Source organism: Scatophagus argus, chromosome 20 (assembly GCF_020382885.2).
Source record: "Scatophagus argus isolate fScaArg1 chromosome 20, fScaArg1.pri, whole genome shotgun sequence".
Classification (NCBI taxonomy): Eukaryota; Metazoa; Chordata; class Actinopteri; family Scatophagidae; genus Scatophagus; species Scatophagus argus.
The window spans coordinates 14322194-14466372 of record NC_058512.1 but is presented as its reverse complement, the minus strand read 5'-3'; the positions used below and the strand labels follow the sequence as shown (position 1 = coordinate 14466372).

General features: G+C 39.3%; 1 protein-coding gene across 1 annotated transcript; it reads left to right on the top strand.

Moving 5' to 3' along the window:
* The first annotated feature begins 44884 nt into the window (after positions 1 to 44884).
* Positions 44885 to 132479, top strand: LOC124051632 (leucine-rich repeat transmembrane neuronal protein 4). Its single transcript, XM_046375201.1, has 3 exons — positions 44885 to 45714; positions 53499 to 55060; positions 131552 to 132479. Exons 1-3 carry the CDS (start codon positions 45711 to 45713, stop codon positions 131873 to 131875), a joined length of 1890 nt encoding a protein of 629 aa, XP_046231157.1. The 5' UTR covers positions 44885 to 45710; the 3' UTR covers positions 131876 to 132479.
* The last annotated feature ends 11700 nt before the right edge of the window (positions 132480 to 144179 follow it).

Sequence of the window (144179 nt, the reverse complement as noted above, 5' to 3'; positions counted from 1 at the left end):
CAAAAAACAGATTTAAAATGAATAACTGATTTTGAATGAAGGAGACTAATTAAAACAAATTATGACACTTGCAAAGGATAGTGAACAAATTAAGTGTTTAGAAAGCTGGAAACACTTGCATGTTTCAGCATAATTAAGGAATTACAAAGGATCTGTAGCATTTTGGAAATAATTAAATTTAACTTTGGATTTCTGTAACACAGTGGCACATAATCAACTTGGGCTAAGCTGATTCTGACAGATGCAAATGAATTTGAAGTATTAATTTTGATTGTGCTGCTGTGTTTGACACAATTAATTATACTTCTCAGCTGAATGCATGCATGGAAATGGCAGAAATTGCTTTATGGAGGCTGACTTTTTATCTTACGAATATCATTGCCTCTGTGAAATTGATTTACTCTGTAATTTTGTCTCCACCTGTTAAATGTGCCTACAAAACACATCACATGAAACCCTGACATGTTAAACAATACAATCAACTTTTAAATGAATCATTATGATTATACAGATTAAAAATAAATCATCAACAGTGTTAAGAGTTGAACTGTTCAAATGAAATGACACATTTAAAGCTTCCATTATTTATTAGAAATGACATTTTTATTAATTTGATGCAAATGCAATCTAAAAAAACATCAGCAATGGAAGTAATAAAAGCATAAACACCTGTAAATATTAAGAATAACTTAATGTCTTAAAGGGCACATTTGTGTTGAAGAGTTTGGTATATACTATACCACTATACCATCCACTGTGATCTATCCATGAACAATTCATTCAAAATCTCTGTTTCACTCTGACTGGGACACACATCATACTGTGCACTCTTATGCCAAAGATGTTTTATTTGAGACACTTAACAAGGCATTTCTAAATATGAATAGTGTTCATCATCTCATTATGTTTCAGAGCCATATGTAGCTTACCAATGACCACTTTTAATTAGCCAACCTGAGGATTGTTGTTTGTGTTCACTGTGTTGCCATTAGTCTTTAAAAATCCATCTACTGATGTGAGCATTTGTCTCATCATTAAGCACAACTGGCTATAGCTCACTCAAGACTAAACTAGTCATGCAGTACAGACACCTATATAGGCTTGAATTAAATGTTTCAAAACATTTAAGGTGAGAGCGAATACAGACTCATTAAAGCTAACCAAGGTGCTATGTTCTGGCGCGGTGAAAGGCTGTGGTGCCTGTTTACTTTGTCCGTTAATTCATTACATGGCAGTTGTTTTGGAAAGACAACGTGACAGCTATAAAGCAAAGAAACAAGCAAAGAAACAAAAAAATCTGTGTAAGTGTAGAGGCACTGGTTAATGTTTTTGCCACCTGATGACAGCTCACTATTATAATATTCACTCTTCCTTGATCTCAGTTTTGGTCTCTGCTGAGTGTTTGTGGCTAAATGTTGCACTTTTCTTTATGAACTTTTTCTGCCGCTTGGTACTGGGCGGGTCACAGAGCAGTTGCGTGAGACTGCAGACCCTGAACCATACAATAAGTGTTCCTTAAAACAAAATACTAAGCTAAAACCATTTAGCTTTTGTTTTCTGTTGGTTTGTCACTAGAGTGTTAGAAGTGATTCTTCACCCAGAAGGCAGTGCAGGTTCTTGTCCAGGCTCTTGTCATGTAGCACTTGGACAACAGCATCCTGGCTGCTGTGCCTTCACATCAGATTTGACCTGTACAGCTCATCTAGAGTGAAACACCCCAGCTGAAATTCACCATAACCTAGTTCTTCCGCACTACCCTGCTCCTCCGTACTCTGATCCTTTCTACATCCAGGAGATAGCCCTACCATACATACATGACATTCTGCCACTGTCAATGAGCCTTCTCCCTTACTAGGGGAGCCCAGCTACCTCTCAAGAAATTCACAACTTTTTCCTGGTTGAAAATGTGTAGAGTTTGTGCTGTCCCGCCTCCACAATGGTACAACGAGCATCCCACTGAGCACAGCAAACACTTAATCCTTTGCAGACAGAGAACTCACTTGTTCAAACACACAAACATGCACCAAACACACACACACACACTGAAAAACACTCTGTATATCTTCTGTACTTCTTGTAGTTCAGGCCACACTTGATACAATTCAGCATGTTTAATTAGCTTGCATCATTTTTTAAATTGCATGGTTGTATTACCACGCTTGAATGTGAATATTTTAAGTTGCAATAACCATTCCAAACTGAGAAAAGGTGAGTCCTTTAGTACCTGTGTGGGTAAATACCGTACATTTTCTTCCTACTGCTGATGGTTCTAAAACTGCTGCCATTTATTTTCCTTACACTTTGACCCTGTGTCTGATTTAAAGAATTTCTATGTGAGTGTTATTTTATCTTTCCAGTAAGTTCCATCTTATCTCTCAGTCAAGCGTTCGCCTCTCCTCTGCTAGCTCTTCCCTTCTGTCCTTCAGTGCATCATCTGGATTTTCTTTAGACAGCCATTTCTTTTCATTGTTAATTTACAGTAATTGTCTCAGGCAGTCAGGCTGAGCACTTTTAGGAAGATAACTGACATAAGCTGGAGATGCAAGAAAGACCAGAGGCTATGTGCACTTCAGTTTGAGTGGAGGAGGGTGGAATTTAGGAATCGTCTGTGTACCATCACTGATTGTGGCCGTTGGCAGACAAAATAGCACATTCTTTTATATTAACAGTAGTTTTGAGTCAGTGACTAAGGGGGAAAAAATAAATAGAGTTAGGAACAGGATTACCTTAAGGCGGTGAGCTGGCTTACTTACTGGAATGTACACTAGCTCTAAATTATGTACATAATCTGTGATGCTATACAATACTTCAGTTTGGTTTGCATTGAAAATACAAAAAAGAAGTGATGTTTTCACAGAGCTTAAGGCAAGATCACCTCAACACTACACATAAAAAGAGTTTTTTTATTTACAGATAATCAAAACAACAAAGCTTCCACGCATTAAACTGACATAGTCTTACCATAGTGAAACAATAAACTTCCCTCACACCCACAATTAAGTGCATTCACATAGACATCAGCTTGTTTTGATTTTGATATGTATTAATTAACTTCATATAGAATTGATTAACAGCACTGCTTATTAGGTTTCCCTGAGCCAAATCCAGCAGAATCTACTCCTATGTGAACACATCAAAACTGCCGTGTCATAGCATTACTTTAAATTGTATGGTATGATGCATCATCAAAATAATTACACATTGCCCAGAGCTACATATCAATGGGTTGCATTGCTGTTGTGGAAATAAATAGTGCATTATGTAAGGGAACCTGTTTACATGATGCCTCCATTTTATTATAGCTCTCAAAGACAATGCTGAATGAATTCATGTCAGTTGTAACAACTGTGTTGTTTTGTTTATTGGGGAGTGTTGCCAGTCGATGTTGGAAACCCCATGCCCCTTACTTCACTGTGTGTGCTCAGTTGGCACATTGTATATTCAAAGAAGTGTAAAAAATGAAACACCAGCTTTGACCATGTCTGACCACATCCTCAGTAATTGTTCAGACATACTTAGCTAGGTCACTGTCTGGTTTGTTGTTTTGTTCCTGTATATGTGACAGTTCTCCAGAACCATAATTAGTCTTGTTTGTCATGGCTTCGCAGTAGTGTTTGTTGTTCTTCCTCTGTATCCTACTGTGAGGTTCTCTGTAAATCATTTTTTTGAACTGAGCATATGTCTTTCTGGAGTCTCTGTACTCAGGTCCAAGTTTTGCTCTAGTTACAGCAGGTCTCAGGTATCATTAGGACTCAGCAGAGATTGACCAGGTTTCTGGCCTTTTTGGTGTCAGGTCAAAATTCCTGGGAAGCATCAGTCATAATTGAACTCCCTTTGAGGAAGGGATTATCAATGATTAGAGTGACACCAGAGGACAAATTGTCAAACTGGAGGGCAAGCATGGCAGACTGAGACAGCTGTCCAGCAGCTCTCTAATGACACCCTGGCCCTATCACATGAGCAATTAGGTTCAGTCTTCCCTGTCCAGAAGTTAAAAGTGAGGTGCAGAGCACAGTGCAGAGGCAAGGTGTCAGCATGTGTTAGGGACCAGAAAAGTGCCAATGTTTACAAGGAGTCTGTTCCAAAACTAGGGCAGCATGTCTTCCTACCAACATCATGATGCAATGATAACAATGGCCAGCACAACCAGGCCAAATAGTTCCCTGACAATGTGCCATTCCTCATTGTTTGCACAAATACATTTCAGTCTGTGCATGCTGCTTTTCCTTTCTCATCTTCAACGCCTCCTGCACCTGCTCCCAGTCTTCCGTTTATTTGCATCAATATCTGGCTTCTCCTTTCTCTAGGCCCTTGACCCTTGATGTAAAGTGTTAACCAAAGACATGTCTATTTCTCCACCTACCAAACACGAGGAATTGTTAATAAGGACCATGCATTTACCCATGAAGTAACTCTAAAGTACAAAAATGGATGTTGGGATTTTCTTAATTAATACAGAATTCTTTTCCATTGTCATTGTTTTGTTGCCTCAGTGTAGTGGACACTTTAATACACTGATGTCCAAATACAGAGAGGAATCCATAGCATCACTTTGACTTAAGTTTCAGATTGCCTCCATAGTCACTGAATATTTGTCACCTCCACAAGCTCTTGCCTGGGCCAAAAACTTTGTGAGATTAATGATCGGCAACATACCAATCCTTCCAAGTCTTTGCGGGGCTCTGTTAGGTGTTTGATCACCCGGTAACAACCCAAGAAGCGGCAAAGAGGCTATATTTACTGCACAATATAACAGGCACAGTGGCATTATCAAACTGCAGATGCTGGCTGTGAAGTATGCCTGCTTCTTTACTTCCTTCCTTATGACCACACCAAACAATGTCTTGTCTGGAGAAGAAGATAAAGGATGAGCCTTTATCATGAGAACAACAAGATGACCTGGTGATAATAATCAATTTGCCCATCTGAGGTGATTATTGCATTTTAGAAGGTTCAAGAGAACACAAAGGTTGGCCATCCACTAGAATCTGCTCCAACACAGAGTGTGTTTTATTCAAACCCTTCCGCCTACACAGGTTAAAGAAATGATAAAATCGCAGGGATTCATCTCTTAAAGCAAGACAAGCAAGCAAGAACATCTCTGGAAGAAAAAAAGGAGCTTGTTGTATGTACTGCACCCTGCCTGAAGCATCTTGTGAAACTTAACAGACAGGACTGACTTCCCTTTTAATGGAACTTTCCTTTAAACAGCTCACTCCAATTTCTCTGCTCTCACACTTGCCATATCACTGGTCCTCTGTTGACTGTTGATACTGACCTGCCTTCTCTTTGCCTAGTACTTATTCAAGGTCAGCTGAAGGACTTCCCCCCTTTGTGTGGTTGTGTCTGGTTTCCTGTGCACTGCAGATAGACAAGGTGGAAGTAAAAAATAAAGTAGTTATGGAGTTTAGATCCAATCGAAGTCAACTCCAGATGCCATAGCTGTTTTTCAGCTGTATGGTCCTTTTGAAGACATTTGAAGAAGAATTTTTCTTGAGCTTGTCGTTTGACTTTTGACTTTTGAGTTTCTTCCCCCTTTCTCTAGTTTGAATGCAAAACTCTAATGTATGCATAGAATGCAACTGACAAACTGTCAAACTAAAATGTGCCTGCATCCCTATAATTTTGGCCTTTTTTAAAGCAGCCGTTTCAGACAGAGTTTAGAATTATTTTCAGTGAAAAAGTATTTAATGTTTAAACTCCAAAATACTCTATTCTTAGCTACCTGGTACTTGTACTATGTTTCATGTCACACAAGGTAGTTTATGTTTTTATATTCATATTTTTATCTTATCAATGATAATTCCACCCAGTACAAGTAGTACTACTACTACTACTCCTTTTGCCCTGGTTAGTAGTGTTGATGATATAACAAAGTCAGAGTGCTGCTCTCTTCCTGCCTTGTGGGCTTAATGAAGATTTCCCTGCCTCTTTAAATCCTTCTTCCAGGGGTTCACTCTCCCCTCTGTCTCATAATTAAGTAAGTATATGAGCCGTAAAGGCTGAACTCTCCTGAAATAAACCCTGAGAATTCTTCACCATCTGCTCCACTCCTCTCCTTCTCCACTGCGGCCTCCCACCATCACAGCTCTGGCCACCCCTGCTAGACTCCCTCCCACATGTTAACAGGAAGAAGAAAGTATTCACAGTCCAAAAAAAGGCTGTTGTGTAGTGTGTATGTTTGAAAAAAAAGGGACTTTTCTTACTTTCAGCTCTTGTCATGGTTAATTTTTTTTTTCATTTAAATCCCAAACCTCCTAACACACTTTTTCTCTCTCACACATCTTTATCTGTTTCTATCACTACAAAGCACCAAGGGAGGAAGAAAGCAAAGCTGACAAAATGGGCTGTCCACTTAAGAGTCAGCATTCATTAATTAATCATATTGTTCATTTCCAACCAGTGAGTACATTCAAGTGAAATACAGACAGTGTCAGGGGGACTGGCCCGAGGTGGACTACTTTATTTAAACACTTGAATTTTAATACCAGAGTACCTAAAAGGATCTCGGTAGGTATCAGGGTTTAACAATCTGTCAATTAACTCCCTTGGATTAAAGGAGAAGCTCACAGTTTTTCAAGTTAGGAGACAGTTCTTCAGCTTGCAGCAAGGAGCTCTGGACAATTTGACAACTGATAATAATTTCAGTAATTTGATGGCACATCTATACTAGCAGGTATCCATCGCTACTGCTGATCCCTAATTGACTGGATCAGCTATGATTACTTCACACATTAATTCAAAGACACAAATTAAGTCATCACTAATCATTGTATTTTATTTCTTTTTCTAAATATAATGTGAATCAGGTGAAGTAAGACATCCTTTCCATTCATTTACAAATGTGTCCAGCTGTTGACAGTATTCTGGTGTCAACGACTACTCTAACTGATGTGACACAACAGCTTCACAACAGCTTCTTCAGTCTCCTGTTGACGAGCACAGTAGCCTGAGTTATATTTATACAAAGAATTATAATTTCAGAGTGAACAAATTGAGCTCATAAGCTGTCCTTCACATGTGTGGCACAAATCCCGATAGTACAGCAAATAAAGACCGGCAAAATGAGAATTTTTTTTTTTCGTCATGACAGGGATTTAAGAGAAAATTACATTGTCATTACACTGAAGCGAAAAAAGAGACATTTTTGACAGAATATTTGGACTCCATGCCTTAATTTATTCACTTTAGGTATGTCTGTGGTGAGAATAATGTTGATTAGGTTAGTTCTACTTTATTGTGTTAAGACATCGTAAAAATACAAAGACTGTGCCCATTTTTATTTTTTAGAGCCACACAGGTAAGGTTAATCTTCTAGGATCTTTAGTGTTGTGGTCCATAAAGCCACAGCGACATACAATCGCTGTGTGCCTCCCCCGGGTGCAGCTCTCAGTGAAGCATCTCACGTCAGTTGTGCCCAGGTGAAATATATCAATATCTGTGGGCTGATAACCGTTTAAGCCAGTTCGATCTTGCAGCGTCAGGGAGCCAATCCCTCACCTTTATTCATCTGGCTGGCCTTCGTCTGCTCCTGTCTGACCCGAGCCATTAATTACCCTGCAGCTGGATCCAAACACTGGTGACAACACAGTGCAAGCACTCCACAATAATAGAAACTGATGAGGACTCGCTGGCTGTGCTTCTATGCTGGGTTCTCCCAGGCTAAGCTGTCATGATTTTTATTTTTTGTCATACATCTGAGGCGATGCCTCCCTAAGCATCCCTGCGCTGCTCAGCCCTCGCTTGTATATATTTTGTCAGTAGAAATAGGTTCATACTTCCTTGACACTGTACCAGCGGATGCACCTTGGCATATTGTGTGTGTTAATGTAACGCAAACAATGACAAAGTCTTTATTCTTTCCGCTGGAGGAATCCGAGGCAAATGCTTCGTTCTATCTATCTGACGGAGCTACAGATTTCTTCAAAGCATTTCAAAAGACTTTTGTAAAATACTGAAACAGTGCTCTGAGACCAGTGCTTTGATAACTATGTGGAAAAAAATAGATATCAGAAAAAAAAACTTTTTAAAAGCAGGCTTGGTGACTCAAAAGTTTGTCATTTTGTCCCCCATGCAAACACTTTTTCTTTACTTGACGTTGTACACAATAGAATTCAGCGAGGATAAGGTTTGTGGGAGGATTTTAAAGCTTTAAATTCCATAGTCACGATATCCTCAACACCCTGCCTTTTAATAATGCGATCAATTGCCAAACCTTCTGAATAAGTCATGAACTATTGAATCTGAAGTTCTGATAGAACCTTTATTATTAGTCAAAAGAGAACAGTAATTACAACTGTATTAATGATTTCACTTCAAAATCTGTCTAAAATCTTCCTTCTTCCAAGGCCAAATCATATTTTGCATAGGGTGATGCTGGGTCTCCTTCAGCTAGTTCTGAAAAGGATTTGCTGAGTAATTGGAGGGATTGATAAGGATTAATGGGGAAGTCTGAGATCAATATCATTTCCAGCTCATTTCCAGCACCGCAGTTATTCTTCAGAGTAAAGCTCTGAATAATTCATCTTAATTGTAAATTGATGTATTGTAAGGAAAAGGAATAAAACTTAGTGATGACAGGAAATCCTTGGTAATTCTAGGTTTGGGAAAGTCACAATTACTTTGTTACTCAGTCACTTGTGTTTGCTTTGAGTTAATGAAGCTACAGCTTCATGCTAACAACTTCCAGCTATAGTCAGAATTCAAAGCTTCAAAGCTGAGCCCAACCCCTGAAAAACAGACCTATAAAGAGGATTATCTGAATATTTTTATCTATATAGTGTATTTTATCAGTATAGTGTGGTTCATAAAATGATTTATTTTAATGCAATGCCAGATCTTACTTACTGACAGTATTAATAATAATGCCACTTGAATTTGCAAAGCTAATCTGGATAACTACTTGCGTATTTTATTAAACTAAATAATAATAACATTAAGACACAGACAGAATGAGAATGCTTAGTATCTTCTTCTTCGTCTCGCTTGTCTTTATTTTCCCATTTGTCACTGCTTTTCATTACTGCTGACATGCCTGTCCATCAAATCTTAAACCTTGAGAGCTAAGGAGATTGTCTTTTTTTTAATTTATTTATTTCTGATAATAAATTATTTAAATTATTTTTTCCCCATATTTGCATTAAGTGTCATAAAGCAAAAGCGTGGTTGTGCAGTGGTGTTGCAGCTGTAATAACTCACAGGTAACTGGCAAAGTATACTTTGGGTGGCTTTAAAAGTGCGCAAGAATATATGCAATCAGTGAAGCAGAGTTCAATGAAACGTAGAACCTTTGATTCACTTAGCTTTGTGTCAAAAAGCTCCAACATGACAGGATTTGATTTACAGTTCTGCAGAAAATCCTGAGTGGAGGGAGAGCTGACAGCTACCCATACATATAAATAGGGCACACAAACTGTAATCATGGGATTCACAAATCATAGATTCTTATGTTGCTGTCAATACATTTGTGCACTGTATATTTGCACAGTGTAGGCCTACTGCATGAGCCTGCTCAAGGACTTTTACTTATCTACTTTTAGACAGGGCCCATTTGACATGTGTTGTGCTTTAATCTGCAGCTTTTTACATTCAACTTAAAAAGAGTGTTTTCAGTTGCAGACAATATGTATGGTAAATAGACCAAGCAAAGTCTACACACTGTCCTCATGAGCACTTTTCTGGGTGTCTGTTCTAGTTTAACCTTATGAAGAGTCGAGACTTTAGTTCAAATCTTTTAATTTATTCACAGAATAAGATGTTATGTCATCGCACAGTCTAAGGCAAGAGCTGGCACAGGAACACATACACACATTCATAAATATCAATACATGCACATTCACACAAACATCAATGTGCATTTACACAGAAAGACACGCACACTCACATGCATTTCGTTGCATTTATAAAGGTGAGTAAGCAGCCACCTGTCTTCTCCACAGATCTCAGGTATCCGCCAACTTGGCGGTCCACAGCAGATGGAAACTAAGGCTTCCACAGGCTCAGTCCAACTGGGTTTATGAAAGCGCCATAGATCAAAAGCAAATGTCTGGAGATATCTCTGGAAGAGCAGACAAAGAAAATAAAGTATTTTAAAAAGCAGATAATTCAACACATGTAGCCCGGGGCTGAACCTGTTGTACTCAGATTCAGATCCAAACCCAAACGCAAAGCCATAGCATTCCAAACCTCAAGTGTCAGCTTCCGAACAGCATTGCCTTCGTGAGATATGTTCTCAGAATTTTGGCTTCCTTAATTTAATTTAAAAAGCTGCCTTTCAGTAGACAGCACTCAAGTCCTCAAAACCTCAAAAGAGCACTGCAGCACACAAGCAATGTCAGCTAGTGACAAAGCAGCCTGCAGCATGCAAAATGTAGTAAACAAGACAAAGCTTGCAAAAACACGGATATGATCCTTGAACATGGCTATAAAAGATGCATGAGTAAAGAGAGTGAAACAATGAGCTCACCTGTCTGTAACCTCAGAAAACCGCAGAAACAGACAGTTAAAGGGATTCACCACCCATGGTCCAGTTCACAAGCTATGCATCTCAGTTTCCAACATGAAACAGAGCGGACTTCTGGCGAGAGGCGGGGTACACCCTGGACTGGTAGCCAGTCAATCGCAGGGTCGACACATAAAGACAGACACTCTCACACTCACACCTAAGGGCAATGTAGAGTGGCCAATTAACCTAATGAGCATGTGTATGGCATTGAGGGAGGAAGCACCCGGAGAGGTACCCGGAGAAAACCTATGTAGGCACAGGGAGAACATGCAAACTCCACACAGAAAGGCCCACACTCCTTGCAGTGAGGTGGCAGCGTTGACCACTGCACCACCGTGCCACCCTTCTGAGCACTTAATATAAATATTAATGTTCTGGTATATTATTTTCCTTTTCTGTAAATATTAGTAAAACAAATCACGATCCTATACACGATTAATTCTGCTCCCCTGGTCTATGTCTGCAGACTGATGTCGGACAATGTGTGACTGGACTCTGGGAAAAGGACAGGTGTTACATCTATAGCTGCTGGGCGATGACTCATAGTCTGTCCACCAAGAATTCCAAAACCTTTAAGACCCAGCAAGCTTCACTGTGGACTTGCATATATCTCCATTTAATATTACACTGTTTCTGTGTGGCTAAAAATATTTGCTGATTTAATGCTTGCTAATGTGGTTAAGATAGTGGCTAGCAGAAAGGAGAGAGAGATAAATTGGGAATATAATTATCTGACCAGCCATTGTTTGGTGACTATAAACTGTGACAGCTCTTGCAATGCTGACTGAGTTTTAATGTCAGGTATGCAGTCGTGATTTGGATCATTAGGCAAACTAAGGAGCTTAGGCTAACAGCCAGGTGAGAGGCTTAAGCTAAGCTGGTTAGAGGTTTTGCCATTGAGTAAGTCAAAGGCAAACCATGCTTGGCACTGTACGTCAGGGTGTCTCACCATGAGAATGCCAATTTTTCCAGCAGTATGAGTGGTGTCCAAGTGCTTACAGTTTTACTAGACTGCACATACCACCAGCACAGGAATATACATGTGACAGAATGTTCCTTTTCTTTCCTGTCTTTTAAAAGGTGTATGACTACAAAAGCTGGTCTTTGTATGAGTCCTGGCCCTCTGGCTCCCAGCATTCAAATAAATAAAACATAAATATCCATTGTGAAAAAGGCATGGAACATAAGCCTCAAAACAAAGCACTCATCTGCTGCTGTCAAGCTTGATGGGCAATGTCTTTTTCTGTTTTCTGCTCTGGTTCGTTTGTCTTTTCTAAGAGCTTGTGTTCCTCTTCCTTCAGGAAAATTGTCTCTGTCACAAGCACAGGCATGGATGAAAAATGCAGTCACAGGTTTAATGCAGGATTCACGTCAGTCTTTACATTAAAGAAGCACTCATCGACCCGTACTGACAGGGTTGAGCAGGGAAGTGTTGTGGATGGAGGATGAGTGGTTTTGCTGTAGACAGAGAGGGTGTCAGGCGAGCACAGACAGGTCATTTCCCATCCACGTAGGGGGCCAGAGCTGCAGACTCAGCAGTCCTGGATTCAGATGATGATGACAGCTATGGATGCACCCGGTTGGTTCTTCCACAAGGCCATTCTTCCTCATCAGCTTCTCAGAGGGAGAGTTCAGCCGAGTCAGCACAACACAGATAAAAATGTCGCTGTGTGGCCTCTTCTCTGTACTTTGCTCTTGCATTCTTCTCTGTGGAGCAAAAGAAATTGTGCATTTGAGAGAAAGATAGAGAGAGCACAGGAATAAAAGACAAAGACGAAGTGGGAAAGAACTGAGAGGCTATCCTTGTGGGACATTCTCACTCTGTCTCCATCTCCCTCTCTTGCAGCTCCTGTTGCTCATCAACATGGAGGAGTGCATCTCTGATTCTGAGTCCCGACATTAAATTGCATTTCCAATTTTCTTTAACAATATTTTCAACAAATGCTGGTCACAGCATGCTACAGTAATGGAATCCAAATGATAGTGAACCTTATATTTCAAGGAATGCACTGGGGAATTCAAAGGTCTCAGCATGAGCAACAGCTCATTTTGTCACACGAACGCATTCACTTTACAAAAGCTCTTTGGTGAGAGTTCTTTTATCATGCTCTTTCACTAAATATGCATGGGATGTTTTAAACTTTTGATTCAGTATAGCTCTGACTAGGTCATGGAGAGATACCATCATGGAGAAAAAATAAATATACCTCTTCAGTTTCTTAACATTTTGACAGGGAGATGTTATTAAAAGATGTAATTGTAATTTAAAGGTGAAATACATTTTTTTTCTTCAGGTATGTAAGATGCAATCTCCCAAGAGATGTCCAACTATACAATATATAATTGCCATGAAGACTCATATGATTGAGCCAGGTTGAACTTTAACAGCCTGAACAATTCAGAGGAGTTTTCTGTCAGTCTCAAATTCTCCTCCAACTAAAAAGGTAAGTTTATGTACTGAAATAGATGCAAAAGCTCACAGTGCCCGAATGCATGTGAGGAACATCAGTGAAATTAGTCCCGCTGTCACTCAGACATCAAAGATAATGCCCATGTTGCGCCAGATTTAGAAACTTTTCTCAGTTTGAAACAAAACAGTTCTTAACGGTTCAGAAACAAGCATTTAAACCAGACAAAAAAGATGGAAAGAATAAACAGTACAGGAACTGCACAGCCAAAACCACCAACACAACGAATAAGTTAATGAAATTGTGTGAGTAGTGTTGAGAATACTTTTAAATGACAGGAAATAAAGACTCTTAGCCTTGATTTGCTTTGTGATAGAAATGAGGGGTTGATTGTATCAGTGATTGTTCTATTTTTCCTTCTCTTAACTAGCTTGATAGACTTAAATAGACATGAATCCACAACATGAATTCACCATTCTGCTATCCTACTTTCCTCTCTACTTTTCTCAATTTTCCTACCAATCTCTTCTTCATTCTCCTCCGTTCCAGTCTTCTTGGCCTCCTATGATCTGTAGTCTCCTGTGTAGCTCTGTGTTTGTTCTGGCCCGCTAGCAAGAGCGGCATCACAGAACAGGGTTCCACCAGTTAGAAGTGAATGATGTTGGCTCAGTATTGACTGAGCCCGTCACACACTCTGATGACTCATGTTAAAGCGCTTTTTGACTAAAAGGATTTGTAAAAGACGTGTCACTCACAGATCGTTTTCCATTCCTCCATTCCCCGTGGTGGGCCTCTTTGGACAGCCAAGAAGAACAGTCAAACCGTTATCTTTTCACTCTTGACTTATTGACAGAATGCTGGAAGAAGGCTAAATGGAGGTTAGCCAATTACAGCTATTAAGGTCAAGCACATAAATATACACTTCTCTGACATGGTGATTGGCAGTGTGAGGGCCAGGCTTTTTTCCCTACTGGCATCACATAGAGATCAAAGCGACTCATACAGTGTGTGGAGCTCAGGGAGAGCAGTTGGCGGTGGACAAGTAAGAGCGGTGAAGCCCATTTATAAAAACTTATATTTAAATATATATACATTTATATATTTGCTTTTGAGTAAAACAGCTGTGATGTGATTGAATGTTGCTCCCACATTTCTTGAGTTAGTTCCAATGGTATTCAGCATCTGTATGATATTCACTAATCTGAAAAATACTGCAGGTTAGAAATGCAAATTGTTCACTGCATAACCTTGTTATCGATTTAACTCCATCCAGGTTGCACTGTTCGTACAGTAAGAAAAAAAGAAAGATTTATGGTAAAGTTAGGCAAACAATACTGAAAACAGGTCATTTGTCAGTGGCTTGGTAAAATGTCTATATGGCCAGGCTAACACTGACTCTTGATGAATGATGAATAAGACAATAAAAATCTGAAATCGGTGCAGTCTATGTGATGTGTTCTTGGTGTCTCTAGGTCAGATCCATGGGAGGTAGCAAAATTGATTTGTGACACTGGGGCTTGAGCATTTTCAGATTGATTTTTTTTTTCACACTTTGCTCAGAGCCAGTACCCTGCTTTGTTGCCTGAACATCCACTTGAAAACAAATTGCATGTTTGCATCTATGAATTCATTGGAAAATCACAAGTTGTCCATCTGCATAGATGCATAGACCAATCAAATTGCTGCGGTTTCATTAAATAGTAATAATTGAATAAATCATTAATGTCTGCATCCTATAGGAGGCAGGCAGCAACCTTTGAACAGCTCAGTCTTCACCTGCTCATCTAAATGATTAGCATGAGCACATGTTTTGACCTGCACTTTAGTTTGTTAGTCACTAAACAAAGAAGATTGTTTTGCTAATGTCAGTCTGCAGTATAGATATCTAATTTGCTGCACATTAAACAGCCAGTAAACTTTTAAGCAAATACTTTGGTTTTTGTTTATTTGGCTTGAGTGTTCCTAACTCTTCAAAACCACTGCTAACAACATGAGGCAACACTGCCCAAGGCTACAACTCGAGTTTGTTTACTTTTTTCTCTCATTCTCTTTCTAAAGCTCAGCCTGAAAAAAAAACAAACAAAAAAACAGCCTAACCCCTCTGACCATATCGCCAAAGACCTTTCTTCTTCTTGTGTTAAATGACTTAAAATTGCAATAATTAAATAAAAAAGTATCCTTCCAAACTGCATGCATCAATTGTGCGACGTAACCATCAAAACAAGTCATCAAGATCACATTAGTAAGAATATGAACAAACTCTCTGGGAAAACACCCAAAACTTACTTGATTAGAGTAGAGAAAATTTACCTTCCAGAGACCCACATTGCCAAATGAAAAAAAAGAGAGCAATTTAAATTTTGCTTTCTTTCACACCTCTGCATCACTTTCTGCAGAGAGTGGGTATGATTGTCAGATGTGGGATGTTACAAAATTAACAAAAGCAGCCTCCCCAATTTTGATGTTGGAAAGTTGTGTGGCTAAGTGGCCTCAAGCACAAAGCACTGAGTTCAACATGCTGATCCTTTAACAACACTATTCCCCTTTTTGCAACTGAGATGCACTCATTATTTTTTACAACCAAAGATTTGGCCTTTAGGCAGCATGGTGGTGCGGTGGTTAGCACTGTCACCTCATAGCAAGAGGGTTTCAGGTTCAAATCCCTATCTGGGCCCTTCTGTGTGAAGTTTGCATGTTCTCCCTGTGCCTGCGTGGGTTTTCTCCGGGTACTCCGGCTTCCTCCCACAATACCAAAAACATGCACATTAGGTTAATTGGCTACTCTAAATTGCCCCTGTGAATGCCTGGTGTGAATGTGAGAGTGTGTGGTTGTCTGTCTTTGTGTGTTGGCCCTGCGAATCACTGGCAACCAGTCCAGGGTGTACCCTGCCTTTCGCCCATAGTTAGCTGGGATAGGCTCCAGCCCCCCTGCGACCCTGATGGATGGATGGATTTTGCCTTTATTAAAATGTAAACACAAGGTCCATTAGTTCGGGAGCTTTTGATTGTATTATACAATCATTCCAGATGGAGTTTGCATAGTTGTCACAGAATTACAAAAAGATCATGATAAGAGAGTGGCATTTCTGAGTTTCTTTTACTGGTGAAGACAATTCAGTAAACTAATGCAGTGAGACACCATTGTCATAAAGAACAAATAAAGGCAAATGACCTTCTCTCATAAGCAGATGGACCATTTTTTAATGAATCAATGTGACTGATAAATGTTACATTATGGGCAGATGGCAGCAGACAAAGTTCTATCAAGCAGAAAATGATACAAGGTATTTCACATAATTGCTACAAACAGATGTTTTGCTTTGTTGTCACCAGCAATGACCTCTTCAGACACATTATCATTAGATGCCAGCTCCTCTGACTGTGGCTGCCATCTTGAATTAGTGACGGCCAAGTGTGCAGAGGGCCTTCCTGTCTCCCTGTCATCTCTATGGAGACAGAGGAAGTGGATCTCGCCCACAGCTTGTGCCCACATTTCACATCTACTCAGCTTCACACCACACCATTCCTGTAGGCTGCTGCAGAGCACGATTCTGCACATGAAGCCAAGCAGACTTAATAAACATGATCAACTCGCCCATCCTTCTCCATTTAGGGCTTTAAAAGTCTTCAGATAGTCTAAGTGCAGCGTGGGCGGCAGTTTGGTTGAATATGACAAGATAAAATGATGCATAAGTGCATACAAGCAAATTTGTCATTCAAATTTAAGTGTAGTCCACCAAACATGTCTTAAGCTGCTACCTGGCATGTAGACTGTAGAGCTGCTTGTTTCAGCTCTCAGCATGTCCACTACAGCACTGACAAAAGAAACCAATAAAGTTATGGACTTGGAATAAAGCTTCATTAAAGTTTACTTTTTTTTCAGCAGAGAAAACACTATACTCCAGTCTGAAAATGATGGGAGAAAAGAATTAACTGCAAGAAGATGCCTTGCAATTAGTGTGTGACAAAGTGATAAAACTGCACATAAAAGTGTGTTTTCAAACAGTATGTTAATTTAACTATGCTGATGAATGTAATAAAGCTCTGTGAATAATTATGTTTATCACACATGAAAATTCTGGGTTGACTTCATTTAAATGTATTTTAAAACATTTATTTAAATGTATTTATATAGATTTACTTTTTTCCTTTGCACTTAGATGAAACAGAAAAAGGCAACAAAGTATTATTAGAACTAAATATGACAGGCTGCGTATGGCACTGCAACGAGGAGAGCAAACGTAAAAAAGATTACTGTTCTGACAAGCGCTGTTTGATACAAGTCAAAGCAACATGAGATTGATGGACTGATGGAGGCAGTCAGTCCGCATATTAATCATGACATTTAATGTCCCTCTGTTTGAGATAGCTTTCTCTACTGTCACTGTCAAGGAAGTTCAGCTCCTTTCCGAAGGAGAGTTTATGCTGTATGACATTTGAAGTCAGCTAGATAGGTAAATTCAGGTGGAAAAGGCTTAATGGCAAAGTAAGTGGGTGAAATATGAACTGTGCAGGAATGGGGAGCTCACCTCTTGCCAGGGAGGTTATGATTATGTAAATGTTTGCAAAAGAAGTGGTAATATGGTTTTGATATCTTTAAAGGGTTGGGTTGTATAAATGTTGATATGTGAAAAAAAAATGTAATAAATGGATGGGGTGAGTGCAGGACAAAAGAGTCAACAGATAGTGAAAGACAAGCAGGCAGGAAAATAGCCTGTTCATGGAATGTGCAACTTATACTATATACTACAGGCTAAAACTGCAAACATTTTTGGTTTCATGGTTCTATAGCTTTGTCCATTTTTTCAGTCCACACAAAATCCCACCTCATCTCCTGTATAAAATCAATTACACCTCTCACTGGAATCCATATGTGCTACGGAGGAAACTTAATTATGGGAACAGTATACCAAAACCTGTTTGTAATGTCAATCATTCACCTCCTGTAACAATTCAGCTGGCTCCAGAATGTCTGTAGCTTTCTGCATTTTGTGGGGAACATCAGCTCTATTCCATTTAGGTCTGCAACAGTTACTGTACAACAGACAAATATTCATATGGGAAGGAAAAGGGGAATGTACTGAAACATAAAAAAATCTTCCATCCACTGAAAACTTTGATTAGATTACAGCACATCATGACTAAATACATAATTTTGAGGGATTCTGGGGATTATTTTCACCAAACAAAAGTTATCCTTACATTTGGTAAAGATATACTTATATCTATATATCTTATATCTATATTATATATCAAGCTTTTAATGTGATCTTCCAAAATCATTTACATCCATGTTTACTTGCTAGCAGTCTTTTATTTTTCCTTTGCCTTTGCTGGTGCATTGCTGTGCGCTGTGGCTTGTTACTGCAACATGCAGATCAACCGAGTAGTGTGAAACCATTGGCAGGATGGTGTATCACATCAACCTTGTGCGAACTTGTCTACAAGATAAAATGGTGACCCCACTGATAGAGAAACAAATCCCATTTGGTAAAAGCAATCTTTTATCTGTTTGTCACACCATCGTTAGAGGTTTACATCTCTTACTGACAACTATGTCAGCTTACGATGGTCCTCAGCACCAGACGTAAAACAACAGCAATAAGATAAGAGCAAGCTGTAAACAGAAGTTGCATATATAGTCATACTTCAGTGTTGGAAAAATGGGGCAAATTGGAACATCTGAGCATTTAGTCTGTGTAGATTCTCAGTGATCTTGTGTAGAAGAGTTTCAGTTGGGGCAACTGGACTTCAATTTCCTCCTAAAGTCAAATTAAGCAGTGTCGTACATGCAATCCAGGACTGCAATGACCTGTGCATTGGGGAGACCAAACAACCACCCCACAAGCGTGTGGCCCAACACAGGAGGGCTAACCCCACTGGCCAGATTTCTGCAGTCCGTCTCCAACTTAAGGAGAAGGGGTATTCATTTCAGTACAATAATGTTCACATCTTGGACAGTGAAGACAGATGATTTGAGAGAGGGGTGAAGGAAGCCATCTATGTCTACTTGGAACAACCTTCCCTCAACAGAGGTGCCCCCTTGCAGTCATGTGTTGGCAGGATGGGTCTACTGTCTAGGTTTAATACATGGGGCCCCCAACCAGTTAGTCAAAAGTGAAGAAGCCTTTTGGATGAGAGGTGATACATCTTCACTTTTAAACTGAAAAGTGCTCCAGTTGCCCCATCTTAAACTCTTCTACGCACCTGAGCATTTAGAAATAGTCAGTAGAGATTTAAATTTAACACAGGACAGGTTGTAAACATTTTTATGGACCTACTGGGTCACTGCTGGAAACTGGGCCAGCACTGCAACCATGTTAGCTTTCAGGGTTACATAGGGCAAGGTAAGTCAGTATTCAATATTCAAAGTGTCCCGCCCCTTTAACAGGAAATTTTAATTAATCTCAGAAATACACATTCTATTAAGCATTAGGCAGGACCCACAGTGCTGCTGTTGTGCTGTCACTGCTTTTGATTTGTAATTCCATAAAGAGTAAAGTAGAATCACAGTGCATCATTATATCATATTTACTTTAAATGTCATTCTAAATGTCAGGCCAAACTGATCTTTGAGTGTTTTACAACCAATTTGAAATAAACTGGTCTTGAGGAGAAGAAGAAAAAAAGAAATAAAAACAGGACAACCTCCTTTATATACAAAATGTCCTTGTAGATAAACCAGTCTCATAACACCTCTCATGGCCCTGACAGACACAGGCAAACCGAACTGCTTTTGTCAAGGCCCCGACATCTCTTTGTATGTAATTATTCATCGTCATACCACGTGCTATCTTCATTGTCATCTTTTTTGCCAGCCCGCGTGTCATCTTATCGTCCTCAGCCTCTGTGAACCGTTTCCTCAGCCCAGCTTTTTCTGAGCGCAGTGGGGAGTGGATATCTCAAACTTGCCTTGTTAAACACAAAATAGAAGACAGGCCACAGAAAGGCTGAGTGTCAGAGCCACTGTCTTTGTTCAGCAAATACCATCAGTATATATTTAAAAAAAAATAAAAAATCCATGTTTGTGCAGAAGAAGATATGCAGACAGAATGTGAAACAGGAGAAATGAAAAGGTGGGAAGCAAGTTGTCTTATGGTAATTGCTCAAATGACTGATGTTGTTCTTTCTGGGAAGACTTAAGAAAAGAGGATTAAAAATATAAATCTGACATTTTTGAAAAGTCAATGCATATCGCAACTCTTTAGTTCTAACCTGTCAGAAGATTTCCACGTACTTATAACATCACGACTGGTTCAAATAGAATCTTCAAGTGGTTTATTTCATGTCTAACAAAAGGTGTTATGTAAATGAACAGGTTTACCAGGTTTTGGGGAGTGATGCAAGATAAAAATGCAATACAAAGGGATGATAAAAATATGATAATAACACAATGCCTTGTTTTCTTTGAATACTTTTTATTTCCATGACACTTATATTTATTATTTACATAAGCCTCTCCAAGACCTCTTTATTCATGCTTTTCTATGCTGTTTTGCCCCTTTGCCCCAGCAATGAGTAACTCTTGTTCAATTTGAACAATATTTGTTTTTTTAGCAAGTATTGCTACTCTTCTTTTTACTTTGTGTTCTCTTTTGCTGTATCCCAAATCTGACAGCTGCTTAGAGAAAGAGCACAAATCTTTACTCTTTCTGTGCGTGTGTGAGTGTGTGCAGGAATGTAAACATGTGCATATATACATAGACCAGACAGAAGCATGATTGTGTTATCAGTTAGACAAGCTAAGAATAAATAGCTGTAAAGTATCAGGAGTGGGAGGTGCATGATGCTGGCGTGCCACATCCATTCACCCGGCTCTGCAGATGACGTCGTCCCCAAAGGCAAAATCTTGACACTGCACGTCGCTGAGTCACGGGGCAGAAGGCCACAGTGCAATGGTATCGCTACTTCCTCACTATATCACACACATGCATGGAAATATTGGGGTTTAGTAATGAAGTAAATTGCAAGTATAAGTTGGATAATTATATACAAGCAAAGTAAATTCCATAATTATTTCATCTGAAATATATCCAGAGATAATGATTGATGTCAGATGACAAGGTTGGGTGGTAACTCATTACTTGAGTAAATGTAATATAAGCACCAAAATTGTATTAGTGACACATTAATTCATTACTGCTCATAGTAATATAATGCTGCAGTACTTTTATAATGCATTACTCATTACAACACTTCTGTGGCTCCATATTTTTCCATTCATAGTAAAATGTAATTTAGCCTTATTTATTTTTTTCATCATTCTAGATAGATGGATAGATAGATAGATGGATAGATAGATAGATAGATAGATAGATAGATACTTCATTGATGCCGAGGGAAATTCAATAATTCTGAAGAACATGGTTGTCTTGTCTCAATAAACTTTATTGGAAATGTTACTTGACACTGCCCATCCTAATCCACACAGTCTCAGTGTAGTATAGTATAGAATTTGCAGGTTCTGGAGGGCCATAAAGGTTTAATTCCGCTTGACATATTAGTGTCTATGCGCACTCAAAATATATTGTTTGTTCCTGCTGCTAGAGCATTTTAATCACCAGAGAAATACAAGCACCAAATTTTAAGAAAAAGAAGAATGGTTAAAGAGAATGATTACATGGAAAACTTTGTTTTTAAAATCTAACTTTTACCTACATTTTTGTAATAATGCTTTTCAATTTAATTTAATAATTTAACATTTGAGAACTATGATCTTTTTAAATGATCAAGACCAAAAGTGAAAATCTCTACCATTTTTTATTCAGAGCACTGGGGAAGGAAGGTCATGTGTTTCAGGACTTGGTTTATTGGTTTATCTACTCTCTGAAAAGTAAATTTCACAAAGTCAATAGAGAGAGAGAGAGAGAGAGAGAGAGAGAGAAGTCATTGTTTGTTTGTTGCCATTGCTTGTATGTTTGCCATCATGGTGTACTGCTGGGATGTACCCATTGTGATGTATGATTGTGATTTCCAAGGTGCACATAGTATGAAACAACCAGTGATTGATTTCCCCTTGCACAAGGAGAATGACAGTAGGAAGATTATCAGTTTGTTTTTCCAGTCCCTCTCTCTTCACAGGTAATTTTCATGTTGTAAATGGAGGTATCGATTCGTGCTCTGTTCTGTTTGTCCTCAGCTCAGTTTATCATCTAAGGAGAAAACAGCAAAGCAAACTTGCACAAGTTTGTCTTAATGGGGGAATGTGATCAATGGCTCCAACATGATGTGCTGTTTTCTCAGGGATGTCTGTTATACAGTACATTTGTGCTTTAATTTGAATTCCATACTACTTATTTTGCATTTTAATAAATAATTCTCTGTCAAAACAGCAAAGAGTGCAGCAAACCTGTAGTGATTTCACATTTCAAATTCAGATTCAAGTTAAATGAACCTCACCCACAGCCCGTTCAGTATTCATTTGCTGTCACTGTATCAGATATTGTGTTCATTGCCAAGTGCTGTTGTATTAAATCAGTTTTTAAATTACATATAGGCTTCCATTCAAAGATGATTACATGTTGGTTTGTCAACATGTGCTAACTCTCTCACGCATGCATTCATTTGTGTATACAAAAAATACTGACAGCCAACCTCTGCTGACATGCCTCCACCATTTGCATGAACCTCCCTTAAATACAGATGAAAAAGCACACCATGCAAGCACTGGGTAGAAGCCTAGTAAATCTAGCCCTGACTTTTTGTAGCATGCCAACTGTGTCTCCCAGGAATTATGTTCATATGCTCCTAATTTAAATCAGCAAGCCATTTTGGGGGAAACAATGCCTGAACTGATTGCAGAGGGAGACCTTTGTGTGTATAACCTCCATATTTTCAGTTCATCTCAGCTGCTAATTGTCAAGTAAAACAAAATGTCCCCCAAAAGTTCTCATTTCACTGCTTGTCAACTAGTTTTAGTAAATTGATTATCAGGTCAATTAGGACATGCATAACTCATCCCTTTATTATATCACTATGGTAAAATGTCACACCTGCAATTTTCTTTTCTTTTCCTTTCAGTGAACATAAATCAACATTGTAAATCCTATAATCTGCTTCTTATTGCATATCTTTCAAAACAGATTAGTCAACATGGATTAGATGTCTAAATGTAAAAAAAAAACAAAACAACAAAAAAGCAATGACTGTCCAGCTCACTTACAATGGAGGTCGGCAGGAGGTTGGCAGTCTGATTATAAATATAATAATCCTTTATTAAATCATAGATAAAACAGTGCATTTCAGCTCTTTGTGAGGGTATGAATATGAATTACAAGTATAATGAACTTAATTTTGAGGAGGGTGAATTGGCTCTGTCCCATTTCATTCTGTCCTGTCTCTCACCGATTGCTACTGCTGCTGACTCCTTATTCTCATTTTTTCCCCCATCTTACTATCCTCTGCCAGCATGACTTTTGCCCTCTCCTTTGTTCCTTACATCCTGCACTGCCTGTTTCATCTCATTCAACTCCTTTTCATCTGTTTGCCCTGTCCTGATCTACTGCATAGCCCTGTAGTGTGACTGACACATGAACACTTCCTTGGACTGACACTTGACTTTACGGTACTACACCTACAGTTACATCAAAGCTATTTATTTTAGCTACAGTTATAAAGAAGTCTGACGTTAAACAAAAAAGAGCCTCCTGGATGCCAGTGAGTTCATCAATAAAACACTGGAATTTTGTCTGCTACGTACATGCAGTGTTTCCCTCGATAGGTAACATCCATTTTAAATTCAGAGATGAGCTATTGCACATCAAAGACAGCAGTTTTGTTTAACAACCCTTTAATGCTCAACCCCTTGGAAACCTCATATTTTTAAGGTGTCAGTTGCACTATATATCCTGTAAAGCATATATATGTTCATGTTCATTTTCACAGCACTAGCAGTCCATAAAAATCTCCACATTGCAAGCAACAGCAGTGTGTGGTAAAAGGTGAATGTCATTGTTATCTACCAAATGTACATCGATTTATGAAGATTATTAAGACCATGTTTTGGTTACATAAGATAAAGCAATAAAGGTGCTTCGTTTTCTGGTAAAGTAAAGTGCTTAGTTTCCTCTGGCAACCATGTTTCTGCACTTGCATTGAAAGAAACAGAGAAGTAAAAATGATCTTGCATGCACATCAGCTGCCTACTGCAAGACGTGTTAAAAATGTGTTCAGAAAGCAGTGAACAATACCAGAAGATGGTATAAACTGAGGGAGAGCGGTTAGCCAACAGACTGTAATATCATGCTTGAGTAAAGATGCTGTGGTCAGAGCAGTCAGTGGAGGACAAGAAGAGAAAAGCAGCACTGGTGACATTATTTGTTGAACCAGTGATCTCTGCAAGACTTTGTGAAATGCTCAGGGATGTACTTTACTGCGGCATGCCTCAAACCATGGGGGTTTGTAACTGCACATTCATCCCACCTTGAATAGAGCAATTAACTGATGTGCAAAAAGTTGACCTTAATATTTACAACAACACATTGAGGTCCCTTCTTGAGCAAGAAAAATTGCATTATTTTTAGGATATTGATTCCTCCAATGAGGAAAATTGCCATTGACATCCATCTCTGTACTCATTTAGTTGCTGTTAAGATATGGCAGCTCTTTTTTATCCATATAACATTAATATTAGACATCAAATTTGTTCTACAAAAAGAAAATCAGTTTTATGTGATGCTACTTTTTATATGATCTGTTTGCAGTATCACTTTATTGTAAACATACAAATTAACAATGTATCTTTGCCTAAATTACTCAAGAATGAAAGTTCAATATAATTTGGGCATAAACATTCAACAGATGCACTCATAGAGTATAAGCAGTAAATATTCTGTAGCTCTCCATTCATACTAAAGTCACACTCAGATTTGCTGCTGAACACATGGTCCATCGCAGCTGCATTTAACTGATAAGGCACTTAAGGAACAAACCTGATGGCAGCATTGAGACCAAAGACCAGTAAAATAGATTGACTGTATAAATCCCATGTGGAGCTTTCCATATCTTAATAGACCAGCGAGAGGGCAATGATTTACTACACAACAAGCTATAGTGGTATGTTGATGCTGTGTGTGTTTGGTGCATGTTTGTGTGTTTGCCAAGCTCAGGATTTTCCTGTGCAGTACGTCACATTACTTTTCCTGAGTTAAAATACAGCTTGTTCATCTGCACATCTGCTCAGAGCAACAGAAGGACCTTGGGAGAAACCAAATGAGGTTGTCTGCTCAATCGCCGCTCAGTCGCCGCTCTCCACCCGCTCACACATTGCAAACCACAAAACTATTCGCTGTTTACACCCTAATCCAATCAACACCTAAATCCAACAGCCAATCCAAATGAAAGTGACATTACAGTTGATGGATCAACTGTAGGCTGGATTTGATGTGCTCTAAACATGCAGAGATGGAAATTTTACCCATTTTCCAAACACTGCAGTTGTAGATCTGTTCTCTAATGTTATTTAAAACCAGACAGTCTGGATCCTCCACACAGTTAGTTGAATTTTGCAGCTATTCACGTTCACCCAAGGATGAACACTACTGACTTTAGTGACCCCTTGTCCTTTTTACTAGCATCTTTAGCAGGTCAAACGTTGCACAGACATTGATGGTGCAGTGCAGTCGAGTCCTAATGACTTTGATGAGCCCTATGATTTAACATCTAATTCCACCATTACCTTGACATTTTTGTGAGTTTGAATGAAATGTCTCAGCATGGAATTCTCAGTGTATTTTAGCATGATGATGCTAACATTTAGCTCAAAGTTCTGCTGTGCCCAAATACAGCCTAACAAACCTGCTAGCATGGTTGTAGACTTGTATTGTTGTTGTTGTACAGATGGAAAATCCATCCACACCAATTTACCTATCAGGATCACATGTGGGGGGCTGGAGCCCATCCCAGCTGACAACAGGCGAGAAGCCGGGTACACCTGACTGGTCGGAAGTCAATCACAGGTCTGACACACAAAGACAGACAATCACGCACACTTACACCTAGGGACAATTTGATATATCCAGTTAACCTAATGTGCATGTTTTTGGGATTGTGAAAAGCTGGAGTACCCACGCAGGCACAGGGATAACATGCAAACTTCACACAGAAGGGTCCAGACCAGACCCTCTCGCTGTGAGGCGACAGTACTAACCACCACATCACCATTCTGACCTCAGATAGAACATGTCATTTACAAATGTCTTCAAATCTCAAATCAGAGATCGCCTTCTACCTGTAAAGGTGAAATGAATGTGCGGGTTGGCTTACTTAGAATTATACTTAATGTAATTACATGATTCAGCTTTAGCTTTATTTGATTAGGCTATACATCAAAAAGCTTGAGAATAAAGTCATATTAAAAAAAATAAAAATAAAATACAATCGCAATTTGCATGCTCAGCAGGAGTTAACCTGAAGGAGCCAGATTAAAAATTAATCAAAAAATAAATGAATAAAACATGGTTTCATATTACTCATGTGGCTGTTACCCAAGAGAATCTGTCCTGATTTTCTGAGACCTTTGATCTGCGATTACACAGGGACTGTTGAGGAGAGCAATAAGTGTTTGGCCTGGAAGAGCTTGTGGTGCAGCTTGAGGTGGTCCGGGCCTCTGAAGTAAATGCTGCTGCTGAATTTACTGAAAGGAATCTACTGAAAATGTAGAACTTAAGTGTACAGAATATAAGCTGCTGGACCTAAATAATCAGCAAAACAGCTACTAAGCATTAGGCTGTGTGGAATATTCGAGTGTTTAGATGAAGAAGGATCATGAAAACTTAAAATCATTTTGTATTCCCTCTGTTTGTTGTTTTTCAGTTAGAAAATGATTTGTTTTCTTACTTTTGTCTTCTTCTATTGTTACAAAGATAAGAATATATACAGCTGGCAATGAAAGTCACACTATGTAGACAATAGTATAGGGACACCCGACCATTACACCAGTTGCTGACACTGCATTCTAAGTGCATGGATATTGGTGTGGTCCCCCCTTTGAGGCTGTGGCAGCGTCAACTCTTCTGGGAAGACTTTCCGTGGACTTTCCGTGTGTTTCTGTGCATATATTGCCCATTCATACAGTGGAGCATTCATAAGGTTGAGCGCTGGTGTTGGACGGGAGGCCTGGCTCATGGTCTCTGTTTCGGTTTGTCTGGGGGTGTTGAGGCTGGGACTATGTGCTAGCTCGTCAGATTCTCGCACGCTACTTATGACATGACTTATCTGACCACGTCTTTGTGGACCTTGCTCTGTGTGCTTGGGGACAGTCGTGCTGCGGTGTAGGGGGTGGAGGCATACCATTGTCCAAAATGTCTTGAAATGCTGAAGCATTTAGATTTCCCTTCACTGGAAGTAAGGGGCCAAGCCCACCCCCTGAAAGCCCCTTTTTTTAACTCATGACAATGTTGGATTAAAATCAGTAATAATAATGAAACAGGAAATAAATAAATAAAGCAATCCTTATCCTAAAACAGTCCTGTATTTCGGTTCCATGACAAGGGTTCTGAGGGTAAAAACACTGAAACAGATGTAGCACACATTCTCACACAGCCCTGGGCTTAACAGCTCACTGTACTTTAGAAAGATATCACCTCCCCTCAAACCAAAGGTGTTATACGCAAAATTGCACAATATGTGTGTCACACAGCTTGCCTCGGGACTTCAGACTGAGAGGTGAGATGCCTGCTGGGATCACCTTACGTCACTGCACTTGCCATCCTCAGTGAACTGAATATTTGGAGGAAAATCCTTTCTAATGTAAATAAAGGCATAGATGTCCTCTATATATTTCCCATTTTCTTTTCAATTAGCCTGAAATGAACTTCAAGAGGATTTTCCTTCACCTAAATGTTTCTTCCCTCTTCCTTTCCTCTTTTTTTTCCCCATCAAAAAGCTTTGAATCAATTTCATGCCCTACAAATGCTGTTTACCCTCTTGGGTGTGAAACATCTGCTGTTAGCTCCCACTGCTTCTTGAGCTTTCTTTGCTCTCTGTCTCTCTCTCTCTCTCTCTCTCTCTCTCTCTCTCTCTCTCTCTCTCTCTCTCTCTTTTAAAGGCTTTATAAAGAAGCTTGTCGCAGTTCAGACCTGGTGTGAAAATGGTCGATTGCTCATAATGTGCCTTCAAGCCTTCAAGAATGGGCGGGTGGAGCTTATTCATTTCCTAGTTTCATTGACCAGGGCCACTGCTACAGTCCATTGTTAATTCAACCTATAGTATATTTTGTGCTGTATGGTATCTGTATCTGCTTCTTGTACTCAGTAATTCCTTTGTGTGTTTCTCAAGAAAACTTATGTCCAATGTTCAAAGAGCCTTTACAGTCAATAAAAATGCCCACCATCTGGAAAAGACTTTTATGAAACAATTTTAAAATAAAATTTGTGTTTACGAACATCTAATAAATGTTACGTGAACTTCCCTGCGTCTTGATCTCACACTGTTTTTTTTTTTTTTCCCTCTTGTTAAAGTCGCTGTTAGGAGGCTGTCGCATTTGGAGTGATTTTAAGAAGCCCATAATTACTGATATGCCCCAGGGCTTCAATGCAGTGCCACACTACCAACTGAAAAGCAGCCGCCTATATGAGAGAGCAATCTTTTGAGGAGATTTATCATCTATATTAGATGGTTTTAATGTCCAGTAATCTACAGAAACACAGGCGGACTTGCATCATTTTCGTGTCCAAGCTTAAAGAAATGCGACATGAAATCAAGAAAATCCATATCTCCTTAGCATGTGTTCATTCAGAAACATATTATTAAAAAAGGTTATTTTTAAAGCTTGCAATCACAGTTACAACCTCAGTGGACATTACGGCTACAACATTATTAAAAAGGGAATGAAAATTAGGTTTTTTGCCCTTGTTATCATTTATGCTGTATCTTTGTTCCAAGGTGCAGTTTACCTTTTTCAATCATGACGGTGTTAGTGAAGTGATTTTCTTGCTCATTTCTTTTTGTCTTAGAACACTTAGCATTCTCTGACAAGTTGAAAGGTGGATATTTTCAATTGTGATAGGAAAATGCTCCTCTATTCTCACTGAGAACTGACCTTTTCTGCTCTCAGCTGGAGTTTTCTATTATCTCAGCTGGGGACTACAAGGTTTCAGACCTTCAAGATAAATATTCCTCCAGTTATCACAGCCATTCCATACAGAAAGTTGGTGACCAGGTTTGTATGACATCTTTGTTTCCATGACACTGAAGTTTAAAGTTGTTAGATGCAGAATATTTACTACATATAGCTTTAAACTGTCCACTTTTCACCTATGATTGGTTTAAGCTGCATTTTGTTTTATGCAGCTCATCACTTGTCAGAGGCCGACTCAAGTGAACACTGTCATCTTCCTCAGCTTCCTCTGCCTCTCGTCTTCTTCAACAGCCCCATTTTTGTCAGCCTCAATGGCATTTCTTTAGCTTCAGCAAGATTTCTTCAGTTGGTTAGAGCAGACAGATGGGTCACAAAAAAACAGACTTTCTAATAGGATACTATTGTGGATTTATTGTTGCCAGCTGTTCTTTAAATTTAACCTGGAATTTGCAGTGTGGAGCCTCCTTCATCTTTATGGTTGCTTTCCCTTTAGCTCTGGCAAACCAGACACCACACAAGGTCCTAAACATCCCAAAGTCCTTTTAGTGCCCAAAACTAACCAAACCTTAACCATGGCGTTGTCACATCGTAAAAGTGATTAATTTTTAACTGTGATTTTAGCTTTGGAAGGGACAGTAATGTACTACTCTTCATTAATCTAGGTTGAATTTTATCGTCAGCTGCACTGTGCTCAGTCATAATATCTTAGCATGATATTGATAATAGCTAGAATGGTATATGCATACTGGTTGCATAAGATAAAATTCTATCTAGCATGTTTTTTTTAAAATGATTCGTGTTTCAGAGAGTGTCAGGTCTCAGCATATTATCACTTTCAGAATTTAGATTAAGGTCTGAACCCTCCTATCAGAAAAGGACAAAAGAGTAAAAATAATGCAGAAAAACACTATTGCTGTCGTTCTAGTATTCTAGAGGATTTGGCAGACTTTACAATACGATGCTGATAAAGCCATCACACCATCAGCCCCTCTGAACCATCACTAAACACACACTTTTAATCTTGAAAGATGTATTTGATGAAAAAAAATGCTCACATAAGGCTCACAGTAATCCCAGTGATTACAGCTGTAGTGTGAAACACAGGCGATAATGCTCTTATCCAGTAGATTAAGGTCAGACTATAGATGTTAACATGTGCCAACATATGAAAGTGGGTATGCCAAAAGTGACACATTTTTCTAATGAAAATAATGTTACTAGAAATCATAACTCTAAACATAATAATCTTTGATAAGTGGGACTTAAGTATATAATCCTTTCATTTGTCTGATAAGGAAAATTCTCCTCTGAACTTATAAACCTCCACATATGTCAAGCCGTCAAAAAAAAAAAAAAAAAAAAAAAGTTTTGTTTTGTTTTGGTTTTCATTTTTACCCTTTTCAGAAGAAGAAGTGTTTTACCCTTTGGTGTTATTTTATTGATACAGAATGGTTCATTACAGAATGCTTACTGTGTTATGCTTGTGCTGTGACTGTTGTGCTGGTACATCTAAGGTGGGCTGTTTCAGTTAACCCTTACCTGTGCCATAAACAGGTCACCACTCTGGGGAGGTGATTATTCTCTCGCCTGGTTAATGGTCCTTACTGACAGCACTTAATGAAAATTAATGACCTGCTTTAGGATGCCATGCTCACAAATAGGGCAGCAAATGTATTTTGCTTTAAGATCTCATATTTAGAAGCCAATAACAGTGAATTTAGATACTTACATAGACCGCTATAGATGGATGGGGGGGTTACAAAATCTCATCAACGGATTTGTAGTCCTGTGCCAATGTGCCCCCATGCAGAATAAACGTTCAAAAATAAATCAAACCTCCCTGCGGTAATACCCCAAATTTACTTGATGAAATGAACTCAAGAAAGTATTTCTGTCTAATAATAACAAATTTCAGATCCTAGCCAAACCTCTGATGAACTACCTTGGCACTATTCTTGCTTCATCATCCAGTCATTGGTCGGCCCAGCTGGCTGCAGAGAGAAAGCAACACCGACTGGAAGAGATCCGCCTCAGCCTTAAGCTTGTGAGAATCCTATTAATGAGTATTAATGGATGTCTTGGAAAGCTGTGATCCCTGCAACATGGATGGGATCTGCATCTTCTTAACATGACTAAGTCTCAAAGATTAGGTTTTCCTGGTTTTACAGGTAGGTACCTTTTACTTACTGTCTTTGAGACTTTACTTCATAGTGCACAGCACGCAGTTGATTAGACTGAGCTGTACTAGGTCTGTCACTTTCATGTCAGTGGGTCAGTAGAGAAAGTCAGTCATTTCAAAGTGTTTATTGTCATATGCACAGTAAGGAAACAGGTTTCCCTGTACAATGAAAATCTTACTTTGTTGTTCACACTGAATGCCATTAAACGTTAAGGAATACTGAAAGAACAGAACAATTTAACAAAACATGCAATTTGAGAAGAAAAGTAAACATAAAATATAGAGTAAACATAAAATGTAAACTATGAATGCATGGCATCTGTGCAGCGCAGTAAAAACAAAAAAACACACAAAAACGAAGAAGAAGTCGGCATTCTAGAGCGGAGCGTGCAAACATGTCTGCCTCGGGGGGCGCCATCGAGGTGTCATATGGTGTATGGTGTTTAATGATTGGGTTGATTGCCTTAAGATGAAGTTTGCTACCTGATGGAGGATGCTACCTTACAAACAGGCATCATATGTACCCCAAATATGACCACTGAGTGAGAAAATATGGAAATCACTAATAACACAGTCAGGATTCATCAGGCCCCCCCTCACAGATTCCAGCAAATTTGTTGGACGGTAGATTAAAAATGTATGCTATTAATGTGGTGTGTGTTCATAAATCCAGATCCAGGTCTATCCCCAAGTTGATCAGATCTGAAAACACTGGGAGTAATAAAACTCACCTCTGTCGTCCAGCTATTACTGTTCAACAAACGTCATATTTATTGTTACAAAAGACGCACGGTATTTGTTGATGCTCGTTGGTTAACATGTATCACTTTGATATGCTCCTGGTGGAATATTGATGATTTGAGGACAAATGATTTGTCTCAGCAACATGTTCAAGCAGGTTGACAATACTCCAAAGAGGGCTTTACTGGACAAAACACACTTGTTACAGATTATCTCAGAGGCATACATCCTGTCTATCATTACTTAGTTCCCTTAGAATATATATTTTTCATAGTTCATGGTCCTTAGTCCGTCATGACTTAACATAAGTTCACTGATAACACACGCTTTTACCTAAACAGCTGTTGTGTTTCTCTTCTAATTATGATAGATATTTGTGTTGCACACAATACTGCACAAGTGGTCTAATGAATCTACCACATATGCTTGTTGTTAAGCACTCCCCAAAGTTTTCCTGTTTGCAGAATCAGAGGAGCCTTGGTGGATGTGCAGAATTTGTGAATATTTAGTAAATGTGCAGCAAAAAATGGAGTCAAATTGAGTGAAACAAACATTTTCCTGTACATACTTCAGATGCAAGCATCAGGGTATACAGTGCATTTTTCATGAACCTAGGATCTACATATAGTTGCATAAGACGTAAACATCAGTATGCTTGTGTGCATTAAAATGCATGTATGTATGTTGTGTTCGAATGCGTTCACACATGTCTTCCTGAGAATTACGGTATCTTTCAGAGATAACATATATTTCTGTGCATCTGGTTTGTTCTCCTGCTATTCCACAGAGGCCTAGTCGAGATATTAGCAGCCAATACTTGCATGAAGCATTTGAAACCATGGCAATTTATAGGCCTTGTTTCTGCTGATACAGCCTGGCTGTCAAAATCATCAGTGTGTGCACACAAACACCGGTCCTTCTGGAGGCACGGAAACGCATACAGAGCAGACACTCACCACACACCCCAAGAATGAGAGGAGGGAAGAATTGAATCTCTCTCTCTGTCTATTTCTCTTGGCCTCTTGCTCTCTTTCTCTGGCTGTTTATCTTTTTCTGCCTCTACCACCCCTCAATACTTCACGCTATTCAGAGATTATCTTGTTTTCCTCCTCTTCCACAGCAGTGAACCCCATCGAGCTGGGATCTGTGTGGAAAGCTGTCTTTCAAAACCTTGGAGCCATGTTTTTACAAATAATCTATAGCATTAAAGGGAAATAGCTGAGATTATTATATGCACGTGGCCTGGTAGTAGTAAGGAAGAGACAACATATTATTAGAGCAATTATAGCATGTCAGACAGAGGCTAGATTTGCAAGTTTCTTCCATCAGGACAGTCATTATTCCTGTACATCTCTGGTTTTATCACAACCGACATGTTTGATTTTAATATGATTGTAGTCAAAAAAAAAAAAAAGAAAAAAGAAAAAAAAAAAGAAATTGAGGGACCTGGTCTCTCTAAATTATATCTGCTCTTCCACATTTAGAAATCATATATTTCAACTGGCCACACTAGAAATGACAAAACCCTACAGAGTTAGATGAAAGGGGGATATGGGGTTTAAAAGCTATCAAGGACTGATAAGTCAAACTGATAAACCCCACAGTGGTTCCTCTGGTGGCCTGATCTAACATACCTGTTTGTATCAAGCTATAATGTCAATAGCATGCAGTGATTTGATCTCTGCCTCCGGGCCCTGTGATAATTACCCTGCAAGAGCATCAATGAGGATTTATTGGTCTTCGCTCCACAGTGCACAAAAGAGCCTGTCTTTAATCTTTGTGGGGTGAGAGACTTCGACTTGTTAGCAACGTATGAGGATCCCCATCGTTTCTTTATCCTTGACTAATCATTAGTGGAAATTAGCGTGAACAGAAATGGCCTGAGTGTGGATGTTGTGTGAAGAAGAGTGTGAAAAGTGAAAAAGGTACGCATGAAGCAGATCGTCACTGATCATAACAAATGAGCCAAATATGACCATAAAAGGCCAAGGACAAGCCAGTCCATGGAGTAAGGAGGGAAGCATTTCACAAATATTGAATAGACAAACTCATTATCTGAAATTTGAAAATGATTTTCATTTTGTGATCCTAGTGTGAATCATTCCGTCGCCTGTGCCTGTGTGTGTTTTTCTGTCTGTGGCCACAATTGGAGGCAAAGTTTTGAATTGAAATCTTCTGTCTCTGAATAGATTTGCAAAGACAAAAAAAAATGACACAAGATTGATTTAATTTTTCACTTGATTGGGATAAGGTTACAGAGGTTGATTTTCAGGTGCATTTTTCAATTTTCAATTTCATGATAGTCTAGCAGAACAAACTTGAAGCATCTTTGTAGGCTTCAGTTTTGTTTTCTGAATTACTCACAGAAATGCATGATTGTGCATGATGAGTTCTGACTGTTGTCAATATGGCCATAATAAAAGTTGCTCACCAAGCAAATACACCACAAAGGTTTTTCAAGCATCTGCAGTTTTGTGCCCATATAAAATATGGCATACTTGCTTTAAATCAAATATATTCAACATCTTTATTCTTTATGTAATCTATCATGACTAAGAAATGTGACGGGGCTCACTTGTAGTGAAGAATCAAAAAATAATAATTCTCTGACTCGCTCCTTTCAGCTCCAGCATTTTAGCTATTGCTTTTTTTTCTTTTTACATTTGGTAACATTATTTTTTGGTTTCTGTCACCACTGTCATCAGTGCTGTTTAGAGATACAAAACGCAGCTGTTTCTGGTAAATAAGGTCTCAAAAAATCATGCTACCAGCAATAAATTGTCAAAAAAGAAAGAGATGAGCTGGTGAATGTAACAGAACAGCTATTATAAATATTTATTATTAAGAGCCAAATATTTCTTTTAGGAATTGGTGGAGGCCAAAACAGAGCTAAAATAGTATGAATATTGGACAGATTCTTCAGACTTACGGAAGAAATCCAAATGAATGATAATGTTGCTTTATGTCTGCTTAATTTGTAAATAAGCAAGTGTTTGCTACAACCTGTCATTAAAACTTTAAAGATGATGACATCTTGTTTCTGCTGGCATCTTAAAATCACTTTTTCCAGGCTTAAAGGTTAGGTTTAGGCATAGACAAAGGCTAAAGTAGCCACCACTGAATGAATGTAAGCCCATAAGCATCCCCTAAAGCATGCAAAACTGTTTGTGTGTGTGTGTGCATGCATGCATGTGTGCGTGTGTGCACATCTGTGTTGTGTATTCCCAAACCATCCAGATCTAGGTCACATAAGCCAGTATGTTGTGCCCTTGGCCTAAGCATGTGAACCCTGAGGTCTACGGAAGGTGACTCCCACAGTGTGTAATTAAACAGCAAACTGCCTCACTAAACATGGACGCTGCCCCACTGAGCGCCTCCTCACTCTGGCATCTGTGCTCGACACCAGACCGGCTTCCTTCACTCATTTTTCACGGCACTCTTCACACTGTCAAAGAAGTCAACAAGCAAACCAGGAGAAAAGAACTGCACCATACCATCAACCTCAAGGGTTATAAGTCAGGAACTTTATAAAACACAAAGTTTGTCTCACCTGAAGTAACACATCTCAAAGTGCCTCATTATACTGTATATACCACAACAATGAGGTGCCATTCATTATATAGCAGCAAAGAGTACACTTTGAAGATGAGGTTTATGTATTCTTCAGAAAAAATGTCATGAAATGTCAATGACAACAGCAGTGAAAGAAGAAGAGGCATTCACTCAATTCTCTCAGCTCCACCTTACAGCATTCAAGCTAAATGCCAACTTATGCTTGATATAGAGATATCCGGAAAGAAAGATCTTCGCAAATATTTCTATTGCTGCTTATATATTCTTGTTTACAGACCTGATAGATAGATAGACAGATAGACTTAAATTCAGCTATTTTTTTCCATGAAGGGAAGACAATATAAAAGTCATTGATGGTTAATTAACCTCTGTAGGAATATTCTTTGATGCAGAGCCAGAAACTGGAGGTGCTGTACATGTCACATGGTACAAGCACACAGTGCATATTTGAATACAACAAAAAGGCCATATCGCACAAGTTTAAAATCAAATACTCTCTCACCAAGCTACAAGTAATGAAACCTTTTATTTGTGTGGGTTTGAAAATGATTCTGTGCATTGGTGTTTAACCACGGTCACCCGTATGAAATAGCCTGAGACCATCTGCGATTTATGATTCGCTCCCAGCCTCTGGCAAGCCAGGCTGAATAATTTACATTGTGCTGAGGTCTACGTGCCCAGAATGTCTGATGCCAAAAATAGAGGAATGAAGGGAGCGATTGGGATGAGGGGACAGAGTCAGAAGAGCTACCACTACTGTTAGGATGTTGCACAAAGTGGGTGTGTCATAGGAAAGGGAGTGGGTACCCTGCTGAGTAATTGGCCAAACATGCTGAGTCACATGGAAATGCTCTTCAGAGCCTTTTTAATCTGTGTACCTCTGTGACACTCTAAACGCTATATGCAAGAATCTCTTTCCCCTTCCTCTTCTGCACCAGAAAGAGAAACTAGCACTGAGTCTATGATCCACATGTCAACAATAAGCTAGGTGGAAAGGATGAAAGGCTGATTCTTTTCTTCCTGCCAAATACTATTCATACAGCTCAGGTCAAAGTCAAAATGGGAAAGATCAAACAAACAAATGAAGCTCGAGTGCATTAGCCTTAGAATCACAAATACAGATGAAAGAGAGGTATAGAGAAGATTTGTTTGGGACTTTTGAGGAAATATATAGTGTTGTGTATTTGTAAGAGTGTGCCTGTATGTTTGCAAGAAAAAAAAAAAAATCTGTTTCAACCCCCGGTGCCTCCTGGCTATAACCTTGGATGGCTCTGACTCTCTCACAGGTGAATGCACTTTAACAAAGGTGCAGCCCCACAACTCACAGCCCTCCCAAAGGCCCCAAAAAGTGCAAGATGGGGTAAAAACCAAAAACCTGTTTTTCATGGCTATCACGTGTGTTCATTTAGCAAAGGTCACAAGCAAGAAAGTCGTTAACATCGCTGGAATTATGGAAAATAATGAGATACAGTATGATAATAGCTAAATGATACTGCCTCCACAGAAACACAAAATGTTATTTGTCACTAAGCACATAAAATCTGTCCTTGAGGATGCTTTTCTTGTGCCTTTGAACACAAAAGTAAGCAGGCAAACAGCGATTGCGTTCTGTGATAATCTTCAACTTGTGCCAATCAGCCGGCCTAATCACATTGAGGATTTAATGAAAGTGGAGGACCTCAGGCTGCACAAAGTTAAACTGAAGCAGATAAGAAACTCCAGTGGCCTGTAATTGGACCTCATTGATCTGCTGGGTTTATAGATCTTTATCATCTTACATTATGTAAATTCTTCCATCGCACAAGAGCATTAATAGACATCCCTCGTGTCTCTCCCTTTGACCGTGCATGGTTGTGAAAGGTTATGTGTATAGAAGAAATAGTTGTATTGAACTGCATATTGTAAGATTGTGTTTGTTCCTGCTATTCATTTTATCTGGACGTTCCAACATGAGATCATATCAGAGCAATGGAAGGTTGCCATTTCAGTTTATTCCAGAAAACTGACATTTATTACTTACTTTGTGGCTTTCTTATGTCTTTTCTCATTTATAAATTTCCTCTCTGGAATAAAATCTTAAACATTTGTGTCAAAAATCCCCTAAACTAAACTGGAAACTATCTGCCTAACCATGTTCTACCCATGTGAGCTTATGTCCACAGAGACCCCATGGGCAGTTGACAGATGGCAAGGCAATGCCATACACAGATGCCCACCTCTTATCTCGCACATCTTTGCCAAGACAAAACACATGAAGCAGGCATGGAATCAGGCAGTTGGGGGAACAAAATCTGGGGAGAAACACTGATGGAGGAAAGGCACGCTCTTACATGACCAAGACAAAATGCATCTAATCACAAAGAATACAGAATTGTCAAGTCTGGCACAAAAGCACAAGGCTAATTATTTTCTGGGTGAAATGTGTGTATACAGTTAAATTTACAATTCATACTGGCTTGTGTATAATACAGTCCCAGTCCCTCAGTTCCATTATTGGCTATACCTCTCTCATGATGTCATCCATAAACTGAAAAGAAAATGAAAGCTGAATTGATATATGTACATGGAGAGAAATACAAACGAGCAGTAGAGTAACTATCGATATACCGTTGAATTATTAGCATTTTTACAAGCTTTATAGTGGGCAGCGGAGAACAGTAGAGAGAACAACATGATTTCCTCTGGCAGTTTTTCAGTACCCCCCAAGTACTAATACTGGGAAATATTCATATGAACACTATATCCTATAAGTGTGGAAGGTAATGATGATGTGGACACATTAGCCAAACAGTTGTTAAAATAAACAGGTTTCATTAAGTAAATGTATATTGAATATTATAACAAGGCAGCTGCAAAAACTGTGGCAACAATCAGTGAGAAAGCAGGCTGGTTCTGTTGGAATACTGAGCTGGAACTGACTGGAGAACCTGACCTGTCTGATGGGACACACAGGTCTCAAACACATCATCCAGGCCAACACCCAACTGGATTATTCACACTGCAATCAGCCAGATTTATGTGCATATTACTAGAATCTATCTAATATCTATCTAAAGGAACTAGTATCAAGAGCAGTGTAAATAAATGAAACAGTGCATCTTCACATCATTATTTAACTTTAAAAAACTAACAAAAGGTTTAGCAGAGAGAATTTTTATTTTTACTTTCTCTGCTCATACTGCTCCACTCTGTAGTCTAGCAGGTGTTGGTGAATGCACCTGCAAGTTTGCAAACCACACATAAATCCAAAAATAAGGGAAGAAAGGTTTTGGACTTTTTGGATATATTTTCGTCCTGAATCCACATCACTCTGTGTTTTTAATACACAAATCAACAAACTCTGTGACACTTTCATGGCACGATTGTTCAGATTATGTACATGCTTTGCTCATTGCTCATTACATCTTACTCACAGAAAAAAAAAAAAAAAACAATCTTTACTAAGTGTGGAACAGCATCCCATCCTCACAGTGAAACTCCCTCCAAATCTGAACAAAATCGGGTGATTTCTGGCTGTAAACTTGGGTCCAGCTCCTGTGCTAAACTAAAACGTTGTATATCAAGTACAAGTAACAAAGCCTAACATTATTCATCAATGAAAAAGTAATCATATACTTTGGTGCATTACCAAGTAATGACTTGCCTCACTGTATCTCAATTTATGAAGAATTAAATAAGCATGGCACTCTTCCGATGAGTCTGCTAATATATTTCCGTCTTGTATGAAACCAATAGACAAAATACATGGTTTGCCTCAATTTAAAGTATAGGATGCACAGTAACAGAGCTTTAACTTCCACTGTTACAATCCTTTTGCACCGTACTATTCCTTCCCTATACCATCAATACAAATAGTGTGCTTTATTATGCTTGTTTAACAAGTCTAAATCACTTTACATATGTCTGGTACCATGTACATCTAAGCCCAAACAACTCGGCCCCAACTTGAGCTGCAGTGTTTGGAACAGAGCCCTCCAGATTGGAACCCAGCTTGGGGTAAAGGTTAATGGAAGCGACCTGCAAAACAGAGATTTACAGCTACTGCATCTACTGTGGTACCCTTGGCATCTTAACATTCTCGCACAAAAACAACTTTTTAAAGAAGAAAAAAGCAAAAGGGAACAAGAAAATGCTTTATTTTCACCCAGCGCACCGTTGGCTGTATAAGCTGTCCCTGGATATTTGCTCGATGATTCACATTCATAGGTGAACTCGAGAAACTCAGTGTCAGGTTGAAAATTGCCTTGAGGCAGGTTAAGATGATTCTGCCAGGCTTAAGATCAGAGGAAATGGAAAAAGAAAAGAACACTAGAGAGAACAAGTCCCAGTCTAATGTGAACAGGGGAAGGACAGAACAGAGCTGTCTCTCGCCCTGGAGATAGCCTGGAAATATCTTCTGTTGTCAGAATCACTTAGACAGAACACATGCACCAATGAAGGCCATACATTTAACCATACAGGTCAGTCAATGACCCATCCACAGATTGTTCATCCATCATGATATTTATCTTCTGTCTCTGTTTTTTTTATGCTGTATCCCTGTTATTCTCCCAAAACTCAAAAAAAAAAAAACTAAGCTAAAAAAAAACACAAAAAATATTAATATGCAAGTTTTATTTATCAAAATGGAATTTTGTCATTGATAGCAGGATAGACCATAGGCTCATACATGCTTTTCTATTTAGTTCTTCTGTTTAGTTTCTTATTTAGTTTAATTTCTTTCACTATCTCAGTCATGCATTCAAACATTTATTAGATTTATAACACAAGCATATATATTCCTTTATGATCTATACTCAATTGAGAGCAAAGACAATATATTTCATGCGATACTTCATCAACTTTCTGATCATCTTTATGATCAACAACTTCAACTTTTAACTTGTATTGTATTGTATTTTCTGTAAATACATGCTTATTTTGAATGTGATGCTAGCAACAAGCTTGAAACAAAACTGACTCGGAAAATTGCAAAATGCGCAAAACAAACAGACAAACCCTCCTATTTGGAACATTCCACAGGTAAACAGGTTACAGGTGATAGTATCATGCTCCAACATGTTCTTGTCCCAGCTCGTCACATATCTCTGCTTTGTTGCACCCTTGGGTATGAAAAGATGCATTCTTGGAAGATTTTGTTGTTTATAAGCTAGGATAGGGTGGGGTACATGGCTCAGAAACACTTCATTAAACTGCTGCCAGTAAACAGTTTGTTTGCAAATGATCTCTGTGCTTTGTATCACATTCAACAAAAATATAATATATTTTCATAAGTTGAAGTAAAACACAAAAGACTTTTTCTGTCTAAATAAAAGATAATGCTTTTCTTTGTTTTGACAAAACAACCAACTGTAGATGGTCACATTTCTGAGTAACAGTGTCCTTTTTGGAACAAAATATAGATTTAAGGTAATGTTTACCAAACCTTGCCATTCACAAAAATATTTGAAATAAAGAGTCTAGACTTTTTATGTGCACAAACTGTTTGTTTATTAAAATCCATGTGAGTGAGCTCATTTTCTTTGGCAAAATAATCCATCCACCTGAGAGGTGTGGCATATCAAGATGCTGATTAAGCAGCCTGATTATTGCATGGGCATGAGGTCTAAAAAAAAATTCATACATTTCACTGGGGTAACAGATGCATGTGCACGTGCACGTCCATTTATCTCTGTTACAACCATTTATCTCATGCAGTGCAGCACACCTCCTTCACAAAGAACTGATCGGGTTGTTGACTGTGGCTTCTGGAATGCTGGTCGACTCTACTTCAATGGCTCTGTGAAGGAACTACAGGAACTACTCCTGCCACTTTCCATGCACTTCATGCTGTAGTGGGTGTTTTGTCAGAGCATTCCGAATATGCTCAGTGGGTGATGTGTCTGGTGAAAATGCAGGTCATGCAAGAACTGGGATATTTTCAGCTTCCAGGAATTGCACACAGATCCGTAGATGAATGGTACAACAACATCAGGATCTCCTCGTGGAATCACCATGCACCTGTGTATGTTGTTTGTAGCTTATGCCTGCCCATACCATGACTCCACCACCACTATGGGGCTCTCTGTTTACAACAGTGATATTAGCAAACCACTCATACACAGAATGCCATACGTTGTCTGCCATCTGCCATCGGTAAATTGGAATTCATCCATGAAGAAAACACTTCTCCAAAGTTGTGAAGACAACCTGCAGTCAGATCAAGACCCTGTGAAGGACATTTTTGAAACCAGCAGTTGCATCAGCTGTCCAGATGGTTGGTCTTAGACAATCATCCAGGTAAAGCAGTCAGATGTGCAGATCTTGAGCTGGTGGATTTAGATTTGGATTGCAGTGGTGAAGCCAAAATCTCTGAGATCATGGTGGCCCATGGTGGTGAATTAAGATCTTAGATCTTTAAACTTAACTCATGAGAGTGGAAACAAGAACGTTACATTTATATTTTTGTTTACTGTACATTTACACCAATCAGCCATAGTACTGATTATTACTGACTATGGCACCTGGCAGCAGGTGGGATATATTAGGACGCAAGCGAGCATTTTGTCCTTGAAATTGGTGTGTTGGCCACAGAAAAAATGAACATAAGTATTTGAGCAACTTTGACAAGGACCAAATTGTGATGGCTAGACACTTGGGTCAAAGGATCTCCAAAACTGCAGCTCTTGTGGGATGTTCCCTGTCTTCAGTGGTCAGAGCCTATCAAAAGTGAGCCAAGGAAGGAGAACCAGTGAGCTGGCAACAGGGTCATAGGCGGCCAAGGCTCATTGATGCACGTGCGGAGTGAAGGCTGGGTTACTGTAGCTCAAATTGTGGTATAAGTTCATGCTGGTGCTGACAGTAAGTTGTCAGAACACTCAATCACAGTTTGTTGTGTATGGGGCTGTGTAGCCACGGGTTGGACAGGGTGCCCATGCTGATGGGCAAATTCAATATTAGGTGTTTGGTAATAATGTTAGGCTGATCGATGGAGTCTCTATGTCTTACTGTATGTATAAAATTTCATATGTAACCACACATATCTTTGTAAGCATTTGCAGAATGTTTGTTCCATTTTATTCTATGAGTAGCTTCAGAGACAGATGAAAAAGAAATGCTTTTGAAATCACTGAAGGCCTTAACATTTATAACCTGAAAGATTATTCAACATGTGAGCGTTGCTGGGCAACAATCACAGTTACAACCAGGGAAGTGTTTTGGTAAATATTGCCTACCTATATTTTGTTTCAAAAAGGACACAGATGGTCATGAATGTCACCATTTACAGTTGGCTTTTTTGTCAAAACAAAGGAAAAAAACAGGGCCGACGTTTTTCTGCCCAAAGCTTCTAACGACTTCTTTTTGTTTTTTTCTCCTGGAAATGTTGAATACTACCAATCTGACAGACACTTAAACCAACAAACAGAGGCAATTCATTGGTGGAGTAAAAAGGTGAGGGTAAACGATACAGTTATATTTCTTGAGGGTAGAAATCACTGCTGTAGCCTGCGGGTTGGCACTGTCTGTGTCTCCATAACTTCACAGGGTTTTAATTGTTTCAGCGCCGTCAGCAGAATGGCCTCTGCTTGTTGAACCAAATCCAGAAGTAAAGTCATCAGCCAAATTGCATGGGAGCAGATACTGAAGCTGAGCCACAGCGGAAGATGTTGAATTTTATGTTGGATGTTGGAGAATGTCTGACTCCATTTTGAGAAAACCAGGTAACCAACTGAGCAGATGAAATGGGATGGAACACTAATTACTCTGTTAGTATCATGACGGGTTGCTAATTTATCAGGACAGGATTACTGTGAGAAGATGTGATAGAGTTATCAAAGACACAGATGTCATTGACATTCATATGAGAGATTCTGATTTGCAGTAGTGCTTGTAAATGGTGAATACCTTATGCCATCAGATCAAGTGGAGAGGGAATTCGGTGCCAATCATGTACCCTTGATTAGCTAAGATTAAGTGCAAGAGAGGTGCTGCAGGGAATAAACCTCTGTGCTAGATTAAAATGCTTCTAGGAGAGACTGACATTTAAAAAGTACCTTATAGTGAAAGACATACAGTCTACTCAGATGAATGTTCTTTTCAGCTTCACTGGGGCATTTAAGGTACTGTGATGATAAACTACTGAATTATTAGTGAAAAACTTGCATTCATAAATTTACTTTAGTAAAGCTCTAAAATCTATTATTAATAAGTAAAAGTACTAAGTGTGACTTCAGTGTTGATACATAATTTTCAGTAACTGTCATTTTAAGTTGAGCATTTTTTTTTTTTTCAGTGAGTTTAAACTTCTCTTTAGCAATATATAATGCATTTAGTGAGCTAATATGTTTTGAATGGACAGTCTTCTGCAAAGACAGCTGAAAAATAAATATTTCACTACTGAAATATGATGGAGTTAACGTTCATAAAATGGAGCTAACCCAGTAAGGAACAAGCACCTAACTCAACAAGGCCTTTCACATCACTATTTATAGATGCTATGGATGTCAGCTTGAGGTTGGCTACAATTTTGAAAGGAAGGGGCAACATAGATTAGCGGGCAAACCCAGTTCAGATGCAATGCACATTAAAAATTCAACTGCCTATTTCCTCCTTAAATACACCCAAGCTTTAAAAGGCAGCTAGTGCGACGCAGAGGGAGGCCGCTGTCGATTAAGTACCATTGCATTTCCAATAGGGGTTAGTGTGGAATGTTAAGTATGATACTGCTTATGACTATTGGTTCAGTCGTTTCTCAAAACCTGTTTACACAGAAACTAGGAATCAGTATCTGGGGACTTCCAGGAATCAGTCTGCTTGTATTCAGTCACTCAATTGTACCATTTCAGCACCAAGGACAGCGTCCTGCAGCTTTGTATTGGTTCAGAGCATGCGGTTTGAGCTGCCTTTCCAGTGGACCTCATTGACACACATGTATGTTTCTGTCTCTCTCTCTCTCTCTCTCTCTCTCTCTCTGTGTGTGTGTGTGTGTGTGTGTGCACGGACACTGTACTTCCTTCCTTCTAATCACACATTTAACCTCAGCCAAATGCGAGCATCCTTAACCCAAGGCCCAAGGATGTCGTAAAGATCATTCCAAATGTCACCACTTTCCAAAAATACACACACACACACACCACACACACACTACAGCAAACACGATTTCTTATTCGGGAAACGATAACTAATGGATTCCTTATTATCTACAAAAACATTTATTTATTTATTTTTTTCTACAATGATATGATTTCATTTCGCGCAAGACAATAATTAAGCGGTTAAAAAGAAGAAATGCTTTGTTTGTAATGTTAGGCTCCACTCTGGTGACACGATTCATTTCGGTTTCATCCGTGGCAGCCTCCCTTAAAATCGTGCCACCGTGACATTTAATTCACGATGCACCCTTGGACAAGCTCACGGGTCGCAGTCTCACCAGAAGAGGGCATTCCGCTTCTGCCTGACAAAGTTGCCATGACATGCAGACGTGATTAACAACAGCATCGTGCAGTATTTCAAACCGAGCAACAACGAGAATGACAGGGACATTTGGACCAAAAGGTGATTATTTGGATATCTGACTGTTCCGTAGCCTGCGACTCGTTGACAGCGGTTTCACAGAGACTTGAGGACAACCGAGTGTTACTTTCCTCTGTGCGTTATGCGCGGATCAGATTGAGCATCCCCGAGAAAAGAGACGCCGGGGTTTATTTGGGAGAAGGAATCTAAGGGCTGCTTGGCTCCTTTGGAAAATTACCTTCTGTTTTTATTTTCTTGCCCTATGCCTACGTATTTGTGAAGTTTGTGAGAGGATTTTGGCGATTTTCGAATCTCAATGCGCATGTAAGACTGACATGAATTACTTGGATGTGGCTTCGTTATTGTCTGCTACCACTGCAGTACTCTTTTTGGCTGTAACTTGAAAAAAAAAGAGAACGATTCTTTCCGTGAGAAGACATGGATAGTCAGTTTTGAAAGCGGATTTTTTTTTTTTACCCGTTTAATCTGGAGTAGGAAGTAAATGACATTCGCCCCGGTTCAGTTGCACGGTTATAAATGCAGAACTAAACCGGATAGCGCATCCAGGTCCGGGAGAGTAAAGGGCAGGTGCGCTTTGGAGTCGGCGGCTGCGCGGAGAGACCGGGCTAGTGGATTAGGACGGTACCTGTCTGTGGAGAGCGCGTCATGCGGACTCGGATGTCGCGCACTAGAAGCCATTAAAACCTGTAGGCTGGAGCTGACAGATAAGCGGACATGGGTAAGTTCAGTTTATGTTACCATCTCTCTGAAAGCGTGGGATGTTTCAAAATGTACTCCAGTTGTCCTCTTTTCTCATAACATAAGACAAATTGTATTGCCTTTTCCAAGCAGAACCTTTTCAGAATCGAATGTGTGCATCAAAAAAATTGTCGTCTTTTTCAAATGCACTGTTGGAACATCTAACAAGGGTTTTGGTGTCTTTTTCCTGAGTGCTTCGGGAAGCTTGAGGAATGTGGCTGAAGCCTGTGCTGTAGCCTGTTAGTCGCAGAGCTGCAATATCTTTTTCCTCCATTTCCTGATGGAATGGATTATTAGAGACTGAGATTACTTATTTTGTGTTTTACAACACCGTTTAAAGATAAAGATTTGCTTCAAAATGACGAGCAAGAAAGAAAGAAAGAAAATAAGCCTGTCTGTCTAAGTGAAGATTGTCCATTTTTCCTCACTGGTTAGACTGTCTGGCTCATTGACATGGACTGAAATGCTAATCACGGTAAATGTTGGAAGCCAGTCAACTTTATAAAGCGTGGCCCTGCATAATCATTGACTGTCCTTAATCTGGACGCACGAAGCCTATTGTCCAGTTTCAGCTCAGTGCTAACGCCTCCCAAAACTCTTGCGGGTTGAAGGCACCGGTCGTGTAGGTTTTGCTTAGCACGCTGATTCTCATTCAAGAAAGCCGTCGTTTTCTGCACCTGCTATCAAGAGGGACTCTCCAAATCGACCATAAAACTGTGCGTCTATCTGTCTGTACTCTGCTTGTGTGTGCGTGCGTTTGTGAAGTCAATATCCCTCTCCTGAAGAAGTGCGTTATAGCCATTATATTTCTGTGCGCGTACATGCGTTTTCTCTGTTTTTTTGTCATATATAATCAGAATTTACCATTTTGCCCCGTTCTGATTCCCTTACGCTTGCGCATCAGGTACACACTTTACCCCCCCCCCCCCCCCCCCCCCCCCGACCTTCTTGGCCCCCCTTTCACTCTGTCCCTCTCATGGAATTTAACTTTCTATATTAATTCATCCCCTCTCCCCCCAATATTCTATCAGATTCGGTGACTTGCTCTTTTTTGGTCTGATATTATTGTCTTAGGTAGCCTAATCTCCTTAGCCACTCTTAACTGGTATACAGATGGCCAAGTTCACTGGTGGTGCTGTGCCATTAATTGTGAGGCCGCGTGATATATCGACCCTCAGTGGGTTACTGCACCACATCAATATAAGCTACAACGGCACACAAAGCCATACAGTACAGACTGTAGGAGCTCAGGCGCAATTTATGCGTACTGCAAAGCAACCATAGTCAAAGAAGTGTGCTTTAATAGCCTGTGTCTTAATTTTAAATCAGGGCATGTCAGAAAACCGTGCACACATGAGGTGCAGTGATTTTGACTGAGACACATGTGCAGGTGCACAAACACCATTGTGTCCAAGGTGCACAAACCAGTCCGGAATTGCAACTTTTGTCAACCATGTAGCATCATGCTGTTGCCTACAATTATTTGAAGATTACATAGCACTGTAGTCTCAGTTATCCACCAGTGTATCTGACTGTGATGCTCTTCATTACCAGCATGCAACACACTTATGTTTCATGGACCATATCATTAGAGATCTGCTTTGCAGAAAGAAAACAATAAGGTAGGGATAATAAAAAGCCAAAGCTCAATATTCAGTCGCAGGGTTGTTAGATAAATTTAGAGACCTCAAATGTACATATTTCATACACATTTCCTAGATCTGAAACATATTTTTGCTATGGAAAAAAAGTATGACCATCTGTCAGCAATGTTACTTTGTTAAAATTAAAACCAGTATTATACCGCTGGTTTATCTGTGACTTAACAGTTGTGCAGTATAGGCAACAAATGACCTTCTACAGCATCAAACAGGCAGTATTGTTGAAATGTCAGGTGATACAGGTGAAGGGGGGAATCAACAAGCCCGTTGAGGGCAATACCTTGGCATTTGTTATTTACATTTGCTTATTTTGAAAGACAACAATCAATAGCTTGTGAAGCACTTGGCATCCAGTATCCATTATCTACACTGTTTGCATACTTTGTTCAGGTTTGTAGGGGCTGAATGCATTGAGTTACAGGCTGAGTACATCATGGAAAGGTTCGCTGGTAACACTGTATGTGCAGTGTACGTGCAATGTTAGACAGTGGTCCCTGTCACAGAGAGCTAAAACTGAAATAAAATAATAATGTGAAATATGTAGGAAATTACAGACAGCATTTGAGTTAATTGTAGCTCAGTCCTGTATGTTAAGAGGATGCCTCGCAGAACATCTGATGAACAGAAGAACTTAAACAGAAAACAATGTGCTACACAGGTACATTGGCAATGCCATATGTTTATACCTTTATACTTGTGAGGACACTCAATGACATAATTCATTTCTTATTCCATAACCTAAATGACCTTAACCCTTACCCTTTTTTTGACCTAAACCTCATTCTAAACTTTACCCTCAAACAATTCTGCAAAGAAGTGTGGAGAGGTCAAAATATCCTTGCACTGAGAAAATTGTTCTACCGCTCAAGATTTAAGTCTCAAATGTGGCCCTCTTAAAGATCACCCAACTCAAACAATATGGGTTCTTTGTAATTTCAGACATACTGGTGTTGGTGTTGTTGTGGTGTTTTGCATGCTTTTGTCAGGGCTCTGCTGGCTGCTAACAAACACTGGGTCAACTAGATCAGGATCCTGGTCTTTTTCTGGATATCTAAGGCGACATGGTAGAAATAAGAAAGCACAACCATGGACTGTACAGTATGGATGGGGTTACCACCCATTTGTATTGCACTCAAATACCTAAAGAAAGAATTTCCATTAGCAATGTGTCATTTAGAAATAATGATAAACTGCTGTTTCCCAAATTATCTACTTTAACATCTATCCTTTAAGATTGTATCTCCAAAAATTTCAATTTCACAAATTTGGCAGAGTTATTAATAAGACATGTTCTGACACTAACTATAATGAAAAGTTCTACACTGATCTCTGGGCCAGAGACTTACCACAGTGTAGGGTGAAGAGTGATTAGTTATTCTCATTCTCCATCACCCCACCTGCATGGAACTGTTGCCACCAAGGGAAATCAAGAATTAGACAAGGGGTATTGCTTTTGGCTCTTGTCTAAATTTTTATATGTGTGTATATATATATATATATATATATATATATATGTGTGTGTGTGTGTGTGTGTTTGTGTGTGCACAGTTCTTACGACAGTATTCCCTGGGGTACTTTTACTACATTCTTCCTAATCAGTGCTACAAATATGAGATGGGCACACCAGGACATGATGTTTTTCACTATTGCTAAAATGGGTCTAACTTGGCAGGCCTTGCTATCATCTCAAAGATAATTGGAGACTAATAGGATGGCTTTGGCTGGTATGGGGACGTCCTTCCCCATGTGTCCGGCTGCTGTCCAGTCTCTATGTGCAGTCAAGGCTGAGGCTGGTAGCATTTTGTCAATGACAGGCAGCAAATAGCAATGAGCCACTTGTGTGCACTCAAAGTGCACCAGTTAGCGAGTCCATTTGCCAAGTTATTAAGCTACATTTGGTTTTATTTTAGGTCAGCAGTAAAGTGCACTTACTCTCTCTATGTGTTAGGGTTGAGAGGCAGAAATAGCTATCTTCTCGTGCTGAGGACAGCAGGGCTGTCTGCTGTATAACTGAGCATTACGCACATGCCTTTAGACAAACTTTAGCTTTGACCTACCCAGCCATATTAGATTTAGACAGTTAAATGCAGAGGGTGAGAGAGAAAAATAAGAACCTTGTATTGATACACTATCATACTGAACACTAAAAGGAAAGAAACATGTTCATCCTCAAAGTTGGATGTGAAAGCTGGCAAGAAAGAAAGATAGAAAGAAAGACAGCTGAGGAGTGACAATGGAAATTAACAAGGAAAATGAAAGGATTTTTTTGACCATATGCATAAAAATAGACTTTACATTATGGAAACATCCTGGTGGCTGCAGAGTTCAAGGACATGCATAACTAGCAGATTTTCAATAAAGACTAAATTAAATGAAGGAGAAATTGTTCATCTAAGTAGATACGGCATAAGAACAGTAATGGTGAGAGGTGCATCAAGTAAGAGGTAATAGAGACACAAGCCCCATGAGTGACACCTCACAGGGTGACTTGTGCTCCTTTGTGAATAAGATTAGAGGAGTAGTGGGGAAGGCAATGCCTTACAGAGGCATTAGCACACAGAGTGCTCATTAAACCACATACAGTGTCAGTAAGAGGAGAGAAGTGTCTTGTGAGGCAGGCTCAATCTGAAAGAGATGGCAGAATCACTTCTAATAAAGCAAGCCTATTATGCACAAGGGAAATAAAAGCAAAGGGGTGTTGTTCCTACATCCTCCTGGGATACATGTCTGACAAAAAAAAATGTAAAAAAACATGCATTCATGTTTAACAACCCACACAATCTGTTCCCCAGTCAAAAATGTTGTTTCTTAAAATTGCTTTAAATGCACATGGAACATTACTCATGGGCATTGTTCTATGTCAGTATTCCTCTGCTGTCTCTGCCTTTTTTATTTTATTTGATTTTTTTACTGTGAGCCTTTGAGGCACAGCGTTTTCAGCAAATTAGTTAAAGTTACGTTCAGAAAACCTGTGAAAAACAAAGAGGCTGCACTCAGAAATATTGCATTGTGTGATCACCATCTTTCTCTCTGCAATATTTATGTGAGAGTATTACAATTGTAGCATCCAAAATGAAGAAACATGATTGATGTATCTGCTGGTATAATCAATAGCCAGCACAAATTATCTGTACAGTTCCATGGTTCCCTCCATCTGTAAGGAATGATGAAAGATTCCTCTGAAAACAAACAGTAAACGTGTCTCTCTCTCACTCACACTCTTAGACGTGTACAAACACACACACATACAATACCCATATGGGATCAGCAGATGCTTGGCAAGGAGTGAAATGGCTATGTTAGATAGCATATGCTGTATGATGCCTCTCAGCCACTCTATGTCAGGGAATTATTTCTGACAAATCCTGCAAATATTACAGAAAATATTGGAAACTGAAATTTAACTCAAGTTCTTCTGCATATAACACATTAATTTTAATAAGTTGGTGAATTCAGCACAGTCATACATTTAGAAAGGTAATTAAGCTATGGACTACTTATATCCTGACATATTAATCTTATTTCGCTGTGATAATGGTAATAAAGTCCATACTTGATTATATTGCGATGGGAAACACACATAAGTAGTGACCCCCCCCACCAACACACTTTCACACATACACACACCATCCCACCTCCTCAAGGGGAAATCAATGTATCTTAATGACAGATCATTAGTGGCTCTGTAAAGGGGAACGATTTTAATGGAAACAACTCTGTCTCACCTCAGAACAAGGAGTGATATCATGGGAGGCTACTGACCACTTCTCTTCACTTTTCATACAGTATTTGAAACTCAGCATCAGCCCCCAAAAATTAAGCAATGTACCTTATGCATAAAGTAATTATCCACAGAAAGGACATGCCAGATTTGGAATTCAGATTTTTTCAAGCAGAGATGAGATGTGCAATCCAATAGTTTTTTGTTTATTTGTTTTTTGTTTTTTTTTTAATCTGTAGGAAGCAGAACTGATGATTCATGCTGGTCCTGTACTGCTTTGGTTTCGTTAAACATGAGATGGCTGGAGTCTAAATTGAAACGCCGCCGGGATTGTATACACAACCATCAGCTCTTGAATGTTAATTTGCTCTGTACAGACTGCCTTTCATGACTTTATCTGCTTCTGCCATTGGTGGAATGATGGCTTATGGGATGACTGAATACAAATACATTTAAAGATACGATTGAGTAAATTGCAAGTGGATTTGCTTCAACATTGGTTGTCAGTGTGTATTCATTGTAAACATACAGTGCACATCAGACATCAGTCCAAACAGCTAAAACCATGTAATTTGGGGCAATGTATCCAGGCAATCTGAACTTTTTTTAATAATCAAATATAAAATGTTTTTTGGGGGATTAATATAAAGCTGGGAATAATTCTAGCCAATGACCACACAAAAGTGTCAATTGATCAAAGCAAGGAACATTAAATACTACATCAAGCGTATTTATTTTGTGCGCATATTTTTAATAAAAATGATTTGAGGACATATCAAATAGCACAAAATAGCTCAAAATAGCTCCTCATAAGACAGAACAGTGGGTATTTATGCTCTGCCTGCTTTGGTGCTGATGTGACAGGAAGACAACAGGTGAACAAAGGGGAGAGAGCGCTGACTGAAAAGATATTGCACTTGGAGGAGAGTAGGCAAGTGTTTACCTATTAGCGCTGTAACTTAGCCTATAGCCTATCATTGGCAGTGTATATATTTGTGTACCATTTCTGTGATTATTTGTGTTGCATCAAAGTTACTTTTTTACTATTTGCATAGCCTGCTAAGCAACCTTTTACAGGCAGCAAGATCTGCAGCTCTGTTGTCAACGTCTAACTGACCAGTTAGGTTACCTCCATACTTAACAGCGTTGTTTGACCACTCTTTTTATGCCCCTCTGACTTTAACCCATTTTCTATCATGGGGTAATAGATGAGAATCGTGCTGAGCCTACTCATAGAGCAAATATTGCACAAGTGGTGCTGGCAGCATTTAACATTCAATGCAGAAAATCCAGCCAAGGTGATCTGTAAAGTGTGCAAAGGTAGGCATTTGTTAAAATCTGCAATGCACAATCACTTGTATTCCATGCATTCGACCCTGGTAGAGCTCTCCCATCCAACCCCCCCAGCCCCAAAAAGGGGAGTAACTGTCCAAGTTACTTTTCTACATCACCAATCTTAGCTGCAGCTTTAATATAAAAAGCAAAACAGCATTGTTCTTCCTATTCCCACTTTCCTGAACATCTGAAGTTTTAAACAAGTCTGTACACCTGATAATATTATTGCCACTGTTTTATATCATTTTTTTTTAAAAAAAACTGTCATTTGTCCTCTGTATTCTGATTTGTGAAAAGGAAATGCACAGTCTGTTCAGGAAATATCAGAATGTATGTCAAAAACATGGGGAATACATTTGCAGGATCATTCATTTATAGAGGTTTTTTCAGGCTTGAATCTAATAACAAAAGGTAAGCCTATGAGGTACACTTTGGGTTCCATCTGTTGACGCTAAGAAAGAACATACCTTTATTTGGCAGCTCATCCTTTGCTATAACCTACATAGAAATTTGTCTGCGAGTGTTTCAAGAAATATCTACAGTGTATTAGTGTATGCAATAATGTATGACGGAAAATCAAAGGGATGAATTAAAACATTGCAGTAACTTGAGCTGAAGCAGGGAGTTTCCAAGATATGGAAAAAAATGGAACTGTATCTGGAAATCTGGAAGGATATAACATTTATAGATAAGTCGGACATCTTTGGACGCAGACAAATGCAAGGGACCTTGCATGTCAGGTGAATGAAGCAAGATAGTAAATAACCAGAGAAATATGAGTCTGAATCTGAATCTGAATAATGAGTGAGCCTGACTGATGACTTGCAAAAGGAGTATTATTTCAAAAACATTTAAATCAGAAGATATTTGGTGCTTGCTTCAAGATACCTGCTCAGATGCAAGCACAACTCGTGAGATTGCTGGGTCTCATATTATCTTAAGCAGTAAGTCTGGTGTTGGGTAAATATATCATCTCACTTCATATATAGAATAAACTTGTGCCTAACTTTTTTTCTCCTTTTTCTCCTCCTGTTCTCTTTCCTACAGGCTCTGCTCTAAGGCATCGCTGGCTAGTTGTCCAACTCCTAATGCAGGTGTGGCTAGCGGCATATCCTTCTTTGAGTGAACGGCCATGCCCAAAGAGCTGTCGCTGTGATGGAAAAATTGTCTACTGTGAATCAAGCGCCTTTCGTGATGTCCCCAAGAACCTCTCAGGAGGCTGTGAAGGGCTGTCTTTACGGTACAACAGCCTCGCTAGTCTTCGTGCAGGCCAGTTTGTAGGCCTCAACCACCTTATCTGGCTCTACTTGGACCACAATTACATTGCTTCTGTGGATGCAATGGCCTTTCAGGGGGTCCGCAGGCTCAAAGAGCTGATACTGAGTTCCAACAAGATCACAGCGCTCCATAACACCACATTCCACCCTGTTCCTAATTTGCGTAACCTGGACCTGTCATACAACAAACTGCAAGCCTTGCAGCCTGGGCAATTCCAGGGCCTACGGAAGCTTTTGAGCCTTCACATACGCTCAAACTCATTAAAAATCATCCCAGTGCGTCTGTTCCAAGATTGCAGAAATCTTGAATTCTTGGATCTAGGTTATAACCGCCTGCGCAGTATCACTCGGAACGCATTTTCAGGCCTAGTCAAGCTCACTGAGCTGCATCTGGAGCATAACCAATTCTCAAAAATCAATTTCTCTCACTTTCCCCGCCTCTACAATCTGCGGGCACTTTACCTGCAGTGGAATCGCATTCGCTCAATGAACCAGGGTTTGACGTGGACCTGGGCCTCCATCCAGAAATTGGATCTGTCTGGGAATGAACTAACAGAAGTGGACGCTGTAGTTTATCAATGCCTACCCAACCTACAAACCCTCAATCTGGACTCCAACAAGCTGACCAATGTCTCCCAGGAGGTTGTTGATGCCTGGATCTCCTTGACTACTATTAGTTTGGCTGGGAATGTATGGGACTGTGGCCCTGCCATCTGTCCTCTGGTGGCCTGGCTGAGAAACTTCAGAGGGGCAAAGGAAACCACCATGATCTGCGCCTCCCCCAAGAAAGCCCAGGGGGAGAAAGTGATGGATGCTGTCGAAGCATTTGGTGTTTGTCAATCAATTCAAGCGACAACTCTCACTGTGAGTATTCCTCCAACCCCATCCAGTGTCCCTGTACAGACCGAACGTCACCCAGCCATTCTGGCTTCACCTACTGGTTCTGGAAAGAGAGGAGAGGGATCTAACAGAGGCCCCACTTCATCAGCTGTTACTCCACCTGTGGCACTTCCTCCAGAGCAAGACTTGGAGCCTGTGTCCTTCCATAAGATTGTGGCTGGAAGTGTTGCCCTTTTTCTATCTGTTGCAATGATCCTGTTGGTAATCTACGTGTCTTGGAAGCGTTATCCCAGTAGTGTCAAGCAGCTGCAAGAGCATTCGGCAGCAGCCCGCAAACGTCGCAAGAAAGCTAGAGAGACGGAGCGCACCCTGAGCTCTCCACTGCAGGAGTACTATGTGGACTACAAGCCCACCAGTTCTGAGGCCATGGATGTGCTTGTCAATGGGACCGGACCCTGCACCTATACAATCTCAGGCTCCCGAGAATGCGAGGTATGACCCACACCACCGCCACTCCTCCTAAACAAAACTCTGTCCACAGCGAGACGTCCAGAGGTAATTATTTACACTGCTTTGATAGATGATAAGTCTGCTACTTGATTACTTAGCCTTACACAGCGGGTTTGGTAAATACTGTGTACTCGTGGATTATTACTCAATGAAGTAGAGGTGGGTTTAGCATTACTTTGTGTCTAACAAGATATCTCTTGTTTTCAGATGGATGTTTGTATATTTGCTTAAACCTTAATCTCTGTTGAGATGCAAATGTTTGTTTTACTGCAGAATTGTACACAAATTCAGATAAATGAGACTGATTACATTTCCTGTTGTGCATAATATTTAGTTTAAGCTATGCTGTTTGTAATAAGACATTTGAGATTGTCTAGGTGCTTGTTTGCTCTTTTGCTTGGATATAACAGGCTTTGAGATTTGTGTGTTTGCTCTACTGCTATTCAGTTTTTGATGAGCATTTTTGTGTGGGGAGAATAGCTGAATGGTGGACAATTCACTTCTGGACAGTGAATATGAATGCTAATAGATACTCTTGTCACAGAATAGAGCTTCCACTGAGCTGATGACTTCACACTTTTCTTGACATAGGTATGATTCAAGATAATTATGAGAAATACTGTTCATAGTCCCCCAACAGAACATTTAATCAGTTTTTTTTTCTTTACTGTGCACACTGACTTGCTGAATTTACTCACTGGCTTAATTGATTTTTCACACATGAACCAAAATGCATACTTTGACTGGCAATGCACATTTTAACACACACAGAGACACAAACAGAAAGAAGTAGTGTTTGATAGTCCCTGAAGAGTAGGAATCCTTTGAAATATTTTGTACACAGGCAAGTGAATTTCTTCAAAACAGTATTTACAGACTATAGCAATGTGGGAATACCACTTTTCTTCTTTTCCTTTCAGCTGCAGCGCTCTTGTGTACAGAGTTCCTGTACAATTCTTGGTTAAACAGTTTATTCTACTGTTGAGTTTCTGCCACATTACAGTTAAGCAAAGCTTCTGCAGACATTCTCATCACTGATTAACTAGCCCTGTTATAATAGGGGACAAAGCTGGGCCGCTCACTTTCTGAAGGTGTAGTCCAAACGGCGAAAGAAGTGTTTTGGTTAAGCTCTTTACATATTTTCACATTACCAGCCCACTCATAGTGGGTCTAGTTCCTAGATTTTCTCAGCATTTCCATAGCAGGCAGGGTCTCTCTAGAGGAATGACTCTAAATGCAGAAGTTTAAACAGTGAGGCGGCGGAGGAGGAGAGCTCGATCCTCTGCATTCTTTTACGTTTTCTTTTACTTAGCGTCTGGCTTTTTTAGAGAGAGGTCACCTGATAATATGTAACACTTGCAGGTGGCTCACACTGGTTTGATTATAAAGACCAACCACAAATCACAGCGGCCATTTTGTTGTTGTTTACCCTACCCTCCTCTTTATAGGCTTTGTGTTCCTTTCAGCCTACAGTGCTTCTTGATGTTTAATGTTCATTTTTAAATATGAAACTCCAGTGAAGGCATTGTGGGATACACAGATTTGAAAAAAAAAAAAAAAAAAATAGAGGATGTTGTAGTTAATGGTTTTCAGATCGTGATACTGATGCTTTGGTTTTAAAAGGACCTCATTCTATCCTTCATCCTAACATACCATGCTTTCTTGGTATCAAATGTGTGCGATGTCATCTTTGTCTTTGAATGTCTTTCAGTGAAGATGTAGGGGTTTTGATGGCAAGCACTGATGTTCTCACTTAATCCCCAAAGGAAAATGTAAATTATTATTGATTTGTCTTGATTTTCCTTTATATAGTGGATGTAAATACAGGCAATCTGATAGTAATTGTTAGGTTCAGACTCAGGACTCAGGTGCGGAGCAGGTCAGGATAAGTGCAGACTTTATTAATAACTTCCTGAACTTCCCCAGGACAGAGTGAGAATAATCCAAAAGCTATAAAAATTACTCTTAAAGAGTGTCTCCTCCAATAAGAGCCACTCCGCTATGAAACCTTATTATCTTGAAGGAGATAAAAACAAAAGGTTATAAAAATAAGTAAAGGAAAGAACTTCTGAACTAAAGAACTAAAAATCACTCCAAAAGGAGGCAAGAACTAAACTAGGGAAAATAACAAAGAACAAAAAAATCACTCTTAGACGAGGAAAACATAACTGAGAAAATATATAATCTAAAAAGGAAACAAAAATCACTCCTACGGAGGAAAAAGAAAGGAAAGTCTATCTAGATATCCTAAACAAAGCAACCCCACACTATGAAAATTACAACAGGAAAGGCTGGAGTGATCACACAAGGACAAAACACACTGGCACAAGACAAGGGAAACGCGGACTATTTGAACACATGGAGGTAATGGGGAACAGGTGGATACAATCAGGTAATCGGGGAGACAATCAGACTGAAGACACATGAGGAAGGGCAAGTGACCTGAAACGAGAAGAGAGTTACTTTTCAAAATAAAACAGGAAATGACGAGACATGAACCCAAAACAAGACAATACCTGACCGCAGTGTGACAGTAATACAGTTGATGATGATAGATGTTATATCTATGTTCTGATGTAGTCCAGGCCTTAATAATAGTTTTCAGAATATTGTAAAGTGTTTTGAAAATAGCCATGCCTTATGCCAATATCGACCCTGGATTATCAATCCGATTCTTTGTAAATTCTTTGTCCAAACAATTGTGATTCGATTAACAATTGTCTAACAAACAATGGATGGATGTTTGCGCTGAGGATCAGGAAGAATTAAGAGCTCTAGAGAGGAGGGGATACTGTCACACTAGGTGAAGGCAAACAAAAAAAATGCATTGTTTGCCTTCCAGTCTGTCATATTACCAGGGATAAAATGGGTGATTGTCATTCCCAACACTCATTTTCGTTCCACAGACCAGTGGGGATCAGATTATTATCAGAATCACATTGCATTTCAGAGGCCCAGACACAAATACCTCTTAGCATCTCCATCAGCATAAGCTAGAAGCAGGCCTGCTGTTTAAATCATTGGATCCATCATTAGCCTTTTATCTTGACTTGATTAAACTTTGCAATTTAGCCAATGCTTTCATCCTGTGAGCCAAGTAAAGCAGGAATTAACCCATAACACAAGGACCAAGGGCCAAATCAACATTATTGAGCCAACCAAGGGTAACAATTCAAGGAAAAAATAACAAAAGAAAGAAAGTGGTACTTGCAATGTTCATCAGTAACTACTCACATAAAAATTGTCAACAAAGTGATAAGATCCAGAAGAAGAGTTTTCTTTAATGATTTAGTGTGAAACATGAAAAGATCAAGTAAAAAAAAGGTGATTAAGGAGAGTGAACAGTAAAACACAAATACTGGCAACACTTTAGGACTCGTGGTAGAAAGTTTAAAATTATGTAGCTCTAGTTGTCATGAATAGCAATTTGATCACCAGTTCTGATATTCTGCACTTTTAGCACACACAAGAAGTGCATATCAGGCCATTTGCTGAACAAATTTTTAATCTTAAGGTGAGACATGCTCTTAAAATACTGTAACTATTACTGAAAATATATGTGAACAGAGAATGAATAGAGCTAATCAACAATATGTAATTAGATAGAGAGCTAATATGTATTCTCTTGAAGTACTCTAGATGTCCACATTCTTATATATTTTTTTCTATTTAATGTACTGTAACAGAGTATGCTTGCATTGTTGGAAATTTCAAAGTTAATGTCTTTTCTAAAGACATTTAAGTTTAGACAGACATTTCATCCAGCTGAAATCCCAATGCAATTGTACAGTAAAGTATGGTAGTAGATTAGTGGGTGAGCCTCCATAGACTGCCATAGACGTCCACAGACTTTTTATCCTTTTTATTCTATAAATTGAAGGCTTAATCTGTCCCCTCCCTACATCGCTTTCTTTCTGTTAATCTGCTAATTAACTCAGGACAGCTGTAGGGAGTTCTTATTGTCATTACTGTGGCATTTTGGCTTCAGGTCTCTTACAGCAGAACCTGTATACCTGCAGCCATATTCTGATGCCATATTGAATGAATTTCTACTTGTGTAAACACATGGAGGAAAACTGAACGAAAGCCCAGCACTAATTCTTGTCACATTTGCAGTTCTGTTGCCAGAAGCTTCCTTTTTATCCCTGCACCCTCCTCCATTTTGTTTCTTGACTTATCCTTGAAAATGCATCCTCTCCTGCCTTATCTGTCTCCCTGTCTCATCTTAAAACATTGTAGAGGGGAAACAGGAACTATCAGTCAGCAGTCCGCAAAGTCCTGAGTTCATCTCAGAATGTGCTCCGATCTTGTTTCTACATTTTGTTGCTCTCGCATGGACATAAATCACTCAGTAGTACACAGCAGCACCTGCTGCACTTTCCCCACCTCACACTCTCGATGCCTCTCCTCATGCTGGAGGCCATAGTGGCTCAGGTCTGCTCATCTCTCCTGAGTGGGAATTGCTCATTCCTCCTGTGTCACTTTCACCATTTCTTTCATTCAGATGCTGTGCCATCACTGTAACTCATCCTGGACCTCTTCACATGATTGTCCTTTATCAGCACCCAGATCCACCTGACATGAATGTGAGTTTGGCAGCCTTTTTAGTGAATTGCCTGAAGATGGTGCAATCCTCATTATCCTATGTCAGTTCAACCTCTCTACAAAAAAGGATTATCTTTATCATTTCATTTCTATCTTGCTTTGATCTTTTCCTTTCTGGCTGTACTCCTGATGTCTCTGTGCCACTTACGGCTTTTTTTGTGTATCAGGACATCATTTGGCATCTATTTTTTTCTAACCCATTTTGTTGGGCACGGGAAATCTGTGTCCTTTTCCCACATTCCCTTCCTTCTCTCCTCCTTTCATTTTAGACAATATTCATGTGTCCAGCAACCATATCATCATCTATCACCTTCCATCTTGATTTACTCATTTGTTGCATCCTACCCGATGATGATCAGAAACCAAATGAACTAAATGTGCATATATTTTTGCAGCTCAAACAAAGTGGCAAAAACAATATTGCTCTTTGATAAGCATTTTTATGATATGCCAGGGCTGCACTTTCCCAGTCCCTGTTTCACTTACCATGACCTCATCTTACCCAGCTTCTCCTGAAAAGTCCTGAAACTCAGGAAAAGTTAACAGGTAATTTCAGGAAGTTGAGCATGACCATGTTTTTCCAGGGCAGGGACAAATTATTGCATACACCTTAACCTACAAACTTTGCCAGCTTGCTCGATTTATATACACTGGGTTACATCTAGCTTGAGTCTATTTTTGGCATTTTTGGCAAAGATTTATTATTTTACAAAGTATTCTGTTTAGTTTGTTGCTTGGTGCTGATGTTTTATGCATTTTATACAAACAGATACATACAAACTGATATAAGACCCTAAAAGAAAAAAAAAATGCACACATTTTTTTTATAAGATGTCAAAATTAAAAGGTGAAATGATAGTTACTAATTTTTTTCCTGCACCATTCACTGTATAGTAGTCTCTTAAGGCATGAGGCAGTTTCCCCCTTTCCCTCTGTCTCTCTCCCTCTGTTACTTTCCTTCTCTCTGTCTCTCTCTACAGTCCAAGGTCATGGTGTCAGATTGTTAATTGCGCAGAAAAAAATCAACACAAACACTGGGAGGGGAGCCAAGGGCAAGTAAGCTATCTGTAATTCAGTGGGGAGGCTGAACTTTTCGATGCTAGTGTCTTCAGTCGACAATTAGCCATGTGGGAGACTTCAAAACATGCACTGTGCGCGAGAGAACATCTCTCTCATCCGCTAATCCTGTCTGTTTCACACTCTGGTTCCATGCCACTGCTTTCTGCACTACCGTTTGATCCAGTATTAATGAGGGTGTAAGATCACCAATATAGCAATTACATTACCTGGAAAAGAGGCAAGACTCTTTCCTTTCCCCCCCAGTTGTCACAGTGCAACCCAAGTACATCATTAATGCTAAGCTTCCTGATGCACTGCCTCTGTTATCATTCCTACTTATCGCTGATACTCATCTTAAAACCTTTTGCAGTTTACATCTGATACAATTATTTTGTACCTAGCTGCTTCGAAATTATTATTTTCCCTCTACCAGTCTGTTCACGTTCACGCCATTCTCTTTTGTACTAGTGCTTACTTGCTTCACTACCTATTGATACAAGTGCTGCTGCTTTACACAGCTTCTTCTCAGCCCCCCTATGTGGATGAAAAAAATATATAAAAAATAAAACAAAACATAACAGAATGACATATTGTAACTGCAAGTGATTGATTAAAAAAAAAAGCCTGTTTTTCTAAACTGAGTATAATAAAAGAGGCTCAGATATCTTCCATTTTTTGACACTGCATGTAGTTACAGCAGCAATAATCAAAATGATCCTAAACTAACATCCATTCTTCCTCTACATTTATTGCAACTTGTAATATAAATCTCTCCCTGAAACTGTGCAGCAGAGGTGCACCAAGCACATAGCAGACATCTCCATGCTGTCAAACTAACTCTCTCTAAAAACATACTTTTTTAAAATGAAACAACCTGCCAGTACAGTAAGGCTTTTTACAGCATGAATCATTCTTTCTGAGGTCTTCTGCATCTTAAAAGAAGAGGGAGTAAGTCATTGCAGACTTGATAAGAAGGAAGTTTTGTGTGTGTGTGACGATAAGCACATCTCTTTCGTTATTTGAGGACACTTCTTGTGAAACAAAACACAGACATTTCTCAAAACTTTTTTTCATGGTTAGTTGCAGGTATCTTGTTTGCAATTTTGAATGTCAGATGTGTGGATTAAAAGGAAGGTTAGAGGATATTAGTGTGGATCCAGCCCCATGAAGCACTCATTTTTTTCTCATTAACTCTATGATCATTTTCAGTAAGGTTGGACAGCCTCACTATCACCTTGCTCATTAGTCACTAAATTCAAATACATGTAAATCAGTAAGTATGAGGGAAGAGGAGGATGAGTCATTCACAGATCTGCATCTGAATACCCAGCTAAGTACCTGCAGCAGTACATCTGTTCACATCAGAGCTATAAATGAAGAAGTAAAAGGAAGCCAAGCCATCCCAATGATAGGCATTTTAATCATTTTTTTAACCTTAGGAACACTCACTGTTGAATGAAGCACTTCTGCTCAAGTTGTACGGAGTTGTTCTATCTTAGCAAGAAAATGATGTGTTATTTAATGAATTGACAATGAGTCTGGTATAATTAGCCTGTCATCCTTGCATAACGCCGCTGTCAAATGAAAATATTTTAGCTTTCTAAAGTCAATTTTATATTTATATTTAATAGGTTTCATGGGGCCTGGTGTCAAGAAACTTACTTAGAATTAAATACTACATCCTTCAAGGAACTAAATTCTCAATTCATTACTGCTAGAAAGAGTTTGTATCTGATTCTATAGCTGGGCCTAATTAGCTAACTACTTTAATGAAGAGGAACTCATTCCAAAAGGAGAGGGTAGAGGCCTTGTCTTAGCAGTTCTCTGTGGGTGGACAGAGTATTAAGAGTTATAAAGACCACAGATCTGTGTCTCCAAAGGGATATCTGTTTTCTCTTTTTTCTTCCTTTCTTTCTTTCTTTCTGGCTTTTTTTAAAATATATCTGTTCCTAACTAAAGAAAAAAGTCTTCCCTCTTCCCACTGGCATTTATGTCTCATAGTGCTTTCATATTTATCTATCAAGCTAACCTGTATTTCACATCTAAGAAGGAAATAGAGGGGGAAAGATAACATGGTTTTATGAAGTAGAATTTAGTTATTTTTTCTTACTTCACAGTATGACTCATGACTTCTAACCTAGAGGCCATGTCTGGCCCCTAGTAGGGGTCACCACTGAATTGTATCCTTGGTGCACTCAGGTGTTTTCACCTAACCCAGCACTTTGTGGATTTGTACATACAGTGCACGAGTGACATCTCCCTGAATCTCTTTTCTTGAACCTGTCTTTGAGCGTGCCTGTGTATATGGTCGCCAGCCTTACACTAAGTGAAAGTGCCCCAGTGGATGTAATGTCCCCGGTCAGCTGTAAGTAGTAGATAGATACTGCACTGAGCAAAGTATGACAGCAAAGATGCAGTTTGTAGTCCTGCGGTGTTGTACTAGAATAGTGCCTGGCTGTACAAATTCAAAGTAAGAAGTCAACTTTAATAAAGACACGAATAAGTGAGTAAGAATGGACCCACTAATTGAACTGTAAATAAAATCCAGTATGTCCCAACTGATGAAAAATGTTTGCTTAAAATGCATGGGGTTAAATAGTATTAATTCTCAATACACAATATATTAACACTTATTTAAAAAGTTGGGGCAGAAAAATGTCCTCTGTCCTCTTTCTCCAAGCTCTTCAAATGTTTGTGTTTTTATTGGTTCTGGCAATATTTAAGTCATCCCGTTCTGCAGATTCAACAGGCAGAAAAGATAGATTGAGTGAGACAGGTAGGCAAGTGAAGCTGGCAGAGAAGCACGTCCAACAGGTTGGAGCAGCCGATAGGCGGACAGGAGAAGCAGTTAGAAAGACGGAGAAATCAGGCAGTCATCCAGTCTCGACAGCTAGATTGGCAGGCGTTCGTCCACAAAGACACACAGGCTTTGTCCACGGACAGCTGTCCATCCTCTGATCGGCGATGGCTCAAAGCTTTTTTTGAAGTAAGATAATAAGTCAGAGGCAAAGCCCAGCAGATTGGCATGTTTTCTTCGGTGGTCAGATCAAAACTGCTATGCACTGAGGATGGTTTGTGTTTGTTTGTATGGACACGTATTCCTGTAGTTGTGGGGGCAAAAATCTGATTACACAGTCACATTATGGGAACCCGTCTTACGCATGTCTCCAAGGAACTGAAGGGCGCATTTGATAAAAACTGTGTCAAACTTATTCATTTAATTATGCGATTTGGAAAATTTCAGCTGGGATGAAAACACAAGTGTGACTGTATTTACTGTTTTACTCTGTAAATAACACTGAAGAACAGCATCTACACTGCTCTATATAAATACACTGTTCTTTATTAGTAATGGTAATAGTAATAACTCATAACAGTCAGACCTTACAACCAACTAAATATTAATGTGTTTGTTGGGCATGATTATCAATTCAGTATTAAAAACTACAGGCAAAGACTGTCAATCTATTCAAAAACTGCATAAAGTTTAGAAATCAGTACATTTTTGTGTTTCTCCTTGTTTTACGTTTTGCTAGCAAAATAGTAGTCTAGTAAAATTTTTGCCTTCCACTTTGCTTTTTGTTTCTTGAACTTATGCTGGGATTTTTAAAGAAATACAAAATTTGTACACATAATTTAGTTCAAATCGTGTTACATGCATGATTTAAATCAAAGGGCACTCTGTGAGGGTGATGTTTTTGACATTTCTACAAGTTATGCCATCCCTACAAGAGTCATTACACAGTAGCAAAAGTAACCTGGCATCAAATTTTTAATGCTGCTATCATGTGCTGCCAATCAGTTCTGCTGTGTATATGAAGAACACACATGAAGCTGGGCGGGTGAGGGAAATATATTGATGTTGAAAACCTAATGAAATTTCACATGGCTTTCAAGTTTGATCCTGCTCCAGCGTGTAGGTGTCAGAGCAGGCTGGCTGCATGTGCTGCATCCACTCATGCAGGCATACAAAGTAACCTTCATCTCCCCAGCTATGTTATTCTCGGAGGTTTCATTCTGTTGTGTCTCCTTTTCCTTTTCAAGCCCTTTATTCTGCTATGTCAAGCACATATTATTTTTAGTTAATTACCTGTCTGTGTCAGCCTCCAGCATCCCACTCTGTGGCCTCACTGCATCAGCCTGGATGCAGGTTGTCTTCCACTGCAGGAAAATGTTCATCTCTCATGATTGATTCTGTTCTCCTACAGCTTAACTGTGCTCCAGCCTCACAGGTCCAAGCTGCACAGAAAATATTATAAACACCTGCTCTAAGAATAAGTCCTAACCCATGGTCTGTTTTTGTATCTATGGTGTTCCATCACAGAATGACATCCCAGGACATTTGTGAAGAGAGAATGTGAAGGGGAGAGCAAGCCATTGTTACAGCTCTCCAGTACACATGCTCAAGCAATATCTGCCTGACAATGCAACACGCTCCACGTAACAAATTGTCATATATTTAGAAGCCATCTTTCACAGTAAAATATAATGGTCCCTTTTATCGATTGAATTAGCAAGGTAATAAAAGCTGTGTATTGACAAAACTGACAATGGATAGGTTGGGGATTGATTGTGCCATGAAGCTGGTGATGATAGTTAGGAACCAAGACCCCTCTCTGTATTCAATAGCTGTCTATTGTCAAATTTTAAAAAGATTACTGATAATGATGACCATGAAAAGATATGAAGCCACCTGAGCGTTCTGTCTGCCATATATCATAACATGTTATGTTTTATTTTAAATCCTTCTTTTTTCTTTTTTAAAAAAAGTGATTGTAATCTTGATTAATGAACATATTTACATCGTTCTGAATAAAAGTAATCAGATTGTTGACAAGGATTTGACTATTTTCCCTTCAGTATGTCTGTTTCTTTTGTTATGAGCAAGGCTGGCTCTGTATCAGTATACTATATAATATTACCGACTTGTTTGCTCACACTGTGGAGACTGAGTCAAACCAGCCCTCTATCACATGGAGGTGCAAACACCTTTTTTGCCCACTTAGTGCTAACATCTGTAATTTTACAAATTTTTACACATGTACATGGATGTACACTGTGAAATTTCTTCTCTTTTTTTTTAAAATCGTCCTTCACAAACCTGAGTCTCTGAGCAGATTCCCTCTTTAAATATATCATGTATTTTATGTGGTAGTAACCAATGAATCATGCACCATCTTTCAGTCAGTTTAGTGTACATCTGAAAGAAGAAAACTGATAGATATTGAATGCCAAGTGACCTCCTGTTACCCTTGTAATGACTCATGCAGTAAAAGACTGGTAGGGCTCTGAAGGATCTAAAATTCCACTTGGAAGTCTTCTTTGTGCTTTAAAATCAGTATTTTACAAATGTTCATTGTTCATGAATTTGAAAAATGAAACTAAATAATATTCACCAGAAAGCATTCACCATTGTCTGTTGCACAGCTGTGCCAGCTTCTCTGTAACTGTTTCAGCTTCTCAAACCTACCACTATTTATGCTGCTTTATATCTCTGTGAATGTAATAGTTTTGAGCTTTGGACCATTGGTCAGAAAATCAATAATAACGATAATTTTAGTTACAGCCCTAATCGCACTCAATTTGGAATACTCCATGTCCCAACTGTACTTGCCCAACCTGTTTCTCCTTCATCTAAGGTGGAAAGTAGATTCAGTAGGTGAAACCATCAAGAGACTTTGAGCCTTTTTCATCTGCCATATGTGAACTTTCAGACTTTTATCTTATCTGATACGCAACCTTTGGGATATGATCTGTATTTTGCCACTGATTATGACCATTAACGAGCATGGGGTCACTACCCTCAGCATTAAAACATTCATCGGGAAATGTGATTTACTGGCTGCTCCCATGAAGGGAGAGTATACTTTTTGTAATGTGATCATTTAAAATGGGACATATTCCAAAGTGCATCACAATCAGTGCAAATAGATAATCACCTTAGCCATTCTATTTCAGTACTATTCTCATCTACTGAATTGTTCACTTCTGCAGGTAAGTGCATCTAATGTGACAATGCACCTTCTGTGCTATGTCCTCATATGGCTGAAGAACGATTACAACCTTTAACAGGATGCTGTTTTTGGAGCAGAGAACCAAAACTGAAATTGTTATGTTGTTTCAGGGATAAGTGAAATTATGCATTCCCACATTTTTCTAAAGAGATGAACTGCCCACAGATTAACAGATTTTTCCCCACTCTCCTTAATCAAGGCAGGCATTTTTTTAATTATTTATTTTTTCTTCAATTTTCTCATAATAAGGGGCCAGTGCATGGCAGTAATCAACATCAGGCTAACCAGATTTGGGGTAACAAATTGATGTTTTGCACAATGTGCTCAGGTAAGATTAAAGTAGTGGGTGTCAATCTGATTATACTTTCAACTGTGAATTAAATCACATGCAAAAATGAATAAAAATATATACAGAGCAGCGCAGAGAATCGTGACAGATACAGGAAAGGTACAAAAACATGTTCCCAGGGCACTGAAGGGCTTATCCCATGTTTCAGACTTTTTATTTATTTATTTATTTATTTTGGTGGGGGGGTACACAGTCGCCTGAATTTATCATGTCAGCAGCAAAGGAAGGTGTGATAGAGAAAGGGCACTGAAAAGCAATGGAAAATAACAACTTGAGCCAAGAGATAGGAGTAGACAAAAGAAGAGGAGAGAGAGAGAAATGGGTAGGTGGACCTGAAGTGATGTAGGATTTGAGGACAGAAAGAAATTGATAGTTCAGAGGGAGAGCAGGAAAGAGCACACACACATTCAGGCACTCTCTCTGCTCTCTCTGACCTGAGAGGCATAGCCTGTTTGATTTAGTGCCAATCAGAGTTTTTAATGTCTGTGCAGCGCATCATAATTTATTAGGATTATCATAAACTTGTGCAGGGAGAGGGAGCAGGGGCACTTGTGCCTCCCTCTCAGAATGAATTACTTGCTGCAAGCTGGAGTGTCAATCAGACCAGAAATAGCGACACCAGCTTTTTCCCACTTTGTTTTTTCTCCAACCTTTCCAGGCTGCCCATGGAAACCAGGACTTATAATAAATATTCATCCCATCATATTCTACCCTAGATGAGGCCAAGGATATGAGGTGAAGGAGAGCTAAAGGCAGGTTTAAATTACATTCTTGGTTGGTGGGGACATCTCTGTCATCAACAGCAAGGGGAAATATTTGTTTTGGTTTCATTAGTAGGACCAAAAACTATATTGACAATTAATCTGTCTCAAGTATAAACCAATTTGGGATAGCAGCTTGTTTTATTTGTATCCTTTAATAGCCACTATTAAGTGAGAAGAGTCATTGTTTTTAATACAATTAGTAGTTAATCAATAATCATTTTTGCAACTTCCCCTCATTGCCTCTCTTTTATATAATTCCAGTACTGATTACATATGGTTTTGTGTATGACACCCTCCTGCGCCAGTTTTGTTTGATCACCGGGTAAAGGGGACACTTGTTTCTTTGGCTGTTTTTGTTGAGGTTTAAATGAAACCACTGATCTCTTATCATCTGCTAAGTCTTTTCAAAGCATTCTGATCATGCAGAAAAGGAACACGTCATTGAGCCTTTGTCTTGAATATGGTAGAGAAGCTTCATGGTATCTGTCCGACACTAAGAACACTCTTGACCTACTTTAGCCTTTTCATCACGATGGACTGGTGTTGAATTAATTAAGTCAGCACAACAAGTGGGTGGTTGGGAAGAAAGAAAATAAAGGTGAAGATGTAATGTGATGTAAGATGAAGATATAAAGTGTGAAGACCACTACTTTTATCCTTTTGCATTGTGTTAAGATATGAAATAAATACCAAATATTAACTCATTTGGAGTTCATCCACAGGCACACTGCAAAAATGTCAAAGTCATTGTTGTCTATAATTGACTCATGTAAGTTTCCTTTTCTTTCAAAGAGTAAACAAAAAAAGCACATTTAAGCACAACAAACTCAGTTGGTAGCATCAAGTATTACGACGTCAAGACTATGTCCCTCAGCAAGAGAATAGTGTGCCTTATGGCAAACTTAGGCATCATTAAGCAAATGTGGCTTGCAGTACATTTCATGTGCTCAGGTACTTGTGTACTTGTGCAAGGTTATGTCAGTCTTTTTTAGATATTTACTGTAATTTATCGAATTTACAGCATAACTTTAACCTTATGGTGGCCTGCAATGAAGGTGAAAACATGCATTCCAATGTATAAATGGAAAATCTGTGAAACAATACATGGGCTGGCTTTTGGGAGTTTGTTTAGGGCCGGTACTGGCATGAAGCTCAGTGGGAGTATGAGAGGCAGGCATACTGGAAGCCTAATTAATCCAGCCTTCCTTAATTAGTCTCTCCCTTGTCCATGACGTATTTGCCAATCTTCTGATGCTCCCTTTTCCTCTTCTGCTCTTCCTTCCTTCCTGATATGCTCTCTTTCTTTCCCTCCATCTAATTCTGTCTCTTTCTCCCTTTCCCTCCTGTTCTGTCTGGTTTGCCATCTTTCCAGGCTTGACCGAATGGTGACAATATGTTCCGAGGTGATAAACAAGCACACACTGCTTCAGAGGGCAGCTTAGGCAAAGCTATGGTTGTCTGTGCTGTGGCCTGTGTTGCCACTAGAGGACGAGACAAAAGCCCAGCTGTAGGCGTCAGAGATTGCCTGTGCCACATTGTCTTTAGAGATACATGGTGTGTCTCACAATGCAGGTGGTCACTGTGCGGCTGGATGGCTTGATGCCCTGAGCGCTGCACCTCTTGCATGCTGATCATGGCAGTAATCTGCAAACACTGGCACAGGAAAACAGTGGATGCATCCCTCCAGCATGGCGGGACAACAGGCCATGGCAGAAGCTGTAACTAGGGCCAAGGCTGCTATCCTCAAAGATGCAGACTTTAATGATGCTGCACAAAGTCGAGGCCCAGCCCTCTCGCTCTGTGCCCAGAATAATGAGGCAGTTATCCACTGGTGGCCATGACCATTCAAAATGACTGCACTGCGAATACTGATCAAGAATAACTGTTGACATTCTCATGCACCATGCTGGCTTTATTATGAACCGCATGATTAACTCATCAGGGGTTAATTGTCTTCCTTGTGGGAAAGGTAATGTATTCCTCTTCAAACGCTGAGAATAGTATTGTAGAAATGCGAAATTTGAGCCATTTGTTTGTGACAAGTAGTAGTGCTAAGCTAGAAAATATTTATGTAATTTATATTATTATTATTATTTTATAGTAGTAGATTATATTGTATACTGTAGCGTATACATGTTACACTTAAAGAACACACAACAAGGTAAAATACATAAATATAAATATTTTATTGATCCAATCCACAACCAATTTACTAAAAAACCCTTTACATAACTGTTGGCTGCAGAAACAAGGGCGTGAGTTTTCCAAGGGAATGCAGATCCTCTTGTCTTCCTGCTTTTGAATCGCCTTTGGCTAAATGAAAACATGTTTGTTAGAGGACTCTCCTCCCTTTCTTTCTGTGGATTACTACCATTACCAGCTCTGTTGCCATTAAGTGAGCTAACACTGTCGATTGCAGCCTACATCATACTGTGTATGTGTATGATGACACCCTTCTTCTTAATCGGATACAGTGATGTTGAATTCAAAATTCACCTTACTAACTCACTTACGTTTGTATCAAAAAAACACAGGAAGTTGTTAAAAGAACAAGCTGAATTACAAAATAATCAAATCTGCGACAGTCTATTAAGAACAACTAAATGGAGTTAAGTTGTTAAAGGAATAAGTTGAATTACAAAAATAATCAAATCTGTGACAGTGTATTAAGAAAAACTAAGTGGAGTTATGTTCAGTGTAATTTAAGGGTGAGCTCTTGCCCCACCTTCACTCCATAATGTGTGTGCTGATGAAAAATATGATGGAATTGAAGCTGATAGTTTCCTAACACAGATCTGCCATACTGCCATTGGGTTATAATTTAATAAATATCTTAAGGGATAATTTTTCATATTTTCCCCTTTTTTGCCTCTAAAGGTGGGCTATTTATGTATCAAGGTCATCTTGCATCCCTGCTGCATTAACACAGAACATTTGCCAGTTTTTTTTTCTGTCTTTCTCTTTCATCATCACCCTGTATGTGTATATATATATATATATATATATATTCCTTCTCCTTTTAATGTCTGTTTTTCTTTTATATTTTCTTTCATTTCTTATTTCCATGTTAGCAGGACATGGTCTGAAATAGAGAACAGAAGATGATCCAGGTGAAGTCGTCTTTTACACCCAGAAGCTAAAAATCCTTTTTCCTTCAAGCTCTTCTGTAATAATGCTTCAAATGTCAAACCTTACTCGTGATTGCCTTCACCATATTAGATGAGGCTTTGGTGGCATTTCACAGAGAACTTGGTTTCAGATGAGATAAAAATCCTTTAGATTATTTCCGATGGCATTTCTTTAGATATCAGGTGGAAAGTTAAAGTTTTATGAGCTTGAGATGTGAACATTTTCTGCTGTGTGAATATTTACAGTAGTATACCGTAATTTGTTGCAAATTAGAGCAAATCATACAGCTCAACTCTGGGAAAGGCATGAGTAAAGTGATTCCTCTAAGAAAGAACATGGGGCCAACACAAGCCAAGAGTTGCTGAATTGTATGGTTTGTGTGTAACAGCTTGATGAGCTAATCTGGAACTCCTTACTCTCTCCTGTAATCCCAGGTTACTCTAAGGATGTGTGGGTCTGAGATCTGGGTGCTTTCAAGGTTCAGCATTCAAACCAGTGTATATAGTGACTCACCACTACACTGCAGTCTGCAGATTTAACCATCACAGTCCCTGAGCACCACACATAATTCTGTTTAGTCTGTTCCAGTTTAATGTTTCTTTCTCCCACATTTCTTGTTTCTTTGACGCTGTGATTCACCAGCTTTGCATCCACTCTTTGAGAATATCAGAATATTTTGGTGAAAAAAATGTTTTGGCCTGTACCGTGTGGCCCATTTCTTCTGTGTGGGTTTTTGGGTCTCTTTGTGCCTTTATTTCTATAGCTCTCTCTCTTTCCCAGGGCCTCCTCGGCATCATTTGCATGGCCTACTTTCTGTACAGCGTTTGGTTAATACCCACAAGTAGACACTTGAGCAGTAAACACTTCCCTTGCCGTGACTACCAGTGGGCTTGAATGAACTGATCCACTTACGGCTTGATCTCTGTAATGCCTATAAAACCATCCAGGACAATACACGCCTCAAGGATCTTGACCGAGTGATCACACACCTCTTCAGGGTCAAATGAATTCACTTCTTTGTAAAAGAGAAACATTTAATACAATAATTATATCAATATAGTTCTCAACAGTAATATGTAATCTCTATACTCCATAATTAACACGCTGTGGATCTTACATGAGTGCTAATGCCACTAATTTCAACCCTTTGCTCCTTCCGTTACATAGACAGAAGTGTAAGACAAAACGTGTTGAATCTGAGGTACCTTATAGATATAGGGAATGAAACATGTAAGGACCATACAACTGACAGACCACAAGTTTTATCAAAACACTAGGAAATGTGTAATTAAGGTTAGTGATTCCAAGGAACCGATTTTTAACGGAGAACTTGGAGAATTTGTCTTCTCAGAACAGTCACTCTCGTAAAGTGTGGTGCGATTATTTCCACCTGTCACAGTCCCTTTCGTATTGAGTTTCAGATGTGCAACTGCTGAATCTAGTCAAGAACAGACAGCTGTGCCTCTTTCACTTGAGAGGAATCTGTGCTTCTGCTCGCAAATCCGTGATTTGTTTTCCTCTCTGGTTACAATGAAGTTAAAATTCTTCAAAACATATTCAAAATATTCCAGCATGAGCTGATTTGCAATTTTACCCTGTTCCACAGATTTTCCAGCTTCATATTCATTCTGTATCAGTTTTAAGATATCCAAATCCTCCCATACAAAGATGCAGTTACGCATACACACGCACAAGACATTAAGTACAGATACACATACACATATTTCAATCAGGAGAGACCAATAAGAAAGAAAAGTCAATGAGATAATTCAAGTAAAAATAATTTATTTGAAGAGCAAAATAGACTTTGGGACTTAGACCCCGGCAGGTAGTGGATCACCATATGAAACTGTCTGACGAATGAGGTGCTTCCATATGAAGGAGACTTCCCCCCCGAAGAATAGGCACTGGTGGTGGTAATGAGGAGTGATGCTGACTACGAGGAAGGAAAACTTGAAAATGGAGGATTTGACTGAAGGTGGCCAGACATCTCGGTAGCGGTGGTGAAGGGGTGGAGGTGGGATGCAAATCTTTGTGGGGCTGAGCGGACAGCTGAATGACAGCGGAGAGAGAGAGAACACTTTTAAAATCTGACAGCTTGCTAGCAATTGGCTGTAGGAGAAATGTGACAGGCTGTGATTGGAAGAGAGAAGAATGACATAGTTGAACTAAAGGATCATGGGAAAATGCTTGTGACTTAAAGGGAATATGCAAAGAGATAGTCTTTCTGATCGAACTTTCGCTAAGTCTTCATATTGTGTCTAATGTAACAAGAAAGCAGAGATACAGTGTATATATATATATATATATATATATATATATAAAATCTGTAAATGTTATATCTATCTATCTATCTATATCTATATATATACCTGCCAACTCTTCAAAACCTACTGTTTTCCATATACCTCGAGGGAAAAATATTCTCTACAGAGATGGAAAAAAGAAGAGATCCACATGGAAGTGGCAAATGCATAACTTCATAGAAAATGATTAGCTGCATTCACACATTTGCATTCATTTCTACAGTATTGGGGGGAAAAAGGATGAAAAATAAAATCTCAGAAAGCTAATCTCCCACTGCATTTGCAAGGCTTTCTGGGACACCAGAACCCCAGGAGGAAGCCGCCTGTGTACTATAAACAACTTTTTAGAGTTTGCATTGGGGTTTCTTTGAGAGAACAGGAGATAGACACGGAGGTTTGTCTTCCTAAGATAGGCGCAGCAAATAAAAGATGGGAAATGGATGAGAGATAGGGAGAGGAGGGTTCATATATAATGGCTGACTGCTTGAGAATGAGAATTGGCTGTTTTTCATTTCACCTGTCGTTGTAAAGGAAGCGCCTGTCACAACGAGGGCAATGTCACCAGGACAGATGATGTTTCCATGACAACCAGGAATTTTCCCCCTTCTTTCTGATTTGTGTTGAGTTATTGCATGGGTTGAGGTCTTTAAGCAGGGATTAAGCAGTATTATCCCTATACAAAACATCAACAAGAGGAGCACATGTCCATACTGTGAGATCAGTGTTGTATCTTTCTCTCTTTTTCTTCTTTGCTGATGTTTTATTCTGCTCATATAAAGCTGTGCCTTTTGATCGTCACACTGCTGGTTCAACATCAAACACTGGCAGTGAGAGTAAAATTGGAGACTGTTGCCACTAATGTCTTACATCTGTGCTTAACATCTTGGCGAAAGTCGAACAATCAAGTTGTCATTCTCAGTGTCTCAAATGTTCCAAGTTTGCCAAATGTATTTTGTTAAGTTTTTAAAAGAGGCACTCTTCTTTGTCCAACAAAGAGTGCACAGGTTTAGATCCCAGGGCTGTCTATACAGATAACAACAACCTGTCGGGTTAAGGACGTTTTCTGCACTATCCATGAAATCCTCAGGATGAAATGTATCAGCGCTGTGATCCAGGATAAGGCAGTGCTGCATCTTGCAGTTCCTGGCCAGGCAGATAGTGTTGCTGATGTATATGCCACCATCCATTAGAATGATGGTGATTTATAAAATATAATATATATATAATATAAAAATAAAATAAATTTATTTGTGGCGCTCAAAAACAGAAAATAGATTAAATAGATCTCTACCATCAGAATCAGTGTTACAATTATGTTATGTGTAATCCATAAAACATACTTTCAACTCTGTTTATACCAACTTGATGCAGTAGGAAGTAGTTGCAGTGAATGGTATTCACATCAATATGTGTAGGCTATCCGGGGAACTTAGGCATTGTTTATGCAAGAACACATTATTTGTTTTTCAAATGACAGATTAACTGTTGTGAAAAAGGCTGACAGCAACATTTCAAAACATCGATGGATAAAATCAAAAAACCATCTGCATGCCTAGAGGTAGTGTGAAAGTGTATGTTTTCATTTAGAATTGGGCAAACAAACACTTGAAGTAGAGTCAGAATTTGTGTGAGGCTTTTCTGTAAGAATTAAGCTGTAAGTGATGGCACCGGTTCAGATAAGATCATCTGTAAAACACCATACAAAGTGTTTTGTGGTTTGTATTGTTGAGGCATTGTTGGCTGGCACACAATCAGACCTGATGTAGAAGGTAGAAAGGAGTTCTAACGGAATCAGAGGCCACTTTTCCATTGTCACGCAGTTGGAAAATGATGAGGCCAATCTGCTCCACGCAGGGAGAAACAGTCCCCTGTAGGCTTACTGATTTTAAGTCAGTACGTTTATGTTATATTCAACCATCTCTCATTTTGAGAGCTGCAGGTGGGCTTTTTTCTGGAGCACAGATTCTAACTCCCCATTCTCTCCTGGCATGTCTTCCCAAGGTACCGACAGACCGACCAAATAGTATGCGCTGTTTTTAAGATGTATTTACTTTGGGCGGCAGTTAAACTCCAGGTCCATTTCACCTTCACCGAAGCAGGTTATTATGTGCAATATCAATATATTCTGCTTTCATTTGAGAATCGTTCTGAGATACCCCATATATTTTTAATAGTAGATAGAATAATATTTCTAAATGTCAGTGAGACAAAAACAAAATGTTAAGCTTAATGGCAGGAATCTAGTGATGAATGATATTGCGTTGATCTACCCCCTCATTTCAGTTTCAGTGTTATTGTTATAATTAGACAAATCTCAAGTTTCTTTTAAATGTCTTAACACAAAATTGCAAATTTCAAATTAATTTCAATTACAATATAGTAGTGTGTGAAAGCACAGAAGAGCACAAGACTGTTTGACATTGTGAGACTTTTGTTGGTAAAACCGCATTTTCAATTAAAGTCAGGATTCTTTGATATTCTTTGCCAAGATACTTTAAATTTTTCTGCAGCAATTAAGTCCAGACTGAAACAAGGCCAAAACATTACTCATCCCCCTTACTCATTGATCAGCTTCTCTTTTAATAAATTAATGGATTTCTATTTAAAAGTGGGTAACTTCATGGATTATATGGGATTCGAGCTTCATTACTGATCATTTTTCTTTTTCTTTTTTTTTTTTTAACTACCATTACATGCAGTGATTGTTAACCAAAGCTATGTAAATATTGAGTACATGATCTCTGTCTGTGTCATTAGAACATAAACTAGGCAAAATAAAAACAACTTTCAGTATGAAAGAATCTATATTTCCCATGAAAAACAATAGACGAACAGTACACAAAGCAGTTAATTGGGGCTGCTGGTAAAATATTTAAACTTAAGTTTAAATAAGTTCAAGTCTTTGCAATGGACAGAACGTGTGTGTCTGAAGTAATTATTCATGGACAAATAGTAAAAATCATTATAGTTTGGTCTTGTTCATTATTTTTAAACAAGGAGATGATTAGCAGTTTAACACTAACACTTCTTGAGAAACGCATGAAGCCCATGGGTGGGCACATCATCATCTTTCTGACTCCCACAAGACCAACCATGCTACATTCAATCAGTCTTGAGCTGGGTTGTCAGATCGAGGGGTCAGAGTTGAAACAAAACTCTTAATGACTCCCCAACAGAAACAGCATTAGGCTCTCACTTCATGCAAATACACTGGAAGTGCACATTGATTTTCCCATCATGTCAGGACTATTCAGCAACGACAAATCCTTTCCCAGTCTCTCCCAATTAGCTTCCGGTCCGGGGAACACTGTCGATCCCCATCTGCCCATCTGCCTGTCAGTGGCTTCATTCCACTGAAGGACAGAGATAGGAAAGGGGAAGCAGGGGAGGAAATGAGCGAGAGAGCAAGCAAGCAATGGATAATTCTGTGTTTGGCGGCTACAGGCGAGAAGGCTTGGCAGATTTGTCCGAAGCCAAAGCCAGTAGGGGTGGTTTGGAAGCGGAAGGACTCCCTGAGAGAGATACTGTTGTTTGGATGATAGAGTGAGGCACAATGCCCACTCACTCTTTCCGCAGCCATTTATCAATGAAAACACAGGACTTGTGCTCCATACAGCATCTGCCAAGGAGGGATGCAGATTTTTCATTTCAATCTCAGTTTTCTATGTCTCTGTTTCTGTCTATCTTCTTATCTCCCCTTGGGATCGGACTATCACCACGCTGCCCTGAAGGTTAGGGAATCTGGTCCAGATAATGGCCTGTCTAAGAGGACTTCAGCTGAGTCTTTCACTCTCCCAAAAGACCTTGGCGCTTAAAGTTGGCAGATCCAGATGGATGTTCTGTATGATTGCTGCCTCATCATTCCACTCTGGCTTTTGCATCCTACACCATGAAACAGAAGATAGTTCCCCTCTGAACCAAAATGATTGACAGGATATATCTTCACAGTCACCCTGTATGCGATGTCGGTTCATATCGTCAACTGCCACAATTGTCAATTTGCGAGCTGGAATGAGAAATCTGAACAGAGTAAATGAGTTAAAAATAGTTCTGTCTGTCAAATTTAATTTGACATCCAGTTTTCTTCTCGTAGGGGTCTTTTGCCTGGCCCACCTCCTACGGCCAAAGAGTGTGTAATTTTGTTTGTATGGGATAGCTATATTCCCTTGGCCATGAGTGGTTTCATCCTTTGGAATTGGCTCCTTGCTCATGATGAGGCTTTGTCCACACACGTATAAATGAGAGTTCGTGCTGTTATGGCAGCTTTGTTGTTCTCACTCTCCTCACTCATTTGTATTCCTCTGCACTCTTTGTCCTGATGGGTGGTGTAATTACTGAAGCCACGGGGAGGTGGTTGTATTTTATAGTTTGTGGAAAGCCTGCTGGGAGCTGCCGACTAGTGGAGAGGAAGAGAAATACATGGCATCCTTCTGTATCCTCATCAACTAGTGCGCAACAGCAGATAAAATGCCAGAATTGATGGAAAGAAAATGCACGTACACGGTCTGATGTTAAGACATGATTGGACACTACCATCCATGCACACAACACACACAGAGAAAACACTCATATAAATGCATGCTCACACAGCAGTGCATGTAGACGCACATCGTGGGAATGTAGCTGTCCGCCCCAGCACACAAACAGATAAAGTCACCACTGGCCCGGGCTGCAGGCCGATAAATTTACCCCCACATCCCTTTATGGGTTGTGCTTTTTATTTTGCTGCTGGGGTTTTATCTAGGGGCAGCAGTAGCTGAATGCACATATCCTGGCCCTGGCACAGCTAGGACTTTGCCTACAGTGCATTAGTTCTCACATGAGGAATGAGTTTTTTGATGAAACGGCTCGCCATTCTCAGGCCTGATGGAACACCACTATGGGTTTACCCACAGTGATCTAATCCACAGCTGGGCCCAGACACCGGTTTATATACTAGTGCAGAGAGACAGAGAGAGATTGAAGGAGCTGAATAGAAGAGATGTGAAGTAAGAGCGGGGATTGAACCAGAATGAAAAGGATATACTCTGTGAGGAGTAACAGCGTGAGAGGATCCTCCATTAGAGAATCCATATTTGGCATGTGCATGTGTCTATGTATGTGTGTGTGTGTGTGTGTGTGTGTGTATTGCACCCATCTTACTGGCAGACAAACAACGCCTTGTATGACTGAAGGCATACTGGTGGGTCAGTAGGATGTGTTTGAGCGGCTAGAATGAGAGAATAAACATCAATAACAACAGCCACAAAGCAACAACCATAGTGATGGCAGTAGTTGTTGAAGAGAAACCCACAGCGACGGCCCTGGAGGAGCAGGGGCTGCATTCAGGAGCATGGGTATGACTCATTGGTGGGCTATAATGACCACAGATGGCCATTAGCGAGGTGTGAGGTGAGCAGCGTAGGCTCTGCGCCCCTAGTGCCGCAGAGGTATACACTGCTTGGTTATGACAGGCTCAAACTTGATGCGCGTCTAACGAGCCCCCTGGTAAATTGTGCTTGTGTATGGAACGTCTCCCCTCTTCACCTGCCAGAGGAAATGCTACCAACATAGCTGCTGCAGGCCAGATTCCACACATTACTGGGATTATTTCCTGACCTGAAACATCTAGACAATATTTGATAAATGATCATCCGGCTTCTGGCCAATTACCATTTAAATTAAGTCAAGTCAAGTGGTTCTTTATCGTCATTTCAACTGTTTACAGCAGTACAGTGGACATTGAAATGAGACAACATTCCTCCAGGGACCAGATGCTACTTTACACCACACAAAAGATCAACACAATACTGTGCATATATATGAACATACATGCTATACAGCTATACAACTACACATAATGAAACCTGTCCATAACTGTACAGTGCAAAAAACAACAAGAGGTATGTATTTGACAACAAGTTATATCCCAGCTTCTCAATCAAAATTTGTATTTCTGATTGGATTTGAGTTTGATAAACACTTTGTACAAAGTGTACCCTTTATCTGTACATGACCTGAAGAGTCATGTGGTTGTCTAAATGAATGCTGGGTTCTGTATGGAAATATGCAAAATGTAGTTTTGTCAACTTTCAGAACAACAGACAACTTCTCTTCAATCTCTCTTCCCAACTGTCTTTAAATGTATTTTTTATACCAACTCTCTCTCTCAAGTTTCCTTGTCCTTGTATCCTTCCTTGGTCCTTGATATCATCTATTAAAGGAGGAGAGTCTAAATGCTCTCAGTGGCCATTCTATTCTCTTTGTGTATTCTGTGTAACTATAGGGGGTGGTGCTAAGCCCATGTTCTGGGTCGGTGCTCAAACGCTTTGAGGAGTTTGGTGTTGGAGTTTGCTGCTCCTTCTATGGGATCGTCCCACATCTTTTTCTCTTCTCCTCTTCTCTCTCCATCTCTCATCTTTCTCTCTAAGCTCGTTTTGATTTCCTGCCACGTTCCATTGTGGCTAAGCCGAACAAATCCCTTCATATATTCCTGAAAATTGCCTGATGTAGTATAGCAGGGAAATTTGGGTTTTCAGTTTTTTTAAAATGAGTTGTTGTGAGAAGAGAGGGAATAGATTTACATCAGGATTTACAGGGGAATTGGCACACTGTTTGTTCCTATTTATTAACGCACCGTAACTTCATGAAGCATTTCTGTTTAAGGTGTATTCTAACTATCTGTCTGCTCTTTGTTGTGTGCTACAACAACATAAACCAAAGACCTCAAGGAGAGCATAAGTCAAACAAATTGGGATGTAGTCTTGTCATGTGAGCACCAATCCTCTGCCCACCACATGCCAGGTGAAGTCATGTATTATTAAAGGGAAACATGGAAAGCCAGTACCACTCCAGAAAGTGAACTTCTACAGTACCATTCTTTTTTTTTTTTTCTTTTTTTTTTTTTTTTTAGGTTTCTCAGTTTAAGCTTGACACAGTTTGCAGTTTTACCAGCCTTTTCTTGGCTTGGAACCCAGTTATAAGCCTGTTTGTTATCTACCAGCCACACCGTGATTTTCTCCGACCTTCATTTTGTGTTTTCTTGCCTCTTTTTTCGGCTCACCTTATTGTATTGTATTGTATTTAAGGGTTGTTAAAAAGAATAAACAACCTATATTCATGGATGTACAGTATTCACATCCAAGGAGTCTGTCTTGGAAAGTTGCTGTAGTAAGCTCTCTTAAAATGTAACAATAATTTACATTTTAACAGGACATGTGCATGTTCATTTATCTATATTTCTTATTTTCTCTACTACATTTGTAGATATAAACATAAATGTAAAAATGTTTATGTAGTCAATATATCAAAGGGTACACTAAACCATTATACTGCAGGTTACTAAATATGAAGTGGTAGCATGCAGCTTAACTTCTGATGAATATAATGGAAAAAATGTATGTGCAATTCATGTACATTGTACAGTGAATATACAACCATTGAAAAGTTTGGAACCACGTTCTGCGGAAGCTTAATTTGGTATATTTAGGGGGGGTGAAAGGATGATATGTTTGATTGACCTTGACCTTCTCTTAGGCATTAGAAAGTCCTCTGCAAAAAAAAAAGAATATGATGCACATAGAAAATAAAATTCTGTACAATTATTCAGCTTGATCGACAACTGAAAAGGCAAAAGGAGACAAAAAAAAAATATACCTCTTAGCAACAGTTAAAGAATATAAGAAATCACCATTTCTTGAAGCTTAAAGCTTGAAGTTTGGCATCAAAGTCAGTGTGTATTTAAACAGGAATGAGTTCCAGTTAAAGTGCCAAGTGCACAATAATATCTATAGCACCTCTTAAAAATTCAAAATAGAAGTAGAAAGGTTAGTCTAGGGTTAGCATTACTGGAAATGAATCATGGGATCACAGTTGAACATATCATGGACTGACAAATCACAATTTAAACCTTTGAAGTTTAACATCTGAGCAGACAAAGAATTAAAGTCCCCAACTGCAAGCACTGCTGTAGCTCAGTAATAACACACTTTTCTGGACTGTAAAACAAATTCAAAATTGAAGAGTATTTTTGGTAAAATGGTTACACTAATATTTCTATGTCATGTGAATGTGAAGACATTGACTAAATGGTTTTAATCATTTAATTGTGATTTTTTTATTCTTCTATCACACCTTTGGGACCAAAATAATTTGAAATGTTAATAATAAATGTGGTATCTGAATTAAACTGTTTATATCTGTTAAAATGGACATTATTGGGCAAAAGAAGAAAAACATTAATACAACAAATGATTCCAAACTTTTTGTATTGTTTACTAAACTATATGGCAAGGGTCAGATGCAAGAACAAGCATGTCCATTCAAGTTTCCTTTCCTTAGCTTATGCCAAAGTGTGCTGGTGCTGGATACTTAACATTTTCCAGTACCTTTTCTATTAGTATCTGACATGACTAAGCCTAGTTTGCCTTCTGTAGGATCAAACATTTTTCACCTGCCGCATCCCTTTACCTAAAGCCGAAAACTTCTTCAAAGAAATGGATTGCAAAGCAAGACTGTTTGCATCTCTTCGCACTTTGAATTTTTCCATCCTGTCCTTTCTTGTTAGTGGAAACAAGAGTCTGATCCCTGAGAGACTGCTAATAGGTTCTGGGCGCCCTTCGTGGTCCTTTATGGTGCATCAGGCTGGTGATGGAGCAGCTTTGCTCGACTCAGCAGGTATCCGTCTTCAACTCCTCCTCTCAGAGGGAGCTGGACACCAGGCAGACAGAAGCGCAGAAGACTGTGACAGGGCGGGAGAAAATGTATCACATAAAAACAACACAAGCTGACTGTAAATGAGCATGGGAGAAGACGCGGGGAGTGGGGAGGGCACAGAATGGTGGCTGGAAGAGGCAAGGAGCCAACGGGTCTCAGGCCAGACGTTAAGTTTCAACATATCCAATCATTCATACTGCCTTGAGCCAGAGTGAGGGTATTATGGGATTCTACAGGACTTTTTTTCTTCATTGACTCTCTGTGACTGACAGCTATCTACACTGATTGACACTGAAGGAACTAGCAGCCTGCTGAGAGGGGGGGCGCCAGGCTAATTGACTGTCTTCCAGCTGGTTGATGGCTGGCTTCGGAAGAAAAGGCAGGATTGTAGCCCACCACCATTTTTCTCTGCAGATAGACTGGGAAAGATGAATCCTGCTGTAATGTTTTGGCAGAGATGCATGGAGTCAGCTACTCACTTCCCACCTTTTTTTTCTTTTCCATAAACATGTGGATGTTGTGAGTCACCACTATTTCCACCCTTGGTATGGGTAGTTTTTCTTTGCTGATATAAATACTGTCTCCAAACTCCAAAGGCAGAAATTAGAATTAGATGGAGCTAAGGGGTCTACTAAATAAAGCATTTCAGTGGTTGAATTATTGAACAAATAGAGATGTATACCTGCAGCAAGACAGCAGGGCCTGATGGTCTTGTTGCAACATAGCAACAGAATCAGTCATGTATTAAATTATGTGTTGCAATTACTCACTCCACTCACAACACTGGACCAGGATTTTTTTTTTCAACAACCACGATTATTAAATAATTGATATTGCTCATAGAACATACACATGGATTGGAAGTGAAGACAGAAACCTTGGAGAACTCAATAAAAAGGATAAATGTTATGCAGTCTGGCATAGCTGGCCACAGTGGCACAAAAAAAGGAAAGAAAAGTATATTCTATTTTGTATGATTTATCACACTTTATATAAATTGGATCATCAATTTATCCAACACATATAAAGTTCCACTTTGGTCTCAATCATGATTGACGATGATTAAGAAAGCAGTATGAGAACAAAATAATGTACGTTCACTTTTGCTGCTGTCCATTTCAGCAGTTACTGCCATACAGTTTGTTCTGTTAATTTGATAGAAGTTGTGTGGTAACAATGTTAACACCTCTATATGAAATAATTTATTTTACAATCTGGCTTCAGGACTTCTCCTTTCACTTCTTTATGCAAACTTTCTGAGCCTATATACTTCTACTTGTATATGCCTCTATACTTCTTCAGTATAACAGCAACAACACAATTTCGGTGTATTTTAAACATCCTCTTGAGTAATGCTGATAAACAGTATTCGATCCAAAACTAATATCCATTTTAATTTGCAGTAGATGCACAATGTCTGCACTGAGGTCATCCTATTGATTTAAGGTAAGCCACCTCAATGGGAAAAATGGCATTCATTGAACCCGTACACAGAGGGTTTAAATTGATTTTGCAAGAAGACACATTGTAATGTTTCTGTACACTCCAACTGTGGAATCTTTAAGACAAATTAATACATTTGATTTAACTATGGCTGTGGAAGATTGATCGTTAAGGTGAAGGCTTGATAAACCATAAAAACGTTGTAGTCAACTCTTATGCAAGCCACTTGTCATTGTAACTACGAAGCTGAGAGGCAAGAGGACCTTTGTTAATGCAGCCAGAATGCTTCTTTGCAAAAAGGGAAAGTGGCCAGCATGGAATTTGGATGGGCAATCCAATTTTCTGCTTCAGTAGATGTCTGTGGGTGTTGTCCGTACTTATGGAAGGCCGTGCTTTGGTTGTAACACATGGAGGCTTTGGTGTAGAGTCAGCAAAGAAAATACCTTACGAAATAGATTCAGTAACTAAAAGATATATATACATACATACATACATACATACATAGAAAACCTGACTAACTATGTGAAAGCATAAGGCTTGTAAAAAAGACAGTAGTGTGTGTGGGGTTGCTCCACAGCTCTGACTCAGGCCTCGGCATTGACAAGCTGTCCACATCTCACTGTAATTTAGAGACCTTACCCCAGAGAGTGGGTCTGAGTTATAACATTTCTCTCAACCCACCCCTCCTCCCTTCTTGCTCCTTCCTCTTGCCTCCACCCTCCATCTTTCTTTTCCCTCTATGATTTTGTTTACTCCTCATCATACAATTCAATAAAGGAGAATATGTGGTTCTGGCAGCTTGAATCCGTCATAGCTATCATTTGTGCTGGTCATGATAGCATTGTACTGAACAATTTGGCAAGAGAAGTCCAACACAGGGTAGGACCCACATATGTCACACATTGTTCCACCATGATCCACCATTTAACTGTGACCTACCTTATTTACCTTATGTGTTGGCATACACAGTTTTCTTGTGAAATGAGGGATTATTACATCCAGTGCGTTAACATTAAGTTGTAACTCCAATTAAGGGGGATTTAATAATCAGATTAAACTGTTTGCTTGCTTGACTGCTTGTTTCTTTGAACTTATTTGTTACCAGTGCTATACACACACACACATATATATATGGATTATTGAATTATTATCCTTTCTTTCACTACAGCATTTCTTCAACATTTATTTCACTTAAATGATAAATCTTCCAGCTGCTCTTTATTCTTCGTCTCAGCACCTTTCTACCCCTCCTATTATCCATCTCGCTCCCACTATCACATTATCACATTTGAACTGTTTGCAAGTCACACCTGACCTCTATTATTAATTCTTTGGTTGGTTGTGAAACAGGCTGCTTTAGCTGCAACAATTGGTTGGTTGCCACGCTCAAGAAAAGCTGTTTGCGCCTGATTGAGAGCTATATTTTTGTATACAGATTTAATGAAATTTTGAATTAAATTTTGAATTATCTCAAATGGTTTCGCATCATCTTCACATGATATTAGACAGATGGTACTGTATCTAATTTTGACAAGTTGATTGGAATGGAAAGTCTGAGTTCCTTCCTTTGCAAAGGATACTGCAAAGGTTAGTAATTGTATAAGCTTTTCCAATTTTCTTCTCAACTAAATCTATCCTCTGTGGTGTGAACCTCCTTTATAAAAGCATATGTATCCAATCAGCCTGTCCTTGATCAGGTGTCCCACAAGACCAGTTAGAAGTTGGTTTCTTTACACATGACTGAGAAACAATTACAGCAAATGAAAATGGACATCCCCTTGGACACTCAAAAAGCAGTTTATCAAAACTCTAATTTTACACCCAGCAAATTACAATGTTTTTGTCCCGGCTTACACAGGTGCCTGTGATCAGCTTAACAAGAATTCAAACAATTGCTGTAGTGTTCAAAATGGGCAAGGTATGAAGTCGATCCCAGAGAGGTTCCTCATGCCTCATCACTGTTGACATTTCCATCTGACAGCGAGAAATTAAGACTGGCTACTTTGGATGCTAATTTAACGGCTTAGCACATGATTTCCCTTTCTCAGTAAAGCTTTACTCCCACCATAAAGCTGTCGTACTGCCTTCACATCCCGCTCCCTTACAAGCCGAGGTACAGAGGTACACAGCAGTCCTCTTCCCCCACCGAGAGGAACAACAACCTTCATTATGTTTAGTTTTAATCACTTAATCCGTGCTTTAATACAGAAGTAAACAAATAAAAGCACATCTAAGTAAATGAACAGTTGGGGTTGTTCTGTAATAGCTCGTAAATCTTTCAGGGTTCGTAATGAGCTCCTTTCTCCTCTGGGCTCAGCAGCAAGAAATCAGCACTTCACACACGAGTGAGAGCAGCGTGCAAGCAAACTCCCACTCTAAATGTGTACTACTGAGAGACTTCAGGGAAGATTGGATTGTTTGTGTTTGGGGAGGTTGTGTTAATCTGTATGAGCAACTTACACTTCACTTTCATGAACATTGAACATCACAACAAAATGGTACAGAAATATAGCTTCATACCAACTAATAGTAACAGTTGAGATATTATGTTATATATTTTGTTTACTCAAGTGCATCAATGAAAAATGCAATGTCATTGTGTTTATGCTCGGAAATCCTGGAAACATGCATGGATGAAACCACATAACCAAAGCAGATAACAGCAGATATGAGATATCCTGTCTGTGTGAAAACATTGTGCTGTGAAAAGCATGTGCATTTCAATTTAAGCATTGGATATCTGCAATAAGACAAGATGACCACCCTTTTGCCAGTATCTAGGCAACAAGAAACCACATAACATTTCCCTTTCTCTCTCCTGCTCTGTCTCTAACTCTTTATCTCTTTCGCTCCAGGGAACACCCAGTCTTACTTTTAAATTAAAGACTTATGTATGAATATTTTTTTGTCCCTTAATTTGTGAAGATCTAGTCTGACTTTCCCTTGAAACGGAAAACTACGTGCAAGTGGATTCCTGGTGCATCGGTGCATCAGAGCAGTGACTGTATTTTATGGCTCTCCTTGAGGAATGATGAAATGTTTACCAGTGGGTGAGGAGCAAACAGGGCGAGGAGGGGGGTTGATATGTGGGAGGACTGGCTCACTCCTACCACAGGAGGGAAGGGGAAGGAAAGGAGGAGGAGAAGGATGAGCTATAGGTGGAGTTTGATGTCATCTGGGCACAACCCCCACTGAGATAAATCAAATGTGGGTGCAAAGTTAGATAGAACAGTGTGCTTTTCTTTATGTGTGTGCGTTTGTGTCACATTCACACTTCTGCAGTGGTACCTGTCCGCTTTGTTTTTCGTCCATGTCACTGGACCGTTTCGTTTTTTTCTCCTGCTTTACCTGTCAGCCCACGAGTCTTCAATTTGCTGTCATTTCTGGGCATCAGACTTATGTAACCTTCATTTACCCGGTGATGTCTGGCATTCAGCATTGATGCTTTGAAATCAAGTTGTCACAGAAACAGTAATGGATTTTTCTGCAGGAGGAAAAAAAAAAAAGACAGCTTGGGGGAATAATTGTTTTTAAAGGCACAAGGGCGCATTAATTGTGCTAAGTATCATGTTTAATTTCTCAGTTGCTTTTCATAAGCAGTTATTAGTTATTTACAATTAATTTCTTCCATGGGATATGATGTATTACCCTTGAATACACATGTGATAAAATATTTTTATGTGATTTATAATCAACTTGGAAATATGTGGTATTCTTTTTATTTTCTAATTAGCCCTTCCAGTGAATCTTTTTATCCACATTCCACGCTAACAAGATTTCTTTTCTGACTTCTTCTTTTCCCACTTTTTGTGGCATTTTGAACAAATTAAGGATTAACTTACATCAGAGCTCCTGATGCATTTTGTATTTTGACTCTTTGTTTATTCTGCCACAGAGACTTTTAATAGTTCAGTTTATTGCAATGGTGGAGTTGTTATGCTGAGAGATTAAAGGGTTCTTTTTTTCTGTTTTTTTTCTAGCCACTGCAATCCCCTGTTATCCATAACACAGTACAAAGCGACAAGATACAGCATCTATTACAGTAAAATGACAGCCTCAAGATTATTATAAATCAGGCTACACATGCAGAGAGCTATTTCAGGTGCTGGTTGCAGGTTTAAATGCTGGTATATCTGCTGCTTTTCAGCAGAACATAAAATCTTATCCACTGAGGGTTTTTTTTTTTTTTTTTTGAAAGCAGTTTTAACAGACCCACTTTTTAAGTGACAGTTTATGAATAGTGTAAAAAAGCTATGCAGGTGTAGCTGTGGGTATACATACTACTCATGTTTTAATATATTGCTCTTGCAGCATAATAAGTGCACCTGCTGGAGTCCCAAAGTATCCATGCTTTTAGCTTTTCTAGAAGATTTAACTTTGACAGTGTGGTGGCTGCGCAGAATTTTACTGCTGCCACTACCTGAAAAATGTATTTAAAAAGACTTTTTGATTTCAGGTGCAGGACAAGACTAGACATTCATTCTGAAGGCAGCAATTACTAGTATGTTGAATTTTTTTTTTTTTTCATTTTGTCTTAAAAATAATACTGCAGATGCTATAGGAAGGATAACTGAGAACGCAACAAAATGCATCAGCTGACCAGACTACTTGAACACTGCCTGTTCTATTACTTTGCAACTAAAATCTGAACTACGAGAACACAAGCCTAAGATGTGTACATTTTACTTGGGCTCATTTTTTTTATCAGAAAAGCAGTAAGGGAGCACAGGAAGTAGGCTGCAGGAGGAGATGAGACACTGACTCTGGCTGATAGTTCGACATGATGGATGTGGCTCACTGGTAACAATTCATGCTGACACCCCCAATGACAAAGCTATGCTTTATAGCGATGGACAGACTACTACCTGCAGCCCGGCCTCTCCGAGGATGTGGCTTGATATCCACTGCAGTGTAAAAATCAGTTGTGCCATACTGCCAACAATACTATTGTGAAGTGCTGCCGTGCAGAGGTAAAGTGGGATGGTTTCTAAAAATGTCTTGTACCCAGCTAGGGTCAGTCCATGGTTTGATTCTCATGTTGGAGGAGTAGTGTGCCTGGTGGGCAGACTTACAGGGGAGAATTACTAGGCCAGTTGTTAATTATAACTACGCTGCATTGCACAAGCTCATATTCGGACACCTCTGTGCTTGAAGCTTGTGTGTGAAAAATGGTTGTGTGTGTGAATTTTGTACATGTTTGTTTGTGCACCTCATGTCTGCGTGTAAACAGCATACTTTTCTGTAGTGTTCCCAGCAGCTAGCGTTAGCTGCTGAATGTGAGATATTGAAAAAAGATGTAGAGAACAGATAGTGAAATAAAAAGACACACAAATTAAAGATGTATTTCGCATGGGAAATATAAAAAAGGGGCAAACAGTTTTCTGTAAAATCTCGCCTTTGGTAGATTCATTCTGTGACCTTATTTCTCCCTCGGAAAACATCCTTTCAAGTGAAGAAAGCTGCAGGGGTGAAAATGAAACGTCAACACCTTGTTGTCTACTTTTCTGTTGTTTCACTCTTTTTTTTCTTTGTTTTGTGTGAACCAGACTCTGTGTGCAAACTCAGACTTATTAGAGGGCATGAGAAGAACTAAGTCAGGGAGATAAGCTAAGACTCCCCTTTAAGTACCTCTCCATCCATTAAGATGGAGATTATAGTTTCAAAGCTAATTGTTTTTTTTTTTTCCTCGCTTTCTTATTCTTTTCATTGAGAATGTGCGGGAAATCAAGAAGTGTGGCCCTTTCTTTTCTTTTCAGTTTCCTTCCTAATAAATTCCCAGCTTTTATCCCTTGTCCTAATATAACGGCAAATTAAAATTCATTGAATTTCAACGTGTTCATTAGGCTCTGAAGGTGAGCTCTCTGTGAGAGGATGTGGTTCTTTAGAGGTACTTGTCTTCCTCTGTATAAGTGAATGACAAATAGAGATAGAGTGTCAGAAGTGAATGCAGAACAAGGGTAAAAGAGCTAGTGGAGGCTTACCATTTGCTGAAGGATTTTCACTTAACATACAGTGCACTGTACCGCTATTTATTTTGTACATCCTTATAACATTGCATTGCTGAAGCACAATGAACAGGCAACATACAAGTCCATTTATGCTATTTTGGATAACAGTGGACATTTTGGTAGCACATTTTTGATGTGAATGTGATGGTGCAGGATTCATGTGCAGAACAAACAGTTGGTCAGTAACATGACTTCCTCACAGAGATGGCCTGCAGGCAAGTAGTCACAGGGTCCACAGGGAAAATGAAATACCACACTGTGAAAACCTTCTTTCTATAGGAAAACATGTATGTTTTTATTACATATGTTTACATGTCAGTTGAATGATCCTAATGATCCTGAGTCTTCAGATTTAAGTTTCTCATGCCAAACAGACTAGCAAGTGAGGTTTGATAAGTGTACAGTTTAAATTGTGGCATCTCTCTTCGTCATCTCTTTGTAGTGTATGAGGTTGATGTTTTAAATTCTAAGCAGTGAATATCACTATCAATTTCACTGTCATCATGCTTAGATAAAACTGCAGAGGAAGCATGTAAAAGCTAATTAGATTGTCAATTTCATTTCCAACAGATTTGGTTCATTTAAAGCACTCGACCACTTATACATAAATGTAAATGATTTATGTTAATCCAGTTTTCTACCGTCTGCATGTTTATTGTTAACATATAAATGATACCTTAAACGTATCAGTGCAATCTAAAAGAAGCCACTTGATATATAAGTAGTCTATGTCCTCAGCGATAACAGCACCCTGATGGATTCATAATAAATATAATATTTATGACTGAATTAAGTGTGTAGAAATCCCAGTAGGCTATCACATATATAATGTATCTAAGCATGGCCGTTAATTTCCTCCTTCCAGCTTTTCACCTTCTTGTTTTGTGCTGAAGGAGAGACAATGACGAATAGATCACGAGACAGAGAGAGATAGAGAGGGATGGACAGAGAAAACAAGAGAGTTCATCAGGTCTTGGCCTACTGTGAACTGAGCATGGAGGAAAAAGTGTGTGTGTTTGTGCGTGTGTGTTGGGGTTGCAGGGTGATGAGAAAAATCAAGGACAGCCGCCTGTGCCTTCCCTAACTCTGTTAGGCCAGACTGGCATTTTAATAAGGGCTGCTGAATACCACTACTTCATCCCCCAGGGAAGCCGAACACACACGTTCACATGTCTTCGGTCACATGCACACTAAGTATACAGAGTGAGTTTGAGGCACAAATCATGCGTAGGTGTGTACGCACGGCAGAGTATACAGAATGATGCTGTATATATGAAAACTTCCATATATTATAAAGATATAAGGGCACAGTGGTGAATGTGTTCTAGGTATTAAATTACTTCAAAAGTAAATCCATAAATGGTAAATTAAGTGGCTGGCAGAGATAGCCACCAGGGAAACCATTGCCAGCATTGTAAAGCCATTACTGTTCAGACAAGTGCAGCAAGGGTGGGCCGTGTGAATACAAGAGAGCTTTCACATTTTCACATGTCAAGCACATAACCCACTGACAATGAGGAGCAGGAGGGAACAGGGAGGATGCAGCCACGGTGAAACGGTGCACAGGATTTATATCAGTGTTCACTGCCTATCAGCTACCGCCTGTAGCAAGATGTGTCACATCCAGAGGCACATCAGGCTAAGGAGACTCATCTGTGAAGCGTAATGCAGATACATTAATGCTGCCTCATATTGACCAATGCAAATGACAGCAGAGACATACATAGTGTTTACACATACTATGCCTGCTCCTGCGATCAATTTTGAAGCGTGGAAGCGATGTTGGCTTGCTGTGATGTACTCATCGGATTGTTGCTATCACATTTACTTACTCTCTCAGCAACACCCTGAGTCAAAATGCATGTAATGTATCTGTGCTGGAAGCCCAGCCCAGTAGTTCAGTTCTTTCTTTGTATCTTCTGAGAGCGCTTTGATCAAAACCAGGAAACATATTAGATACCATTGGTTGCATGTAGAAAACGGACAATATTTTTATATAATTAGTTTTTTTCTTTTTTTTTTTTTTAGCAAGATTGATGAAAACATGAGTGCTGAGTTTGTATGATGACTTGAGTGAAGCAACTTGCAAATGCAGTTGGAGCCAAACGAATATGTTGACCTTTTAAGCTGACAAGTGTGTAATGTGACTGCACGCACGCAGCTCCGTTTCTATTTTCTTGAGACTCGTTTTCACGCAGCAGGGAGAGCAGCTTGTGAGAGGGATCAGAAGCTTTGTGATACCACTCGCCCTTTTAGGCAAGGAAGAGATGAAACAGAGCAACGTCCTGATTGAAGATAAATCCACGCTGATTAGCTTTGCTGTGCTCCTCATGTTGTTGTTTCCACTCCTACTTCTTACTTTTTTGTAGCTGCCATTTCAACTGAAATGTAAAGTCTGCCATGAAATACTGACATGCTTGTATAATTACTCACCCTAGAGACTCTTTTTCCAACTGAAGCTGATTTCTAGACATCCAGAGCTGTGCTTGTCAAACGTTAAAGAATAATAGTTTTCAACTAGAGTGCACAAATAGGTGTGTGAATTGTCATCCATGCATGCAAGCAGGGACATGCATGGAATGCTGTGAATTACCATATTCATTACCTCAATTCCATTATTGGTATCCCCTCCAGTTAGAAGAAAATATTATTGGATTTCTCCCCTACATCTTGATTTATTCATTTTCATTTTCCCACCAACAGTCATTGGGAGCAGTACTATGTGTTCTTAGTTTTTTTTTGTTGTTGTTGTTGTTGTTTTTTTCTTTTGTTTTCAGAAGTTGCATGCAGTCACTGCTTCCTGTATACATACACCTGCGTATAACCCCAACATGTATAGCTGGCTCGTTTCTTTACATTATTGGAATTGCCCAATGGGCATTGACAGCAGGGGGTTTAATGAATTAAAGTGGACATAGCTGACTCAGTTCAATCGATAACTGGTCCCCTGTGGAGCCCTCTGCTCTGTGTGCCAGAAGCAGCAGAGGAGGGGAGATAGAAAGACAGAGTAGAGTGACAAAGACAAGAAGGGAAAAAAAAATAAAAAAAGAGAGAGCAAGAGAGAACAGAAAAGCGCAAAGGAGAAATAGAGGAGGGACTAACCCTCAAGAGAGAGATGATGTGAAGAGAGAACTAGTGATGGAGCTGAATACAAAATTGAATGGAGGCAATGAATGAAGTCCGGCTGATGAAAGGGTTAAGTGTTTTGCAGTCCCTCACCCTAATGGCTCCTGGGGCTTCTTCTCAAGAGGGTAGTTTGTACTGTGTTCCCTGAAGATCCTGCGACATATACACTTGATTCTTTTTTTTCCCCCTCATCCCAACAGCAGCTTGTTTGTTCTTTACAGCACAAACAAACTGGGACTTTATAACACACGTGGCCTCATTCAGTCCAGGATTCCCAGAAACAACATTTGTCTTGCTCTTCATCATGGTGCTGAAGTCTTAATTGTTGTGGCCTTTTGAGCAATGAACGCTTTCCACTAGTGTGCTTGAATTTTGTTTTGTTTTGCATAAGAAAGAGATTAAAGAAAACTGTTGGCCTCGACAAAATAAAAAAAGAAATTACATAAGATAAGTGCAAAGTATAACCATCTTACAAGGTTGAACAATCTCTCTCTCTCTCCAGGGCCCACACTTGCTTGTATCAGGGATTCCAAACACCCACCATTAAATGGATTTTAGCTATTTAATATTTCACTGGTATACGCAAGAATAGACGCTGCATAGTATCCGACAGAGCCCGCTCTTGAAATAAATGACGTGTTGGACATTGGCTTACACCCCTTGAAACAAACTGTTTTGGTGGAATAATAATAAGGACAGCCATAGTGTGATGTTCTTAAGGGCTTTTAAGACAGAATAAGAAGGACATTTTAGATGCAGCACATTTGCAAGCAGTGACGAGGTGAAAACACACTCCTGTGACGTACTGTTTTCTGGAAAACATGGTATGGCTAATGTGTTAGCAAACAGTTAATACACATCCAGCAGCCATGAAACAGCATAAGCATTCATCTAGGGTTATGTTTCATGGCTATTTTCACACAATATTTGTATGAAAATATCTTAATGGAAACATGACTTTTGATTAGTGGAGATTTCACTAAAGGGATGCCAAATTAGAACTGCTAGAAAATTAGAAAAGTGGCAAAATTTTGAAAATGATTTATGTTGTGAATTCTGGATGGAAGTTGCATTTGTCAGTTAATTTATCCAAAGTGTTTTCTCACATTTCTGTCCACTCTGAAATGATTGCTCGTGTCTTGCATTTTCTTAGCATCTCCACTCCTTTCAATCACAGGTTCTCTTTTCTCATAAGTTATTATTTTTTGTTTTAGCTTACCCACACCCTGTGCTCTTTTTTCGTATTTTTCTGCCTTGACAGGGAACGGTTTCGCCTGTCATGTCACACTTGTGGCTGGCTGTGTGATGGATGGTATTCTGGTTAGAGCTCTGCTCTGTTTAAGGCGCACAGTGGGACAGAAGCACCCCGCCACCTCCCACTCTACCTGTCACACACCACACCCTGCTCATGTCACCCTGTATTACTTGGGATTTTCTTTTACCTATTCTCCTTTTCAAAGCAACCTTGCTGTGACTCTCCATCCATTTGTTGCCTTCTCACTCTCGTCTGGCACTGTTTGTCTTCCTGCTGTGTATCTGTCTGCTGCAGACAGTCTATCATTGTCCTATATGCTCTGTGATTCTTTCCACATTTGCATTTTGCCGTCATTTCAGCATAAGGTAATATTCTTTAATAACAGTGTCTCCTCACTAAACCTGTTAGCTGTCTAGTGTCTGGTCAGAGGTTTTTTATTTTTACATTTCATAAAACTTCAAGCAGCTCGACATTCCTCTCTCTACACCATTGTTTTTCAGCAAAGACAATGTAATCTAATGGCACCTTTTTTACACATTTTTTTTTTTCCATTAGGCTCTCCTTTCTACCATCTTTTGTGTCCCAATTATTCCATTGCAGTAGCATAGTGTTTCCAAGTGGACAAAGTGTTAAAATTTAGTTATGCTAAGGGGGAGTGGGGCAAAGGCAGCCTTTTCAGACGTTGTTCTGGTAATGGGTCCTTGACTGATTGACAGGCCTATTCTCTGCTCCTCCTGAGTGACAAGTCTGCAGTCGCCGCTGCATCATAGGAAATGAGAGTGGAATTACAATACCAACCATGTCACCTCCTCAGGGGACAGGAGAAAGGAAAATACAATCACAGTCCCCATCAAACACGCACACACACACACACAAAGTCACAGTGTCCATTTAGCTTCACTCTGGTGAAAAAAAATGCACACACACACACACACACAGAGAGAGAGAGAGAGAGAGACTCCAGCAATATTTTTTACCTGCTCTTTTGCTGGCTTGTACTTGAGTTTAAAATGACATTCACCCCAGCTTTTTAGACAATAAAAATCTGACCTGTAGTCACTGCATCATAATAGTTTTATTCTTATAAGCCATTCCAGAGGAACAGTGGTTAAAATCAAACAAACCTCACCAAATTCAGTTCATTATGTTTTATAAACTAGCTAGATATTGTTCTTCTTAGAGACATTTGGGACCATATCTTAGTACTTTAGAGGAAGTGACAATGTGCATACAAAAGAATACTAATTTATTTCCTCCTCCTGTAGGGAAGTATGAGTAAGTGTGTGTGTGTGTGTGTGTGTGTGTGTGAATAAGTGTGGTTTCCTTCGAAAGGACTGTGAAAACACCCTTAATATTTTAGGGTGTCTCAGGGATTTGTTTAAAGAAACTGTGAGAGAGACGGAAAGCCTCTCTATCTCTCTATGTGTGTATGTGTGTGCGTTTCCATGTGTGAATAAGAGTGAGATAAGAAACACAGAGTAAGAAGAAAGAGGGAGGCCGTGCAGGAGTGCTGAGGTGTGTTGTCTATTACGCCACATGAGGAAATGTAAATTCAAATCTGTAGATTTCTCTTCTGTCAGTCAAGAGTAAGTAATATAATCCTTGTAAGTAGAGGGGGAAAAGATGACTAAAGGATCAGCCACTGAGTGAACCCACGGGAGGAGCTTTTGCAGCCTTTGTCCAGTTCATGCTGTGATTTCACCCTGTGCACTACACCCTCTGAGTCATTACCAGGCCTGGTTAATAGTAATGCTTGGGTAAGATTAAAGTCTAAGTGGGGACATTTCATATTAAAAGCTTTCTGTTATGTCTGCTTTTACATGGAGACATGCAGCGGCCCGGAGTCTATTTGTGCTGCATTTACTGTTGTTCCCCTGTCGCTTTGCCTTTACTGCCTGTGGTGCAAGCGGAGGGTTTTATGAGTTTATAAAGGCTCATGAAGCTTCATCATGCTTTTATAAATTCCACATGAAAACTCAGCCAACACACTGTTTTCCTCTTACTCCCCACATTCATCCCCCGTCCCCCTGGTCTCTAACCATCCCAGCACACTCATTTAACCTTGTTAAACCATCTAAACTGAGCCGCTCAAGGGCTGTTACATGCCACAGAAATCTCTAACAGGGGATTCATTTCCATCATCGTTAAAGGAGAAAACCGTTCACATCAACCATATATAATTTACAGACACCAAGCTTGAGATCTTTAGAAGAGAATGGCTATTGTTGTGATGTTACTTGTGGCCTTAGGGGCAAGAACAGATATAAGAGGCAGGCCGGTTAGTGCTGGGAAATAACACTGGGGTCGTTTGTAGCGTGACAGGCCAACACAAGGTGAAGGGTTCAGGGCTTTAAGAGCAAAGGAGGGCCAGTGGTGTAGGCAGAAAGACAGATCCATGTCTTTAGTGTAAAGCAGCAGCTGGACGGGTGCACAGATGCCATAATGAATCCTATTGAAGGTGAGCAGGAGCCAGGTGGCCAGTCTTTCAGAGGTGGACAAAAGGCAATCAGCACTATGCCCCCTTTGTTTGTGTGTGTGTGTGTGTGTGTATGACGCACACGCTCCTGTACAAGTGAAACGAGGTTCAGTCAGAGAATGGAATTGTGTATGGCATTGAGAATTGCTTTCAGGGGAGCTGGAGTGTGCTGCTGTAGATGGACTGGTATTGTGGCCTCAGCAGACATCTATTGGAAAATCCTCTCAGAATTCGTTGCAGTTAGAATAAAGTCCTGGTGTCAAGCATAAGACCGTTCAATAATTCTCCACTGTAAATTGATAGTTTTGAGTGTATTGCACCTCATAGTGTCATGGGCCTGTGGAATTGTTTTTCGTTGAGCTATGGGTTTCCAATCTTGCAGTTAACAATACTTGTGTTTTATTCTTCCAACTGCAGCCATCTGTACTCCCAAGTTTTTGCACAGGGCTCATGAGTGTACCTGTTTGAATGAATAATGGCTGGTCCAATATTGTGCTGTTAAGGAGCGTCATATGGAGAAAGAAATGATGATTGTTTCCTTCCTAGAGATGTTCTCGGCAGCCACAGCATGGGGCCCACTCCATAGATAAACCACCAGATGTTTCAGTGTTCCAGATTTGGTTATGAATCTTCTTAACTGCAGCTGAGCCCCTGAATGACAGAACGAGTATATGGTCAAATCACTGTTTGTGGCAGCACCCTTCAATTTCTGCTCTCTTAACAACCGCCTTTGATGGTTTTCCTTTACTCATCCCCACCCCTGTATTCCACAGCTCTCTTCTTCGCATTTTCTATGAGCTTCAGCTCCTGTGGCACGTGGCTGTATTTCAAACTGCACTGTTTGCTGGTGCTAATGCATTTAGTATCAATGGCTAATTAAAACTGCAAGATCGCTTTGGTAAAACATCTGTTCCACTCTTAATAAGCAGGGTTGTCTTGAAGCGATTGCGTTAACTGTCATTAAGTGCTGATCAAACGATGCTTCCCGGTCAGTGGTGGTAAATGTTGCTAAATGCTGAGTTGTGCATGTCCTGAATTCAAATTCATTCCATACCCGAGAATCACTGTATATATGCTTCCTTTAAAAAAATAAAATAAAATAAAAAAATGCTTTTGATTCATCCTGAAACTTAAATTTGAATCTGCACTGATCATACGTGTTGTGGCATCAAAAATTGAGATTTTGTAACTGCTTACCAAATTAAACCTTAAACATGAAGTTCCTTGCCTTGTTTTCTTTGTGTTGTGTTGACTTCCCCGATTTCAGTAAACCCAACAACAAATGCTTCCCTATCTGGGGCATCCATTTACATACAGACAAAAAAGAGAAAGGAAGAAAGAGAGAGAGAGAGAGAGAGCTGTAAGAGGGAACTAACCAAAAATTACTCATTTGAAAGTCAGAAAGCAGAAGGAAAAGAACCTCAGAAGGGAACAGAATTTTAAGGGCGGTGCAGGAGACTTCAGAGAGACTGATAATGTGTTTTCTAACTAGGTCAGACAAGGTAACCTGTGACATCTGACTGACCTTAGTGATGGATATGGTGAGATAATGTAGCTGATGATCCCTTCTTCTTAGGCATGGACCTTGATTTGAATAAATATGGAAATAAATTAAGTGTCAGGTACCCAATCCTAACAAGTTATCAACACCAGGACTGCAATATGATGTGATACAAGAATCTGTTCTGTAGAATATAGAGGCTTTTCAATTTCTTGAATAGTTGTATATTTCTCAGCAGGTGAGCCCTGTAAGGCATATTTGATATATCATTATATTTTATTTAAAAGTTTGAATCAGAGTAGTAGTGGATACCTGAACTCAGTTGAAAAAAAGAAAAGTGTCAAAACAGACTCTATAACTTTTATTGTCATTGTGATGGTCTCTTTATTAAAACCTAATGGATTTGTCTGGCTAAGCATTTGTGTGTCTGAAGAGTCTCCTTTTTAACTCAACTTTCTATGCTCTTTTCTTTCTTGCACCACCCTGTCTGATTTACCCCACTCTGAATTACTGTATTTATCTTTTATGGTCTTGTCTGTGCATCTCTCTATGCAAATGCTATGTCGCTTGTCCCCATATAATGTCTAAAAGGCAGCATTCCAAGTCCTATTGTGTAAAGCATTGGTGTGCATTGCTGAACTAATGGCTTTTAAGATGTCAAAGGGAAATGTAGCGCACAAAAAACTCCTTGCCCTGCGTGGGTTTTCATCTAAAATTGGTTCCTGTGCACTGTGCACTCGAATGGCTGCCATCCATTCTGCAAAAGACCTTTCTCTGGCTTTCTCTCTCTCTCAAAGAATGGTTAACAGCAGCAGGCAGCAATGGTGATTCAAGTGGATGCATATTAAATCTGTTAATGTTCACACTGCCTTGTGAACTTAAAAGCATGGCATACAAAAGATGTTCCTGCATCTATGTGATTGTGTTTTTGCAGCGTGCATTTCTGCATTTTACTCTTGGATATGGCACTTCCAAATAAAGAGTGAGCTTCTACCCATTAAACTGTGACAATGGGACAGATTCGATCCCTTTATTTCCCGGCTGGCTTGTAAAAACAGTGTCCAGTATGCTCTCAGATGGGCAAAGAAATCTCACATTTGCTACAATACCAGCGAAGCCATCACCTTTATGCAATCCTTCTTTGCTCTGGTAATCTTTTAGCCAGCAAATAAAGGGCTGTGTGAATTTTATCAGCACTGCAATGCTCTCTCTGAAGGCTTCCTCTCAGGAAATGGGGGAGGAAGTAAGGGGTTGTGCACCGTCAGTTATCAGATATACAGTAGTTGCTCTGGGATATTACTCGCTGATAGATTCTGAATAAGACATCCGCCAAAATGCTTGGAGAGTCACTTCTTGCATAGGTGCTTCACAGGAGAGCAGACCCTATTTTATTTCAAGATTGGAAATACTAGAAGTCGCAATTGTTCCGCTTCTTATCAGCGCAACAAGGCGAAATTGCATATAAATTGCATATGCATTGCATATGCCCCCCCTCACACACACACATACACCCCCACCAATTTACCAAGCCATGTGGGCTAAGATGATGTGTAACCAACAGAAGAGGACAACTCTACTATATCCACAACACTTGCACCGACACATCTGACAGGTGCTAAAATGAGACATAAGGGTCTGTAAAATCCAGACATGGAGAGCAAGGGAACTAAGAAGCTGCTGATTCTGAGAGAAAACACGGAGACTCTGTTGTCTCAGACCATAACCTCAACATCATCACTATGTGCCATTTGTCTTCATGATATGACAGTCTTTAATTATTTCCAGGGGAGGCTAAATGATTTGTATTTCAGTCAATGAGCTATAGGCCTTTTCTTCATCTAGTGTTAATGATTTAACTAAGTGCCTCTCACGTGCTTTATCTGCATATGAATTCTGTTAGCCATGTTTTCAAAGCCTAGCATATTCTAAGTGATAGCTATATGATTCTCTGGTTCCCGTGTAATTATGGTTATCATTAGAGTATAAGGTAATTACTACCATTGCTATAATTGGCTTTATTATCTGGTCCGGTGGCTTTGCTGTGTTTTTTTTAAGACATGTCCTTCAGTCCACAATATGCTAATGGGATTTGTTTTGAAAATCAACCTGCAAGCTTTGAAGCTCTACTTTTCACTCCGGTTCATGTTCTTTGTTTTGTTTGTTTGCCTTGTGCATTGGTGAAATCTTTCCTGAAGCCCTTTATTCTCCAACTCTCTTCCCCTCCTATTTCCCAAGACATTGCCGCTGTAAATAGATTTACCTTTCCCCATAGCAAAGTCCTTTCTGCATATGTTTTCCCTCGCTGATCGAGCCTTTCATCCCTGACTATCTGACTCTTTCTTCGTAACTTGAGACTAAGCTGAGAGGACAGATTGATTCAAGGTGTCACGTTAATAACAGTACTTCTCTAGCAACTCGATGTCATTAAGTTTGGTTCCATTAATATTTCTACAGCCTTAGACACTGATATTATCAAATATCACGTATTGTTTATCTGTGTCTTGTCAATTGTGTATTTCCCTCTATTTCATTGAAAAGCAAAATAAAGGAATGAAAAATATGTTTAGATAGAAAACTTTTGTGTGCGTCAAAGAAAAATGTGTGAAAATATCCTGTTTGAAATTGTATTACCACACCCTGCCATCATTAATGTCTGTCTAAGCTGACAGTGTTACCTTTCTATTCATAACATTTAAATCTTCCTGCCATATGACAGCAAACAATGTAGGAGTGGCTTCCAAAATCCCCAGTAATCCATCTTCTTAGTGATTACTGCAAGAACTGGCACTTAACTGCTTGTGACAGCCAACATGAAACGCCGAGACAGATGTCATAAGTTATTGTCGTTGGCAGTCAGGAGGCATTATGCAACTTTAATGATGACTTTCATCAAGCTTCACAAAGGTCTGTCGACTCCAAACGAGGATGCTGTGTCGCTCACTGTGCGTTGTCTTTCCAGCCCAAATTCAAAGAGTGTGAGCTGCAACTAGAAGAGCATCGCTCCCAAAAGACTTACTGGAGCATGGCCTCGAGCAACCTTGAACTATACCACTGCTCCTCAAATAACTCAAATGGAGGTCATTTTGCAGACTGAAGTTACTGTAAGCACAATAGATGTACTCAGTCTGCAGCGATGGCCCGAGGAGTCCAAGAGCATAAATGAGGTCTGGTATATTTTATTTTAGTACCTACCTCTCTGTCATTTGTGCACACATGCAGAAAATTCTATCCCCCTGCATTTCTCTTTCTCCCTTTCAGGTTTGGTTCTTAGAACAATTTGCAGTGATGGTGGCACAAGGCCACAAATTGCAGCTTCTACTCACATCCCTCAGCTTGTTAATGTTCAGACAGCATAGTTCCTGTTCCAGCTTTACACTCCCCCACCAACACGTCCCTGACTCTTGCTCAGCGCCTGTTTTCAACCCCATTTCCCATACCTAAATCCTTTGCTGTCGGACTAGCACGTCCCCGCATCTCATATTACCCTCAACTACCCCAGCCCTGTTAGGTGCAGCATCAGGAAAAGCCACTCATCTATGAACGTTTCCCCTTTTTTACGCATGGTTACCAGCCGGCTACAGAGAGGTAATCCTGTGCCCAACTCATCAGGCTGCTTATAATGGTAGTCACTCCTGACAAGCCACCCAAAAGAGAGAACGAGGGCAGTGACGGTTTGGGTCTTGGTAGGAGGAGACAACGAGATGGGGAAGCAAATTCTCTTTGAGGATGATCTGGCTTCTGAACTGAAAAAATATCATTTGCCAAAGACCACCAAAATGTAATGTGCATCACTAATGAATGGGAATAGAAAATGAGGGACTGGCATATACAAACACAGGCTGTCTGAATAATTCCATTAGAAAACAGTCAATGGTTATTTAGGCTGTAATTAGGCCCACTCTCCCCAAGACATGCTGGCCTGATTGATAGTCAAATTGCAGGAGATTGTGTTTGCTTTTTCATCCTGTCTAGTTAGGAATTCGTCCTACGTCTCATATCTCATGTCTCACGTTCTCTCTTTCATCCCTCCCCCAAACCTCTATCCCTCTCATGAATAAACCAACTGAATGGCCAGAGGTTGATTCTTGGAAATAGGAAACACAATTATTGTAAACTCTGGGTACACCTCTCCAAAGGGAGGATGGGGGGAAACAAGATGCTTTTCATCACCGTCGGTGTGCGCATGTCTGTCTACATACTTTTAAATCCCCATTAAAAATATCATATGTCTATCATTGCTCACAAAACTCTCTTATTTGCTCCTTTAAAATCTTTTATCGGTGTGAAGTATTTTTAATAAAAATGTTTAAGTTCACTTCACTTTCGATCGTGCTTTAGTGAAAAGTGTTTTCTTTTTCTATGGCTCATAATATAATGCTCTGCAAACGAAGAGGAATGGCACCATGGTGTCATCATGAAACTTGAAATCTTTAGCCTGAGGACAGCACATGGTACTTGCTGTGTTTGTGTTTTTGCAGAGAGGGAGTGTGCTTTCCAGTGCAGTCAACATGCAACATATTGCTTCAGAGCAAAAGTGGGTGGTATTGCTTTTACAGTTATGTTGCAGGGCAGTGGTGGACAGTTACTAAATACGTTAACTATTTTGAGGTACTCATACTTTACTTGAGTGTTGCTATTTTCTGCTGCTTTACACTTAAACTCTGCTGCATTTCAGATGGCCTCTTTACTCCACTATATATTTTTTTAATATCTTTATATTTGCTAGTTAATTTCCATTTTTATCGTAATTATCCAAAATATAATCAAAAAATAAATCTTGATCTATTATTATCAGTGAGGTGAAACCATTGTTATACTGGTATATAAACTAATTTAATTTAGCTCCACCTTCTCAAGTCACCAAAACATTAATCCACAAATAACGAAAGTCCAGTAATTACATGTGATGATTCTGAAATGGACCTTTCTAATCTAACATAATGAGTACTTGTAGTATAAGCATACAAGTTTTTTGATGAAAATACTGTTTTTATGCAAATATTTTCTTCCACCACTGCTGGACGGCATGTGTTCTTTTCATAGCTGACTAAATAATTATTCCTCTTTCCTCTCAAACTTAATGTCCCATTTGATGATTATATTGAGTTGTGAGGTGAGTCAGTCAGAGAAATCAAGTGACTGTGATAAGCTGCTGTTTCTCCATTTTCCAATGCACCGCTTGGATGTATTTTAGAAAATTAATCCATCTTCCATTTGATCTACTGGCCATTTCCTGGATCCGTACTGTTTCCCCATTCATGGGAGAAAAGGAAATAGAAAAGAACCGGGATAATGTAACTTCTATACTTTTCTTTGGCTATTCCACTACTAGAGGACCTGTGCATTTTGCTAGTGCCCACGACAGCAGTTTTGTTTTCTTTATTGTTTGCTCAGGAGGCCGGGCTGATGAAAAACGCAGCCTGCTTGATCCAATGGCATACACTCACCCTGGCAGCCATGTGCGCAATTGGAGTGTGCTGGCAGCGCCTGCAGTAATGACTTAATATCAGTCCTCCCACGGCAGAGCAGATGAGAGCACAGGTGTGCAGATTGTCCCCTGTCACATGGCACTGCAGGGCCCACACAGACCATTCTCTGTTAGTTAACCCATGACCATGCCATTAATATATACACTGACAGTAACACACAAACATGTACATATATACACACACATACATCTATCTATCTATCTGTATCTATATGGATAGATACATATAGATAGATATGTATATCACAAATCCTACCATCATTTCTCTCTCACTTGTTTCACAGTCCTTCCCTCTGTCTCTCTTATACACCCACACTGTCACATGTGCCTACATAACCACACTGTCTCACACAAACACAGTGGGAGAGGGGAGAGAGGGGAATGGTGATGACTAGTGATGGGGATGTGCGTGAATCTTATCCGAAGCCACCCCAGCTGCCCCGAACATGGCAGACAGGCCCAGCTGCTATCACAGCCGCACATGCACAGCTCTGTCAACAGGTCAGGGTGCTTCACTGGCTGCACTCTGTTCTCCCTCACCAACTGCAGCAGCTTTTTGCGCTTTAAGACCAAGCCAGATTTAGGCACATTTCAGTACTGTTCTGTTCTGTTCTGATCCACTCAGCCTGAAAGTCAACAAAATTTTGTCACATTTTTTTGTGGGTGGCTCCAAGGGAAGCAAGAAAAACCAAAACTACTATTGCTAGTTGAAGTAGTTAAAATAATAAAAGAACTACATACAAATCATGATATGCTGCTGTGTACCAAAAGCAAAATATGGGTTTTATTCAATGCAGGCTCGAAAGGGTCAATTTCAGCCTATTACAATTAGGGTCTTTTTCTAGTAGTTTTTAGCAGCCATTGTTTCTTTCACACCATGACAGACACCATGTTCCCAAATCTCAACTGTTTTTTGGTGAGTACAGTGTTATCATAACTGGTAGAACAGAAAGCCAAGTCTATTACAGTAAGCCTTAAGTTATAATAAACTAGAATTATCCTTTAACACACACCATTTGACACAGCTGTGGCACACCACAGGTGAGAGATGTAAATTTAAAAGCAACAAGACACTGGCATACGCTTTTTCATTACAGTCACAACACTATATTTGTCATGCTTTTGCACACAAGAGGAATACAGCAGGTTGGGCACAAATGCAGATACTAGAGGCAATTCTCAAGCAGTATATTGAATTCATTCAGTCCAAAAGAGCGAAAGCCCAAAACCACTGAGAAAACACTAGATAAGGGATGGATGTTGACTCACAAGGTTCTGACATGAACCGGCAATGAGTGATGGGAGCACATATACTAAATACAGAAGAGAGGGGAGGTTAATGAGGGATGGGGTACACAATTAAATAGGCAAGAAAACAGGAAGCAGGAAATAAGGTTAGTGAAACAAGAGGATAGTATACTTTCCACGTTAAACAGGAAACTTATGACAATATTTCATAACCTGTTATACACGTTAAAACAGAACAACAAAAGCCCAACAAGCTGATCTGACAGCTGGTATAAGCCAATTCCACCCTCTAACATATGACTCAAAGATTACAAATGAACAAAAAACTGCATCACAACATGTGTAATTTGTACAGCTGAGGATATCTTCTTAATAATGATCATCAAAAAGCTGTACTGTACATACATATTTATTTGTGTTTTTATTTATTTACTCTCCGCACTGCGGCTCCTGGAAGCAATGACAACATGTTGGTCTCAGCTGTGTTAAAACACACACCGAGGCAGTTCAGATTCACTGATGAACATTAAAACATATGCCATGTTTGAAAAATGTAGGAATGCAGGGAGAATTTTATTGATTCAACAAAAACGACTATCACACTCACACTGAAAACCATAGGTAACTGACTTTAGCTGCAGTAACATACGTTTTCGGATTTAGACACCATAATAGTAATTATGAGCAGAGATGTTTAAAGCAAAGTGTAATGGTTTTAGTTGTATTTTTCAGCAATAGTATACAATAGAATACAAAGTAATATAGAGCACCTCTAAACCTCTTATTCTGACATCACGAAGGTCTCCCTGATGAGGAGCAAAAGGTCAGCCAGAATGCAACATTAATGCTTAATTTCCATCTTTGATTTTCTCATATCATGTCAGTTAAAGATTTATGCAAACTGTTGAATTTTTAGCATGTGTTTGAAGTCAAGATGATTTTTCAAGCAGCAAATTTACCCTATAACGAGCAGTGACTCAGCCAGAAAGCTGATGTGTTCAAAGCTGTGGATGTACAGTTCCTACAAACATTTATTTTAAGGTTGATGAGTTTGTTTTCAAAATCCACAACAGAAACACGATTTGTCACCAGCACAGATTACTTATTTCTGACAGCTGTCATAAATGGATTCCTGTGATGTCACACAATGTCTGTCAAAAAAAAATGAATGAAATGGGCGATAAAAACTACAGAATTAAATCTATTTTTATAAAAGGATGTCATTTTAAACACAGCTTATGACATTTTGACCGAGAATTAGTTTTTTAGCCATATTTAACAGAGTAAAAAAATGTCTAATCTATTAATTATAGGCTATTAAACATTTTTTACAACATGAAACACAAACCAGTCTGTGCAGTTTTTATTCATTCATTTATTTATTTTGTTCTCTATTGTCTTATCCATAGAGATCATTTGTTGATCTAGTCTGTATCAAGCCTTTACTCCACGGAGGGTTCTCTTCCATCACTTACAAGTAGAAGTAAGCATGCAGCATTGTTTCAGAGAAGTCTCTCGTGAACAGACCTACGTTTCCAAATTTGTTTAAATGAACACTTAGAGCTGACTCATTTATTGTGTTGTGATGTCACTTATGTGGTTTTCATTCTAAATAAATTGCTAAATAAATAGCTCATGAGTATAAAAGTAGAAGAATATACATAAGGTTGTTATTGAACTAAATACAAAATGAATATGATTTTGACGTACTTTAAAAACAGGAGACAAAGGAGCAGAGTATGTAATTTACAAAATTAGATTTTATACTAACAGAAACCTTATGGTCTCCACAGACACAGAAAACCACGTTTTAAAATGTGAAGTTTTGTTGTCAACTTATCAACTTTGTGTTGATTAGCTGATTTAAAGGTTGATGACTGGTTCACTCTCTGAACAAATCGTCTTCGTGGTGATGTGTGTTGAGTTCATTAACATCAATCATCGTTATTCCTATTTTGATAAACACATGTTGAGGTATTATTGATATTTTGTCACTCTAAGATCAATGAGTTTCCAGGTGAAGAAACTGACTGAAGAGCCCATATTCCAATTGTAGCTGTACTATATTCATATTCACACATTAGTCATTAAAATGGCTAACCTTATGACATGTTCAGCACCTCACAGCTTCACAATTGCATGACTCATAGCAGAGCTGCAATATAAAAGACTGCATGTGGAGTTCATTGGTTGTGCAAGTTCCACAGTCAGGAATAGTATCTGAAGATTAATAAAACTGAGTTACGTTATGGTAAGTGAAGTGCGATTGAAAGAAAGTTTCATAATAACTACATCTGCTAAAGTGAACTGAAATTCCTGAAAATGTAGGTTGAGTTTCCATTGAAACACATTATGAAGATAAGGAAATACTTAGGCAAAGGCAATATATAAATAAAGCAAATACATCTTGAGGAATGTGTATGTATATGTATATGTTAAGATACCCTGTACTGACTTAATTTAATTAGGAAAGGATGGTGGTCTTCAAGTTGACATCTTAAGCACAACTAGACACGTTTATTTTATTACCATTGAACCAAAGCTACAGTATTTCCTTAATCTTAACTAGAGTGCTTTTGTTGCCTAAACCTAAAAACATGTGGGTACATGGTTTATGTATGTTCATGGCTTTGTATGGCCACCATCTACCCTGACCATCGCCCTATGACCACTTTGCTTTAAAAAAAAAAACATCCATCCATTTTCTATACCGCTTATCCGTCAGAGTTGCGGGGGAGCTGTAGCCTATCCCAGCCGACTACAGGCGAGAGGCGGGGTACACCCTGGACTGGTCGCCAGTCAATCGCAGGGCTGACACACAAGGACAGACAACCACTCACGCACACACTCACACCCACACCTAGGGCCAATGTAGAGTACCTAATGTGCATGTTTTTGGTATTGTGGGAGGAAGCCGGAGGAACCCACACAGGCACAAGGAGAACATGCAAACTCCACATAGAAGGGCCCAGACCGGGATTCGAACCTGGAACCCTTTTGCTATGAGGCGACAGTGTTAACCACTGCACCACCGTGCCGCCCTTTAAAAAAAAAAAACACATAACATAAACCAGATAGCAGATGTCTTTGGCAATACAGATTATTAATATGTAAATGTAATTTGAAGGAAAAAAGGGATTGTCCCAGCTAGTGGCTACCCTGGTTTTTGCTCAAAGAAGTGGTTTTATGAGATTAAGTTTTATTTTGTTTAAGTTTTCCAAAACTGAGCTTTAGCTTAGCTAGAGTGGTGGCAGATCACACTTCAGCAGTATGAATCATAGGAGTTTTGGAAGGCAATGACAAACTACCAACAGTATTTTATCATCACAGTTTGAAAATTTCTTTGAAACCTCACTCTTTGCCTTTATCTCTATCTTCCTTTGGTTCCCTTTACGTCGTGTGGAACACATTCCCCCACTTTGAAGTAACACACAAACCTTATCTTTTGTGAAGGAAAGTGATTGAGACAGTCTGTTTTCTCAGGGTGTAATAAGATTGACTCAGATGACACAACTGCTTCATCAGACTAATTGCCCTTTCTTGCAACTATGCTTCAGAGGGATTTGTGTGAACCCATGGGACATCAAAGACAAGCATCGTCTACTCATCCCTATATCCCCTGTCTCTTTAACATCCCCTCTTATAACAACACTGGTCTGGCTTAATTGACTTGGCCCCATCCAGAGTAGCTCTTCCATATTACTGAAACCTAAGCTGCTTGTGAGTGTCATGAGGCAAGCCAGCAAGGCCTGGGGAGAAATATTCTGCGACAGCTCCTCTCCCCTGAGTCTTTATTGTTCTTCCAACAGCACCATTGGCTGAGAATGGAACATTTGGATGATTAAAGGGATTTGGTAGTGCGCTGTGTCATGTTTCTGTAATCTCCCAGATGATGGATTAGGGGTCTGCCCTGTCATACCCCCCTAATCTGGCCCCAGTGACGTATACATGTGAGTCCCAGTTGCTTTGACACCCACGCCGCCTTTCCAGAGACCTTGGAGGAGCAGCAGTAGCAATTTGACCCAGTCAGCCAGATTTCTGAATACAATAGCAATGCATGAGCGGCTTATATTCTGTGAATGCCTGGCACTTATCTCTCTGCATTCCTAAACTATAGCTATAATAAAGCGACTGTTGAATACCCTCATCTATTTCTTCCCGTGTTTTATCCATATATCACTTTTCTTCTTTTGAGTTGGAAAAAAGAGGTTTGGTGATAGATGGAGCAAGATAATTATGATTCAGAATATTTTAAACCCCGGAGAATGCCACACTTTCCAGCTGTCATAATGCACATTCTTATCTTATACGTGTGATTTGGCTGGATTGTCTCATGGGATTTTGAATATGAAAAAGTGGAATAATGTTGAAATTAATAAGGTGAAATAGACAGATGTGAGCCTTGGCCTTTGCCTTTTAAGTGGCTGTCATTTCTTGTTGAAAGGCTTCAGAAGGAGAAAGAAAGAGACTGAGAGAAGGAGAGAGAAATAGAAAAGGGACAGAGGGGATGAAGCAAGAGAATAGCTTTCCACTACCGCCACCCCTAACAATAGCCCTGTCATCTCCCTCCAAAGAGCAGATGCCCAGGTTCCTGGTGGCATCTCCAGAGAGAATGTCAGGTGAGGAATAAATCTACCAGCCAATTTATGTGAGGAAGGTGAACTTTTTACTAGCTTTTCATGGTAAAGGCACGGAGGAAAAATCACTGACAGCTCTGAGTGGAGATTTTCTTTCTTCTCTCCTAGTTGACATGGCATTTTTATTCATTGGACCTCCAGAATGCATTCTTGTGCAACGTAGGGGTGAAAGAGAGTCAAAAACAGTCAATGTGAAACTCCCCAGACAGCACAATGGTAGAAAGTGAGAAATTTTTCTTTTTAAAAGAGAACTCGAAGCTCCGCTGATAACTTGGCTCCTTTTTTTATAGCAAGATCCCATTAGAGCCTAGCTGTAAATACTCATGTGAGTGGTTGAAAAAGCGTATTGCATTACATATTTGCTGAGCAAACGTGACCCCCCCAAAACCTTTTTTTTTTTTATTGTTTTTTCCCATTACATAGATGTACCACACATGTAATGTCACATTTACCTGAAGTAGAAAGGAAATCCAGTGGGAAAGTGAAGCACACAAAATTAGCTATAATGGTCTGTTTTTGTTGTTTTCTCCCCCAGGATTATGGAGAAATAATCTTACCCAATGTGATGCTAGAAAGCTTGAAAATATTGTCATTACACCATTGGTTTCCAGTGATAAAACACAAATTTGACTTATTCATGTGTGTACTCTAACACAAGTGAAAAGGGCTTGGGAGTCAGTGCACGTACGACATATTGATGTATCATTTCATGCCAAACAAAGCAGTTAATACCCTTGCAAAGAAGCGAGGTGAGAACCAAGAACTCTGCAAGTGTAATTTACAGGATAAGAGAGGAGAAGAAAATGTTAGAGAAATGTACTACTAATTTACACAACAACGGCACCTCAGATATGCTATGTTCTGGAGAACACCCACCTTGTTACTCTTCTAGAACAAAATGCATTAGACTAAAACTCAGCTCTGTGAAACTGTGCATGCTAACATGCTGATGTTTAGCAGGTATGATATGTGTCTGTGTGCAAAGTACAGTTGAGTACAGCTGATTTTTGGTTTTGCAGTTATTCGGCAATAAGTATGAGACAAATTTAAATTTGACCTGATGATAGCACTAAATTAAAAATGATGAAAACCATTGCCTGACAATTTTGCAAAAATTCCAATTCATACTGGGAGTGATATTAATATCAATATCAAATATTATGCCCTTTTGTCCCAGTTTTCAAGCAATTTTATCTAAATACCACAAATTTGAACGTTATGGTGGTATCAGAGAAGTCAAGGGAGTCTTTAGAGTTAATCCTCTGGGGGCCATGATTGTCTGAACAAATTTCATGGGAGTCTGTCCAATAGTTGTTGAGATATTTCAAGATTGAAGTACTAAAAAAACCCCACAAAGTTTTTAATTAAGACAGCAAGTGAAATTATTTAATAAGGAGTCTATCTGTTGCCAAGTTCCATCCATAAAAGTGCAACATGATTTAAAAGATTTATTTTGGAACTGTTCTGGTATTTTGTTCTGAAGTAAGAAAAAACTAAAGCAAAAATTTGAAGAAAACCAAAACTTTTGTAAACTTTTCTATAACATTGTAACGAGCTGTACACTTTTTTTTCCTGTATGGGACCTGTGTGTGTGTGTGTGTAGGTATTTTAGTGTGTGTCTCTGTGTTTCCCGTGGTATAACCTGGGCTGACAGTCTTGTATTGTGCCGGAAGGGTTCACACTAAAGCGGTCAGCGACTACTTTCTTTCGTTTAGCGATGACGAGATTTTGCACTTAAGAGCATAACTCTAAGGTCTCACTGGCAGTGTAGTGAAGATACTACATGGCTATGTAGATGCTAGTGAGAAATGTTAATTTTTTTTTAAAAAAAAAAAAGCCTCCCCATCTTCCCAGGTGAAGACTCAGCGGCAGTGAAAGCAAAAAGAATGCAGAAAGATTTTTATTTTCGCATAATTTCAGTTAAACATATCCATCTATCCATTTTCTATACCTTATACCTTATCCATCAGGGTCATGGGGGGACTGGGTGCCTGTCCCAGCTGACTATGGGCGAGAGGCAGGGTACCCCTGGACTGGTCGCCAGAAAAAGATTTAAAGAATTTTCCCTCGGTGATAAATAAAGGAATTCTGATTCTGATCACAGTGCTGACACACAAAGACAGACACAAAGAAGCCAGAAAACCCAGAGAAAACCCACGCAGGCACAGGGAGAACATGCAAACTCCACATAGAAGGGCCCAGACCGGGATTCGAACCTGGAACCCTCTTGCTATGAGGCGACAGTGCTACAGTTAAACACAATGTGAGCTTTCTTGGCTTTATTGAACATGAGAACAAAAAAATCAAGAATTATCCAGAAAAATCATTAACCTTGTGACATTTGCAAAGCTCAAGTGAAAAGCTGGTGCAGAAGAGGTCTTATTCACATTCATCCTTTTCCATCTCGCCGGCTTGGTGGAATCTCCTGGCGCCGAAGGGATCTGCCCACTAGTGTGGTACACACTTCGTACTGGTTGCTGGGCAGAGTTCAAATCTATTTCTGTCTGTTGAGCTGCATTTAGGGGTGTCTCCTTCTCAGCAGGATGTCAGATATACCTATAAGGGTGTACAGGAATGTAACAGAACCTGCCAAGATATTACCAGAAAAGCACATTCACTTTCTGTTTTAATGAGTCCAGCCCATAAACAGACACATCACCTGCACTGTCTCAACACAAGGAAGCTCATTAGTATGTGCATAAAAGATATGGTGTCAGGGAGATGTAGAAATGGTATGCTGTCCCTCCATCCAAGGTGGTGCTATTATGTGCATATAATTCCTTCCTTCCTTAAGTCCCTCTGACCTTGTCCAAAGATTTGTTTCTCTATTTGTTTCTTTATATGCTGTCATATTTACGTTGAGGCAGAGGTTGTTTGGATGCCCTAATATGACATACTGTATGTGAACAAAAGGTTTGCTCTCTCTCACTTTGTCCTTTTTTCATATGGACCAAGAACATTAGACTTAGTTTTCATATTTGTTTCCCAGTGCAAGTCGAGTTCTGCTTTTCCCAACAAGTCCTCTTATCCAAATGACAAAATAGGTTATTGGTGTCTTCTAGAAAAATCTACAAACATTGTTAAGTTTTGGTAATGTTTAAATAATTAAAACTGTGTGCTTAATGTTGAATTGTGGTCATTGTCAAAAGAAAACAGGCTTGATTGCTGGTGATCGGTACGTAATGGTTTGTGAAAAACAGGTGCCAGAGTCAAAGTCAGACAAAATGTGTAGGCAGTTATTCTTGCAGTCTGTGTTCCATTTCTTCCCAATGATGTTTTCTGTGGTTGAGATTGATGTTTTATGTAAGTCAGTGACATTCAGCCAAACCAAACTCACTTTGTGCACAGGGAAACTTTCATGTTGAAACAGGAAATGGCCTTTCTCGAACTACGGAAGCACAATATTCCTGTATGTTCTTTAGCATTGAGATTTCCCCTAATTACAAGTACAGGGCCTAACTCAACCATTACAAACAACCTTAGACCAAAAGCCTTTATTATTAGAGCTATGCACAGGATTATTCTCTCTGCTGCTGCTTTTTTTCTGTCCTGTATTTGCACAATGCTGCAACTACAGAATTCACAGTCAATATCCAGTGAACACCGGAGGAACATTATAGACTAAGCACATTAGACATAGTAAATTTGCTGTGTGGTCCATGTCCAGTTCTGCTGTTTTATAATGGTATTACTCTCATGTCTCATCTTGCATTCCACATTAAGGTGCAATTTGTTTTCATTCAAAGGGTATTTGTTTGGCGGTGACATGTAGACCACGTTGGGACATTGTTAAAGTAATACTGTTGGTACATATTGCTTTATAGCCAGTGTATATGTGTGTGTCTATGTGAGCTGTCTGCTTGAGAATGAATGCATATGTGATTTTCTATTCTGCAGCCTCCGCACGCATGTGTATAAATGTGTAAGAGTGCGTGTCCACTGTGGGACCAAGCTCTCTTCTGGATGTGCCAAGGGGCGGCTCGGGTGATAGGATACACTGCTGCTGTCGGCCATCCTTCTGAGATAATGTCATAATGGGGGGGGGACAGCTGGCAGCTTCGTTTCCTGTCGGCACAAATTTCCTACGACATCAATAATGAGTGCCACAGCCCTGCCATGAGCACTACAGCTCAGTAGGCGCATGACTGTATTCTCATGTGTCCTCTCGCTTTCTCCTTCTCTCTGTATCCCCTTCCTCACTTACTCTTTTTACTTTTCCCAGTTAATCTTTATTTTATCTCGTTTTTCACCGTGTCCTTTCTCTTTTATATGTGTTACAGTACATATCAATCTTTTCTTCCTACATAAATGTGTTTGTCCTCATTTTTATTCATAGTTTCCATGCCTTTACATGCTAAATGAAGCATAAAAGCAAGTGAGGTTCACTTTATCTCAGAACATGAGCTCAGTTCTGATATTAGACAGGGTGTTCAGGACTGCATGGGTGCATGTTTAGTAAATATTGTGATATTTCAGGACATATACTGTGAAGCTCCCATTAATTCACAGATGATATGACCGTTGTTTAAATGCAGCTAAACAGAGCCTCTTTAGCTGCCACTTAAGTGGAAAACACAACCAAAATGTAGATCACTAACAGAAAATGCTAGGGATACTTTGAAGCAATTAACAAAATGATCCACTTTAGTTAAAATTTAAATTTTGTTGCTTGGGCATGCTTGTCTAACTTGCAATTTTTATGTTGTTCAAATGTAATTTTGCTTGTTTTTTCTACAATCTTGGAAAATATGTGTCAAAGAAAGAAACGGAAACACACAAACAACAAAAATCCTGCTTTCTTTTCTTCTCAAATTGCAAATTTGTCCAAATTCAGGCTGTGGGAATGACAGGGAAGCAGGATCAGGGGTAGGGGGACTGCCAGCAGCATCAGGGACCAATGGGCGGCATGATGGTGTGACACTTAAATGTAGTTCAGGATTTCATGAAGACACATCAAATCTCAGTGACATGTCATGGAAGCTATCTTTCAAAGAGCAGGAAAGAAATACAGCATAAAATCAGTGCACAGTGACGGTTTTTAAATAGGGATCTCATTGCATGTCAGTGTAACCACCAGCAAATATCTAAACTGAGATGTTTTGTGACATATCTTGGTTCTGTTGTCTATTTTGTTTTATATTTTAAGGAATAAGGAAGTCTTCTAAAGTAGCATCACACACGGGTTCAACATCAACAACACGTGACCATTGCTGTTACAGTTTTATCCTTAATGTTCCTCTGAGGGGGAAAAAAAAAAAAAAATCTCTGTGTAACCTTTCAGCTTAAACCCATGTGATTAAATATGAACTTTGGCACAGAGAGACATGAGCATGATAAGAGATCTGCCATTATGCACCAATCAGCTAAGGGAAAACCCCCTCCCTTTCCTCAGACCTGAATTTTAATGCATGATATTGCATGGCCAGAAAAATTGCACTTCAGTTTAATGGTGGAACCATTCAGATCCTTGTAATTAGTAGACCTTGAACATGATTTTGAAAGGTACCATCTGTGTTACACTGGTATATTCATGTTGCCTTTATGCAGCATCAATGCATTACATGAGACACCATTATAACCTAAAGAACACATCAGTAGATAACAGTAATATGTTATGATCTTGCTATTATGTTGTTATTGTCACAATTAGTTCTCGACTGGGATCTTCCTTCTTTTTGATTGCAAAAAAGTAGTCTTTTTTTAGCCATGCTATTTGTATAGCTCAAGGTAGAGCAAAGTCTCAATACTGCTTTGGTTCAAACTGAAATTAAAAAGTAATTATTTGAGGGATTGCTGCAAAACACTGGACATACATTCACCTCCATGAGCAGATTGCCTTGCAGTTTTGGTTTATGACTGAAATGTCTCCATGAAATTTGGCCTTTGTTGCTTTTGTTTTAGCAGTGCATCATACTCTGTTTTGGTCAAATAGGTTATATTGTTTGTAGTAATTATGATTTATTCCTATTTTATGAGTTTGGGCTGTTTGCATTCTCTCTTAGTTTTAAATGTGTTAATCTTAATATGTCTCTTTAAAACACTTTGTAACTTCTGTTTAAAAAGCACTGTATTAAAATTAAAGTTATTATGATTACAGTTAGCAAGTCCACTAACACCATTGTGGTCTAATCAATCCTTTCAAATACAAAAAAAAAAAAAAGGAAAGGACCAGAATGCATGTCTGCAAACAGCTCTTCTGTAATTAAACTAACAATTGTTTGAACAGCATAAGCCGCAAGTGCTGGATCAAACCGTTGGTTGGAATTTATTATAAACTTGCTAGTATTCTGCTGCTAGCTGTGTTGTTGTTGCAGATTGTAGTGGGACTTTGAAAATGTTAACACACAGTGCAGAGCAGAAGGAGAGGGAGTCAGCCAAAACCTGCCGGAACCAATGGTGGAATTATCTAGAGTCAAACATCTGGTGAGTTAGACCATAGTTAGACTGCCAACATATTTGACTGATGTTTTTCTTTCATTGAAGATTGGATACCGTGCAGTCATGTGGTCCATTGCTGATATGATGGAGATACTTACCTGACCACAGCTACAGCAAGGTGTTAAGACCCGCTGTGGCATGTGATGGGTTTATGTGTTCACTTTCCTTATTTTTCTTTTGTTGATAATCACTTATTCAGTTGAAATCAGCAGTTGTGCCCAGGTTTCCACTAACTGTTGAATATGTGAAAATGGTCATCCTTCATCACAAATTTTAGTACCATTACTCGTTGAATTTAAGTATTGTCTGGTTACTTAAATGCTATCATTTAAGTAAGCATCATTGTCTGTTTTGGTGGAAAAGTTGTTGACATTATATAATAACTTGTAAGGAACCTTGTCTTATCATGATCAGAAAGATACAAAACATATTTTAAGGCTCTTTGATTTAACAGCTTCCCGTTGAACATAGTAGTTCTCATCTGAACTGCTTCTCAGAGCAAAAAAACAATGAAGACCTGATGTCTCATATTAAATTCAGCAAACCCTAGCTTTAGAAGCACACCACAGAGAAATTTGAACATTTACACGACTTGCCATGCATAAACAGTGTAATAATGACAGCTACTCCAGGGTGCCACATTCTGTGATTTCAAACAGCATTTCGCAGCCACAAATGAGACAAATCATTGCACTACGATGGCAATGAAAACCCTCTTAACAATTTTGCATATTTTACTAGACGCTCAACATGAACATATTGTTTTTTTTGTCATTTATTTTGCAAGAATATGCTGTCTCCAGTCTTACTGTCAGAGTAATTTATTTATTTACTCACTCAATGTACGTATTTATTTATTTTTTCAAGTAATTAAAGTTCGCTGATATTCCATGTTCAGATGAAGTGTGTAACATTGGGTGGATTTCTATACGCTCTAAAATAATTGTTCCAGTAACGGCAGGAAACTTGATTTTGCATCAGACACTTGCAAGAAATTTTTGACATGTGTGTATGGAGAAATTACCATGGAAACAGTCCTTTTAATGTGCAGGACATGAGCATGCAATCAGACCACTTAGCAAGCAAGTCAGAGGAAGGTGATTCTTGGCTTTCTCTCCTCCCTGTAATTCAGTTACCACTATGCTGTCATTTAGTTTGGGCAAGCTGACAGGACTTTAAAAGTAAGGAAGAAGCTGCAATTACCCAAGGAGAAATGTAAAATGTGATAAAAAAAAAAAAAAAAAAAAGATTCAACAATTTAATAAAAGGCTAGCATCATCAGGCCACTTTCATGTTTCCACTAACTCACAAGAAGTGAAAGAATGGCTCCAAGTTACACATCACTAGCTAAAAAAGTGTCCTCAAGTTTAAGATTTTTCTTTTTCTTTTTTTTTTTACTTTTCTTTGTTCTCTGTATAGCACAAAGTGCTGTAGTCGGAGGCTTTTAGATGTGATAAGACTCTCGTAACATCATCAGTAGACTGCTTGTCATGTTCATCAGTGTGCTACACATCAAATGCAGCCAGTATCTGGAAATTGATAAGGAGCTGATTCAAATACAGAGATATGTCTACCTGAAGGCATAAAGCTGACACATTCTGTCTGGTTGATGATATTTTTTTTAGCAGATTTGTCTTTGGAGCTTTCAAATCACAGATTTGGACCTGGACCTTTATAACTATAAAGAGCTATAATTCTTAGTGTATATCAGACTAAATAAACGGTATTTTATTCATATCAATGCTCAGTACATGGTGAGACACTACCAATTTGATCACTCTTAGCATCTGATTAATGAAAAATACCTATTTGTGTCAGTCCTCAGTAAAACTTCGATGTACAAACATCATACATGTACTGTGCAAATCTGTCAATCAATTTACAGCATTACAGATGCGTTTGACAGGTGATGAGGACAAACCATCAGGAAATCAAATTAAAAATCATACAAAATAGACACTCTTCATTACTTCAGGTCTTGCCTTGTAATTATCAAATTTTCTTTTGTATCAAAAATAACAAACTGTTCTGTCAAAGGACATTCATTAACATCCAAATACACTCTATTAAAAGTCTGACAGGGTCTCAATAGAATATGAAGCTAGGTATTACTATTCTAGAACAGTATGATTATGCCCTAAACCATTTTTGGCTGTATTAATGAATTTCTGTATTTCTCTAATATCCATAAACAGAAGAGTTAGTCTTTGATGCCATTGCCGACAGATTACTGACTCTACCAAGGACAGGAGGGATCCCTAAAGTCTTCATTTTTAATTTCAAATTTCTGTCACCTATCACCACCCATGCTCCATTGTTAGTGCTGTTCCCATTGATGTACTTTACACAAGAATGTTGGGGGTGAATGATTCAGTAGTCAGGGCAGTGCAGGTCAGTTATTTTACATTTGTCAGCTTTAAATTCTGCTGAAATACATGCCAGGATACAAATCTAGCTTGCCTGCGGACACTTGGTTTGCTCGGTGGGGGTTCTGCCAATCACTGAGGTGTAATTTTCAGTGAAACTAAAAGAAAATGTTATAGGTCAGAAAAGGAAATGTAATACCTGAAAATGTACTAGAAAAGACAAGGCGCAATTTCTGACTGCACAGATAAAGACAAAAAGCTGTTTAAATGAGAGATTGGTTGTCAAAGTTGCAAAGACAGCAAAAACCAGTCAGTTGCACACTGGCAAGCTGACTGCCACTATCAGCCAGATGGCATCGGGAGTGCTAGTTTGGGTCGACACTTGACTTGGCTGGAAGCATTGTGGTAAATGTCTGCAAGCTGCAGCTCAACTATGTATTGTTTCCAAGCACAAAAGACATTTTTTAAAGAGATGTCATCTAGCAAAGTATTTACTTGAATCACTATATCTGACATTTCTTAACAACACGTCTGTTGTCTGCAGTCTGCAGTCTGCCAGCTCATTAGTCAGCTAGTCACTGTTGGACAGACTTGTCAGGTTTGTTCCAAAATAACTTTGAGCAGAGAAAATTAATTCATGACAATGAATTGCCTCAGATGAGACATCTACAATACTGGCAACTCGAAACTTTAGGTAACTTACAAGTCTGAAAAAATGTATTTGTGTTGGGATGTTCATGTCCAATAAGCAGCTGCATCTGCACTTTTACTTGAAACCTTTAAACAAAATAATACTACAAAACCAGAGGAGAGCAATCAATTTTCTTTATTGAAAAGTTGCACTTTGAGGAAGCTGCAGACAGTTTGATTTTGTAATTATAGAATAACACTGCTAAGGATCAACTATCAGCAGCTCTTTGTACCTGTGCATTATACGTTTATTCATCTATTTTTAGCAATCAAAAGATCAAGGGGGTCAGGCAAAAAGAACAGATTAGGTGTTACATGGATTTAATGACACCTGTAATGACGTGATGACCATCGTAGCCTGTAAAGCTTTGCATACTTTACTACATCTCGTTTGTACAATCTGAATCAGACAACAGAAGAGACAAGATGGAAGAGGCAGGTACAAATGTGACAAAAAGAGAAACAAGATACAACTCAGAAGCACGGGGGGGGGGGAGGCCAGATTGGCAGGAAGCTTGACAGTGCATGGTAACAAATTGCTGTAGGCTTGGGCAGACTGCTGGTCAAAGTGCACCATACTGGGGTATTTTGCTGTAAAAAAATCCTGTCAGGCTTGGCTCTCCCATGGACCACCCTATTCAGGCTGTGTAAACTCATCTGTTAACAGTGCTGATATCTTACAGTGTCCCTGTCTAAAACTCCTCAGGTGGTACAAGAGTCATTTTATGGTTTGGAACTGAGAATCTAACTGTAATATTAAAAAGTGATGTGGCTCTAAGAGGGTGATCACTCAGACTGAGTTTTAGACAAATCTTTTATTCACTGACAACTGAGTGGATTTTTTTTTTCCCACTGACATTTTGCTCACATTGTTTGTTGTTGTGGCATGCAGCAATCTACACATTCATTTTTCATACATTATTCTCATTATTTAGTCATGAAGAAGTAGGCGATTGTCCCAGGGTGCAGTGGATAAAAGGCAGAGAATATACGTGATGTACAGATCCTTTTATGTTTTCTCATAAACGCAGTTTGAATCGACACTGCATTTTCTTTATTTTTAAGTACAGTTCAAAACATTTATTTTTACATATAGGCTGATGTTTTCATTTATTTTAATATGTAGAACTTGATAGTGTCAGACAATTTTTGTTGCATTTATAAATACTGTAAGATTATTTACTTTTTTAAAGAGTGCCTGTGATTGTGTTTTTATATGAGCACAAGAAGCACCATTGCTTACTGTGTGTGTGAACATTTTTGTACAGTACATGCATGTGTATTCAGGTTTGTGTTTGTAGATAGTGCTGTCTGTGTGTTTGATTATGTGTGCGTTATAGAAAGTGAGTGGGCGGATTTTGGTGTGTGTGTGTGTGTGTGTTTGTGTTTGTGTGTGTGGGTGGGGGTGGGGAGTATTGGTGCTGCAATAATGTCACTAAAGGCAATTTGAATATTGTTGCTCCATTACAATAGCAATCACTAAGAGCCACCTGATGAAATATTTATCAGGGATTTGAGGATTCAGGCACATTTTTAATTACCATTTGCTGAACAGACATCTCACAAGGTTGGTGCGATCACTCCTGCCATTCAGTATTTGCTTGTCTCTGTTTACAGCAACATGTTTTGCTCTGTTTATCGGTGTTCATTATGAGTAGCGATGGGCTGCTATGTAAAACATAAATAAAACAGAATGTGATCATTTGCTAATCCTTTATGACATATACTGATTTGAATATAGAAAAAGAGAAAACTTCATTGATTTTTATAAATATATGTTTATTCTGAATTTGATGCCAGCAACATGTTTTAAATAGGACGACAACAATAAAAGACAAGGAAATTGATGGAATGTCTGTTTGGACATTCCACAGGTAGACAGATTTATTGCTAACAACTAATAGTGTAGTGATTAGATATGAATTTTTGTGTCAAGCTGCACAGTTCTCACTGTTACATATTTCCAAAAGGTTAGTGTGCTCGCTAGAAACTTTCGAAACTGTCTGAATGACATTAGACTAATTTAAAAATAAAATGAAGACTGGCCCAGCACTAAAGAAACAGTTTATAAACTTTTTGTGAAACCAGCTCCAGTTACAATGTACAACCAGGAACTTAAAGATAGAAATACTAGAGAGACTAGAAATGCAGCATGAGAACAACAATAAACAGCCACAAGATAGCAATACTACAAAGTAAGAACCCTGACTACCGCGGATCGTGTTGGAGATCAAAACTGAAAGGGATGACAAAATGTGAAGTGTGTTGATAAATGACCGATGGGCTTCAATAAAGACTGTGATTCTGTTCTAATTATTTAGGTGATGCTGCATGCAGTAAATTCTAAACCTACTGATAACTCTTGTGGACAAACAGAAAAACATAAAGAGACACAGGAGAATTTATAGTCATGCATGGGGAATTGGATTTCTTGAATCAAAGTAAATGAAGAGGCTTGAAACAGGCTGCAGACAACTTGTTGTCTTGCCACAAATTCTGTGAATTCCAGATGACCCATGACTACATGTATATACACACACACATGCATATATATGTATGAGTTATTCATTTATTTATTTTTTGACACTGTCAAGTCTAGTTACATTTCCTTTGCTTCTTATTTAAATTCAAACTCGAGATGTTCTAGTCTCAAAGGAATTGTCTGGTCAAGGTTTCTCAGTGAATAGGTTCTCTCTTGAGGGATTTGCTCTGCCACGAGTGTATGCAAGACAGTCCCCTCAGGGACAGCCTGTAACAACCTGGATTTTCCTGCGATTACTTAAGCCCAATGGCTAATTACCTTTTCAGATGAAAACATACGCCTCCTCATTAATTCAGCACTCCACAATCTATCATAATTACTGCCAAATAAGTTGTTGGTATCACTTTAATTCAAATTAGTGGCTGTGATTTTATATCAAAAGAATTTTTGTGTACTATGAGCATAGTCGATCAAAACAAATTGGTAACACACTAAATATGAACTGTACCAGCTCTAAAGGTACAGGGAATTTATAGACTGTTACAGTTACAAGCTTACTTTTTGTTTGACTGACACACATAAGCAGTACATGGAGGTCTCCAGCAGCCAGTATATGCTGGTCTTATTATAAGCCTGTCAATCATCTTACAAGAATAATGTCTCACATCATGTCTCACGCTATTGTATAACACTGTGCCAATGATTTAAGGCCAGTTTTTTTTTTTTTTTTTTCAATTTGAAAAGAGATAATATATGTGTTATGTAACAGAACAGCCAGAGGTATCCATGCAGGACCTCTCTCAGTATACCTTCACAGTAATGGAATTGTACAGAGACCCAAAAGCAAGTGAAAAGTAACATTTTTTCAAGTAATTAACATTTCACATTTCATTAAGAAACTGAACGTGTTGGTTTGATGAGATGAAACAGTAGCAAACTATTTAAAACAGTTGGGGAAGATGGGAGGCAACTTAAGTTTCTGACCTCTTCTCAACTTTTACAGCAGTCAGAAAAAACTGAGGAGAGTCAAAGGAAAGCAAGAGAAAATGATTAACCATGAAGGCCACATGCTGCTTTGAGATCCTCCACTCTGTTTGTTTGCATCAGTGAATATCTAGCTTTGTTAAAATGCCATCTGTGTCTGGATGTTGTTGAGGCGGCACATGGTGAGTCAGGATGGGAAGCAGAAAGGGAGAAGGTATGCATATCAGTTCTGGCGACTGCCCAGCTCCCTTTGACATGTCTTATTAGTCGGGTCTTTAAAAGCCTCGGCCTGCCTTCCCAGGCACACTCCTTCCCAATATCCCTGATTAAAGTGCAACTGACGCTCCCAGTGTAGAGCCAAGTTGGCCACACAGCGTTTATGTTGGGTCATGCTCATTACTCAGACACACTGCCAGTGCCACCACGACTGCGAGCTGCACATAATGCAAGACATCGCCAGCCAAGAGATTTGGGAACTTTGAATTCAATATAGGACAGCTGAATTGAAACTACAAATTGTTCTCCTTTGACACAACCCGTCATTCAACCTCCTTAATATGCATTTTGGCACTCAGCAATGGCCTCAGGTGATTTACTGTATAAGTGGAGCTGGAGGCAATTTTAATTTGTTTGTTAAGCCATGAAATAACATCAGTCTTTTATCATTTGCATATATATAGATAACATAAAAACAAAAGGACATATATGATTTTAGTTGGACAAGGTCTCTGTTTTTGGTGTTGATGGTTAATGCTTACATATTAGGTTTCTATTAAAGAGTTATTGTACTGTATCACTTCGATGTTGGCAGTTAATAATAATAATAATAATAATAAAAAATAATAATCATTTAATTAGTACTTGATTAGTCCTTTGGAAACTTAGTACTTTGTATCCCTATGTAGTTTCTGCAAGTATTAACAGGAGGGCAGACTGTACATATCCTGAGAGATAAAACCCAGGCCAACACCTCAGGCTAAAACAATTAAGCAAGTACTCATTTAGTTGATTAATCAGTTGACAGAGGTTTAATCTACAAAATAAAATAATAAAGACTATTTCCTGGTTCTGTCCTCTGAAAAGTGAGATTTTGTTGATATTTTTTGTTATTTTATGTTATTGTGTATTAATTATCTTTGGGTTTTGAACTGTTGGTTTCACCCGTTTCTGTTGAGAAAAGTAAACAAATGATTGAAAAATTAATTAATCAACAGTGATAATAATCATGAGTTGCAGCAATAATCTGCACTGGCAGAAGTGGGGCCACGTGAGGCTCTGAAACAAACCGTAACAGCAGTAAGCACATACTGTACACTGCACGCTTTCTGTCTCATTTCCATTGTTCCACAGATTCCCAGCCCCTACTATCATTAGTTTTGGTAATTGGGTGTTGTGCTGGATGTGTGTGTGTGAATGCAATCCGAGCTGAGGAACGTGTTGAGCATTGAGTAACATTTCACGGCCCATTTGCTGTGGTCTGCAGAAGCTCCTCTACTGTACGTACCGTAGAGTGGGAAGAGGTTGTGACGAGCCAACGGTGAGCGCTCATTGGTGTGTGAAGGGGGCCTTGATCCCACTCTCTCCTTCTCCGTCTTTCCCCAGGTTTCTCTCTCACTTTCCCTTGCTTTAAGCCAGCTTTGCAAATGGAGTTCAGTATGTTTTTGTTAGCATCTATCTATCTGTGTGTGTGTGTGTGTGTGTGTGTGCGCCTGTGTGTCTGTGTGTTGTGCAGAGACCTGTAATCAAGAGTCACTGCACATAAAGGGACCTCCAGTCATTAAGGAATTAGTGGGAGGCTAACGGCTTGTTTAGAGAATCAATTAGTTTAAAATGTGGACATGTGGGCTCATTTTCACACACAGCACTACGAGGGAATGTCACAGTTGAACATTCTGCCTCTGAAGTTAACTGACCCTTTATGACTCTAACACAAATACAGTTCTGGGATGTCTGTTTAACCCAAGTCAGTGGAAGTTGGTGTTGAAGGCACAGTGAATCAAGAGTAAGAGCATGTCTTGCTTTAGTAATGTGATAAATTTGGAGGAGAAATAGAACAATGTAAGATATAGTTTCAGAATTCAGATTGGATCAGATCCCACTTGATTTGACCACTTGAAAGTGGGCTTTATTTAGTGAACACAGAGTCTCCACTCCAGTGATTCTTAAATATTTTTTTTTACTTTGCTTTGTCTTAAGAGAGCATGTTGTTGTGAGGAAATGCTTATTTTCAAGCACCAACATTCTTTCATGCAGCCTTCGATTATGTTAATTACCACAGATGTTAACACATGGACAGATGTGTACTACATTTACTCACACACACACACACACACACACACACACATAAGTCTATTACACTTACCCATGCAGCTGGGAGGTCTTCCTCTCGGGATGTGCTGTCTGAAAACAAACTGACGGTGTTTAGCTTCACACCCTCTCAGACACGTCCATGCACACTGCTCTGCTGAAAACCTGACTGGTGGGCTTCGTGTCATTGAAGCCCGCCTAGCAACATCTGCGCCGACTACCCCCGCATGCTGGAGCAGCACACATTTGAAAGGCAACACTCACCCACACGGGGATGCACAGTCATGCACAAACACACACGTGCGAACAACCACATGCACACGGTCTTGCACATGCGTGCACACACGGAGTCACAGTTTGCAGAGGCAGCATGATTATGGTGTCGTTGTTTCAATTAATGGGGGGTTTCTAGAGTTCATTTTTAGCTTGACGAATCCACACCTTCACGAAGTACAACACATAAACCACTGATGCGAGAGACGTCTGTGTACACATGGCGCCCTGCGGACCTGTTAATACAGGTTTTGTATGTACATATTTACATACCTTGTTTGTTTGATCATCTGTTTTACTGAACTATGCTGTGTTCTTCAGTCCCCTTTTTCGTTTTGTAATGTTTCCATTTATTCAGTAGTGAATTTTGTAGTGAATTCAGTTTTGTACTAAATGCTGTCTGCTTGAGTTTGAGATTATGTCCTGTTTGCAAAACAGACACACACACACACACACACACTTTTGCTACCACCACCACTACCAACAATATTAGTTGACTTTAGACTAATAAAACAGGGTAACTGTTCTGCCTCTTTAATCCAGTCTTCATAATAATAACATAATATATACCATTGCACATTGAATTCACAGCACAGTTATTATATGGAAAATGTACTACAAACTGTGATTACTTACTCGCTCTTTCATTAAGCAATATGCAAACTAAGTGAAGACAAGATAATAATGGCAAACGATATTGCAGCGGGTGGCAAAAGTATGAAAAACATAAAACACAACCCTCTGGAAACCCAGATTTATTCTGAGGACTTTGTACAGTGACACATAACTGCAGGACATGGTTATACTGAAAGACTTTCAACAGTATAAACACTGGACCTTTACATCAAATATGTATCACATCCCGTGTTAAATATAGATGGACCAAAATGAATTATGGTAATATGTCTCTAGACTACTACAAAAAGGACTAAAGAGATAAGAACCACACAAAGAAGAGTAATTAAACTGTTCTTTCCAGTGAGTCAGCCTTAGTTTGCCTCAATAATTGCCAAAATTGAATAGTGAGCTTAATAATCATTTTGTAGTTAATAAAGCAATATAGGCAAGCATACTTGCTGCAAAAAGTATTCCAAAAGAATAACAGTCAATGACAACAACATTACTTAAGAATAAATGAAAAAAGGAATATCTGTTATCTTTTTTTAGGAATATCCACATAGGGAGTCCAAAAAACCCCCCAATAATTTACAATACAATTCCCCACATAATTCATGGGTTTACATTCATAAAAATGGAGCATGAATGAAAGTATAAGAAAAGTAACAGCTTAAGTAGCATTTCAGAGGGAGTTGGTTGCCCCTACTCTTCACATTGATATGCTTCCGTGGGCCACAATACAGTCACTGGAGAGGATCAAAATGTTTGGCTGGGGCAGACTTTTAAACTTCAACGCTCCTAAAGCCCAGGGAGGAATCAGCATCATCTGCCTGTGGCACAGTTAGTGCCTCCTTAGCTGCTCATAAAAGTGTGAATGCAAAAAGAAACAGCATCTAAGGGGCACTGGAATATTGTAAAAATGACTTTATGGGATCTGGATTTTTTTAAGGGACTCCTTTGACAAATTAGTCCTGTTATGGGAAAATAACAGAGAGACTAAGCATCCACAGATGGAGGAAGGAAATGTTTTAAAATTCTCTGATCAGGCTTTTACCATCTCTGGTTATTGGGCAGACTAAGTGTTTGCATGGAGTGGTACACACAGAACGCACGCATTGGTACACACAAGTGTTACTAAACAGAAAAAAATGTCTAATAGTATAATAATAGTTTTATTTCAACCAAATCTTCCTTTCAACAAAATGTAACAGCAAGAGAAAGAAAAAGCAGCAAAAGTCCCTCACGTAAAATCCAGTTTAACAAAAGATTTAAAAGATGACTGTGGCCCGACTGGCTTCATGTCCTTGGGCAGGTTGTTTCAAAGCTTTGTTTACCTGCCAGCCATATAGAGCCAAAGATCCACAAAGAGGCATGTTGCCAGAGATTGTCACTTGAAGTACATGCAGGTATCTGTGGCAGAGATCCAAAGAAGCAAAAACCCATCCAGCAGTGCAGCTCGAGGAGTTGAGAGAGGTTTATAAATACAATGTATATACTATACAAATATAGATACAATACAGGATGCACCTGCAAAGCTGCATCACTTGATACACATGATCAGCAACAGAATCGCTTCATGCATGAGCCATTGTTTTACAATGAAGATGAAGAAATCTGGGGTGGTGCTAGGCTGACCTTGTTTGCTGGTGACCTTTCAATGCATCTCTGCGATGACAGCTGTCTATGGCATGACCTAAATGTACCCTGAAAGAATGAAAAAGGTTTCATGCTTCAAGCCCTCCTTCATCGCTGGGTACTTACATGGCTTCTTCTCAGAAGGAGGATAATTGCCAGTACCTTCTGCTGTTTTAAATCTCAAATACATAATTCATAAAGGCTGGGATCATGGTTTTGCCTTTGAAATGTCCCGGCACTTTCCTGCTACCTGGTGCATATTGACGTGACTTTATGTTACAACCCCCCACTCCCCACCCCCACCCCTCTCGACAACAAATGGAAATTTAACCAAGCAGTCAAGCACCAGTAAATGCTACATTAGACCTACTTTTTTCCACATAATGGTGACTTCATTGGGTACCCATTCAGAGCTCAATGTGTAAATTATGTGCTCAGAGCTAAACAAGCCGGAAAGCTACAGATTTAATGAGTGAGACAGCCTGCTTCTTTGTATCTTAATGTTTGATTTAAGGGAGCATCTCAAGACTAAATCTAAACTGCCTTGGGGCCTGCCTTAGGATTTCAAGCTGCACTCACAGTGGCTTATTAGTAAAGACAAGATTATAATAATAATAATAATAATAATAGATAAAGTTGTTCTAATCAGTTCAAATATATATATTGTAGTGTAAAGATGCTGAATTCAAAATGATACGAAATGGTAGTGCTGGTCAGATTCTAGTGCAGTCCTAGTTTACATTTCAACAACAGCCATCATGTTTTTCCTTTCCTTTTTTCCCTTTTCCCTCCACAAGGTAGGAACAAAACATGCAGGAAGGAAGATGATTTTATAGACCGGTAAAGGGTCAAAAGAGCCTAGATTAATATTTAAATGATCAGTAATGCTGAGATCACAAACTGAAAGAAGACTTGGCCCAGTGATGTTTTCATTCCTGCACAGGCTGACCTGTGAGATAAGCCCCAATTTAACATTCGAGCCCAAACTTCATATCTTTTAGAACATTTGGAAAATAAATTGAAGTGTCTATTTCGTATTTTTGTTATTCTGTCAAGATGTTATCCATTTACATATTTGGCCGTCTCCACAGTCGACAGACTACTCAGTGTAAGGAATTAATAATTTCCTAATGCTGAGAGGCACAAAAAGAGACTGAAGGCATTCCTGATGAGCTATCTGATTGTTGCTACTATGGGTAACCACTGAATATCAACAACACCTTGTGTTCACGGAAACTGAGGTAAAGAGTATTTTGAATCAGTGACTAAGCCCAACACGCCAAGCTAGGCTGTCTGATCTTTATGCATCTTTCAATATTGGATGTTGTTTTCACAGCTGCACTGGATGCTGAAAATTATAGGGAAAATGATAAATGGTCAAAATGGTATAAAACGACGTATAAAACGTCATCTTGCTGTGTCTGTAACATTTTCTCTGGTTTTCTGTCCATCTTCCATTCTTCTATCAAATACAATCATGGTTGGGCAACCTTGCACAAATACGAGTCACGCATTCGCACACACTTGTGCATGAGGCCAGATTTATGCCCTGACAACTTGACAGAATCCACTGAAACAGTTAGGACTTAATATCAGTTAATTAATTTGTCAGACCTGGGCAGGGAGCTGTGAACAGAGCTGAGGAGGACTGGGGTGTGTGACAGGAGATGGCGTGGTGGTGGAGCGGTGTTGTGCCAGTAGTAGCGGCATCGGGGTTGGTGAAGGCTTTAAACTAAAAGGGGAATGAGGGGAGTAATCCACTGAGTGCCTATAATGTAATGAGTCAGCCTTGCTTAATGGAGTCCATTTGAGGAGGAAGGAGCTGTGGAAAAAAAAGGAAGGTGGTTGTTCTGGAGGTGCATAAATGTAGCCGACAAAAAGACTAGTTGGAGAACTGAGAGGTGATTTGTTTCTTTGAAAGAACTGCTACCTGTATTAACACTAGAGCAGACAAACATCGTCTCAGCAGCTGCTTTATATGAATACGCGACTAAAATTCTGTGCAGAGTGTTGCACTGGATCATGGAAGCCTGTTACAGTAAAGCTTAAGGCTACGAATAACACTATTTTTATCTGAAACAGAACCAGTGTCAGTGCTTTCAGAGTGGCTGTATCTGAGCTCTGTGGTTCAGGATAATTCTTGAACTGTCAAGATGCTTTAGCCCAGACTGTTTCCATTTGACTTTGAAATCTGTGCTCACACACATCTGTCCCCTCTCCTTTCCAACCAGAATATATCTGCATTTCATTGACACAGACGGTCCTCTTTAAAAAAATAAAAGAAAAAAGAAAAAGAAAAAAAAGTGCAGATTCACAGATTCTTCCAATCAGGATAACTTCATGTGATAAGTTTAATAAATGTGAAAGGATATTGGGGACATTTCTTTTTTTGGGGGGAGGGGGGTTGCAAGTTGACTTCTCTGTCTATATTTGCCTGAGACATTATTTGAAACTTGGGGATCATTCTTGGACTACCATTTGATTGCTTTTAGCAACTCTTTCCTGCTTCCCTTCACACTGATCAGTTAACCAAATTAAAAGGAACATTTTCTCAAAATCCTAATTAACTAGAAAATTGTCTCTGCTAGGAGGTGTTGCTTTTGAGGTTTTTGAATGTCATTTTTCAGCTTTTCAGAGGAGCAAAAATAAAATGCACCTTATTTACATGGAAGTGCAATAGTAGCACAAGAGAAGGCAAGGCAAAGACAGAAGGAAAGAAAATCTAAAAAAAATCTAAATTATCCACATATCTAGATACCTACAAGACACTGTAGAAAAACAAGGTTTTGGTTTGTGAATTAAACAAACAAGTACTATCATTTTATAATTATTATTATTATTATTATTATTGTTAAGAAGTAGATCTCTATCATAGTTTGGCAAACGCTTCAGATCTTGCTCTCAAGATATGATTACCATCACTGGTTAAGGTTAAAAATAAAATGTCAAGGATGCGCGTGAAAGACGGTGCAGTTATGACACTTGCTCTGCTTCCAACGCCTCCTCAAGAGTCAGGGGTTGTATTATTCATGTCTTCGGTGTTGGTGTCATATCTGTAGCGCCTGCTGTTGCTGTGTGTTTCTTGTCGCCTGTGTGTACTGATCTGATGATCTGTCGCTCTGCCAGGCTGTGGTGTTTAATCCAGGTCAGCTGCCATCTTACCCTGCTGTTTTCACGGCCTGTTAGAAATTTCTTAATTGGCCTCCTTTTTAAAGGGGAATAAGTGTGTGATTTAAAGTTAGGGAGACAGGGTGTCACGAGAGTCTCATCTGTTTGTTTGGCGCCATTTTAAGGTTTAGGGGAGGAGACACAAAACCAGACACATAGCCAGATGTGATGAGTGCTCCTGGCTGTAACACAGCAGACACAGTACGTACCATATCATTGAAGAGAGGCCTATTTGCTCCAGCTCTTACAGCAAAGGCTGAGTACGAAAGCCTTTGGGTTTTGTTCATATGTAACATGGTTTATGGGTCATTCCTACTTGCATGCCTTTCTAAACATTGCAAATGCATGTCTTCATATACTTCAGACAGTCACAGCGAGCATTGCAATATTGGTCGTAGGCAGGAAGCGTACTCATGAAATGCTTTACACATCTGTAAAAAGCAGTTGTCGCAGATGCTCTACAGCACACAATTTGGAGGGTCTTGGGAAGCCGGAGGCTCAGGTGGTCACCATGTGAGGATGATTACAGAGAGCCAGCACTGAGATGCCAAACTAACTGTGCTGTAGGCTTGGAGTCACACAGGCACGATGCAATGTTGTGTAACAAATTAACTGCATTGCAGAAATGAAACATAATGTCAAAGTATGTATTATTTATTTGAAAATAAACTGTTGTAGCTGTGGTATTTATAGGGTTTATTAGTTTTGTTTATAATATATTTTTAAACCCAGTAATTAAATGGGACTTCTTCTGTATTCCTGGATTATTCAGGCCATGGTTTCTGGAAGGATATTTTGCAGTTTAGCTTTTCAAATAACATTTGTCAATGGCTTGAGAACTACAAATTCAATTTGTCAAACCTTCATCGAACTGAAATGAAAAGATGGAAAAAAAAACAGTTGTGAATTGGTTTGAATGTATCCTTTAAATGTCAAAAAACAGATAAATATCAGAGAAATAATCATTGCAATTGCAAAAATCAGGGTGACTGTATGATTTTGAAAATGCCCTTTAAGCATTAAGCATCATGTAGTTTATCTATTTACTTCACTTAGGCCTCATGCATAATTATTCCAGCCATCACAGTTTTGCTGAACTTTGCATTGTTTACTATAAAATATTGATCAGCATCCTCTTGTGAACAGAACAACAAGTTTTGGATATGTGGGACATAAATATATTCTTCTAAATGTGCTTTTGGTATGTCTGAAGGACACAGTTTGCTTAGAATTTGTATAGCTAATGTTTTCTCTTTCTCTGTGTCTCTCTGTGTGTCTTTTTGTCCCATCCTCTTTTTACTGCATTTTCATCATTTTTGTTCAATCCTGCCCATGTGTCATGTACTCCAATTTTGGTCCTTCCATCACATTCTTCTTCTTTTCCTCAATTTTCCTTGTCTGACTAAACAGGTTCCTCACCAGTTGGGTGCGCTGACCTTCTACCGCTATGAACAGCCTATCGTAGACTACTGCCAGGCCCACCAACCCCTGCGACTCAACATGGGCTATGAGGGTCCCCCCCAGGGCCTGGAAGGCCTGGAGGACCTGGGTCCGTGCGAAAGGGGCACTATACAGACAGTGCCACTGCCTACTGTGCCCACAGCTGCCAGCATAGGTGCCCCTGTGCCAGGGCCTCGCTCTCCTCCAGCACCCCTCAGACCACCAACTGAAGGTCCCAGCAGTGGTCCTTTTCCTCCCGCCGAGCGCACCGGCACACTCAAATTTGGACGCTAGCAGGCAAAAGAAGTGGGGCAAGGGCCTCAGATTCACCGTGACATTGAAATGAAGGGGCAGGTGAGCTGGTTATTCAGTGGGGCCTTGTTTTCAGAACATGAGCATATGAACTACAGGAACAAATTTTTTTAATTCTACCTAGAGGGATTGGTCATCTGAGGAACACAGTCAAACCAATATACAGTGAAGGACAGATCATTTTAATTTCCTACCCAAAAGAACCTCATAAAAAAACTCCTCCCTACCAAATCATGGGAGGTAATCTGGCACATGACATAGAGTATTACCTTGGTTCAAAATTTGGTCTTCACCATTGCCATGTCCACAGCCTGTCCATAGCAGTTCGCTTGTGCTGAGGCAAAAGTGAAAGGGAAAGTGCAATAAACAGCTCAAGTTCTCAATCACGAAGAATGAGAGTAGTAACATAAATGATAAAACTTGGTCATCGTGTGAAGAGTAAGGGGCTTCTTACTGTGATTAAAATATCTAGTCTGTAGCTGTTAATAAAAGCAAATCCATATCATTATTTCACAAATATGTGTCACTTTCTCACATAATTACATTTAAGTACTCTTTCTTTTGTTTTACTTTATTTCCTTAGATGTGGAATCTCTGAATTCCCTTAATGTGCATGTTAAACCAATGAGTTATATATATATATATATCTATATATACATATATATGTATGTATGTATGTATGTATACATATATATATATATTTCTTTTAATGCACATAAGCTGCTTTAGTTGAGGGCATTCTTAAAATGCCAGTTGGTCTACTAAACTAGCCTCTGCCAGCTCACACACATTCATAATTACAACCAAATCACCTTGTGGTTTCAGATGAACTGGGCTTGTCTTTACAGATTAACAATGTAACCACGTGATATGTGCAAATGAGGTATTGAATTCCAAATTTTAAAGATATTCATCATAATGATGTATTTACCTGGTTCTCTCAACAGTTGTTCAGTTGTTATCCATGATCTCAGTGATGAAAAACACCAAAACACTTTAGAGGAGATTTTTTGCTGTGGTCCCTAACTTTCTCATACATACATCGACCCTTTTCACAGTGGAATGGCAGGTCTTTGTATATGATTATAACCCAGCTGAATAATTCACTATGCTTTAAAGAGGTAATCATGGGAAATTTCTGTGGTAAAATAAGTACATTTGAATGCAAAGTATTGTAAATATTCCTAATAAAAGGTCCACCTCACTGAAGGTCAAACCACTCTCACTGCCCCAAACAGTCATTTGAAACATTGTTGAGTCAATGATTGACTCTCATCACGCTGGACAAATTGGAAAGAATCATCTTGCTGGCTTGGCAAAGCTCTGGCCATGTGGTCCATTCGCTCGACCACCACAGAGAACAACAGTGCCTAGTGGGGGCATGTTGAACCAGCACGCTGACTTCTCTTTGACCTGCATATGAACCCCTGGGCTGTACTGGGAATATTGCCTGACACCCCCCCCCCCTTGAAAAGCGGGACTTTATTGCACTTGGTAGCCCTTTGGCCACCATGTCAAGCACTGCTACTCAGTGACTTATGGAGCTGATGAGGACTTCAGATATGGCTGTGATGGCCTTTCAGATATCATCTTCAACTTAATCCAGGCAGTGCAATGGGGTTGTTTTCTACATGTCAGTGGTCATACTCTTGGGAATTATGAAAACTGTGCTTGGTCCTCCCACAGCGCAACTGATTGATTGAGAGATGAAACTGAGAGGGTCCAAAAGATCCCATGAAAGTGGGTATATCCTCAAGATAAGAGAAAAATAGGGAAGTTTTTCTCTTTGTTGGTTTGTTTTCTTATTTTGTTGTTTTGGCTTGGAGAATAAGAGAGTTTTTGAGGTGTTCAAAGATGATGTCAAGATATTCTATAAGACTAATCAAAGGACAAAATCGAATAGAACTTATTTATCCTGTAAATAGTGAAACTTTAAAGTTGAAAAAAAAAATGAACTTGACTTCTTCTGAAACACAAACTGCTTGTGAACGGAAGAGGAGCCTTATTCACTTTCCAGTGGGAATCTGTTACCAACATGACTCGGTGAAGAGGTTCCTACGGAAACGCTCCTGTTGTTTCAATGATAAATATTTTTCTATCTGCTCCCGTCACTATCCTACCATTAAAAACAAATTATGTTACTGTTATTTCTCAAATCCAATCATTTTACATGAAGAAGGGAAGATTGGGAGCCCTGTAACTGTGACGCACTCCAAGCGTCAAACCTCACAGAGATTCGTATTTTCTGTTCTGACTTTAGACTTGATTTATCTTGCAGGAGGTGGCCATAGAAACATGTTTTAAGTTATATCCCAAAACACCCCTCTTGTTTAAGTATTTCAACTCTATATCTGCCATTTCAAGGTCTACTCGGGGAAGAAGAAGTGTGCTATTAATCATCAAGAGTTTAATCAAGAGTTTAACTTGTGACGGATGTTCTTTTTGATGTGCCATTATTTTTTGTTAAATGTTTTACCAAAAACCAGCCCCAAAACAAGTTACCCTAAAGTCTTCATGGTCTCATGACTAAGAAGGGTTCAGTACCCTTCGTGTACAGGACAATGCATAAAAAAGCAGTTGATTCGCTCAGTACGGTTGCTTAATAGTGCTGGTGGAGTTTACTTTGTAATAGCAGCTGTGCCAATGTCTTTATAATGGGAGCTCTCTCAATTCTATCCATGTATTGTCTTGCCTTGCTCTATATCACCCCTGCTAACTCCTTGGCCTGAATTTCATGTCTGCCTCTTGGTGACTCGGGTGAACCTGTTTAATGATGTTCTATTTCTGTCCGCATGCTGATATTTTGGGAAATTATGCCCAGTTAGGGAAGAGCGCTGAACCAGAGACAAACAGTACAGGAGATATTTCTTGTCTGGAGTGCCCTACAACCAGCAGCACATGTCATGGACAACTTCACTGTTTTTAAAGCAACTTGTTTGCTGACCCATTCATGCCCCTGTCTCGCCTAAGGTAGAGTTCCCTGGCACTATATAGGCTGTTAAGCAGAGAAAGAGGCTTGTGTTGGGCACTCACTCCAGGGACAGACATTCCCTTTAACACTCTCCTGCTAAAGCCCAGTACCCCATACGTAGTAATTACTTCACTTTTCAGAACAGTGATAATGGTTCAATTCAGTCTAAACACAATGATCAAAGCTACTTTGCCCTTCATGTGTAATTAGAAAACGCTAATAAAATCTTTGTATGTTCACAATTAAATCAACTACTAATAAGCAATTGATTAATCATGACTACCTCTCTGATAAAATCCGATACGTTCAGCGGAATGTTTGAATCCTGCTGCCAGTAATTATTTAGTCTTTTGTCCATTTCTTTTGCCATCAGAGAGCTGGAAGCACAGGCGCTGCATGCTAATGATGCATGTTTGAGCTGAACTCCAGGACCGTCTGCATTAGCCCTGCGATGCCAACAGGCTTTATTTTCTCTTCTGCTTTGTTTGTTTATGGTTTTGTACACCCTGAGCTCCCCACCCCCTTTTCCTCTTGAGTTTTTGCTCAAGTCCCCAGTGGGAACATTTCTTCTTCTTTTTCCTCCTCTTTATTTTTTTATTTTTTTATTTTTTGCTATGGGTGGGGTGAATAAAGGTCTGAAAAATTACAGTGAAAAGTTTCATATTTTAGTGTTAATGTGCCAAGGAAAAGCTAAATGCAAATTTCCAAGGGGAAAGGGGAATGCGGAGGAGACAGGGAGGGGAAGCCAGCGAGGGTGTACAATAGGGAGGATATAGAGAGACAAATGGGTGACTGCAAGGACATTTGATTCTGTTACAGTGAATCTTTGTGATGTTTCTAAATGTCCCAGTTAGCTTTACTACCACTTTGAGAAATGAGACAAACTACTTCAACCAAGCCAGGCAACACACAAGTCACATACATGAGTATTCTGAGTTAGATATGGCACACACAGACTAAGGCATTCTCAAGTCATCTTGCATCTTCTAAACTGTATGTGTTATGTATGCTCACATGCAAAGCTGAACACGTTTCCGACACTTTATTTGAAATAAAACTTTAGTTTACATGCATGATGAATTTAAACTTGTCAGTCTTTGAGGACAGAACATTCATACATAAATACATACACAAATGAAAACAAAATGGCAACACACACACATTGATTAATGATAATAAAGTACTCTAGCTTTTGACGCGACCATCCATTCCAGTTCACCTAAGGCCATCTGCAACGGTTCAGTAGGTTCTAATCCATTACCTGATAAATAGATTTGAAAAATGAATTCCGAGCCAGACATGGATGCAGTGTTGCAACTTTTTTTTCTCCATCATACATCTGTGTCTTGCCCACAGGCAGCGCTGGGGCATATCCGTACATGCACAGCCATGACTCCAGAGAGTCAGCATGTATACACAGACAAGGGGCCTAAGGAAAAAAAAAAAAGCCCATGCTTCCCATCTGACACTTTCAGATTTAAAATCTGAGTTTCTATTTTTGTCAGTGTGTCATTAGTGTGTGTGCACACTACAAAGTGGTAAAAATTAGCGACCTTGTCAGGCAAGACTGAAGCACTGCTAGTGACTTAGCTACCCTGCATGTACCCAGATGGCCTGTATGTGTGTGTATCTAGCATAGCAGCACCCATTCCTCTACCTCCTCTGAAACAACGTCACTATTACTGATGTTCAGGCCAACCCGGTCCCCATTGATTGTTATTGTTCCATGCTGTTTCACATTAGCAGGAAGTCTTTAACCTCTGACCGGTATTGTCCTGACTCTGTTTTTCTGCCATTGCTCATGTCAGAGGGGACACAGAAAGGGAAGGCATGATCATTAACCTCTGTCAGGGAAACACACTATTTCGTTTGTCTGACAAAGTCCGTTTACGCCCCTAATTGGATTTAATGTGAGCACTGAAGAACGGAAGGTTTTTTATTTAAATGACCTGCATTCTACTCCTGCAGTTGAGTTGAGCATGCAGTGAGAGAGAGAGAGAGCAGAGAGAAACTGATAGAAAGAAATATCAGAATTAGCCTTTGTTTCCTTGCAAGCTCAAATCAAATTGCTGCCTCTTAAATGCTTTCCATATAAACCAGGGGGTCCCCGCTGTCTCCTTCTCATTCATTTCCTGCAGAGAGAATTGATTTCTGTAGGGTGTAAATATGCGCTGCATTGTTTTCTTTGATAGTTGGTTTGTTGTTGACTTTTTTCTTTCTTTCTTTCTTCCTTTTCTTTTCTTTTTCTTATTTGGATTTTTGTTCTTTTTACTGTATTCAGACCTAAAGCATTTTTGTGGAGACCTGGTCCAAGCGCAAAATTATGGCTCTTCTTTGAGTATATTATTGTCAGAAAAATGTTTTGTAAAAATTTTGATGATGATATCAGAAATAAACATCTAAAGATGGAAGCTGTGGTGTCATGTTTACCTTACTATGTTATAATATATTATAACTTATAACTGTCACCAGGATCATCTCAGGCTGTGCTTGGAAACTACAAGCACCAATAGGAATCCTGCATCAAACTTCTTTTGTTTGTTTGACAAAATATATAATCAGAAAACCTGTAGGTGTTTTTTATGGATGCACCATGCCATTCCTGTGTCTGCCTTCCTGCTTGGCTTGATCTGCTCACTGCGACTTAAAGTGGCTTCCTTAAGTAACAGACTAGCTGAATATTTTAAGAGGAGCAGAGCAGAGAGAAGCTTCGGGGATATTTAAAAGGGCCGTGGTGCATCTGGTGGAATCACAAGGATTGTGTAGAATGACCGGATCATTTATTCATTGTTTATCACAGTAATCAACACAAAAATGTTGCCCCGTACTGTCATCTGGGAGACACAACTTTTCATGCATCCCTCCAGACTTCTTTAAACTTAGCAACCAGTCAAAGATGGCTGCTAACTTCTGTCTCCTCCTCCAAGGAGCATGGGAACAAACATCAAAGACAAGAATCCCAGTAGTCCCACATTTCATGTGGGAGACTTTTGCAGGCGTACAGTGACTGATGCAACCATCCATAGCTCTGTCATTTCCACTGTAGTTTTAAAATCAGCTGATCCTCCACAATTCATTGAATTGTGCCGGAAAAGAGAGTTATGGTTACTCACCTTAAGGATTAGATGGACAAAAGAGCCAGAAATGAACAGTCACACAAAAAGGATAATTCATCGACACATTTCATTTCATTCATTAGTATTTGACATTTCAAGCAGGGAACCATTAATTATGAATGTGAGTAGCATGAGGTAATTCATGGAGAACAGTTGATTCCCAGGTGACCAGGGTGATGGTGATTCTCAAAATAACATATCAATAAAAGGAAGTTTGCAAGAACAAATGAAGGAAAAAAACAGAAGAAGTTGATTATACTTAATTAGATGTTTCACCCTCTGTGTCTACAGCTACTTGAAAAGGCCTGCTTTTAGTGCTAGTTGCTGATTTACCCCTGAAAACACTGATGGTAAAATAAACTTGTCTCATAGGTTCATCCAGCAGTGGCTCCTGTGCCCTTTGCAGGATTTTACAAGTTCTGTGGTTTTTACAGGGAACCAGGCTTTATTTCAATGGGGTAAGGCTTTGTCTCAGATATCTTATTGAGGCACATCTTCCATCTTATGTCTGTGAGCTTCCTTGCCTCTTCTCAGTTCCTTGGTCTTATTCAAAGATTTCCTTGGCAAATCATTGCCAAATGTGTGTCTGAGAAGATTAGTTTTAATCATTTTAAGATCTCCAAATTCTGCTGAGCTGGACTGCAGCTGACATGTTAAAGACATTTCAGCTAAACATCTTAACACATTCACAGTAATGAGTGTAATTTGATTCTTCTACCACCTGGAGCACAGCAATCACAGAGTCCAAAGAGCAAAGGAACAAACTCACCCTCAGCAGGCTTTGACAGCCTGTGGTTAGCCTGACTGGTGTTTTCTCAAAATAGCTCCACAGTCCACAAAGAACACCATAACAACAAGAAACACAGACCACAATGTGAGATGCATTGTGATCCGGGATCACACTGTGACAATTCCCTCACCATATCTCAAGAGGATATCCTCAGCAGTTGAAACAGTGCTTCAGCCTCATCATGGTCTATGTACCAAAACCTCATCAGAATTGTAGGTCTGTTCAGTATAGTGAGGAGCATACATAAGACAGAAAACTCTTTTTAGTTAGGGACACCCTTTGTCAAACACTACAACAAGGCTGAACTACCTGAACTTAAAACAGCTCTTTTTCAGTTTGAGTCCTAGTTTTTGCTTTATATTTTGGGAAAAATTGCCACCTGTCTAAAATGAATCTACAGAAAAAATGCCATCAGTCTTGACACTAAAACTGCATTAAGCAATTTTATTCCCAATGAACCAATTGCAACTATTCCTGTCCAACAGAGGTGCACGGTGGGTCACCAAAATACTTAATAGGCACAGGTGAGTCTGGAAATGGAAAGACAACAAAACAAAACTATTTCAGAGTTTATGCTTATTTTATTAACATTTTGGACACTTCGCTGTCATACAAACACTCAGGAAGTAAACTTGGTGAATGCAGCTGACTTGTTCCGAGTGAACCAAATACCCTCAGCGAAAGAGTACCGTCAGTGTCACCGAGACAGGAGATCTGTTTGCTTCAGCCTGCTGTCGCTTCAGATGCACACATCATGCCATCACAGCCATGGAGGAACATGACAGGCCTGCTCACAGTCCGGCTCACTGCGGTTTCCAGGACATGAGGTCGTGTGATCTTTTACTTTTCTCCTCCAATGATCACACACTCTCTGGAGTAACAAAAGATACAAATGTCAAAAAATTATCCAGCACTTATTTTTCAACTGTTTAAAACCTATCGCTAGGTACCAATCAGTTAGATGACACTTTAGTGATGACCCTTTTGCTCACCGCTAATGGATTCTCCTAATGACATGGATAATTTTAGATCTAGAACAAAGTGTCATTAGTGAAAAGGAAATATTTAATAAACAACAAAATTTCTCTTATAATTCAGCAGTGATTATCACAAGCTGAACTTTCAACATTTACCAATTTTTGCACAATGAAAAAATAACCGAATGGTGTGTATTTATCACAGGCTTTACAAGATGCTGTACAAGATTCACTGTAATGATACGAGTGGCATCATATCAAAATATACCAAATGTATGCCTTGGAAGGGTACCAGCTTTTTCTCCAGAAAGACAACCCTTATCTGAAAGGTTAAAAAAAGGTCTGACATGGCTGAGGGGTCAGCCTCTTTCAGCTGATTGCACACAGCCCACCTCATTTCAGTCTGTGTGAAAAAGCCTGTGGCTGCTGGTTGATTGGCCAGGTCAGGTGGCTCAGTAAGTATGCAGTGTCTGATTCTCAGTGACCTTTAAAGCAGTGTGATGGTGGTGTGCGGCTGAAATTCTCGACTGTAAGGGAGTGGAAAATTCATGGGTTTGAGACACTTTCAGGTTGTTTCTCAATGTTTTGCAACTGCAGCTCAACTCCGTCCATCTCCCTCTCCCTCTCTCTCTCTCTCTCTCTCCCGCCATTTTTTTAACCAAGCAAAGATTTCTATGGTGCTGTTATCCCTGCATTCACTGTCAGTAATGGAGCTCCTCTGGGATGTAAAATGTCTTGTCCTCATACAACCCACACTGGCTTTCAGTGGTATCCTGCCACGGTCTGGAGCCACCTTAAGTAAATTTCATCCACAATTGTTGCCCTCTATGGAAAGCCAAAGAGAGCCCTTTTCCCGTTCCCTTTGGCGCTTCCATTTTACACACTCTATCGTGTCTTCCCCTTGACCTGAAATGAGCAGTCATCATTAAAAATAGAGTTTATATTTTGCTCTATTTGCTGTCTTTTGGATTTGTGCTTTCATGTGTTTTAGTGTGTTCCCCAAAATAAATGTTTTTTTTTTTTCTTCAGATGCTCAGTACACAACAGATTAACTAGAAAATATCAACAACAGAGGCAGGGGAAACTGAAGATTGGTGAGAGTGCTGAGGAACAAATAGTTAATGGAATTTAGCACAAAATAAAATATGTTGACAAACTGCGTTTATGAAAACAGTTGCAGTTTGAGAAGCTTCTTTTGAAATGACAAAGCTGTGCATGGAATCGGTAAAAGTGCAATAGTTATAATCATGCATTCATGTCAAAATTTTAAACTCAATCATAGTTTTCACAAAGGGACAATTTTATTTACCGTCATTTTAGTAACTTAAGTGTGTTAAGATTTTTGTATTTTGTTTTTGTAGCTCTTCATCCTCTTTTGACATCTTCTTTTCACACAGAGAGGAGGGCGAAACTGAGCTTGCCAGCAGGGAAGCTTTAAGGGGGTTTTCCACCACAACAACCCCACTGTTACAGGCTTCAGAAGAGGGAAGACTGAGAGCAAAGTCTGTCTGGCTGCTGCGTTTCAGACACAGACAGGTTTGAAGATGCACATCCAAGGTCACCAAGTTTTCCAGGACAAAATCTTAGGGCTTTAACCCAACAGATGTTTATTTCCACCAGAAAACCGGAGCAGCAGAGTGGAACTGAAAGAAAGCTGGGATGCAGTGCAGCCTCCTGAAGGTAGGGCACTGAGCTTGAGTTTAACCAGCAGCCTTTGCCTACATCACAATGTCATAATAATAGGGAAGATAGTCATGCAAGTCAAGATGCAGGAACTTAAAAGATGGTGTTGGTATTGTACACATTTTGCACACGAATGAAGCTTGCAAGGGGTGTGCAGACCATAGTTCATGACCTCATTGGTCAGTAGTAAGTTTGATAGGCTTGCTTCAATAAATGCAATTAAATGAGGTTCACTGTTGTTGACTATTGATCTGTGCTTGCAAAATATGAAAACAGCAAAGATTGGAGTCACAACTGGTGGATGTCCATTTGGCTCAATGTTTTGGGCATGCTGTGACATGAGCAACTGTAATCAGATCCCTCATTGTTGCATCCTGATCCTGTACGACAGGATGTGGAAGTTTTCTTAGTCTGGACATGTCTTGGAGGTACACTGTAAAAAAGAAAGAAAAAAAGAAAAGAAAAGAAGAAGCTGAACAAAATTAAGGCAATAAGAGTAGATAGAGTAGAAAAAGTTTAAAGTTAAGGCTTTCAGTTCGTGTTACTTGGGATTTTTACATTTGATAAGTCATTCTAACTTAAAGTGAATCTTGTTAATTTGCTGCAAGTCTGCAATCTACCACCCCTCTTCTGTCGCCATACACAATGAGGGCCTTTGGAGTGAAATTCTACACTATATCAAATTTAGCATTGTATTGCTTTTATTTAATCAGAGAGAAGTTCACTTGACTTCTCTGAGATGCATTCATTAAAAGACATGTCATGTTTCTTTTCCTCTTTTCATCTCAGGAAAAACAGAAACTTTGCCAAAATTTTAAACTTAATGCCATGCATGCTTAGATGTGCTAATAAGATGTTTCTAAATAACTTAATTTGCTGAATTAATTAGGGAGTCCACAGGGCATTTAGTCAAATGAATGCTGAAAGTGATATATGACTTCTTATTTCTGTCTAATTACACTGATTGAAAAAATAGAGAAATTTAATAAATATAAATTCCTGTGAGATTTTTCAGTGCAAAGCAAAGACAGTAAAAAATGACCTTAACACCAGAGGTTAACAGCGTTGTCTTACTTTGTAGTGAATCACAGATTAAGATTCAAAGTTATCAGGGCTCATTAAACTTGAAGCAAGGGACTAGCTTGATTTGTTGGCACAATTCCAGTTTTACATTTAATGTATATAATTTAGACCTTTACGTTCTAACGCCTTGCAGTTTTTATTTATGCCAAATAATGTCTTTATAGAGTATGAGATTTGTGCAAACTACAGTAAAAACCAAAGTCTTCATCACCTAAGCCATTGAATTTGGTTCCATCTTCCTGTCCTTATCTTCAGCTCAACATGTAAAACACATTCTTGGATCTGTTTCAGTGATTCAAATTCACCTGTCAAAAAAAGTGACACAATTTTCCACCTTTACGCTTCCACATCCACCTTTACCATGTAAGACGAATTTTAGCCAGAACACTGGCCAGTGAGATCTAAGCACAACATGTTCATTTCACTTGCTCAAGTGAACAAGTTAGAAATTTTGCCTGAGGTATCAATTTTTCTTGAATTCACAACTTTTTTTTTTTTTTATTTTAATTCCCTTGTGCGGAGGTTTTAGTGTCTCATGGGGTACAATCACTCTGCAGAACTCCCCTCTCTTACCTGGCCCAAAGCACTTTTGTCTAAATTGGTGCTTCTTCCTGATGCAGAGCCTCCTAAGGCAGAACACAAACACACACATAAGCACACAACTTGTGTATTATGTGAAAATTTACTGAGAGAGTGCTGCACTAAAAACCACCATTGGTCTTTAGTATCAAAATGGACTTCATTTGCAATGTAACAAAACATGGAGCAGGTGAGAGAAGACTGATTTCACTGAAGCCTTGAAACAACAGGGAGTTTAAAGTGTGCTATTATTTTTAATTTAAACAGACCATTGTGAGTCTATAATAATAAAGATGTGCAAAGTTAAATTGGTGGAGTACTACGTTGACAGAAATGCAATAAAATACTGCTTTTAAGGGAAAAGAAAAGAAAATCTATCTAGAACAACTGTCTCAACATTACATGACTAATGGCTCTCAATAAACACTGAACAAAGCTCTCCTTTCTCCTTCTCCTTTCTGAAAAAGCCACATGTGAAAACCACATGTGAACGCCCAACATGTGAAGAGTAAACATGTGAATAGAGAACATGTTTTTTTGGACATATATTTTCTCCAGTAACATATGAAACGATGGATGACACGTCTCCACTCCCTCCCACTATACAAAAGGAAAGCCAAAATAACCCAGATATGAGTGCTGGCTGGTGATGCCATTTGGAGCCGAGTCCGCACAGTAGCAAGTTCCCACCCATACACCTACCTGACCCAGTTGAAAGCAGTTGTCAATCATGACTTTCCAGCACCTTTTGACAGCATCAAATAACCATTTAAAAATTGTCAGAAAAATGACAACTTGAATATACATCAGGGATTTAAAAACTACCTAAAGACACTGTCTTTGGGAAAATATTTATTTGACGTGTACTTTGTACTTGTGTATGTGTGCTTGTGCTTGAACTTCTAGCACAAGGGGGTTTTGGAAACATATTTTCATGTTGTTTTTCCTGCAGTTGAATTGCAATCACATGGTCACTTCAAACGAAACACAATATCATACACACACACACACACACACACACACACACACAAATATGAAATTTAAACATATGTAAATATGACCTACAGATGTGATTGTTACGTATGTG

Coding starts and splice junctions, on each gene's coding strand:
- LOC124051632 (XM_046375201.1), top strand. Junction 55,061..131,551: donor CAGGCTCCCGAGAATGCGAG/GTATGACCCACA, acceptor CTGACTAAACAG/GTTCCTCACCAGTTGGGTGC.